Genomic DNA, 144,179 nt, shown 5'->3' on the forward strand with positions numbered 1-144,179 from the left:
CTAATTTTTAAGTACCTAATCTAAAATTATGTGATTAAAAAATTAGTCTGAGTTAGGGATATTTCTGAGAAGTATCCCTGCTGCTTTATGGGAAATTCAGGTCATCACCAGAGCTCTCAAAGTCAGTCTGATGCTACTAGCTGGCACAACTACTATGAAAATCTGCCCAGCTTTTTAATAAGTGAATAAGTTAAATAGTAGTAATATAAATTTTTAGACCTTGTATTTGTGGAGAAAGTCATCAAAACATGATTAATAGTCAAAACAGTAATACCTTTGCTACAAGCCCTTCCTTCTACGGCTTTGCTAATCAAAGTCTGGCTAGAATTAAAGGGTTTTCTGTTGTCATTATTGGGATTCATTGCTGGCATTACTTTGCACATCCTTTGGGAGTAATACAGGAAGGAATCAAAACTCACAGAGACTAAAATCTTGGTGGCGGTGGCAGGAAAGGGAAGGGCAATAAGCAGAGTGCATGACACAAGAGCATGCAAGAGCTGGCAGGTAGGTGGTGCAGGGATGCAGGGACTGCCAAGCTGCCTCCACTCCTTGGGGCCCTTTACTTGCCTGAGGGCTTGGGACTAGTGCACTTTGGAACAAGCCTGACTCTAGATGGCAAAAGTGGGTTCAGTTCCATATACTGCAAGACATCCTTTTATATTTGTGTGTCTTTTTTTTCTCTCTTTTTTTTTAATGACCCTCTATTTAATTTTATCTTCTTATTTTAAAAAGTGAATGATAATTCATTAAAGTTCTCTGCATTGACAGTACAATGTCAGGCAGATGGCTTTGAAATTTTACAGAAAGATGAATCTTAGAGGCCCCAGTTCTCATCTGACACCCCGATCCCTTTCACAAACGCACTGCGTGCCACATGCTAGCAAAGCAAAGTATTTGAGTGAAAGAGCCACAAACTGCACTGAGCCCCTTGGAGCTCAACATTACTAACAATCACTTCCTATAAAAGCAGTGAAACATTTTCCATAATAGTGCGAACTTGAACTGTGCCTCTTTTTTTCTTCATCCTCCATGATGCATGCAAATCTGGAGACCTCCTTTTCTATAGGGTCAGCCTTTTCCACCCGTTAGGTGCCTTGCATGTATAGATCGGGTTGTGCAGAGACGAGGGGACCTCTGACAGACCCTCAGCTCAGTGCCACTTCTGCATCTGCAGGGGAGATGAGGGTCTGTCCCTCCTGGTGAAGTGCTCAGGAGGCAGCACAAGAGGTGCTGCCAAGAGCCAGTACCATCCTGTTGTTCCGCAGAGGTCAGAGCTGCCTGACCTGAAGGCTGCTGGCTGAAGACGCATCTTGATGTGCATGGGAATACTCAGTTCTGTGGGAGAAAAATAACCAACCCCCTACAATTGCTTCGTATTTAATAATATTTTTTAACAAAAATCGAGATTCAAGGTTGTGTTTTTCTTTTTTTTTAATTTTGAGACTTGTTTATTTTCCTAATGGTGAGATTTTAACCAATGAAATTATGGAGATCACGTATCTTCAAGAATTATTGAATTTCTAAGTGCTTTGGAGTATTGCATTACTATTAGGATGTTGTGGGGAGATCTTTTTTTCCCCAGTAAATCCCTGTAATATCATTTTATGAAAAATGGATCTGAAATAAATAGGAGTCTACAGTATCTAACCAAATCCAATTTTGTGGTGCAGCAGGCACAGAAAATACCATGTATAGGGGCTTTATAAGGAGATAAATTGTCTCTGTGACCCAGTCTACGTCTGGATGTGGGATAGTGTTTCTTTTTTATTATTATTATCTTTTAATAAAGATAATCATAGAATCATACAATGGTTAGTGTTGGAAGGGACCTCAAAGATCATCTAATTCAAACCTCACAGCTTTCAAGCAGAGACATTGATCTGATGTCATTAATTCTTTGTAGATTGAAAGTAAGCACCCAGGCTGGGCAGAGAATGGCTTGACATCAGCCCTGAGAAGAACGATCTGGGGGTGTCAGTTGATGAAAGACTCAACATGAGCCAGCAATGCACTCTTGCAGTCCAGAAGGCCAACCATATTCTGAGTTGTATCAAGAGAACTGTGACCAGCTGGTGGAGGGAGGTGATTCTGCCCCAATACTCTGCTCTTGTGAGACCCTACTTAGAGTAGTGTGTCCAGTTCTGGAGCCCTCAGCACAGCAATGGCATGGAGTTGTTGGAGCAGGTCCAGAGGAGGGCCATGAAGTTGATCAGAAGGCTGGAGCACCTCCCCTATGAGTCGAGGGAATTGAGGCTCTTCAATCTGGAGAAGAGAAAGTTCCAAGAGGACCTTATAGTGGTGTTCCAGTACCTGAAGGGGTTCTGCAGGAAAGCTGGGGAGGGACTTTTTATAAGGACATATAGTGCCAGGAGAAGGGGAAATGGTTTTAAACTGGAAGAGGGTAGATTTAGTTGAGATATTAGGAAGAAACTCTTTACTGTGAGGGTGGTGAGACACTGGAACAGGTTGCCCAGCGAGGTTGTGAATGCCCCCTCCCTGGAAGCATTCAAAGCCAGGCTGGATGGAGCTGTGAGCAACCTGATCTAGAGGGAGGTGTCCCTGCTATAGCAGAGGGATTGTAACTTGATGATCTTAAATGTCCCTTCCAACAGAAACCATTCTGTAATTCTATGATTTGTAATGATTTAAAAAATATGTATGAGAAGGTCGGGCTTGTGCCCCTCTTGTTTGACAGCTAGTTTGCATACAGAGAGGACTGTCATAGCTTAGAGCTGCCATTGGTGCCTTTAAGGGTGCATAAGGGTGAGGGAAGGTGCCGTAGCTCAACTGCCCTCACTGCACCTGTGCTGGCTGAATAGAAGGCCTGCATGATCTCCTATTTAACACAGAGGCAGGAGAGAGAGGAGAGATTTCTATTTTAAAACAGCCAAGCATCGTAGGGCGCACTTCCTGAGCTTGCTATATTCCATGTATTTGCTGGAAGGAGTGCACATGGGGAGCTCTCTGCCAACATGTGGTTTTACACATCTCCCAGCAAACTGGGATTCATGTGCACAACCTAGCACCCGGGGACTTTCAGAGAGAGTGGTGAGATTTTCTGTGGGATTTGGATTGGGTGAGATTTCTCAAGTCAGATGGGGGGTCTTACTAGGACACGATATAAATATGGATGATAAATGTCTGATTGGGAAAATTGTACGAAACCTCCTGCCTGCCACCCTTCTCTTTTTGGAGGTGGCTTTATTGAAGGCATGTTTCAATGCAGTTAGTGGATTGTTTGGGTGCTGTAACAAAACAAAATATTTTGCAAATGTGGGGAAGGGGAGGGTAAGTCCCAGCCAGCTTCTAAGAATTTCTTCATGGATAGAGGCACTGCAGTGCTGGGAGCTTAAGGCTTCTGGAGGGCTTAGAAAGCAGGGGTTGTGGCCTGCCTCGCAGCATCTGATGTAAAAGAAGTGAGCAGCAATGGCTGTGGCCCTGTAACAACTTCTATAAGCTGGACTTCTCATGACTGCCATCCTGCAGGAACAAGGAAGATACAGGCTTCTCCTGAGGGCACTCCTTGCCTTCCTGAGATTTGAGTCCTCAAAGCAAGCTGCTCGTGCCAGAATGGTTTGTAAAATCCACTGAGCAATGACTGAGCTGTAAGTTTTGATGTTGTTGGACCAGCCAGACGTTTTCTTCACTTCCCTTAATTTATTTGCTACCACATTAGCTGCCTTTGCTTAACATCAGCTTTCATAGCATAGTTTGTAGTTTCAAGACTTCAAGTGTTACTACCATACCTCCCTCTTCCTTCCTCATAAAAAGTACTGCAGGGCAGTTTAAGAAATCATTTCAGAATTACCCCAGTTTTTTGTTGCTCTTGTTGTTGTTTGTTTGTTTGTTTGTTTTTTCTGAAAGTATGTATTATTTTTAGTACTATTTAAACTTATTATTCCTTATCCTATTTTTTAAGAGATATGTTAATCATATGCCCTTTCCCAACTGCGTGGAGTATTTTTAAAAGAATAGTTCAAGAGGACATTATAGACTTGTTAAATTTGAATTTTGGCAGAAAATTTTAAACTTTTGCTATAGCACTTCAAAGTTAGGAGGAACTCGAGTTTGAAAATTGATGCAGATATAAGATGGCATATTTAATGACAGATGTATCTATAGAAACCTGTTAAGATGCAGATTATCCCCCTGGGGAGGGGAGATCAAAACTGCCAATCTATAAAATATACTTGTTAGGGGAAGGCATGGAATCTATCTCTGTGAGCACTTTGATTGCAGGGGACAGTGTAGCAGCATGTGGCATCATAACCTAAGAGCAGACAAATCAGCTTGATGACTTTCAAAGCCAAGAATACTGCTGGAGGCAAGGGTACTCCAGTCTAGAAGAAATTAAAACATATAGAGACTGTTATTAATTCCAGATCTATTTTTGTGTAGTCAAATCTGTATGCAAATCCTTAGCATCTCATTTTGGCAGATTAATCTAAAAGTGAAGAGCGGTATGTGAAGGGAATGTAATGATAAAACACCACAGATGAGCAATATTGCAGGGAAAAAATATAAGCTATGTACTTGATACGAGGGGCTCTTCGTGAAGAGAGGAAAATAATTTTGTTCTTTTGCTTATTTCATTATTTTATAAGGAAGCAGCCCCATTCTTTTTCTTCCTCCACATTTTCCCCCCAGTATGGAGGTGTGCTTTCAGAAGAAGAGACCCAGCATTGTGTTTCTGTTGTACCTCCTGTGGGCAGGCATTCTGGAGGCAACCATCCAAGCAACTATGGATTTTATTTTTTCAACACGCTCAGTGACATCCCATTTTTAAACACTGGGAGTGAAAATAGCTTTGTAAAGGTATCAAATTTCAGGCGTTAGAAAATATTGTTTCGTGGTCGTGGCTGATGGCCACTAACAAAGGCTGCACAGCAGCGTGGAGACAAACAACGCTGTGACATCAGCAACTGTTGCTTTCCAAAGCACGTTCTTGTGTGTAACCTACAGATGGGGGGTGGGCGCTGTGTGATGCAGCATGGAAAGGCTGTGTGTTATCTTCCAAAAGTACTGCATGAGGTGAAGCTGGGCTCTGTCAAAATGAGGACTTCTAAGCATGGAGGCACACTAAGACCAGGTGAGGACGTGTCCCCAGTACCTATTCTGGATTTTCCTGAGGTGCTGAGGTATACCTTTTTTTTTCCTGTAGATTATTGAGAACTTGATATGCCAGATGGTTAGCATTGTTTCTGATCACTGTGGAGGAGCTTCCTAACGTAAGACTATGACAAAGCCAGAAGATGTTTGCTCTGCAGTGCAGAATATATGTGGTAAATGTAGAATTTCCTTTGAAGATATATGGAATACAGTTGCAGTTGACAAAGGTGCAGTGGCATGTGAATGTAACTGGGGCTATGCAATGTAATCCTGTCAGCAAATGGACCCTACAATTGGTTGTTTTACCGTACTGCATTTTGGTCCTGGTTTTGCCTATGTGAAAAAAAAAAATATGTAACCTGTATAAACTCTTTCATAGGAGGAGTAACAAATACTGCACAGTATCAAAACAGGCTCATGGTCTATGATCCCAAGCAGGTGGGTATCTGTGTCGTATGCATTTCTCTCCTATCTTTTGTTTAAAACAGGTCTCTTACCAAATGCATGCTGTGATTTCTTAAGTTTAAAATGCTGTCCATTTGAGTTGATGGTGGTTTAAATTCACTTTACACTGATGATATGTGTTTAACAGAGTAGTGGACAACCTGACTGATTTTGTATTTTTGATGCCCATACGTTTTAGAAACATTTTAGATTAAATGCTTAGAATCTTAGAATAAATGGGTTTTAAGCTCCTCTACTTACTAGTATTTATTTTGCTTGTTCATTTGTTTGTAATCCAGCAGCCCCAAGCAGCATGTACTTAAAGCCAGTGTCACAAGGCTGCTTCTTATCTTTCACATTTCAGCTTTCAATTACATACACACAAGCTTTTTGTTTTCTCCATTCTTTCAGAGCTGCACTACCTGTCAGCGCCTTATTCTGCTGACTGCAAGGGTGCCTATCATTTCATTACCCAACTACCTAAAATGTATTTTAGGGATTATTTCATACATTATGTATTTGTTTTGATTAGGTTAGCATGGCTCAGTGACCATTTCAGGGGGTTAGGGCATGGTTATGCCCTCTCACTAGCATTAGGAAATAGAAGTTCTAAGCTTGCAATCAGAGTTGCACAGCCTGGTTTATTCCTGCATGGGAAGGTGTTTACTTCTCTGATTACAGGATAGGGCCTTTGGTTGCTGTCTTGGGCCAAGGCACACATTACTGTGGCTCCCGCTGGCTTTTAAGGCATACTACAAATGGTTGCTGAGGCAGAAAGCAGACTCTGACAGAGCTACCTCATCCTTTGAGGTACATTCAGATCATTGACTGCACAAGTGCCAATTCTACCCCAAACCTCGGCATGTCGTAATTACAGGCAGCAATCTCATTTTGCTCGTGAATGGGACGCTCGTTTAGTTCCTGTCTCTCTGTCGCATGTCCACGTCCTTTGCCGTGGCTCCTGCTGATGTGGCTTTGGAAGTTGCACCACAAAATATCAGTGGCAACTCGAGTGCATGGTGATGGCTGTGAGAAGCCCAGCCTGACGTATAAAGAGTTAAGGAGAAAGCATGCGTTAGCCTCCTTCAAATGAGGCCTGCTTCATGTTTGTACACACATGCTCTTTTTAAAAATTCTGCTGGCATATTGTTTACGGTGGGTACTGGAAACCATCACATCTGCTTGCATCTCGCACGGAATCTCAATAACTCCATCATTCAGCGCTCGTGCTCGCTTCTGCGCGAGGCCTTTGTGGCAAGTCGATAATGCCTGCCATCTGCCACAGAGCACACAGCTACCTGCCAGCAAGCCGGCCGGGGTGACCTCTGCTTCCCCACCACTGATTAGCATGCACACACTGCCTTATTAGAAATGACCCCGCCAGGCCCCTCGCTTTCGTTGCCTTTGCAGCGTGCAGCGGCTCACCTGGCAGGCACCGCAGTGGAGGAACCTGAAGATATAATCAGGGGATGCAGGCAGGCTTTGCAAAGCAGATGGTGCCTATAGTCTCGTGTTAAGAGACTGGACTACTAATGCAAGCATTAATGCCTAATACTCAACTGTTACACATTGAAATGTATAGCTATATATTGCAGAGGTTAAAAGGCTGTGTTATTAGAGACTCTTGAGCTACCACAAGCACTAGCACGTGTAACACAAAGAATTTCCTCACAGATTTTAACTTCCTCCTCGTAGATAAATTAATCTTGTTGATTGCCAGGTTGTTTGCTTCTGTAAGCATAGTAGAAGCAATTGCTTTCCTGCATTTAAAATACTGTGCTGTAACTGCTCTTCTTTTGTGTCCTCCCTCCACCCCACGAATAGCAGAATTCCTGAATATTGTTAACAGAAGGAAAAATATGCAAAAGGATTTTACTTTGTGAGTGCCTGCAAATAAAGGGTTAGCATTAAACCAAGTGCCCAAATCATTTAAGAAGATCCTTGAGGAAATTATTTTTCCTTGTTGCTTCACTCCCCAAGGGTGAGACCAAATAAGCTTCTGAATAATGAAAGGTAGAAGAATCTTCTCTCTCAGAGCTGGTTGGTACAGACATGTTAGTGCTGTATACAAAGGAATCATCTAATAGTTTTGCGTAAGGAAGATTTGCTACTGAATTCTGCAGCAAAGGAAAAAAAAAAAACAAACAGGCTTTGAAGCCTCATGAGCTAAACAGGAAAATGGAACAAGAAATAGCCTCATATTAATAAATGTAAACGTGAGGACTGTAAACCACATGTTGAAAGTCTGTTATATCAAGTGAATGTTGTAACAAACATGCATGCTTAACATATGAATAACACAAGTATATAGACCTTGAATCTCTAGCCACGGGTGAGGAGTAAATGCAGATGTCATTGTATTGTTAACTGAGGTATGACTTCTAGCAGTGCTGAGACAAGTTCTGTCTTTTCCTTTGCAGAACAAGTGGTTAAGCCGTAGCCCAATGCTGCAGAGGAGAGTGTATCACTCCATGGCTGCTGTCCAAAGGAAACTCTATGTGCTAGGTGGGAACGACCTGGACTACAACAATGATCGGATCCTGGTTCGGCACATTGACTCCTACAGCATTGATGCTGACCAGTGGACGCGTTGCAGCTTCAACATGTTGACAGGCAAGTGTACAAAAAGGAGAAAAGTTGCTACTATTACATTAAAACATAAGTCCTTTGACCTTTTCATGCCTTTGGTATGTGGAACTCCACAGTTTCACCACAGTTGCCTCTAGCTTAGAGGTCATTGTTGAGACACAAGAATTTTGATTACTGTCCTGGCATTCATTGTTTAAGAAAACCTTTGTTTTAGGATATTGCAGGCTACATTTTTAAGACAACTCATGTAATTAATTAGGAAGCCAAAAGCACTTTGTTATATTATTACCAGTACTTATCTTTGGTTCTCTAGAAGCTTGCATGCACTGATGGATTTAGTTCCATGTTTGGTGTGCACAATAGGCAAATGCATCTCATCATCATTTTTATCTCTTTCTGCTGGCAGAAAGATCTAGTAAGATCAAGGCTTACACTGAAATCCATTAACTGTCATTTATTTCCAAACATCTTCACCACTATACATTTCCAGAAAGGAGATGTCTTTGTTGGAAGTCTATCAAATCAAGGATGCATTGGGTGGCTTAGATAGCTGTGTCATCTGCAGAGTTTCTCATTATGGTCATTAGGTGGAACTGTTCCAGTTTCAACTCGCAGTGCACTCTAACTCTCGGTCCCTGCCGTATCATCCACCGAATATCACCACTGCCTGATGTGACTCCCAAATGTACTACCACTTGTATCCCTGGTAGAGGCAGGCAAGTGACACATTCTCAGAGTATTCTCAGCACCAACAGTAGCTTGCCAGAAGAGAAGGGAGGCTGTAGTGGGAGAAGGGAGCTGGGGGTGGCCTCTTCTCTCGGCTTCAAATTGCGCCAGAGGAGATTCAGGCTGGACGTTAGGAAATCCAACCACTCTTTCAGAAAAGTAGTGTGCTGGTATGGACTGCCTAGGGAGGTGGTGGAATCACCAACCCTGAAAGTGTTCAAGGAACGTTTAGATGTTGTGCTGAGAGACGTGGTTTAGTGAGAATTACTGTTGGACTGGATGATCTTGTAGGTCTTTTCCAACCTTGGTGATTCTATCATTCTATGATGCATTTCCAGGACATTAATGTTGAGGTGTTCTCTTCTGCAGCAGACTTGGAGCTCCCTTAGTAACAGTTTTGTCTGTCAAAACGTTTCAGCACAGACTGCTACTGGAATCCTAGAAATGAGCCTTCCTCACTTTTCATAATCTTTCATTCACTTCTGATTTTTACCACTCAAAAGGATACAAAAGATTTAGGAAATTGACTAGAAGCTCAGGACAACGGGGAACAACATGTCAGAGAAATAAATGCTTGACAAATAAGATAGTCACATGGTGTCGTTTTCCTTTTGGTAGATTTAAAAGCTGTTATAGTGGATTTTTGTTCTTTAATATATTGTGTTGGCTTTGTTAATCTCTGCAATCTTCAGGATTGCTTAGTTTCTGAGTTACGTCATCAGAGTCCTTCATGGACACTAAGGAAAGATGCTTGGATCAAAAAGGAAGAATTGCACACTATCAAACAGAACTAGTTTATCATATTCATATTGCTCTCTGTTTAATGGATTTCTTCTATTTTGTGTTCATTTTCCTTCAAAATGACTGCCTTTGAATAAGACTCCTGACTTGTAACTGCAAAAGTCCTGGCACTGGAGGCACCCTTGCTCTGGAGCTGACCCTGTGCCATCAAATGCTGTCTCTCCCCAGATGTGAGCAGTTGGCTTGTTCCCATGGTCCACAGCTTTTCTCTGTGATTTCATGACTGGCAGAAGGAGTTGCACCAAGTAGCAGATTGTAAAGCTTTATTTATACTTCAGAACCTTCAGATTAGTTAAGGAGATTGCTGCTGTTGGAGTGAGCTTTCATAGCAACTCCTGCAGTTTTCCCTATTGTACCTGTGGCTGCAGTGGGCGGAGGGGTGAGTTCAGATCCTTCAGCATGTCTGCGTTAAATGGATGAGTGCGATGTTAGCTGGTAGCAGGCAGGGAGCTCACCCATCACTTATGAAATACAAGTGCACAGAAACTACTGAGAAGGCAGCAGATGGTCCCCTGCCCAGCCCCACTGTGCATCTGTGACACGACTCATCTGTTGTATTGCTCCGGATGGCACCGTCCTGAGCTCCTGTGGACAACAGAGCACAGCCCTCATGTTTCACATCGATTGTTGCAAGTTGTCAACTCTGAAACTCAAGTTACTGCCAAGTGCATTTGCATCTTACTGCAGAACTCCAGCACTCAGTGTTAAAAGGGTTAATTAAACATTGGAAGTGTTTTCTATTCCTTTTTTTCCTTTAGGTCAAAACGAGTCTGGAGTTGCGGTCCACAATGGTAGAATATATTTAGTTGGCGGCTATTCAATTTGGACAAATGAGCCTCTGGCATGTATCCAGGTGAGTGATTTAGGTTTCTTTTAAAGTCTTTTCCAATAATTTTGCAAGGAGATGTTTTGCACAGAGGTTATTTAAAAGGAAAATGCAGGTGAAGTGGAGAGATTAAGGATGTTTCTTAAGCAGCCCCGGAGCCTCTACAAACCTGAGAGGAAATGCAGATATTAAGAAATATTTCCGGGTTAGCAATTAAATATAATTATTCTAAGTAAGATATTCTAGGAAAACAGGGTTGAGGAATCTCTCCTTTAACAAGATTTGAGTAAAACAGTGGGTATATTCTCAGGTTACACAGCGGAATTCAAAAGTAAAAGAGATGAAGAAATGGACAGTGAGATGTGGGCTAACATGTTTTCAGCCATTCGTGTGATGTTATTCCTCTCCAAGCTGTCTTTCAGAAGAGCAGCCAGAGTTAATGTGTTGTTCTTTGGCAAAGTTCAGTAAGCCTGCAACCTGCCCTAGTGCTTACTGCTTCAAAGCTTGAATGGAAGTTTTGATCCCTGCTGTAGGCAGTAGATTGTTCAGTAAACTCTTCCGCTCTCTCATCTTGTGTAACAGCAGCTTACCTGCAGATCTGTGTCCTTCAGATGTTCCCATACAGAAATTAGGAGTTCTTATCTTCCTGCAGTCTTCTGAGTGAAGCCAATCTGCATCATGGCCATAGCTTTCTGTAACTGCCCAGCTGGTCACACAGGAACTCTTGGTTCCATCTCTGTTTCTGCACTTTTACTGATAAGCAATATTTTCATTAGCTTCCAACTGAACATTTTAGAATTTAACCTTTAAGCTGTCCCATAAGGATGGAAGTTAGACCCAGCAGAAGGGAATGTATCAGATGTTGAGCTGCTGATCTTATAATGAATGCACACTAGCAGGAGTTTGTAAAGAGCAGAGCAAGATAAACAGTTAAAATCTTACTCTCCTGATATTATCATTGAGTGTTGTTAGGACATCGGATACCATATCTAAAAATTTTCCTTGGAAAATAACGCACGGGTAGGTTTGGGGAACACTAGTTGAAGTACAGTTCTCTGAATGGAGTAATGAGCAGCACAGTGTCAAGGCAGTGGCCTTGCTTGTTTATAGTCAGTGGGTAGTTTGCAGTTTTGCACCTGGGTTTAAATACTGCTTAGGGACAGGTGATGATGAGCCTGAGATCTCACTTTCAGAATGCAAATCTTCCCATTTCCTTAAAATCATGGTAATGAGCTGGAAACTTGCCTGACACAGTCCCAGCATTAGTGGGAAAAGGAGAGTAAGGATGCTTTGGCAGAGGTGTTGGCACTGTGCCTGGCTTTCACCAGTGAAATCAGATCTTCAAATCTGAGTTTACTCTTGCCTTTGGAATAAAACCCATTTTTCTCCATACATCTTCATTGTCTTTAAGTCATTCATGTATTCAGTCTTTCCAGTTTCCCTTGCTCCAAGTTTACAAATGAATCATGCTTTGTGACAACTGTCAGCATTTTGGTGCTCTGCTTGTGTGGCTGCACCACCACTGTCTGCTATCAATTGGCTAAACTAGGATAAGAGTTGGGTGATAAAGGCAGCAGTAAATCAGCAGATCCCCAAGTGCAATCTAGAAGTGATCTGAGACTACATTTCTGCTGGAATTAGTACTACACTCATGTGTTCTGTGCCAGCAAATTTATTTCAGACTACTTTTGTGATCCCAGAAATGTTTTCTACTTTGCCCTGCAGGTGCTGGATGTCAGCAAGGAAGGGAAGGAAGAAGTTTTCTATGGGCCCACGCTGCCGTTTGCTTCCAATGGGATAGCAGCATGCTTTCTTCCAGCTCCCTGTTTCACGTGCCCCAACCTTCAGACCCTGCAAGTGCCTCACCATAGGATGGGCACGATGTGAGATGAGGAATGTGTGCATCATCAACAGTGGCATGTGGAGGGCGAAAATCAAACCCCCTGTACAGACGGGGTCTTTGGATCTGCAAAAAGAATCCACCCCCATGGACTGCTGCTTTACTGTCACACATTTGTCTTAATGTCGGACCACAATAGGCAGGAAGGAGGCTACAAAACCCTTGGTATCTCTCCTCTGCCTCAGCTGCAGAGGTGTATACATAAGAGCATTTTGTATTTCTGGTGACTACTTGCTGCCTGTCTCTATATAATTCCATTATGCAACTCATAAGGCATTGTGATGCTCCTGGCTCCTCCCTGGGCTGCTCTTCTTTGGAGTCTGCACTTTCTGTTGTTCACTAAGGGCACTTTCAAAGACGATAGGAAGTACTGTTTGTGTTGACAAAGATGGTATAATACTGTGGTAATTATGCAACTTACTTGATACCTTCGGCAAAAAGAATAACAAACGTGTTGACTTCCAATTCCAAACTCCATTGTTTACAGTTTCTCATTTAATTATATTTCATTTGAAATTTAAATACTGTGAAGCAGATTAAAACAAAAATAAAAACCAAACAAGCCCTATAGTATCTGAAGAACACGTGAAAATTTTCAGAAGACAAAGAAGCTGAAGCTTCACAATTAAGTGCAAGTCTGAACCAAATACGTTTGTCTGAGAGTCTAAAAATCATGTGGGATGTCTTTTACCAAGGTCTACTATCAAATAAATGTTACCTTCAGTCACGTGATCAATTCCTACTGACAGCTGCTGTCTTTTAGTGGTGGAGAACAGCCTCTTTACTGTGTAATTAAAATATGCCATTTACTTAATATTTTTAATATTCAGTTTGTAAGGGGTCACCACATTTACAATTATCAGCAAATGGTCTCATTTTGTCCAACATATGGTCCCACAAATCACTGGTCTCCAGAAGCTAAACAGCTGTATAACAATGTCAATATTTATTTATTCCTTGGGTTTTTATGGTGCGTCTCCCTTCCGTACTCAGGCATATGCCACTCCACAATAAATACTCTAACCTGTTATATCTTGGCTTTGCTTGGCTCCTGCAGACCCTGTCTCTTACTTTCATCTTTTTTATTTTTTTTTTTTTGCGTATCTGACAGCAACTTTGATGTTTGTGAATATTAACCAAGCATATGATTAAAACTTTATTTATGCTTCACGGGCACTATGCACTTTTCTGGTTTACCTGCTGATCTGTTCCCTGCTCCTGTGCTATCTGAGCAGACCTGTGCAATTCCTGCCGACGTTCACAAAAACACCAGCTCTGGAAGATGTCCCAGCAAGAGGCTGTGTGTGCTGAACAGGAATGGGTTGGCATTGCCTGGTGAGCAGCTCTTCCAGGCCAAACACATCTTCGAAGGGCCTGCTTAGCGGTACAGTGAGGTGAGCTCTATCTCAGTCTCCAGATGGGCAGAGTAGTCACAGCATGTCACCTTGCTTTTTCCGGTAGTTTTCAGGTTATAAAGTTCTGTTTGTTTTGTTGGGTTTTCTTAGCAGCCTTTGGTTGCGGAGAGCTAAGCTCCAGCTGCATGGTTTGTACAGACGAAGCCTTGAAAGGCTTTCCAGTCACATGTGTGGCCCAGGCCTGCCCCTGACGGACTGCCAGGTGTGCGAGCAGCTTTCACACTGTGCAGAGCCATCAGCATGCTTGCAGACAAGGGTGCGGTGGTCATTCAGCCTGTCTAAACTCCACTGTGATGCTTTTATTCCTAGGTCTTGTCGCCTCCCACAGCTGCAGCTCTGCATCCCGTCTGAGCTGTTCTTCCTGGAGCAGAGCTGGGGTCGCTGCCTCATGCAGTGCAGCGCGCTCAAGGGCTGTGAGGCGGGAGTGTGCGGCGGGAGGGTTGTTTGTTATGTTTGCTCTGCCCTTTGGACACTTTTACTGTTCTGGCTGTTACCACTTAATTGTCTGCACTGGTGAATAGTGATTTTAAACAGCTGTGCAAGTGCACTGAATTAGTTAAGAGGAGCACATCCACAGAGCCTCAGGACAGCACACATGCTCCTATTAGTGTCAGGGTGCTGCTCTGGTTCTTAATCACCAGGCTCCAGTGGTTACACAGAGGCCTTTCATTGCCATTCTGTGGCCAGGTTTTTGTGCCTTGCTTTCCTCTCTGGATCTTTCTGCTTTTGTTGCAGGACTACCGGCAGGTGCTGTGCTGCTCCTGATGTCAGCAAGTGCCACACAGCCCTGGCAAAGTGAGCAAGTAGGCTTTGTGTCACCAGGTGAGAAGCAAGAAGGGTGGCAGCGCAGGAGGCGGGTGGAGGCCAGGACAGCCCCGTGTAACTGAAGCTCTGCTTGTCCCTGTGCTGCCTCTTCTGCACAGTGCCACTGGCTTCTCAAACTGCACCAGCTACAAGTTCCTGTGCACAAGTGCCAGGACTACCTCTTCTACAGCCACTTTTGTTTTTGGTAACCATAACCCTTTCAACCCAAGAACCCTCTCTGACCAGGGAGCAGTTTTGGTGCGTACCTCTGAGAAACCATTCAACTCAGTGTTTCTGCAGAGCCTTGAGGATGCTTAGAATATCTCCACGCTGGATCATTCTGTTCCTGGAGTGAGATCGGCACGGTGTGAAAGCAGCTGCCAGCACCATTCACTCGGGCTCCCATCTGGGTTGTTGTGCAAGGGAACCGAGTAGCTTCCAGCCAGCGGGAACTGGAGGTATCTTTGCAACTGTGTAATGCAGCAGCATCGTGAACTGTTGAGTCTGGATGCCAGTGCAGTTCTGTGCATTTTCTTACATTTACTGATTAAATCTGCTCCCAGCTGTAGGCAGGCTTTTGGGCCATGGGGTCTGGAGAGCTGTAAGGAAGCGCCTTTGCACTCTTATTCCTGATACCTTTGGGGGCAGGGGTTGTTAGCTGACAGCTGGCTGAGCATGAGCCAGCAGTGTGCCCAGGTTGCCAAGAAGGCCAATGGCATCCAGGCTTGTATCAGAAATAATGTTGCCAGCAGGAGCAGGGAAGTGACCATCCCTCTGTACTCAGCACTGGTGAGGCTGCACCTTGAATTCTGCGTTGTTTAGGGCCCCTCACTACAAGAAAGACATGGAGGTCCTGGAGTGTGTTCACAGAAGGGCAATGAAGTGGTGAGCAGTCTGGAGCACAAGACTTCCGGGGAACAGCTGAGGAAACTGGGATTGTTTAGTCTGGAGAAGGCTCAAGGGTCTCTACAACTGCTTGAGAGAAGATTGTGGTGAGGTGGGGATTGGCCTCTTCTGTGTAACTAGCGATAACACTAAAGAGAATGGCCTCAAGTTGCACCAGAGGAGGTTCGGGTTGGTTATTAGGAAAAACTTCTACAGAGAGTGGTGAGGCACTGGTGTGGGCTGCCCAGGGAAGTGGTGGAGTCACCGTCCCTGGAGGTGTGCAAGAACTGTGTGGATGTGGCACCAAGGGATGTTGTTAGTGGGCATGGTGGGGGTGGGCTGACAGTTTGACTCGGTGATCTTAGTGGTCTTTTCCAACTTTAATGATTCTGTGATTCTGTGACACGATACAGCAGCAGCAAGAGGGTACCAACAGCTTCCTCTGCCCCTTTGGTCTCTGCTGAGCCTTTCGTATTCAAGTGCTGTGCATATTCAAGTGTGTGTTGTGAGGCAGTGTGCAGCCAGTCCTTGCATTCCTGTGTTCAGAATCTTGGCATTAAGAATTGTTGCTTGTGATTTTAACTTAGCGGCTTTCAGGGAGTGCGCCTGCCAGGATCATTCAAACTTTTGTAACTCTTTTTTTCCTTGAGTTTTGCCATCTCTACTTCCCTTCCCCCAAACCTGTGCAGACATTTAGTACATCAGTTGCAGAATCATGGAGAAGTGGATAATTGAATATTCACACATGCAGAAACAACACAGGCAGAATGTGGAACAATGTGGAAACAAGCACGGAAAGAGGCGGCATCTGTTTATTGAAAATTAGAATGTAGAATAAATTAAGAGGGCAAGGTTAAAACACTTCATTTGCAGTCAGGGTTCGCAGTGGGGGAAGACTGAAGAAAGTTTAGCACAGAGATGTATAAAGGGCTTCTACAGTTTAATTATGATATTTCTGTGAAAGTATATTTAATTTATATTGAAAAAATCGTTTTTACGTGGATTTTTTCCCCTTTAAAATGTGTCCCTGAAAAAAACAAACAAACAAACAAAAACCGCTTAGGTTCTGCAAAATTAAAGTACTTAAAATGTTAACTCTTACCTGGGTAGCTTAGATTACATTGCAACATTTGGAAGTGTTGAAAAACAGAACAATTTTTTCTTTTAGGAGTAATTGAAGAAAGCTGAGCTCATTTTTCCACCAGTATATATAGCAATATAGATGAAGTTGGCCCTTTATGAAATCAATGCATTTAGCAGACTCGGACTTCTAATACCTGTTCAGGCGATGTTGTTCAGGAAAGGCTGTGCACCTGAGGTCAGCCCAATGGACTGAACAATGCAGTGGATTGGGTTGTGACATAGAGTTACTGCTGGCATTTCCAAAGGTCTGCAAAGAGCCACACCTGTGGTGCAGGACCTGGGTTGGCAGTGGTTTTGTTACACGTATCTTTAGGTTTCACATATTCAGTCTATAGAAGGGTTACCCCTTCCAAGCTGCTCATGCAGACAAAAGCCATATCCATAAGTCATTCATCATAAAACAAGCCTAATTATGCTATGACATACTGACACTGCATCAGATTTCTGATCTTCAACATAATTTTATAACCATTGCTAACAGATGGGCCGATTACACTGAATTTGAGTTTTAAGTAATAGTTTAATCATATTTTATAATTTTTAACTGAAAATATCCATGCATACATAATTTCCTGAAGCTACTGAAAGGAGCAAAAACAGAGCGCAGTAAAACCTCTTTTTTGTTTCCTGAGGGAAATGCACTGCATTTAGGTGGACAGGAGTTCCTTAAATGACTCCTTAAGTAGTGTCTGCTGTTGGTAGTTTCTCTTCTGTGCAATTATAGCAGATTTGCGGAACCTTTTTCTTTGCACAGATCTCCTGCTCTATTCCAGCATAAAAGGCATAAATTTTTCTATTTCAGAGGCTCTTTTATTGAAACAAGTGCCTTCCCCCTACTATTTTTTTTGTTATTGAAAATGAAAGCAAGGAGTAATTTAAATTATCACGTTTGTGCTCTTTAATAACAAGAAAAATGGGAAATTCTTATAAAATAGATGGACAGCTTTGTGGGACTGCTGGAAATTAGATGTGAATTTTGAACAGAAGGCTTCTTTATCCCTCTTCTCCTTATTTTTCAGTTGATTTAGGGTCAGTAAAGGAAAGAGAAACCCGGCTTCCATCTCCTTGCCATTGTTTGTGATGGGCTGGACATCAGCTTCACATCACAAGGGGGCAGAGGTGATCTGAATTCTGAATTCTGTAATACTGAATGTAAAGAAATACTTTCTATTCAGCTATCCATTCCCAGACACTGCAAAACAGAAAGGGCATAGTTGTCCTCTGGCCCATGAGATCAGTGGAGAAAATGCCCACAAGGCTCATGGCTGCTGTACTTCAGAGAGGTCTCCTGTCAATGCCATCTGCACTTCTAAAACAAAGGAGACATTGGGTGTGGACCATGCAAGAGGTTTTGGGGAAGAAATGGCTCATTGAGATTTGATATTTTGTTAAAGCACCATTAAAGTATGGTGAACCTTAAATGATTGTAATTAACGTTCAAAATAGCTTAATACCATCAACTTTTCATATAAAAAAGCAGAGCAGGACTGAATTGTTGTTAGAGTTTTTATTGGCGTCTCTAACTGAAGCTTTGATAATGCTCTTGCTCCATGCCTATCAGGTCACAAAAGCTTGAGAGATTTGTGTAAAAGCAGCAGAACTGCAGTGGCATCTGTCTAAACATGAGAGGTGCAATGAATTACTCTTGAACTGGTTGGAAGTGGATGACTTTTAAGACCCCTTCTCACTCAAGTCATTCTATGATTCTATGACCTATATTGCTCAGGGGAGAGCTGATCATCCTGCAAATGACATCTGCCCAATTAGTGGAAGCATCTGATAACCCACTGCTCTTGAGAAACAAAGAATCCAAAAACCAATGCTGTGCTAGGCAGTGTGGTGCATCTATACCCTATAGTCTGCACAGGATTTCTGTTCTGATGCTTCTGGGTTTTTCCCTGCACAGCCTTGAAGACAGACATCTGAAAGTGCCTGTCCACTGAACGCAAAGAAATGAAGATCTCATCAGTGAGTCTGAGGTTGGTATATGACTTGCTAGTAATGCCAACAGTGCCTGCTTGGGCCCTGCACAAATCCAATACACTTGCAAACCACTCTTACACACTGGTAGGAAGACTAATGTTGAATATTTGGGAGTCACTGAGGGAGAAAAATGTTTCTCAGCTTCTCACCAAGTTGCACCACACTGAAGTATGTGCTGGCTACACCTTGAGGTGACACTGTCAGCTGCTGCGGAACCAAGCTCCACACCACCAGGATATTGCTCCCTGGCAGACCTAACAGGTGAGTTGCTTCTGCTTTCACACTCTTCCTATTCTGCATACAAGGTCCAACACTGATGTATCAGAACAGGGCCACCCATCTCCAGCTTGCACAAACCACCATGGGGACTAGTCTTTGGTGGAGGGAGATGAAAGCAAGCTTGGCAGGAGATAAGTTCCTTTCCCCTGCCAGAGAGTAAGGATACTGCTCACCAGGAGCTGGAAACCTGTTCAGATGCCCATTTCAGTTGATTTGCAGCAAGGCTTTGTCTTACTGCTTCACACCAAGAATTGAACCTTGCACCTATACACAGATAAACTGCTCCTGTCAGTGGTAGAGCTCACATAGAAGCTTTCCAAGATCTCCTTCTGTAGTCTGAGCAGTCCTCCATGATTGTACAAGGAAGGTAAATTTTTCTGTTTTCAAACCAAACTGTTCATACTCAAAATCATTAGATGCTTCTGTATAAAGGTAATTTAGGAGACAATATTAAACTTTTCTGTATAAGACCTATGTATTATGGAAACATTATAATACATATTGTCTTCTATACTATATGATTTATTTTAGCTCATAGTGGTTTTCAGTCTTTGTACTCGCATTTAGCACTTTCCTCTTTTTTTTTTTTTGTTCTAACTGATTTTGGCCTGCTGTTCTGTTGTATACGTGGTAGGTCGGTCCAGACTAATACCCTGCGAGCCTTTATCTGATTAATATTATCAAACCTGTCACTCACATCTGCAACTGTCCATACCACATAATTAGGCCCAACCAAATTGCCCATTTGGCAGTGGGTGATGAATACGATGCAAAATGCTTTATTTCTGTTCACATTAACTTTTTGACAGAGGAGGATGATAATTTCCAAACTGCTTAAATTAGTTTCTCGTGCAGTAAGAGCTGTCATACATTTGCATAAAGCTCTGTTGCTTTTTCAGAAACTTCCAACCACTGCAGACATTAAATATACTCTATAACAAATCATTTAATGAGGTGTTTAGTAAATTGTTAATCCGCTCTATCCTTCATAAGTCAAAGGTTTTACTTTTCAGGAAATATTACTACAAGTCAGACATCTGCTCTGTGATCTGGGGGGCAGGGCTCAGATTTCAAAGACATCTCTTAATCTCACTCAGAGGTGGCTTTTTTTTGTTTGTTTTGTTTTTATTTATTTCTTTTAAAAGCTGTTAAGAAGCACAATTCTCATGAGCTGAATCAAACTCCTCCCAGGTACAGAAACTTACAGGAAGCTACAGTGTGAGTTCAGTAAGTCACTTTCATAATGAAAAGAACCTCCATGCTCTGTGCTATTAAACAGCTGTAAAGAGGCTTTTAGTTAACTGTGCTATTTGAAGTAAGGATAGCTGATTTAGGGAAGAAGACTATCTGATCTGAACGGATAACATTACTATAACAAAAGTGAAGCTGCTCTGAACAACATCTTAGGGATTTCTGTGGTGTCTAAGACACTAAAAGAATTTTTCCTTCGCATTAATATTATGAAATTGGAATCTGAATAACTTTAAAAGTGAACAGCCTTTTTACCAGCATTGACATGAATGGCAAATGACATGAACTTACTGTTCCAAGAGTTCTGCCAGTAGCTGAGTAAACACAGGTTATTGTGGGAAGGCATTGGAATTCCATAGGCATTAGTGAAAGATTCCCAACAACTTACTTTGGAAAAAAACTGTAAAAAAGTTACAGAGCTGCACCTATCTGGAAAGACCCAAGAGATAATCCAAAATATTTGGCAAATCTGGCTTTCCAGGCAGACAGAAGTTTGCCTATGGTCAGATGAAATACATTTCCCAAATTAACACTTCCTTTGGAATCCCATCTGCCCTCACTTCTTCAACTATTTACACGTAGTATAATTTTAGATGTGGCTAATCAACACTGTCATAACTAAGAAATAAAATAATGGGATTGCTGTAAATTCTGGGTTAATTTTGAGAAGCGTAATGAAAAGGAAGAGGACAAGAAATCTGAACTTTTGTTCTTTTATTACCCACAAACATAACACAAGAGATTACACACTGGAAACTGAAAGACTTTTAAATAATGTGGAAGGTTAAGACAGCTATGTACATTTTGTGCAACATACCAGAAGCCCTTATTTACATATGGTATCTCTGCCATACTGGCCAACATGCAGGTGCTGCCTGCATATTGCAAATTCAGCACTACAGAAAAGCTTCTCTTGTTCTAAAATAATAAATTAGAAATTACAAAGTTAGAACTTTCTTATGAACATTCTGAATGAGGTTTTCCAAAGTACAATGTTAAGAGGGTCAGGACTCAATGTGAATTGAGCTTTCTGAAATGATTATGTATATGTGCTTATTTTTAAATCCTGCTTTGTACGGTGCAATCCAGGCTATGCTTATATAGACAATTTAATTCATTTCCCATATCTTTCAATCACTGTACAACAGTATATTAAGAGTTACACTTCAGATGCATGACAATATTCAAATACCACAGAAAACACTGAAATAAATACATAATTAAAAAAAATGATATAAAGAATCTGGCTAGTGTGTTGTACTCAGCAGATTTAGGTAACAGTGTTGGAACACTGAAGGGGAAAGAACGATCACCAGCAACTGCTAACCTGCCTCATTTTCCAGTTTTTGTATCTCATTTTGTCCAGCCTCTGAGAGGTGAGTTAAGAGCCTTTTGTAGGCTTCCCTGTTGAAAAACAGAAGAATGTAACATTACTTAAACAATTTCACACATTTGAGCAGTAAAGTAGGTAATTCCCAAGCACACTGGATGACTAACCCTAATAACTTCTTTCCTTATCTATTCACAGCTTTGTTTGCTGTGATTTTTTAGCACAGCCAAGTTGAAAGAAAGAGAATAGCACAGTTTGCACAACAGTGTTGCAACAATGCTTAGATGTCTCTCTAACTTAGTAAACTACAAAAAACTATACATCAAAGACCAAAAGTGGGTAGCATGAAAATGCTGCATATGATGGTCCTTCAGTCTGAGTCAATAAAAAAGTGAATAATACAATTGTAGATGACTTCCATGTTTTATATTCAATGGAAGGTGAATACTTCTTGAGGAATTCTTCATGGCTCATGAGTTACATTCGTGCACAACCCTGTTCTGTTTTTATGTTGGTGCTGTTTTTGTTGATGGTTTTGTTGTTTTTTTTTTCTCCCATAACCCAGGCCTTGCCAAAGTTTACTTCAAAAATTCTCCAACCTGAGGTGTGACCAGCATCTACTCTTTGAGGGGTCTCAGAATGTTCATTAATGCAAACACTGAAACCACTTCCAGGCCTTGACTCTCAAGCCCTGCACTCCTGTTAGGTCTCCTAACAGGAGTACTTTTGACCTACATGCCACAGCGTGGAGCTTTTTGGGTTTTTTGTAACAACATTCATATGGTCGCTGAAAGTTCAGGGCTTCATCTGCACCAAGAGTTGCTGCCATCTGTGCTGAGTTGCTTTCCTCAGCTTCCATTGCTTCCTAAGGCTAAATGGATTCACAAGTGAAATATTTCTGTCCTAGGTTCTCTGGGGGCGAATGGAGGAAGTGTGATTCTGTTGTGCCTATCAGAGAGGAGGCCAGACTGTTCTGAATACCCACAATTCTCATAAATTTATATTATGAGAGAACTCTTGAAATTGAACCATGGGTTCAACTTCCCAAACACCTCAGATCATACCTGATTTTACTGTAATGTTGTATATAAAACATAACATTCTCTAGAAAAGGGACTTACAGGAATATTTTTTGGGCAGGAGTTTTGTTTTTTTTTTCCCTTCAATTTTACAACACACAGTGTAGTGAACTGAGGCAGGCTGGCTTAAATTGTATGTGGGTTTGTAGCTCTAATGTCATAATTTCTCTGAAGTTACTCAGCAGATGTAGATGGCCTAAAACCATGAAAGGTCTGAGCAAAGTAGATTTTGGCTGATCAGTTAAAAATCAATCATTTTTGACTATCTGTCCTGCTGCCTAACACTGCTTGTTTTCAAGAGATCATACCTCTACTCTTCACTGTCAAAAAGTGGTATTAAATAGAAAAAAAACCCCAAACCTTTGTGCTGCATTTCTTCCAAGACCTTGTTTGTACTCTGAATCCTTCAGAGACTGCGTCAGCGTGGGAATCAGGCTGGTAACTAATGTCTGATCCAAGACTGCCACTGTTTCTAGAATGCTGAACACCCGGTGATCATACAGTGCAGTGTAGTCCTGGATAAAGTGCCTGAGGGGGACACAGAGGCATTTAATGCAAGGTCAGAACTAGATGCAGAGAACATGCCAAGAACAACTGAGGAAGCTGTTCAGAACAAGCAAAACTGGTTGCATGGAAGTGATCGTAGTGTTACAGTGAAATACTCTATATGCAAATTCCTTCCACAAAGCCATGCTTTTGAAGGCTAATGCTAAGAAAGAAATCACATTTATTTTCAAGTGAATCAGCAGATTCTGCTGCTGTTTTACCAGAGCTGACTTGTTCCAGAGTACTTTAGTTTGTAATGCATCTGTCTGAATGGAAAGCATGGAAAACTGAAACATAGAGTTATTATTTAACCAAATACTCCAGCAAAAAAAGATACCTAGATTGAAGTCTGCAGAAACAACACCAGCATTTCTTATAAAGCTCCACTAGATCTAAGGCAAGGCAGACCATCAGATGGAAGAGCATACATTTGTCTATTTGAGGGTATTTAATGACCACAGATTGCATCTAACTGGGGAGTTACACCCTAGGAGTGAAACATCTCATGAAAGTGATACAGCCCACATGGAGGCATCAGCAAATTGCTCAGGGGCTTTCATTTTACCATTATCCAATACAGCAGCAGTGTTTAGGTTTGCAAAATGTCTTTGGGTCTTAGCTCCTACATCTCTTGTACTGCATCCACATGAAAAAGAGGATTCATTTTGCTGAGGTACGGAATAAGTAAAATTGACATTATATTAATCTATTCATTTGTCAGAGAAACAAATAAATGAAGCTTGTTGGACAAGGATTTGATCTTTGTTATATACACTTCAAGTTAGGCATGCCCACAGCACGTTACACAACAGCACTACGCATAAGGAGATTTTCCCACTGCAGCAACAATGTAGTTTTCTATAATAGTCCTTTCAAAACAGTACCTAATCCATGAAAAAGCAGATATGTTTCTCTATTTTTTTGCTCTGGCTTTTTGGCAAAGTTATGTTTAAAACCAGTGCCAAAAGTAACGTAATTTAAGTACCATAAACAAGTGACAATGCAGTATGTTGAGGATAATTAGTTGTTTTTAAGAAAACATGTTTGCTGTCAATTGGATTGCAGTAGCTTCACTGCCAATTGGCATATTTTCTGGTTACCTAAATACAGAAGTCAGCTGGGTGGCACGTTCTCCTCCTGACCTTGCTTGGCAGCCCTGTACCATGTACTGCACAATGAGTGTAGATATTTTTTTAACTGTAAAAGAAAAATCACAAGATTCACACAGAGCTCTTGAACTGACCATCTGGAGAATGTCTTTCATGAAGACTACAATTTTTAAATGAGAAAATAATGGGTTTTATCTTACTTTGATGCAAGTAAAATGACAGAGTAGTTAGCTAGAATGGCTATAAGAACAGCATGAATTTCAGATTTATGCAAAGTCCAGTTTTCAACACCATCATCTTTTAAACGTACGGATTTTTAAATACAACACTGTCTCCTTAAGTCAGAACAGAGACACAAGCCCTTAACGGAAATAAATTTAAATAAACAAATCAGTTTTGTTTTTATTCTTTAATTGTTCCTATATTTGAACTGGGAAAAAGCAGTCTTGGCATTATAATCTGCTCAAATATACACAGATCTACTCCTTGCAATAAGTGTTCTCTCTGTTCTTTCAATAAGTGTTCTGAATTCCACCCTTTTGTGTATTTCCAAACAACAACAAAGGAGCCCACTGTTTTCTTCCATTTATGTCTTCCAACTGGATATTTAAGTTGCTAGATAAAGCTCTTCCTTTATAACAGTGGAACTGAGCTGCAACTTCTCTACAAGGATATGGTGGAGTCCTGTGAGTTGGTGGCTGCAGAATCACAGGACATTTAGCTCATTCTGCTCCAGCTTTAGACAGCTGTAGCTACAATGGCAGAAGGGGGAACAAAGGGGTGTGCTGATTCAGCTAATCTCCTGAATTTATCTCGTCCCTGAAGCTTTTACAGAAAAGCATCAAAAATTGCTTTATTAGTCAAAATTCCCAGGAGAAGTCAGAGGTTAATCTCCACTGTTCCTAATATCTTTTCTGGTAGCAAGGACTGGACATTTTTTGGCACATTTACAGTCTTTATACAACTATGAGGTGAACTGAGTATTTTTTAAGAAGCTAAAAATACAGAAGGAATAACTACCAAGTAGAATGGGCTAAAAGAAGAAAAAAAAGGGGGTCAAAGATCCCCTCAAAAATGGATTAAGTATAGCATGTTGATTTCTGATGTCTCTAAGGGGAGAACATACACATACAGTTGGTCTAAAATCTTCAGGTGCAAGAAAGCTTCCACTGTTAAAAGTCTGGAAGAAATGAGGTAGGAGTGATGGAAAACACTTCCAATTAAGGATCAACTTGTCAGGAATCCATCAGAGTACTTGAGTCAGAGAGAAATTCCTGTCTCAGAGAACAAATTATTTAATGAACAAAGCTTGTCCACTTTATCTGGCTAATGCATCAATCGAACAAACAAAAAAACAGGAACAGATTGTACACTGGGATGAAAGATGCTGAGCAGTATGAAAACCTTACAGGTGTAAAGAGATGTATTTAAAGCAAACAAGTAGCTCACCTTGTAGCTCATTAACCAATACCATGCACTTCAACACAGCTGGCAGAACCAGTTCAATGTCACACAGTTCACTGGTCTGGGTTCTCTGAAGTACTTCAAGAATGAAAGCAAGAACTGAGGCCAAGCGAGGAGGTGGAGTGCTACCTTTGAACTGCATGTAGTTTTCACTGGGAAGACAAAACAAATCAAAATAAAGCCTGAGATACGCTGTTTTTTTCTTCCGTCCAATGCAAGCACCGTATAATTGGAAATAATATTGTGATATTTCAGCAGAAGGCCCATTACATAGATTTCTATCTTTATTTAGACTCAGGTAATGGCTTCTATTTATCTTAGTCTTAGAAATGGCTCCCAATTTATCAGGACAGTGATGTCTTCTGACTCCTCTGTTGAGGGAAGTGAGAAATAGCAGTCATAATTATAGTTAAAAAGCCAAATGTGACTATAAAAGATAAAATATAAAGAAAGCAGCATAAAATAACGACACAAGGAGTTTAGATTCTGATAACTCTGAAATAACATTCAAAATACAACTGTTGTTCAATTACCGTATTTAGTTTTATGTCTTATTGTTTGCTCACAATTCAAACTTGTGGTAAGAGCTCTGTTATACTGGCACTATTAGTTTGTAAAACAGTGTGATGAAATGGGACAGAATCTCTGAATTTGCTCCATCAGAATTAACACAATCATCTCTGGTACAAAGTTTGTTGCAGAGAGTAAGGTAACCTGCAAATCTGCATCAAGAGCAAATATTGACACTACAGAACAGAGCTGTCTCAATTGTAATTATTTCATTTGTTATTTATTTACTTATTTATTTTTTACCCCAAAAGGATGAAAGATTGAGTCACTGTTGATCTGACATTACAGATGATTTTACTGAAATCTAAAGTCTATTACTGAAATTGGAACATCCAGTAGAGAAAAGTGGAGATAAAACACACAGAACATCAGTTCAAAAAAAAAGTACTCCCAGAATCTGCGAAATGACTTTTAAATATGCAATAGTAGTTAGCATTAGCTGCTCATACAAGGCATGCTCATTTGCTGTGCAATGCGTTAATTAAAAGCTGCTATACCTCTTAACTACTTAATAAAGCATACTTATACAACTTTGTATACACTTTAAAATAAAAGCATTTCCATATTCCCTGCACCATGTGGTTTTAACTCACTTTTATATTAGCATCTCTAAAATCTTCTGTTCCATTTATTTACTATGAAAACTGCACTCTATTTTTTGGGGGTTGTTTCTTCACTAAAATGATTATCTGACCTGCATAATATATTTTTCTGGTTCAATTTCTTCTGCGCTACAGCAAGATATTCATTAGCTTCTGTATGTCAAGAAGGCTAGTAAACTCTGTATGCACTTGTGTATAGATCTAGTGGCTGCCTCCTGACCTCCACACAGTTTATAAATCAGACTAAGATATTCTTCCCAGATCACTAAGAAATGTTTCAAGTTTTACAAGTCACAAAATGCCGTTACACATTCAGAATTTTCTTTCCACAATAAGGCTTAAAATTCACACATTCATGCACACATTCACAAATGATTCTATTAAGATAAGAAAGTTTGAGTATTCATAAGCTAAAAAAAAGAATCAAGACTGAAATTTTAACTCACTCCCTTTACATGTGATAATATGGCTTTACCTAAAGCACTATCTACTGTATTTACCTGAGATCATCATTAATATTCTTTCAATGAATGTGCATACTCACTCTTTAATAAAGAAAAGTACAATTACCTTAGATGTAAGCAACCACCTTTTATTTGAAGGAGATTAATTTTTTTTTCCCAATATGGACAAAGAACTGCAGATCGTAGCTCTCCATCTCCCTCTTTCCATACCCCAAATTTTGTACTTCTCCTTGGTAGCTGGCACATCTATGTATATCCTGATATGTACAATAGCATCTAGTCCTCCCTTTCACTGGCAGCTGTTACAGATATGGTTCTGTGATCCTAAACACAGCCTGAGATACAGCCATAGGATGATATGTATTGGAGTGCTTGCTTTTTATGTGGCCATATGGTGTATTATTCTTATTATAGTCCAGGACCTCCATCCTCAATGACTTTCTCATCAGTCTCCAGATGATCTCATTTTTACTCTCATGCTCTATATTCTTTTTCCTTTTCTTATTTTCCTGCCCAACAACTTACAGGCTCTTCCTACAGCCTGACTATCAGTTACTGAGATGAGAACAGTGACGTTCTCTTCTTCATTAGCTGTTTGTGAAATCTGAATAAGCAGTGCTTTGTTCATCATTGGATCTTACTTTATGACATGCAGAGTGGTCTTCCGTAGACGGAGAGCCTGAGGGACTGTAATGGAGCTACACAGAGCAGTCAACATAGGATGCTGCCCAGCTCCAAGTGCAGTTGGTGAAGAAGGGAGAAATCGTCCAAAATACTGTTGAACAATGCTCCCAAGCAGTTGATTTAAATAGGCCCCCTGAGCTTGGGACTGACAGCATATAAAGGACAGGCCCTGTAAAAGATAAAAAAGGGAGAAGGAAATTGAATAACTCCTTATTGTTGAACAAATTTAAGAACAATAAGCTAAATACTAATTACACACTTTATAAATTACTGCATGATAAAGAAGTATCAACAATTTGCTGCATCTGTCAACAAACCATCAAGTCTGTGGCTAAAGACTGAACTGGCACAAGGCTTACAAAGGAGAGAAAAATCTTATACTGGACTAACTAAAAGACTTGAAAGATAATCTTAAGACCACATGATCTTCCTTTCAAATCAGAAGCAAAACATTAGCTTTTCATGCCAGGGCTCAGTTCCCAAAAGCTACAAACTTCTTTTTCACTTATGTATGTGGTCTAACGAAGCTAGAATAGTGGTCTAACAAAAATTTTGCTCATAGTGTGAACAAGTTAGAGTAAATAAATCACTGTTTTTGAGGGAATTAATTTTTTTTTTTATAATTCATTTAAATAAAGCCAAAAATACTGTGACTTATCCAATACAATCTACATTGATGCAGAAAAATCTAGGAAAGTAGAAACTTGCGTAGAAAGTGACTATGTAAACATTATCTAGAGTTACACTGCATATACATGTAGTTACACCTGTGGGAAAATAAGTATTTGTTTTAGTGGTAAAAGTGTCTATGAGAAAAATTTAAGAATTTACTCCCCATTCCTCAGGTACTGAAAGGAGGAAGAAGAATGAATCACTAAGGGAAGAAAAAGAAACAAAGAAGCCCAGCTATCTACTATGACTAGGGCCTCAGTAAGCAGTACTAATAGAAGTCTCTTCAGAACTCAGTTTTCACAATAGTTTTTCCCAGCAAGAATAACAACACAAAAGAAGTCCAAGCACTAAAGATCATTATAAAGCAACTTCAACAGTACTTCAAGCCACCATTAGTACCACATACAAGGAATGTGGGACGTCAGTGAATGACGTGCTTCAGGACCTGCCTGAAGTTTTGCTGCAGGCAGCCCTCCTGAACACACACATCCAGCAAGGGTTGAACTTCACATGCCTCTGGAGTTACTTGGAAACTTTGGTACACCCCATTGATAAATGCCACGTTCCTCAAACGAGGGAATAAGTAGTTCAGATACTCTCAGCTGTTTGCTTTACTACAGTAAATTTATTTTTTTTTTAGTAAAAGGCAGTTGCTGCTAAATCAGAATGTATCAGAATTCTTAAGATGACTCTGCTTGGCAAGCAGAAGGCTCAGAAAGACTGCTAATGATCATTTAGTTTGTAAGTGTGAGTGTTTGGTATTCCCAGTGAGATGTTGCAGCAGGCATAATAAAGAATTGCATACACTTTCTCTAGTCCAGCTCTCTCAAAAAAGAAAATCATTCCATAAACTGAACTGGCTCTCTTAAGCCACTAGAGTATTTCAACACTACAAAACAACATGTGGGAATCTATCTGACAAAAAGGACACAAAAAACATCATGACCTTACAGAGGATACCTGAAATAATGCATAAGAGAATGTAACACCTGTGAAGAACTAATAATTCTAATCACTGAAATAAGACAATTCTTCAAACCGAGGAAGAACAAATCCTACATAGTATCACAAAAAAAGGAAAAAAAACAATTGTTATTAAATAAGATACTCCTCTTATATGAATGATCCTAATGATATATTTCACCTATGAAATATAAGCAAGAAATACTAGAATTGAGATCTCTGAAGGCACGGATTAATTTTTGCATCTCTTGTAATAGTCTCATTTGAAGATAGATCAATAAGTCTAGACTGATCATTCATAAAAGCATTTTCATTTTTGAGCTGAAGTAAACTGATTTTTTTTTTTTTTTTTTTAGTTGTAGGATGGGAACAGAAGTAATCTGAAAAAGAAGGGAAGGATTGAACTGAATAACAACACCCTGCCACAAGTATTATCAAAGATACTCATTTGCCAGAGAGAAAATAAAAGGATGGAAGTTGCCTGAGACTTTTTTTTCTTAATCATGCGATGAGGATAAAGAGTGCCCTTGATACTCAATAAGGAGAACTCCTCTTCATCCTGACCTTTTTTGGTGGGTCAGGCAGAGATGCTGCCTCTTAAAAAAACATTATTTTTAAAACCATGTAGTAATACCAACATCTCTCCTCAGTAAGGAGGAGTCTCATTTACTTTTTTTTTTTCCATGCAGCACAGCAGAAGTTCCAAGTTCAGCATTAAACTGTTCCAAGATAGAAATTCTTTCTTCCAAACTAAAACAACAAGAAAAATCACCTATTTTGTGGGTAGCCAGAGCTCCCCTTGTCCAAAATACAAACCCCCTATATGCTAAAAAAAAATAAATTTAAAAAAAAAAATAAAAAAATCATGAATCAGCCTCTACATATTAGAGAGTATTTAAAGCACCAAAGCTCTTCAGGCAAGAATCGTCAGATGGTTAGGCACCCACACTTCTATTGTTCACTGGAAATTTCCTTAGATGAACTTGGATTTCTCTTTTGGACATGAAAGCTCACTGACTTTAGCTCAATATTGTGCTGCTTATTTTGGGACCCTCCTTTTTCTTACAAAGCCTAGAGAGCAGCAGACCTGTACAAGGCTTAACACCACCATATCCCAAGTGGCACCAGGGATAAACTACCAATGTTGCATGGCGGCTGTGAGTACAATAGCAAACTACCCTAGGCAGCATTGGCCAAGGGTGTAATTACAAGGAGGTCACAGAGTACTCTCTTTTAAATCCCACCAGTAATTAACAGAGATGAAGGAAGTTACTGTTCATATGACAGAGGAAAGAAACACATGTTACTGGACTGCGATTCTGGACCACAGATCTGAAAATAATCACTTCAGACCCTTAGGACAATCCCTAGAAAGCAGATGGACATTAAAGAGTTGAGAGCACTTCTCTCCCTCTTTTTTTTTTTTTTAATTAACTATTTTTTAGTTATCTTCTCAGATTAAAGAAAGAAAAACAACAAAAACAAAACCCCACCAAAAACCAAAGACATTTGAAGAGGAGTAGAGGAGCATGACAACATCTGCTCCTCATTTCAACAGAAAGGCAACTGATTCCTGTGTATGCTCACTGCAGGAACCTTTTGTAGCCAGAGCTGCCTCTCTTCTGATTTATCCATATATCTGTAAATCACCTGTGGAGAGCGAAGAACCGATTAGTATGGATTACTGGAACTATTCACTGCAGAAATGCCAAGCTACCTAATGATGACTTACAATATCAGTCCTGCTGTTGGAATAAATCTGCTGTTCACCAATTAATGTTGTACAATTCCTATTAAACACATACTGTAATTCACAAGATGTATTAATAAGCTTGCTCAAATATCAGACCACAGATGTGGCTTGCAGGAGGGCTTTTAAAGTCTGAACTCTGACAAATGCTGAGCCTGCACAGGCCCATTAAAATCATGGAAAATGTATGTGCCAAGCACTACTTAAAATGAAGATCTTTTACCACTCTTCTGTATACAGATAGAAGTAAACCATCTTCTGTATTTGGACAGGATTAACACTAATAAATCTAGCTCATTATTATGTATATTATGCTTATTACATGCACCTACACCATAATCTGCAAGATGTATTTAAACTATTATTTCTTCCCTAGAATAAGTTTTACGCTCCAGTTATTTCCCACATTACTGGTAAACATGTGTTAAAACTCCTCCAAAGCATACTCCAAGAAATCCATCAAAGATATTTTGAGTAATATGTTTCAACAGCCTACTATCACACAAATCAACTGTGTTTGTTTGTTCTGTATAAACAAACACAAAATACCACATGATGGATTTTATATGCCTCATTATCACACAATTACAAATAGTCTCATAAAATTATGAAGTGATTGCTCATTCTTGTTCTTCCACGTTTTTCTTTTTGAAATTTTTCACTTAAACAACTCCAAAGACAATTTTGATCTCCCTACCTCGTCTATTGGGAAGCATCTCTGCCTGTGGAGGGGTGGGAGGAGAACTAGATAAACTTGGTCTTTAGAGGTCCTTTCCAACTCAAATAATTCTGTGATTCTATGAAAATCTTTCCTAAGTCATAAAATATTATCAAAACAGATGGAGCACAGTGAAATAATAAATATCAATATAGTAGCTCTATAGGCAAAAACCACTAAAAAAAATCCCCCTAAAAAATAGTTCAAAAGAGAATTGGGACTCTTGCAATAGAATACTGCTTTCCACCCCCATGAATAGGCACTGGACACAGGGTAGCCTCTCAAGGACAATCTGATTAAGTATTTCACCAGCAACTTAAGTTAATTAAGAGAGAATTTCTCCCAGAGGATGTGCTTTCTCTGTGCTTCCTCCTAGCATGGTTACATGCTCACACATATACTATTTTATTGCTTTTCTGACATGGATGATTCATCTATTTATTTATGCAGAGATTTTTAGTATTTGCATCAACTCACACATTTCAGTAATCCCCTATTCACAAAATCATTAAGCAAATGTAATGGGGATGCACATGAGGTGAAATGGAAGGAACTTATCCTTAAATCAACTTGGCTGAAGCCAATTGTGAAATGTTTACTTGAGAAGTCAGAGCTCCTAGAACTTGTGTGAACCCAAAAGACCTCAGAAGCAACCCCAAGAGAATAAGTTTTGTAACTGAAATTGAAATATTTTCCATTTTGCATTAACCCTAAGTTTCTCAAATAAAGGGTGAGGAAACATTTCGGACTGGATGTAGAAGTCTGCAGTATTTTAAAATGTTGGTACCATGTAAATAGAAACAATTAATAGAATTTAAAAGTTCAATAAAAATAGTTCACACTAGTTCAATAGCTCACATATAGTTCACATAATAGTTCACACTAAAAGTTCAATAAAAACAGTCACACTCTGTGGTAACATCAGTGTCCAGATGGTCCTACATGTAAATAGCTTCTGAAAATACCTACAGAGCAGAAAAGCAAGTCGTATCTGCATGCCACCATATTCATTTCTGTATGACGTGATCAATCAGAATGCAACTTTTGAAAGAGGGAATAAATCCAAGGGATCTTTACAAAGTCACCACTGCATTGTTTCACAATACAATCCTGTAAGTAATCACCTAGAACTACAGTCTAAACGAATATTAGAAGGGAAAGGAAAAAAGGAAGCAGGAAGGAAAACAAAACAAAACAAAAAAGGCTTTGCAAGGTTAAATATGTTGACTTATTTTCAAACTACATCCTCTTCCTCACTCACAGGAATTAATTCCTTTCTACAACACAACAAGCCTTTCAGGAGCGTAAGGTAAGCTTGACTCATGTTAGCATCAGCAGTAGAAAAAGTTGATTCAGCAAAACAAACCCTCAAACTATTAAGATAAAACAATGCCATGATATGCAGAGGCTTGTCTTTTGTTACTAAGACCAAAGAAAAATAGAGTAGCTCATCTTTAATTATCTACAGTTAACAAAATCAAGGATGATTTAAAGCATTGCTTTGCTCTGTCATCTCAATAATTGTCTTGCTATATATCATGATTCAGTGTTTCACAAATCTCTTACATGAGACACAGTGTAAACAGCAGGCTGGCTAGGAGCCTCTCTATTTGCAGCAAACAGAACAGCATCTTCTGGAGTGTACCTCAGCATAGCTGCATGCAATGACAGGAAAGCCAATGGATGGCGGGCAATTTTCCTTCAAATTCTTCAAGAAGAAAAATCTTCTCTTGGCTGCTTCTTAAAATTCAATCAGCACTTGTTTGATTACAGGAAAAAAAAAAAAAAAGAAAATCTTCTCTGCTGCATGAATCTTTTCCTAAAGCTACATTTGTCTGCTGATAATAGACTTCACATATTTACCTGAAGATAAAGGTGTAGGCTTTCCTGAATGGCGGACAGTAAAGCCCCAGGCAGCTCTTTGTCCTGCTGCAGCACTGAGTGAGGCAGCAGCAAGCAATCTATGATGCGGAACAGGAGTTGCTGTGCTTTGGAAGTGGCCAGTATTGGTGCCCAGAATTTTACAAGACATCCTGTAGAAAGAGAATCAAGAAAATTCAAAGCAATTTACAGTCAGGGAAATTAAAAAAGCTAAGAGAGCCTAAAAAGGAAAAAAGGAAGTATGTTGAATAGGTCATCCAAGAATAACAATAGCAACTGTCTTGTTCTCTCATACTATTTGCATGGTATTCCCTTAGAAAAAGCTCAGTGAAGAAAAAGTCCATTTCCTGTTCATCAACATCAAGCCGTTTCAATAAATTACAAGGTGTTGTGCAAGTGAAGCTGTTTTAGGAAAAGTACAGTAAAGCTAAAGAAAGGACAGCTGCTCACAGCCCTCCAGAAAAATTAGGTAACCTTGGTACATAATACTCTGCAATCAGCAGATGTACACTCAGATCACACAGACCTTACCATGTGATCTGATCACACTAGAGACCACTGATCACACTAGAGGCACTGCCTTTGCCTTCCATTCATATTTCTAACAACAGCGTGGCCGCTTTAGCAGCTACTCACTCATTCAACGCTAGGAAAATATTAAATGTCTTCCAAATAGTATTTAATGTATTTCATTGGTAGATTAACAGAATGAAGGCCACCTGACTTCACTGAATGAGTACTCTCTCCAGAATAGTGTGGGCCAAGTCCAAAAAATGGGAGTCTCAGACGCACATTTTCTACACATAAATGTATCACCTGCACAGCTTTGAGATGGTTTTAAGATTTTTTTTTTTCATTTGTAAAAGAAAACAAAACAAAACTCCAAACAGTTAAAAGGTGTTGGCGTGTAAATGCCCTCACTTTGCAAAATTTATTACAGATGATAAGAATTTTTGAGAAAATAACAATATGCTCGAGAATGTTAAAATACAGATAAAATAAGGTGTCTCACTAACCAGATTTCTATGTAGTAATTTTCACAAACATTCTTAAGACAATGTTTGATTAGAAGTGACAAAGAATTGCTGGAAGGAAACTCCACAAAAATACGTTTAAGACTTTGAAATTAGTGAGAAATCAGAAGTAGGCTGTTAGAATCTACAAACTCATTTGTTACCATCTCTAAAAACAACGAAAAACAACATTAATCTTGTGGAGTTAGAGAAAACACCATGATCAATCATAGAGAATGAGAATGACCATTTAACAGCACATCTAATAACATCGTGTGAGCTTCCTGTTTTGAAAGATACATGCTTATTTTGGCTAAAAGTATTCCTTCTGTTATCCTTGCTGTGATGTATGGAACAGTAGAAGACACGACATGTACAGTATGCACAAGTGGGAATAGTCTTGATTTGTTATGAATCTTCCTTTGATTTTATTATTTAATGAGTTCACAATGCTAAGAAGTGATTGAAATACTCTAAAATACATTTTAAAGCCTTTTTAGAATCTTTTTTCCTTAACTAAGAAGGAAGTACAAATTCTTGTGCACAACAGCCTGGCTGAACATTAATCATTTCAAAATACACGGATCTTGCAACAGGAAAGTAAAGTACTTCACAACTGAAATTCCACTACATTTTATGCAGCTTCTGCATGGCAGTAGTGCTTTACACTCTCATCCTTTTAGTCAGGATATATACTATGTATGCATGCAAATCATTACCTCTGTTTTTAAGCTGAATTAAGGTTTACTCTAATTTTAAACCTAATTGAATGAGAATCTGACATATTCACTCAAAACAAGCAGCTTTCTTATTTTCCCATCCTATCAGTATTTCTACCTTTTAATGAAAAAAGAGTAGAATCTGAGTTTTAAGAAAGCACAAGCTGTACATAAGGAATTGTAAAACGATGCGTATAAGATCCCTAATTTACTTAAGCAGACCCATCCACTATCACTGCTCCAACGAATATGATTTTGTATTGCCATACTGCTTAACTGACTTACTGTTTCTGATTTTGTTTGGGTAAAATAAGTGGTTTTTGGTGCCAAAAGACGTTAAAACATCTTAATTTTGAAAAGACTGATTTGCAGCGATAATTTTAAAAAAATCACATGGAGGTTCAACTTCACAGCATCAGAATTGAAAAACCAAAGAAAATTAGTGAAAGAAAATTGAAGTATTTAACTGTAACATCTTGGTGACTTTGCTTTTTTAAACTGTTAGATGGGCAGTACAAAAACCAGAAGTATTAAACATCACATTTTACCGTTTCCTTACAAAACGGCTTCCTAAAAGAGAAAAGGTCACAAAATAATTACCTATGATCCAATATGCAAGTTGCAGACCTTCTGGAGGCCCTTTTGCCTTCAGATAAGGTTTTACATACTTTAATACATCACCTAAATACTCCAGGGCTTTTAGTACCATGGCAGATTTCTCAGGGAGCGTCTGAAGGCCACTGTAAGTTCTACCGACAGCCTGAGAACACAAAAACATCAAAATGATTTCTTTTTGTACGCACAAAGCAAAGCTAATATGTAATTCCTTCTCACTTAAGTTGCACCATGAACTAACACAAAGATATACAGTACCTTAATGAATTGGACGAGAGCATTTTTAGGATCTTGCTTTAAAACTGGTTCTTCAACACGAGCCTTTGAGAGAATGCTTTCTACTTCTTTGAGTTTAAAAATCAGTCTTGTCATTTCAGTCAGTTGTTCCAAATAGGCTTTCCCTGATTGTTACAAGAGAGCACAGCAGTAAATACATCACACAGTTATGCTCTTCTATTTTAGTCACAAAATCATAAAGTGAAACATGATTTTAAAGCATCTAAAATACGGATTCTGCAACTGACAGCGTTTTTCTTGACAAAGAATGCGTGTCTGAAGTAGTTACGTTTGCAGTACACATGCACAGGAATGAAAAATATTAAACATGGATGACCAAGTCTTTCATGTTCCTAATGGTTTTCTTAGAAATCTACAAAACGTGCATAAAAGTAGTTGCTGTAAGATGTATTCTACAGATAATTAGAACTGCAGTGTTTTGTAGAAAAAATGAAGTATTGCTCCAAGACAGCAAAATATTCAGTATAAAACAAGAAAAAAATTACTTGCAATTGGATTTTTTTTTCTTTCAGGGGGTTCACAGCATGATTTCCAACTATTTACTTCAGATTTTCACTTTTTCAGAGCAGTTCCTCCATGGGGGAAAAATAGCTCGTCTCCTTGGGAGCAAGTTTTTGTTCTTTGCTTCCAAGGAAACAAGCTCTTTTATCCTTGTTTGTGATAAATTTGTCATACGCAGAGCAGGCAAGCCATCAATAAATAGCACAAACAGCGCAAAGAAACACAGTTTGCAATTAGGTAAAAGTCAAGGAATACAAACAAAAATACATTTTGTAATTAGCTAAAAATGTCTGCCAGTTTTGCAATACAGAATTGTTACTGCAAACATTAGGGAAATGTGAACACTTACCAACTGTTCGCTCAGCATCTGTCTTGGCCAGCGAAGCACTGGGTTGATCTATGAACATTTGCAAAACGCATCGAAACCAAGAACGCACCGTCAAAGCTTCATAGGATGTGTATCCCATGGTAGAAAAAGCTTCACACAGCTCACTGCATTGGTAGCAGAGGAAAAAAAGGTAAAGAGATTACTGAAAGTATTGGAAAAGGTGGCAGAGTGTCTCATTTGGCTCTCCATGTATGGAAATACACAATTAGAAATAAAGTAAAGTAACAGAAAAGGAAAATCGACATTTCTTCTATGTGCTTTGGGGATTTTGCTTGTGATATCCTGATGCCGAAATAGAGATAAAACAATAAACTCTGTAATGCCAGACCTAGGAACGTAAAAGCACACAGACAAATGCGTTCACATTTCCTCTACATTAAACAAAACAAAAGGAGAAAAAAATTCACAGTGTAGAATGTCTTATTCCAACAACAGATAACTTCACAGTTCTATCTGAACTGCCAGCATGCAACACAGAACAGTTTTATCTGAATCAGGGTAGAACTTCAAACTGTTGCCGTTTAAGCCATCCCACCCTTCCACAGAAAGCTAGCTCAGGTACCCCAAACTACTCTGAAGTCTGCTCAGTCCCTACTACATGTAAGGCAGAAAAGATCTCCTTTAGCAAACAAAGACAGGTTCTGTTAGATAAGAGAACATAAAAAGGCAGCAAGGAGATGAGAAAGGAAACTGCTATACTTGATGTACACTTGAAAATGTATATATGTATACATTTATGTATGTATTCACACACACAGCAAACTTGCTGTGCATACTTTCAATCATTCACTTCTGCTCTTCCAGACAAGAGACAGGCTGGAATCAAAGGCACAATCAACACTAGATGTACAACCACACTACTCAGCTGCTCAGCATTGCCAAAGTTCTATCTGCCTTACCGCCACAAGGAGCTGCTGTAGTGACTTTTTCCTAAGTACATCAGTCCCATATAATTAACTCTGCAGAACCTTCTTGCTAACAGACAGCAGATCTGTTCTATGCCCTGTTTGCAATTCCTATGAGATGAGCTCCTCGTGTGCTTTAGGTCACTGAAATTTCTTGAAAATAGCTAAACATTTTTCTTCGAGAGATTCTTCCCCAGTCAGTCCTAGGTGCTTTGACTTTAATGAAAAATGCTTGTATTCTTTTCTTGATATATGTACATATAAATCTACTTATTTTCTACTGAATTTTTACTCAGGCTTGCAACAGAGAGTCCAGATGGACCTGTGGAAGCCAAACTGGATTCTGCTCCTCACTGAATATCTTTAATAAAGGTTTTTGGTTTCTTCGTTAGTTTGTTAAAAGCAACGACAACTGTACATTTTGTCTGAATATCCCTGTTTAAATGCAATTGACAATAAGGAGACCAAGTGCAAACCACAACCAAAAACTACAAGTTTGAAAATTAAATTCCATTGCCTAAACAAAAACCACCAGGATGCCTATGGACATTGTGCTCTTTGCAGTAATGTGTAAACAACAAAAAAATCCAAGATAAACCTTACATAATTTGGATGCATGAAGCTAGTCTCTGTGGACACACAGGATTACAAAAACACTCTCTGCTGCAGACTCATCCTTGTTTCTGTTTCTTCCTTGCAGGTAGGCCACTGAGGCATCTTCCTGAAGCTGGAGAGAAATATGTTCCCACTCCTTCAGAAAGGAAAGAACAGGAACTGCCTGCTATAGGCATGATGAGTGGTTCTTTTAAATCAATGAATTTATGCACACGCTTGAAGATAATTTAAATCTGTTCTAATACTACCATGTACTACACAACACTGACTGGGAAAGGAACTTTAAGCACGACTGCAGTAGAAATACCAAAGCTTGTGCACATGTTCCCAAGGGCACAGCTTGCCCATCAGAGCTTTTATTATCAACACTGAAGTAGCTGATAGGCAAAACAGAGCTTCCATCTGAAAGAGACTAGGCTGAGCTTGCAGGGTGTATAACAGCATCTGCAACAAAATAATCTTTTTACTTTTTAACTGAGAATGTTTGATGTGAAAATTATCACAGCACAGTAACCATGAAGTCTTAAGATTCCAGCACTTGAGACACTTCGATAACTTTTGCTCTACAACTGCCTAAGGTAAAGAAGTACTTGAAGCATACTACAAAAAAGAAAAAAAAAAAAGAAAAAGAAAAAAAAGCCTTATTAGAATATAAGAAAATGACAGTATTTAGAGTACAATACATTGTTAAATTCTATCAAATAAAGTTGTTCTTTCACGAGGAAGTATGAGCTCCTAGTAGCTTTGCTGATGAAGCAGGAACGCACATATTCTAGGCTCACATACTCCAATTTCTACATTGCTGGGCAATTTTGACAATTCTCCTTGATATTTGGCAATTGGAACCTTTGGTTAAGAGCAAAAATATATGCCTTGGTGCAAGGGCTTTATGCCCCATGCTCCCAATGGGAGATTTCAAGAAAGGAGCAAGACAGACTCAGAAAGAAAAAATGAGAGTGAGAACAAATGAGAGAGAACATACACACATGTAAGCAGAAGACATATCCATCACCACTGAACTATAAGACCATTAGTATTTTCGTTGGGTTTTCTTGAAATGAATCCATGAACATAACATTTCCACTTATTCCACAGAAGGAGAGGCAAGAGCCTCTCATTCCTAAACTGGCATTTGGAAGTCAAAGTTTGAACTCCTTTGGAGTCCAAGACTCACCTTCGGTCTTCCCGATTCTTGCACAAGTATTCTAACTGCTCAAGTAGTAAACACACATTAACTACCATCAGTGCTAACTGCATTTTCAGATCAAATTATGGCAGCAGGGCCACAGGGGGAAATCAGTCATATATGCAGGCTCTCTGCTTGCTAACGTAAACATGAATGCTTAGGCCATAATTCCACCAAACTACTCTTATCCCAGCCAGGGTGGCAATATATTTGTGGATATATATATAAAATGATATGTAGAGTTTAATATTGCTAATATATACTTAAGTCTACATAAGGATAGTAACGTATACTTAACATATACATAAGAATACAAGGAAAAAGTTGTTCCACGAAGAAGGTAATGAAGCACTGGAACAGCTTGCCGAGAGAGCTGGTGGATGCTCCTACCTTGGAGACATTCCAGGACAGGCTGGACAGGACTCTGAGTAAGCTGATGTAGACGAAGAGATCCCTGTTCATTACAAGGGGAGTTGGACTAGGCGACCTCTAAGGGTCCCTTCCAACTCAAATGATTCCATTCTATAAAGTAACTGATTTCACTGAAGTGTTTACTGGGATTTAGCCCTAAGCACCTAAACAGTACAAAAATTCCAGTTTAGGCATAGAACTGTTTTCTTCGATCTTACCTCCTAAGAAAAAGATTTAAATTATAAATAGGTGGTTGCATGTGTTCATCTCCTACTTTATTCAGCATGTGTATTTGAAACCTTGCACTGACCCTACATTGCTTATCCAAGAGAAACACAGCAAATCTAGAGGTTGAATGCTGTGTTTCTAAGTACAGTATTTACCCCAAAAAACAAGTAACATTTTTTTTCTACTTTAAAGTAGAGTGAAACGAAGAGACAAAGACACATTTAGTCCCTCATCTCTCACCTCTGCTTCCAAAGCCTGATTCAGTAACAGGAGAACACACCATGAAAACAAATACTACTCCAAACCATCCATCTTACGCTTACGTGGGCCTTTTCAGGGAAGTAAAATTTCTCAGCTATATAAAATTCTAACTGTATATAGTCCTGGGCAATGTGTTCTAGCTGACCCTGCTTGAGCAGATAATGGGACTAGTTAGACTATTTGAGCTTTATAGGTTCCTTCCAACACCTAAGCAATTCTGTGAAAATTCATCATTGGTATGTAAAACATACGAATGTGATAAATTTTCTTACCCCATTATTTAATTTAAAGCATTCATTTAGCAGGTCTCAGAAACCAGAGCTCCATGAACGTTAATACATGTTCAGAAAGTGTTTCAAGCTTGTGAAAAAGAAAGTTTTAATGCATGCATTTTCTGACAATCATTTTCATTATATTTTCAATACTATTCAACCCCTCCTCCTCAGCTTCCTGCAGAACTTCTTCATTTAAAAGAAGTCAAGACATTTTAATATTAACTACATAGTGTCTTCAGACTTATCTGATAATGTCTATTTCAACTTATTATAATAAGATTTAAGATTTTCTGTGAAATGTAAATGGTACAAGAAGAATAAGACCACTACTTTTAAGAAGAAATTTTAGAACTTACCAAGTTTCAAATTAAAGTGCACCTGGGTCAGGAGGCTGACACTTTGCCAAACTCATTCTTACCTATCACCCTGATGTATTTTGAGTATCCTAAACTGCTTATATGTAAAAACAAGAAATCCAACCAATGCATCTAACACCTACTGTATGCCATTAAAGTCCAAGAAGATATGATACTTCCAAGAAATCTAGAACTTCAAAAGACTCTCAGAACCTGAGTGAACTTAATGAAACATTTTGAAAAAACATTTTCTCAAGTCCGAATAAGGAATAGGTAGGTACTGGAAGAACTTGAAAGAACAAATAGTTGCAATTTTTCACCTGTTTTGAATTAGGTGACTCAGATATCTAGACACCAGGTGAGGCCACACCATATCATCCCATCCAAACAGCTGCATCATCGATAGAACAGGTTGTGGCTGAAGATCTGATAGAGCTTTGCTGGGTATATCCAATGCCAACAGTGCAAAACCTGATTTAAAGAGAGAAAAGCATAGTACATGTTAATAATTTATCAGTAATTTTCTGTTTAACAAAAAATGAAGCACAACAAAAAACATTTAAAGTTAATTACAAATAATAATGTGCATCTTCAGAAGTATTAGAAATCTCAATTAGCACTAGGCAACTACAGGTATGGATAGTATTGTAGTGGAAATGCAAAGTCACGACCTGAAACAGCGAAAGAGCACCTGGTGGGAAGGCAGGGCCAACCAAGGGGAGCTCAGATGCATGCAATGCACCAGCATTATCGAAAGGTGTGGAGCCAGGATCCACCCCTTCCCAGACCTCATTTAAGGGTTGGCAGTGGAGGCAAGGGCGTCTTTTGCTGGAGATCCTTGCCTACCTGAGGCCTTCCAAAGGTAAGCAGCTCTTTTCCCTCATTTCTGTAGCTGCTGCATGTGGGCTCAATCTTATTTGCTATAACCAAAGACTTTTCACCTCACTATTACCATAGTACTTTCCATTATAGCATTACAACATTTATGTGCATGGAAAAATGTAGCCATCTCTATAGAGAAAGTATAGCTTCACTACTGTCTCCCTTGTATGCATAAGTACACTTCCAGGAGATAACCCTATTTAGAAAGGATGAACTAGTAAAAGCTACAGATCTTGAAAGTGGAGTAGTACCTTCTGCTATTCCTGCTAGATTTACTGGGGAATCTATAATCACCACTACCAGCATAAAAGTTATTATGGTACCATCTTTATGCTGAAAATAACAAGTATGTTTAATGTAATCTGACATGATGAGGAGTTATGTGATAAGAGGTGAGTGACATCAAATAAGTTGGGAAAACTATTTTTGGAGGGCACCAAAATAAGAAGCTCACTTTCTCAAATTTTCCAATACCACTTAAGTATTAATATCTTAATAACTTATTAAGGTAATTATTTACAGAACTGCTTGCATTGAGAAGCCCACTTTGATTTTGACAAAAAAGGCTAGTTTTTAGGAACATCAACAATGAGGGTGCTGTAATTAATGGTGAAGGGATGGACCATCCTAAGGTATGAAGGGCTTCACATTTCCTTATGTGCTTCAGAATAAAAAAGGAGGTCAGAGTGAGTCTCCATTCTGCTTTAAGTGAGGAAGCAATTTGTGTTAGCCTTCTCACATTATCATGTTGTTTCTGCAACATCCACTGTAACACTGGTGATAGAGAAAAGGGAGACTGTAAGGATAATGTGAGACACAGGCTATTTGCCTGGCAGGGGGAGCAAGAGAGCTATGACTGATCTCTTCTCTGAGCTGCAACATCTAAGGCAAGAAGCTCACACAGCGTGGAAAGGGTTTGCCTTATCCAGAGTAAAGATGTGCCTGATACATCTATATAGAGCAGGTCACAACTGCACTCTACTACTTCTAAGCAGAGTTTATAACAGGCTGCTCTTCTTGCTATTTTACTGTGTTAATATAAAATAAAAAGAAGTAGCACCGTAGGAAATGAATGAAAGTTATGACACTAACAACCTCTTCCTTTGATTTGTATTGCTGTTTTCTACAAATGTTTCAGCAGCATGAGACCACTACCACTGCATGCTGCCTCCTTCATTACAGTCACCTACTAACTACTGCCAAGCTGCATCAAATGAAGGGTCTTTTCATGTTTCTATTACCAAATCAGTGCTTCTGAGCTTATCTGAACCTAACTCATATCATGATGGGGAGAAAAAGACAACATAGTTTTCTAAAATCTCTGTATTTTAGCTAAATGGATAGAAGATAATTGTAACTGCAAAATACAATGCTAACTACTGACAGTAAAGATCAAAATGAGATTTCCTTTTAGTCAATGACATGCTGATTCTCCTGCTGCACATCGAGTACACATACATATGGAATATTGTCTTAACGACTAACTCCTCAGTGCAAGCAAAATGAAAAATTAAATTGAATTATGAAACAGTTTTATGACCATGACATGACTGTAAAGGTTCAGTGAAAAACAGCAGTCATTTAATCAACCTTTTAAACTGTCTTCATCTGTAAAATATACATAACAAAAACTGACTGAATCACATGCATAGTGGAAGGAATAGTCAACACAAAACTAAGATAAGCTGCAAAAAGATATAAGTTCTAGATACAGTGAAATAAGTTATTCTCATTGTTACTGTATAGCATTTGCAATGATGTTCGTGATCTGTGACTAGAAGAAAAAAAAAAAAAACATCAGGCTGGTATGGCTTCAAAGTCCTTTGGAGTTCTCAGTCTTGTTATATTCTATCATCTAGTTCAATACTACATTATTTGGTCTCATTAAAATATTTAGCATAGAGTCTAGCTTTTTGCAATTATGCATGTTACTACATAGAAACAGAAACATCCCAATGTAAAATCCTTTACAGTTTGTGATCCAGAACACAGTGAAAAAATCTGCTGCTTGCAGTGCTAACCTGCAGCTGTATCAGCAAGCTGAGGGGAAGGTGGCATCTGTGACATTCTCTGGCTCTTCAAATAGGGAAAGAAATTTCTCCAGAGAGCACTAGCGACAGCAAGGTGGTGCTCTTTAGCCACTAATGGGAGCTGAGCATTTGAGTCTGCATTCCCTGTTCGAAGTCCCTGGTTTACACGTTTGTGCACACTCCTAGGGAGAAACAAAACCAATGTTTACATTCAATAAATGAAAAATTCAGATCTTTTAAAATGCATTTACAACTACTTTAAACGGTAGAGACTGAGAACTGAAAAATCATTTGTGTAATTAAAACCTTTATGCGAAGGCATTATGCATACCAGTTATTTGATGGATGAACGATGGCATATTAAGCACCATAAAGTTAATGTTAATTACTAATGTCAACCATTAATTATATGCTTTTTAATATGTCAGATCAAAATGAGGAATAGGCAGTTTTAAAATGAATATCTGCATTTTGCAACTGCTAGCATGACAGGAAAGTCTGCTTACTATCCATCGCCAGCTGCTCCTTAAAATTGTTGCCAGTAAGGTTTTCGGGTAGTGTTGTGCACAGCAAATAATGGCAAATGATTTTGATCAATTGTAAGGCTTCCTTTGGAAACTTATTTCTCATTTGTAAAACCTCACTAGATACAAGTTTTGATATGGGAAAAGATTCATTTTACCCTGATGTGCTGCAGACAATTAGGTTTGACAGCAATGCCCACAGCTTTGTTAGTACAGTAAGGACAAAAGTTACCACTACACATAACTCCCATCTCTTCCTGAGACAATGTGGCATGAATTCAATAACGCACTCAATTTTCTTTGATTCTTCTAGTACCATTCCTGCTACTTAATCTAATTTGGAAGTTGTGACTTTCTAGAGGTTTAATAGAGATATGTCTGCAGGGAATCAATGTTCCCAGAGAAATGGGGGCTGGGGGGGGAAGCATTAATAAATTTGTCTGGTAGAGCAGGACAGGAGGCAGTATGGCACTGGGCTGATCAACTAAATAACAAGCTTATTAAAAACAATCTGTAGGAATGCACTATCATTCCTGTTCCTATTTATCTTCTGGTCAACTCAATTGAGATTGTGCATTAAAGCACAGGCAGCATTATTACATTTGCTTTATTAAATTCCATAAACAGCACTCTAAAGTCAGAGTCAAGATATTTATAAGATAATGGCAAACAGCAGAGGCATTGAGACTTATCTTAACACTAATATTTGTAGACTGCAATGCATTTTTTAATTGCTGTTGTTGAAATTGCAGGAGTTTCACAGAAACAGTTCCCCTAGATATTCTTTCTGGGCTCACCCTGATTTGAAATAAACAAAACCAAAAAACTCCAGTCCCCAGCACCCCCCTGGGAATGTGGGAAAACTACGAAAGAATTATACAACTTGCAGCACTCATTAGGACATCTGAAATGGAATAATTTTAAATAAAGAGTAGGCTGGCTGCAAGGCCTTCACTTACTAGGGTTGATATTAGAAAAGCATCTCATCATGCCAAATTAATATCCAAAAATTGTGCCTAACACATAATTTAAAACATAAAACACACTGGATGTCAAAGGTAACAATACTTCATGCCTGCCTTTGGGCATCCATTAGTTTCAATAGGACAGACAGTGAGAAAATTGAGAATCAACTACCTTTTGAATAGCTAAGTTTAACAGACACGGAAGGGTATGTAACACTAGGAGGAATCAAGGGTATTCTTGAGAGACAGCATTAGTCCAAACACAGAACAGAAGCTGGGGCTTCTAAGCCTATCATTTATTCCCTGTGTGACTTCATGTAATTCATACAGCCTTTTTTAGCCTCAGTTTCCCAGCCATGATATTTGGATAGTAAGACAGCTTACCCTTTAAGAATGCTGTGAAAACAATCTATGCTTAGAAAGTGAGGATTATATTCAGCATGTCCGTTGGTATTCCTATTTACAAGGTATATTGTCCAAGTCAACATGAATTGAAACAGAAGCCAGATTAGCATTAAAAAGTCAAGCAATACTTCTTTGGGAGTATCTCTTATTAAAAGAGGACAAAGTAAAGGTGCAGAAACTGTGAGGTCTGGAGGACAGTTAATGAATAAGCAAGAGAAGGACTGGAAAAGCAAGTTAAAAATATATTTTTTTTTGTCCATTAAACAAAGAAAGGTAAACAGTAAAAGCAGAAAGCAATTCTGTTGTTGGTTAGGAAAGTATGATTCTTCATAGTGCAGAGAATTAAATCTCCAAGACTAAATTGTGTCCAACTTACTCAGACTAAACTATAAAACTGCACAAAGACCTTTTTGTCTCCTCTAAACTGTCTCTCCAAAGAAGGGTGGCCTGCATCTCCTTTAGACATCTATGCAAAGTAGAAGGGTGTACAGACTCCCAAAGTAAGGTAATATATCTCTGTGTCAGTGGAAGGGCAACACATACAAATCAGTATTTATGTTTATTCATAGTAACCTACACAAATGCTTGCAATAACATAAATGCTTCAGATCGATGGAGCATCAATACATGCTGTGGTTTGTGTGGCCAGCTGCTTCCACAATTAAGTAAACTTATTTAATTCCATAAAAATGCAGACAAATACAATTTTTGTTTTTATTGAGACTTCCACATTTCCAACTGGAAAATACAGCCCTCTTGTTCTCTGCAGATCAATGGACTGGAGTAGCACTTTAACTTGGAGACCTCCCTTACAAAATCTGCCTCTTTTTGCCTCAAGATTACCTGTGCAGTTTCGTGTTCTAGTATACCAGCAGCAAACACATCATGCCATATTTGTTGCCATTAAGGAATTAAAGTGAAAGATTTGGTTGGGGGAAGATGAAGTTTCCTCCGCAATGCAAAAGCTTTGAAGATTTCAGTATAAAGAATGGAAAGCATATGGAGGTTAGTTAATGCTGGAATAAAAGAAATACAGGTTTTGATATCAGTGAAGACAACAGAAGAGCCTTACATCCTCTCAACAAATCCCAAACACAGACGGTATATCAGCTTCTCGGAAAAGTGCAGAGCAACAAAAGTATCCACTTAAGGTCACCCCAAAATCATAAACCATGTTAACAAAGAAAATTATTTTTGTTTCTGCTGAAAATGCTAGTGACAAGCTGTACAATAAGGATGCTATTAAAATCCAAAATAAAAGAGGCAATGTTGACACTATTCCATTTCATAAGAGTGTTTTTCCTGTTCGTCCTCCCTCACTTGTCAACATAAAGAAATTAAATGGCACTATTACAAAGGGGGGAGAAAAAAGGGCTTTCCTGTAGAAATCTATCCAGCCACATTTTCTGTAGGTGTATTAATTTTACTGCAGTGATACACTCAATATTTGCACTGTTACTGCAGGTGCACAACTGTGAGATCTCTGCTAGACAGCAGTTCACTCAGCTTGAATGAACAAGCAATATTTACTATGCAGCATTTCAGAATTTAGTCCTTAATTATTCACCTACTTTCACTTTCTTCAAATGCTGCAATGCATCAATGTTTCTTTAGTAACTCTATCATTTCTTCTCCATTTCACCAGAGCTTGTGCTTCTCAGAGTGAATAAAACCATAAGCAATTTTTCTGCAGAAGCCATACGTGTTCCCATTAACCAGTCCTATCCTGAATTAAGACGAGAAAGATCCCTGCACACCCTCCATACATCTTTCAAAATAATTTGGCATAGGTATTCATATAGTTGATTATCATGCCATTTAGTTATGCAATTGTTATAGAAAATCACAACTACAGCAACTTATTTAATTGATCCATGCAGACACCACATTCCATGTTGACAAACTCACTGTTCAACTTCTACTTAGTAATTTGCTCAGAAGCATTTACTTATATCTGTACTTTGTATTTAGTGAAAACTGCATATTTACGTACATTTCTGAAACCGTGCTATAAGATGTAACAAAAAGTATGAAATAACACATTTATTGAGAGCACTAATTACTTTTGTATACAACTTTCTAATACACATTTGATAAAGAAAAGTTAATTTAAACATGGACTAACATCCAAAAAGGTAAGGACAAAATGGACACAGCTTGAGTGAGGTTCTGATGTGACATCACAAAGAGCCTTTCCACCATGAGAACCGTGTTACCTCAAGAGGCAGTCAAGTCTCCACCACTGGAGACTTTTGGAGACTTATCTGGACAAAACCATGGCTGATGTGATCTAGCATAGGCAACAGTCTGTGAGCAGAAATTTGGTCTAGGACACCTGCGTAGGTTCCAACCAATACTTCTATAATACTTGTAATGCAGTACAATAATGTCCAGTTTAGATGCAGACCAGCTTCTAATGCACCAGACTGGAAATCACTAGCTACGCTTCTCCAGTATATGGGAAAAAGTGAAACCAAGCAAAGAAATTAGTTCACACAAAGTGGTTAAAAAAAGACATGAAGACATCTTTCTTATTGGTCAGCATCTATCTCCAACTTTGAAGTACCAAACCACATAATTCTACTTGTAGATGCAGATTCATAAAATGATTCTGGATTCAAAGAAGTGGTACAATAGTTGCACAATGGCACACTTGTCAGAAAGTGCTCCAACATAACTATGCTTAGATACTGGTGGAAAGCCACAAATGTGAGATTCCTGAAGCTCTTACTAAAGGTTCTCAGCTTTCTCCAGATCACCAGTGACCGATGTCACTGCTTAAATACTGCATAAAAAGGTGAACCTTCTACCTCTTGCACACAGCATCAAATGCAAGTGGGTAGGGTTGCAGAGCTCTGCAGTGAACTTTGTTATCAGTGTTTATTAGGTGCACTGATATCATACTTAAAAGAATTTTAAGTGCCAAAACATTAGGTTTATGATCCCAAAGTCTCTAAGCTGACTGCTAAACAGCAGTCAGTCACAGCTGATTGCAAAAACAGCCTCAGTGTCTCTGGGCACACACACATTAGATGTTTAAGTACCTAGGGAACTTCAGCGGTTAAAATAGAGTCCCCTGCAGATTTTCAGATACTTCCACATTAGGCAGTTTCTGTGTAACATGAATTAAGTCAGGTGACTAAATTCTACATGAGTCTCATTCAAACATCCAAATCCTCTTTAAAATCTGTTTCTAAGCTCTTTGGGACACAAAGTTCTTTTTATACCTTTTTATACAGCACACAGTATACTGAGACTGGTATGACTGCATTAGCATAGTGACAAAAGTAATCCCACCTCAAACTAGAATCTCTCAACTTGTTTCCATAGCTGCAAAATACACATACAAAATTTCTATGAAGTTTCCTAATACTTGAGCAGCAGCACTTTCACTTTGACAACTGAAAATAATTAAGTAAATAAAGAGTACAGAATCTTAACCCATTTTTAGAGAAATAAAAACTAGGTTTCAAAAGGATAAGAGAGATAAGCAACATGACAAAATTAAGGCCAAACCCAAAATTTCCCATCAGTTAAAAGAAACATTTGAAGAAAAAAAATTGTTCATAATGAAAGCGTGTAAACCATAGTGACAGCATCCTCGCCACCACAGAACTGTTATGCTGACCACACAAACAGAACTGCAAAAACCATGATAAAATATAATCAAACAATAACCATGTCTCCTCCAGCACAGTATTTAAGAAATTGTTTCAGTGTTCTTCCTTCAGTTTAACCTGCTCCAATAATCCAAAATAAACTGCATGTTTAAATGCTTACTGCAAAACAGATGTCAGAATAATATTCCTAGTTGTGTGTATGTGAGATGATCAGTGACTGGTGTGATGAGATAGGGAAAATTGGAAGAAGGATGCTTTTCAAAACAGAACCATCCAGGATTCAAAGCCCTAATTCATCCATTTGTGCACAGCAATGTGAAGCACAGAAAAAGTGAGCTCATATGTTGGATGAGACAAGAGGAGGGACAGATAGGTGTAAGGTTAAAAATCAGGGCACAAACAGATCTCGATTGCCTGAATCTTAATTCACAAACTGATCACTTACTAGTCAGAGCACTGTATTTTGATCTGGAAGTTCCCAACGTGCCTAGAATTCATCTGCACACCCTTAAATGTCCACAAATGCCTTGAGCTGAGCATCTAACTCACAGTCTCCATCTACTGGAGCTCAGAAATCTGATTACTAACTCATGCCAACTAAAGCAAAGCATAGCAGTAGATGCCTTAATTTTAAAACCTGAACACATTTTTTTATATAACAACCAATGAGTTACAGCCTCAGGGAGCAGAGTATCACCTGTATCATTTTGATAAACTGTTTTTGAGACCCAGCACTGCTTCCATGACTGCGAATTTTGCATTACATCGCTGAGAAAAACAAACAAACAAACAAAAAACACTAAACTCTAGAATGAGAAACAGAGCTCATCGTGCTCCAGCATTACATCCTAACAATTAGGTAATCCTTTGGAATATCTGTTGCTCTTTATTAAAAAATTAGAAAAAAGTTCAAGCGTGCAGTTTCACAATTGAGACTCCACAGTGGTTACAAGTACAGAATGTTGCTCTTCTCGACACTTCTGAACCCCTGCAGACTGGATTCAATCTTTCAGTGGTCATTTTCTGTAGGTATTAAGCAAACCCCCAAGTAGGAGGCAAAATTCAGGGGGGTGATTTTTGGAAATACTTCTTCTGATATGCTTACAAAAGGAATGAAAGTGCTTAACTCTGGTTCCCGATTTCCACTCTGTAAGACACATGCCTAACACTTAGACAGCAAACCAACACATTTTACAGGCAACTAATTTCTTCACCAGGGCTTTATTTTATATCTTTAGATGCTACCAAAACATTCAAAGTGGTCTGATTCAAAATATATGCTGCACATGCCAAACAAGTTGCTGTTCAGCTTGATCTGCTACTTTAGGCCATCAGAGCCCTATTCATTGCTGGAGAGCTTCAGACAACCTGACAGCAGCAGTCTTCCAAGTTCCAGCCTAGCCTCTTCCTCACCAGAATGGAGCTTCCAGGCATGAAGATGGCCTAGTGCTTTACAGTAAAAGATGAACAAATGCCTGCATCACCATACCACTATCAGACTGACAGTCTTCAGAGAACAACTTCAATAACTCATCTATACATGCTTATAAAATAAAACTCTCAGGGCATATAGCATTGGCTGTCAGAATTATACACAGACACTGGGGCATCATTTCAATTAGGACATCTTCTCTGGCTTTGCAAATTATTGGTATAAGTTCATCCACTGAATAATTCTGGTCAAAGAGTTCTGGTTTTTAACACAAATATTAAGAAAATATTGCCTCTAAACACCCTGACATGTATTTTGCATCATGTTCCTTTAATTGAAAAGTATCTATTGATAAAAGGCCACAGAACCTTTCAGTTTACCACAGTCAGTGCCTGAGCAGAAGCAGATTGCATACTTTCTTCCAGAGCACTCAGTAGACTTAAACAGAGGCACTTTAATTCTTCATTGACGATATAAATCTTCAAATCTCAGTGGAAGAATCTATTATATTCCTATTGTTAGTAGCTCACGGACAGAACAGGTTCAATAGTTAAGCAGCTTCAAATGTGACAATTTATATAAGCAATGCAATTAACATATATAAGAAATCCAGATGATCATCCCCAGTCAAATAAAAAAAAGCAGTCCACAGGCACTCAAATCACACGCATCAATTTAGCTTCATGCCACCTTTCTAAGTAAAATAATGCCATCTGAAAATGTCCCAAACTAAATGACTCTGCTTAATTACGAAACATAGGAAATTTCATAAAATATAAATATTTTCAAACAAGTTTAAGTACAGTTAACTGTTATAGACAACTACTTTTTCCCTTAAAGTAAAGACTAAAGCCAAGTTTCATTTCTTAGACATTACTGGGGATATTCACCAAACTTACAAAAGAGTGGGGAAAATATGACAGATCCTCTTCAATTTGTAATGCAAGTACAACAGCAACAATGTTTTCTCATCCTCCTTGACCATGCACAAGTAAATACGATACAAGCTGTCAGTACTGAATGTCCTGGTTTCAGTTGGGACAGAGGTGGGTTGGTTTTGTTTTGTTTTGTTTTTTTTTTTTCCCTTCACAGTGTTTAAATACTATGCTTTCATTTTGGGGTTAGCCTTCTAGAATTTATAAGGGGCACATAAGGGTGACAAGGGAAACCTCACTATCCAGGTGTAGCTCACACATTTTTTTTTTCATTTTTATTTTTTATAAATTGGAAGACCAAAAGCTGTCCAAAGGCCAAATCAGTAAGGGCCTGAACATTCCTACCCCTTACTAGAGAGCAACAAATATTCCTAGTATGCCACCCCTAGACTTGGCAAAGACAAGAAGTTTAAAAGAAAAAAAAGGTCAATTTCAAGGCAAAGAACCGTACAAAGAAGTGTGGAAATCCTTCATATAGGATAGTGGGCAGACAGCAAATACTGACAAGTTTAACTCTAAAATAATAAATAAATAAATGACCAGAAATGAAATGACCTCCAAGCATAATCATCTCTCTTCTATTATAGTACTTCTTTGATCACATTCTTCCTTCCTCAACTTTTCCTCCATGTAGTATATGGTGGAAGAAAGACATGGAGAAAGCGACAGCCTGTTCTGTCTTTCTGACTCTCCAAAGCAACTGTGGATGCAGTGAGAGTTGCAATGATCCAGACCATACATATGCCATAATCGTGACATGAAAGTGAAAGCTGTCACGGAAAATTTTTACAAGCATTCGTATCTGTTGGTGCTTGATGCAGGTCTTAAGAAATGTATGGACAAATGGGCCAGCAGTCTACTCCAAACATCTCCTATTAAATCACAAGATACAGCAAGTATCTGGAAAAGAAATTGCATAGAAAATCATGGAAAGAGAAAAAGAAAATCAATCTTCCCTATGGACCGGATTCAGTAAATCCAGCAAGTGTCACCGAAGACGTGATTCTATAATATGCATTACTGAAGGTATGGCAACAGGTTCTGATAATTTTTCAAGCATAATTTTCCAGAGGAAAGCTGTTCATTAATAGGTATTAATCACAAACACATCTCAATTCAATCTCAATTCACCTTACTTTGTTTTTTATAATTTACTGGCACATATGTAATACTGTTTAAATTTAGATGCAGCATGCTAGAAAACTTTTTTGTATTACTCTCAAATGTTTGCTTCCTAAAAGAAATCCATAGTAGATTCCGAAAACATTCACTATTTTATCAGTGATCAAACAGTGTAACAGTCACTGTAGTTAACCACCGAATATTTTTAGGATACAGTTAGGCTTAGTGAGTATCCTGTGTCAAAATTCAGGTGAAGAAATGTCCATTGTAACATCTGAATGATCATACTAATATGTAGGTGACTCTTAAAACAATGCCTCCTACTTATTTCATGGAAAATACAACAGATCTAAAAAGCACAGTAACACTACTTGAACAAATTCTCAGCTACAGACTATTTTGCAGCAGTCACTACCATCAGCTATTCATTTTCACCAGCAATGAGCAAGAGCCTGCATGCCGCACTCATAAAACTCAACAGCAGCAGCAGCAGAGGTGACCCACTATTTCACAGCTGCTGTGACAATACTGTTGCAAGGAAGATGTTGCCCATGCCTTCCATTGGCCCAAACAGATGGAAATGGGGATATAAGAAATCTGGACTATACAGTGGGTGTGTCAGGAAAGTTCAGCCAAGACTGGCAGTGTGCTCCATGGTCTACAAAGTGACATGGGGTCTGGCATTATTGTGTTGCTGGAGAAAGGTTGTCACCTTCTCTAGCCTGAATCTGCAAGTTTGAGTCTTCAGCTTAGCCAGTGTTCTAATTTAGTGGCCAGAGTTGATGGTCTGTCTGGATTCCAGGAAGTCCAGAAGGATTACTGCTTTCCTATCCCAACAGACAGTACACATCACTTTACCTGCTGGAGGCTGTCTAGAACTTTTACTTCAGTGGAGAATTCATGTTACCACTCTGTAGAACGTCATTTTGTCTCTAGCTTGTAGTGGTGACACCATGTCTCATCATTGTTAAAGATACGATTTAGGAAGCTGTCACCTTCAGGCTTGTATTGGTTCAATAGGTCCTGAAAAATGTACTTAATATTCTTGTGTGAGCATTTGTGGGGCCCGTCTAGTGCAAGCTGTGACATTCCAACATTGCCACTATTGTTTCCAATGCATTAAAGCTGATACTCAGCTCCATACACAGGAGTCTGGTGTTAATCTTTCAGTTCATGAAGATGAGTTGACTAAGATTCTTCATTTTGTGGTGTGACAGCTGTTCATATCCATCCAGAATGTGGCTTGTCTTCCAACCACCTCAGTGTGTCACATCCACCATTAGGTCTTCACAAATCTTCAGCAGGTGTTGATGAATGTCAGTGGGTACCTTTTCTTTCCACATGGAGGAATTCATTTCCTCGCCTTTGCTTCATACACATTTCTATGTCAGATGCCACTTTGTCAGACTGCCCTTCTGTGGCAATCTGTCACATGTCAACAAAATGTAACAGAATACTGTCAGGAAAGTTCAGCCTCTACTGCCATATCACCAACATCTGCCTCTGATGTCATGAGAACATAAGAAAATAGGAAGCATTATTTTCAGAGAAGCCTTTGTAAAAATACTGATCTGAATGTCACCAGAATTCATCTGCTGATATCAAAGATTCTCACCTTCACTGGAATGGGAAGTGTTAATGCTCTGAATAAAAGGTTATCAACTGCAGTTGAATCATGTGCAGATTATCAATATAGCAGCAATGTACAAAAGGGCTTCAGCAAGGTTACTGAGTTTAATATAATCCTCTTTATAGCCAGTAGCAGAGTAATAGAGAACCCTGTGTTAATCATGGACAGCATGCTGAGTGAACTTAGTAATACTTTTAAAACACACAAGACCAAGAAATCCCCAACATCTTTATTATGCTCAAAGACAAAGTAAAGATATTAATAAGGACACACAACCCTAAAACACAAAGGCCAAGAAAAGCCAAACATCCAGAGCTCCAGAATATTAGTTAGCACTGTCTCCTCAACCCTTCTCAAAGGGTGCAACTACGTCACCAAAAAGACAAGTTGTTATGAACGTAATTTAAACGCAAGCAGTAAACCTGTAGACTACTTTTGCTAGGTTTACTGAGAGGGAACAAGACATCTGTTTCAGCCAGCCTAACAAAGTTATGCCAGAGAACTGTTCTCTTTTCCTAAACACATTTAACTAAGATAAGGTTGGAAGACCATCAAAGACAACGAAACCTGTGTGAATTCAATTTAACTGCTTCACATTTCAGCTTGTGGAACAGTCTTGGGAAAACCCTGAAGTTAATTTGAACTCAATTACATTGCACCTTTGTTACCTTCAATGGTATTCAGCCAAGTTAGTTTATGTCAGTACAGTACTGAGGGGGAGCTAAGATTGCAGGGTTTTTTTATATCATTAATGCAGAGGCAGTATAAACTGGAACATGTGCACATGTAGACACAAAGTTACCCTATGCTGTTCCAGAATATCTTCTCAAGTCCCAGGATACTTAGTCCCAGTACTATTATTAGTTCCAACCAACATAACACAAAAAAATCCCTAATAAATTCCCCTGCCAGATGCAAAACTTCAGAACAGTAAACATCTCTTGGGCTTTACTGCAGTTTTTCACAAGGGCTGTCTTCGAGGTGAACTGGGAGCAAGCTGTGAGCCACATATGCTGACTCAAACTTTAAGTTGGAGGATTCAAAGCAGGTACCTCACACAACCAAAACATCCTTTATATGAGGCAGGCATTCATCCGCATGGCAGAGTCTGCAGACACATCACATTGTGTGAGGGAAGCTTAAAAGAAAAATCCCAACTCAACCACCACTGGTAGCACTTACCACTAAACAAATAACAGAATATCAAATATTCTGACAGTAAATGCTATATGACGTATTTCCTGTCACAGCATGGAAGGAGCTCACAGCAATCATCGGGAATTCTGTGGTCATCCCTGGCTGCAAGGTGCCTCAAAACATTCCTTTAGATTTTTGTTCAGTGTTTGTTTTAAACATGGAGTCATCTGTTATATAAAAGATTTGCTAGAGAACTACTGAGAACTTGCAGTAACATTTCTGTAACTTTAAATTATAACCCACTAATTTCATTTTTTCTTCTGTTTTTTATTTATGTATTTATGATTCATTACTAAGTTCTCTTTCTGAAGTATTTTATGTTTCAAAGAACAGGAAGTCTGCATAACTTCAAATCACCTTTATTCAAGTTCATAGCCTATTAGGAACATAAATTGTAGTGTATATAGTAAAGGAAATGGACAGTATTAGCTGATATGTTTTTAGCTATAAACAGAAGTCACTGCAAGTACACAAGACCATTCTTAACAATCTTCCATGACAGCTTTTCCTTGCCATGACAGCAACAGGGACAGCAAACAGTCCCAAGTTAGGTGGTCTTTAAGCTTTCTTCAAAATATTCAAAATTCTTTTAAATTCACTCCACCCTGTCAGGGCCTTTCCCGTGAGTTCTTCAATTTCAAAATTCTAAAAAGATGCTGTACATTAAACAATATCTTGGTGTTATCTGCAACAGATAAAATCGCAATAACACCTAGAATAAATACTCTTGAGCATCAAACCCACATTCTCCATTCTTAGAGATCACTGAACAGCTGGAGTTGGAAGAAACCACTAGATGTCAACTGGTCCAACCCCAACTCAAAGCACAGCCAGTCTCCAGCGACTCTAAAGACAGAAATTTCACAGCCTCACTTAGTAACTTGTTGCAATGTTTGATTATCCCTACTGTGAAAATTTTATTCTTATATGCAATAGATATTTCTTTCATCACAATCTCAGCTGATTGCTTCCTACCTCTGTCTGAAGGGTCTGATTCCATCTCACCTGCTACCTCTCATTAGACTTTTGTATAAAATGCCTTCTTCCCACCACCTCCCCACCACCACCCAAGTCTCTTTTTTCTGAAGGCTGAACAAACTCAATTTTCTCTGCTTTGTCTCACAGGACACATACTCCACACACTCCTATTCAACTTAGTGGTTAACTATTTGACTCAATCCAGTATATCAAGTATTTCAGTGTCTTTCCTGTCCTGAGAACCCAGTATGCTGCTTATTTATAAAACAGCTTATCAGAAAGAAATTTCTCAAGAAAAACAGGAAGTCAAAATGTGTCTACAGCTACATAATAGCCCACTCCATGACAAACAAATTTTCTGAGTATTTACAAGCGAATCCTCTGTTATTACTGCTTCTTACTTCCTTTAGTTCAGACAAAACAATCCCATGAGTTATGAAAACTACATGCAGAAGAACTGGAACAGCAGTCAGCTGGTCCTGAAAAGCTAGTGCTGAAACTCCATTTGAGGCACTACCATTTCCAAGAAGTATCATCCTGCCTTCAACTCTTCCCTGGGACTCTGAAATGCAAAAAAATTCCAGCTGAATACTATAGCGGCAAAAGAGATTCATGTTTTCCTCCAATGTTTACACACTTTAAAAAGGTAATTTTCCACATAGCAAAAATAGAAAACAACAACAACAACAAAAATACAGCCTAACAGATTGACCTTAATCAGACTCCCTTAGCATTCAGAGCCCAGTAGTTTAATAGACTTCCCACACCGGGGGTCAGATAGCCACATTATGTATTAAAATGGAAATCTGCTTGAGCTCATGGTGTTTCATTCCAATGAATGAAGAACACACACATCAGTCTGGAAAAGCTTACAATCTGAAATATACCATGGTAAATTTATGGCCAAAGATAACTAAAATTCTTCTTAGGCAAATTATAAAATCAAAGTTTGGTAAATGACTGGAAACAAATTCACTGAGCAACTTCATCTCTCTCAAATGTTTTCCTTTACTACAACTGTAGATGCAGAGTTTTCTCTCACCCAGCACCAAAAAAAAGAGAGAAAACTGATAAAATATCCATCCATGTGGAGTTGGTGTCACCTTAGTTAAAAGTTCCTGATCTGATCAGATGTGAAAAGGACTCTGGGGTTAACCACACAAAGTCCTAAGTGGAAATGAAGGAACAGCATCAAGCATACCTCAAATACTGAAAACCAACAAATAAGTAATACTATTACTCATAGTTACTTATTTGGAACATAAATTTCCAACGATATACCTGCCTTAACATTGCAAATGCATCACTTGGTTATCATCACACCATTCTTATTTTCCAGATAGGAAGTCCAAGAAAAAACTTGGAGATTTGTTTCTATTAACTTAAAAGAACAGTGACAGAAGAACTTCAGTTCCAATGTGAAAGTCTATGTATTCAATTTTTAAATGAAACTCTCCCGTTCCTGAAGATGCCTTTGTAGAAAATCAAAAACTGTATGTGTAAGAATACTGTCCAACAGCTTGCTGGGAGTCATATACTGTATAGTTGAGGAAAAAAAAAATAATCTCTCTGTATGACAGAAAGCAGGAAGGCAGGCAAACTTGTGCTCGAAACAATGAAGTAACTTATTTCCAAATTCTGAAAAAAATATTGTACTTCAACCCTGAAAAATCAATTTTGTTTCTTTTTTCATGGAGTATCTCTAGTGTTAAAGGATGCTGTTCTCCAAATGCATGTTTTTAGTGAAGGAGATTACTTTGGGTACAAAATATCCCCTACGAACATTGTTCCTAACATTTGGTAGCAGACAGTAACTAATTTTCTGTCATTCAGGAAGAACTGTGGGCTTGCTAAACTTTTATCATCATCCCCTCTGAACACAGTAAAAATCACTGCTAGAACTGATGGTTTATTAGATCAAAGCTACCATCAACAATGTCAATTCTGCCTGGTCACGTTAACAGGAAAATGTTTTGAGTTCTACCACTGGGCATCCATTTAACTTCCAGCACCAGCTACGCTGTAAAACCGCACACATAATTTATTTGGTGACCTGCGTGTATGGGAAGCATTATCTATGCGACACTTCTCACAGTCTGACAAAATGCTTTGATTTGTACCATTCAGATGCTTGAACAAAGAGTTTAAGCAATCACCAACAACAGCTTTTATCTCCAAATGTGCTAAAAGTGTAATGCTATATATACATGGGAGCAACCCATTGCTTTAAAGAGCAGATTTGATAACATAGAAGTGATTGGATAAATATTACATTTTCAACTTGTAAGTATCTTCTCCATTAAGTTTAAATATTGAGTAAAGTTCACGTTTATCTTCACACCACTTCTAGCAATTCCCCCATAAAATATTCCCAATGCCTCCATGGTATCCATGGGAACTTCTTTGCTTACATATAGCTTAAAATACACATCCATTCCAATTAGGTGAAGTAAACAGAAAACAACATTCGTATTTCCTCAAGCTACTGTTGTCTTTTCTTTCAGCTGGGATCCAGCAATCTTTGAAACAGTTGCTGGTTCAAGTTTGCCAGACACAGTCAATGATAGATAGGTATGCCACTGAAGTCTGTTCTCTGTGTCACAGAAGAATCCATTTAATTACTCCTAATAATACATACACTATACAAATACAGGTAATTAATCAATTCCTGCCTAATTCCTGTAATAGAGACTCAACAACTTACTGTCTTTCTTTCGGTGCAAAGGTATTGTTTTTACTCTGCAAGACTTCCAGTGCTTAGGCTACACCTTCTCTATATAATAAAGAGCATTTTATGTATAATCATCTGACACATGCTGCATTATTTTCCAAAAGAGACTCACCTCAAAGAGGAAATATGCTCAATAATATATTATTAATAACTACTATTTCATTGTTTTTCATATGAGAACAGAAAGGGTGTTGTTTAAAAGCTTGCAGCACAGAATTTTTATTCTATTCTAATTTTTAAAAACATTCTGCTTCTATGGGCCTTTGGGCGTGCTTGGTATTATTTTAAAATTCCTTATTAATCTATCTGGTTTCCTTTTTGAGAAAGCAGCTCAACAAGGTATTTACTGATGCTTTTACATAACAAACACTGCAGGGAAAAGCCAGCATGATTCCAGGGACACCTACCTGCTCTCACCACTCTTTAATTCTGTTCAGTATGTCATGCCCTTACTGCATGGCATTAGGTGCCACAGAGACACAACATTTTGCTAATAATGGCTGTACTCAAAATTATTTGTTTAAAGCTTCCTATGCAGCTGTTAAGCAAATTCAGAGACCCTGCAAGACACATGGAGTTAAATGTTTAAGCTGTTTTCCTATCTCGTTCTTCAAAACCTTAAACTAGAAAATCCCTAGCGTGGAAAGTCAGGGAAAGGCTACCATCCCCTCTAGGGTTAAAAGATGGTTTTGTAAGATTTTGGATCAGATTAACCTTTTGCTCAGAATAGGGCTGGTTATTGGTTTTATTTTTTACTGTCTTTAACACAGGTAAAAAAAAAATCAATATGAAGCGAGACAAAGGGCTCTGGAGGCCCTGGCAACACCAGCTTTTGGTTTGGCTCATGCACAATCTTACAACATGCTGAGGCTGGGAAGGATTAGCCTGCTCGTGTTGAGTAAACCGATGATACTCAATAAACAGTTTCTGTTGTAAACCCCTTAGGACGTGCAAAGCCACACTAGTTGGCATTAGACCAGATAAGCTGCCGAACCAGCTGTAATCTCATTTAGACCTGAGCTGATCCTCCTGTCCTTTCATTCCACAGGATCAAAGCAAACCACTGAGGAGGCAGCTGTATTATAGCAGCAGTGCTTGCTGGATGCGGCAAACATTTCATAAATTCCTCTCCTTGAAGCAAGCCTGCACATAATCTACCCAGAGCCAGTTCAATCAATGGATTTCTGAATTCATTAGTCTTATTATTATAGGATAACTGTTTTCTCCATATAGTGTGGTAGGTGTTGCAAGCCAACTTTGCAAAACAGCTCTTATTGCTGACCATTTCTTTCTGGTAATGTGCCTTTACATTTTTCTTGTGCCACATGAAAATGATTTAAATCACCTCTATGCAGTATTTTTTTTTTTTAAAGACTGGAAAATAAAACCAATTCACATATATTCAAGTAGGAAGCACTGATATATACTAAATTCATCCAAGCATAATTACATGCTACCTGCTCGTATGCTTCCATGCATCAGTAATAATGACCAATGTTTTCTGAGCTTAATGACAGCAGATGATAATAGTGAAAGCAGAGATTATATCATTGTAGTAGCATAACAAATACAGACTGAAATTACAGATATGAAAGGAGTCATTGTAAGAAAAAGATTTCTATTTGCCTATTACTCTTTATGTTCTTTGAAATTAAGAAGAAATATTTTCACTGTTGAAGAAATGAGCAGCACAGTTTAAACAAAAACACAAAAGCAACAGGTCTTTTCAAACTAAGCAAAAAATGAAATCCAAGACACAGGATCAAATAAGTCTTGAAGGTGAAACATTCAATTTTTATCTGCACAATGCCTGGAGTTTTCACTGCACGATTCTAACTGAAAATAAATAAATAAATTTAGAGTAACTTTAAAAACAATAGAAGAATATATAGTATAATTCATAAAATGTATCAGCCATTCCATTTCCTAACAGTGAAGTGTGCAATGCAACACACACAAGATAAAATAAAATTAGATTTTTAGCTTACATCAGAACAGCCAAATACTATTAAAAACATTATTTTAGTCCTCCTTTGAGGACTTAGCAATTATGCTGCTTGTTAACATAAATATCAAAATTTTCTGCTGCTGTTGCATTGGCAAAAGAAGGATCTAAGAATATTGCTGTACCAAAGTGAGTCCTCTATTACACACGGCACATAAACAATTTGCAGATCACCACTTCTTGTAGAAAGAACGGTAGCCACAGAACTAACTAAAATAGAGAAGGCCAAGTAACCCTTTCAGCTATGGTAAAAACATTGGTGTTTGTGACTTACTGCTATTTGCAGCCAGTATAAGTATAAAATACAATCACAGACATGAACAAAGCAGACAGGATCCCTCCTCAGAGACAACTGCTGCAAGTTACAGAGCACAAGATCTGTATCAGTTCATACACACATCCTAACCTACACTGTGTAGATCTGTTGGATTTCTGTCCATTAATGTTTCTAATCAGGGTAATAAAAAGCTTCAATAAACATCTGATTTTACTGTACTGTAATACAAGCAAATGCTTTGCAGCAGATGACACAAAGTAGGTGCTTATTATGAAACTTAAAGCACTAAAGCACAGATGTTCTAGAACATGTTACAGGCAGCTGGCGAAGCTAAACAAAAGGCACTGCACCTATCACATGCAGATGTGTTAAAAAACAAAACAAACAATCTACTGCACATCTCCCCCACAATCACACAGAAACCATCTGATTTGTTAATTAATGATTCCCCTCTCTCCACTTCATTCTTTAACCATAAAGGGGTCCCATTTAACATAATCACTTAATAACAGCAAAGTGATAGGTATCAGAACCCTAATTCTTCTAATATTTGCAAAATCCAGCTCTTTGTAATAATAATAACACCATGATAGCAAACTGTAAAACTGTGTAATTACACTTTAATTGTATTGTGAGGCATGCATTAATCACAAAGTTTAAGTACCAAGGATGGAATTATAATAATTCTGTAAAACAAATTTAAGCTAGCTAAGTAGGTCAGAACCACTAGCATGCAACAGGAGACCTCTGGGAATTTATCAGTTAATGGCTATTTATGTGCAAATGAGTGCCCTCCAACCCTCCCAAATCCTGTGTAGCTGAAGGGTATTTCTGTTAACCAGGAGCATGCTTAACTGCTGAGGCATAAATTAAACCATTTATTTGAATGATTTTAATTCTTCTCTCCCCCCACCCACTCTTACTACTCCCTCCACCCTAAATAGCAGCACAATTTACAGTATTAATTTACATCAAGATCGGATTGCTGAAGAGTTTTCAGAAATTAGCTTGGTTCAAGGAAGGAAAAAAAAAAAAAAAAAAAAAAGAAAAACTTTCAGTAAGACAATAGCAGTGAAAGAGTTCATCTGCAAGTCTTCCAAAGGGTAGGCTGAGTTTATTAGAAATTCCAGAGTATCATGGCAATACAGTGGAAATCCTTTCATAATGAGCTCTAATGAAACTCTTTAACATCCTCATATTCCAAACCTGGAGAACACAATTAAGGTCAGGAGGATGTCATTAAATATATTTTCTGTCCTAATGCTCATTATTGTACAGGTGTCCAAAAGTTTTCTTTAGAGAAAGAAAGCAGCAAAAGTTTATTGAGGTAAGAAAAAAAACTTTCAATTTTTAAGTTTGAGTCCAAAAAAACACAACCACCTGTAGTCATTCTTGATGTCTCAGAAAAAAAACAGATGCCTTTACAAAATACTTAGACTCAAAACGTGATATTTTTACCATGATGTAAAATATGCAAGATTTACAGACGATATGATTTCTGAGCACCCATAATATTAACAGTAACTCAGAGCAGCAATGTAACGCAACCTCAAGATTCATTCTTATGCTTCAATTTTTGTGGCTGTTTTCTGTTTTGTTTTTTTTTTTTTTTTTTTTTTTTTTTTCCCTCCCTGACCACAAACAGACATTTTCTTGCAAAGTCCAGAGTTCCACAATAATAAAACAGTAAAAGTTTGATTATCCTAACACCAATTAACCATAGTCCCCATTACTCTAAATGAGATCATGTCTCCCCAGGGTCTAATAATTACATTGTAAAGTCCCCTGATTGCCTGCATTCACTCTGTGATATCTGGATAATCATGACTGTGCTATAGCTAATTATTATGTAAGAAATGAGATGATTACAGCATTTTACTTGCTGATGTCATCTGTGCACTTAGTACAAAATTTGACATAAATAGAACAATCCAAACGTGGACATACACAACACTTTCTCCCACCAGAAAATCACATTTTCAGCCCCCTGCATACAAGCTATAAGATGTGGCATGAACCTGAAAACTTCCCCTGGACAAACCTTTCACAGCTTTAAAATATTTTAGGCAAACACCTGGAATGCTTACTCAAGTATTTTCAAATGCATACCACCAACAGCTAATCAACATATTCCCATCCAAGAAAACAAAGAACATCAATGAAAATATTTGCGTTTCTTCTCCATGTTGACTTGATGTAAGCCAAACAGGAACACAAAAAGCAGCAGAAGAAAATCTCACTGCCCCGTCAAGTTCACATCAGTTTCCTGTTCCTCCCTTCTCCGGTCCCTCAGAAAAAGATGCTACACGTTCACAGCTGCAGTGCACACACCTGCTGAGCATTTAATGGCTGCCATGGCAGCCTGTGTAGGCCTCACATTGCCATGTAGAACCCAAGATGTTTTTACTCCTTAGTATGAATTTGCAAGACTACACATCAAAACAGAGCCTTCATACCATTCTTCTCATAAATGAGCAAAACTGTTTGGCAAAAAAGTTCACTTGTGTGTTTTCTTTCAGAAAGAATGAGCACAGCTGTATTCTGAGCCAGTGATAGCCCCTTGCTGCCTCTTCATTCCCTACAGTGAGGAGCTGCAGCCTTGATTATGTCTGTACCTTCCGGCCATTGGCAGGGGCTCAGTTTTGCCCTAAGGCTTTAATTAACCCCGATTAGAGATAAATAGGGCCTTCTGGTTGTGAAAGAGGAGAGAACTGACAGCACCTCCAGCTTATCCAAGAATGAAACAAGCCACTGACTGTTTTTACCTTGCTCTACTTGGTCTGCCCAATAACAGTGTCAGAAGGGGACTCCCAAATGAGAAGATGCACAATGTACTCATTACAGGGTGTGCTCCATCCTTTTCATTTTGTTTCTAGGGAAGACAGATGAGCTCGGGCTCATTTCACGTTATGCACATTTTCACTGTTTAGTATCACTGGAAGACAAACTGGAGCATTTAGGCTTCAGCAATTAATGGCACTTGGACTTGCTCCAAGCCAAATAAAACATGACAATGCATGCATTCATGGATCAATTAGCTTTCCCTAGAAAAAGTCTACAATGCATTTTCAAAGTATTTTTTCGAGGCAGATTCCCATACTTGACCACAAAACCACAGAAAACTCAGTACAACCTTCAGTGGAGCCTCTCCTGTGCAGGCACCAGGCAATGCTGGCCACCCTCAGTCCCCTCCTGCTGATCTTCCAAATACCAATATGGCAGAGAAAAGACATTCACCTTTTCTCCTCTTATAACAGACATTAAAGAAAACACAATCCTAAAACAATTACAGAATTCACAAATCAAAATGAATCACAGATTTCTGAAGGTTTTTTTTATGACATTATAATTTCTGCTATAATTTCTTCTTACTACTTTCTAATTTCACTGGGGCTTTGTTCTGCAAGCAGAAGAGTAGATTACTGTGTAGGAAAGCAGCCTTACTAATTGAGCACCAGCAGCAGGCATTCCTTTCTTTCAATTCACAGAAACAAGTGAAAGATTAGGGAGCATCTTAAATTACTTAAGAAGTCCATCTGAGCACTCTGACCAGCTTACAGAGACTACTCCAGCAATGTTTGTCTAAGGTGGTCCCTAAAAAGAAAGAAAAAATTACATGTGATTTCAACTACTTTTTCTGACAGTGCACCAACTCTTGCAACCTACTCTAACTAAGCCAGCCTACTTCTGCCACATAAGACAATTCCTTCTTTACTAGAAGGGAGAACAACAGATAATTTGTTTTCTTTCCCACAGCCTTTTTAATGCAAGCTGACTTCTAGCATGTCTCAATTCCATCTTTCTCAATTCCCTCAAACTTCTGTGAACTTCCAACTCTCATTATTTACTTCCGTGAATCTCCCCAATCTTCAATTTATTTATAAATGTTCTGCAAAATGATATGTCCAGAAGTGCATACAGAACTATAACTAAAGATTAAATAAGCAGCTCCTATCTCTCACCCGCAAAAGTTTTTATTAAAATTAAATATCATGGTGAAGTGTGTTATTTTTTCCTAAGCAGTCACATCAAACCCTGCAACCTAACATAACAGGCTGCGTGCATGAAGAGGTAGTTGTTACAAAAGCTAGCAGATTAGCAGAAATTAGCAGAAATAGGCAGATTTCAATCAAATTTCAAATAATTACTTTCTTACAACCAATACGTTCTTAAAATTTCACATAAGTACTCACGTAAACAGAGATCAATATATAAGAATTGTGCCCTGCTCACCCTCCTTTTCAGGATAGTAGGAAATCGAATTTAACCATTCTCAAACAATTCTGGGTTTCCTCCATACATCAGGCAAAAACTATATTAGTACAGGACCAAAATACCTTACTTCGCAACCATCTGTGCTGAGTAGGCAGCAAAACCTACAAGAAACAGAAGGATGGACAAAGGGGCAACAAATCTGTTGCCCATATCAGTTTAACCAACCCCTGACATGGGTTTCACCTTTGTTCTTGTCACTTCCTGACGCTTTTTGAGAGCCTGACTGACAGAAAACCAGTACAGCTTCACCAAGGGCAGGTCCTGCCTGACCAACCTCCTGGCCTTATGTGATTGTGTAACTGAATCAGAGGACAAGGTAAGAAAGAGCCCCTAATGTCACCTATCTGGATTTCAGTAAGGCTTTTAACACGGTCCCCACAACACCCTTCTCTGTAAATTGGAAAGATACGAATTTAACGAGTGAACTGTTCAATGGACAAAGAACTGTTTGCAATATGTACCCAGAGAGTGGTGATGAACAGCTCAATGTCTGGATGAACTGTGACAGGTAGTGTCCTTCAGGGCGTCAATACTGGCACTGATGCTCTTTAATATCTTCATTAATGACATCAATAATAGAATCAAGCACAGCCTCAGCGAGTTTTCAGATGACATCAAACTGTGGTGCACACAGGGGACGAGACACAGACTCAAACAGTGAACCCAGGAGCACCTCAGGAGGTTCAACAAAGCCAAATGCAAGGTCTCGCACTGGGGTTGCAGCAACCCCCATTATCAAAACAAGCTGAGAGATGAAAGAATTGAGCATAAATCTTCTGAAAAGGACTTCAAGGATACTGATAGATGGTAAGCGGGACATAAGCCAGAAATGTGACTTCAGAGCCATTCTGTATTTGTAACGAAAAAAGGATGAGAAAGGAAAACAGCAGCCTCACATGCACGAAGAGTTTTCACCATAAACCTTGCTGAAGAGGCCTTGGAGGCACTTGTGGATGACATGCAGGACATGAGCCAGCAATGTGCCCTCTTGGCCCAGAAAGTCAACCATATCCTAGGCTGCACCAAAAGAAGCATGGGCAGCATGTCGAGGGAGGTGATCCTGCCTGTCTGCTCTTTGCTGGTGAGACCTCAGCTGGAGTACCGTGTCCCAGTGTGGAGTCCTCAGTACAGAAGAGATGTGGACCTCTTAGAGCGTGTCCAGAGGAAGGTCACAAGGGTGATGCAAGGAATGAAGCACTCTAAGGACACGATGAGAGAGCTGCGGCTGCTCAGCCTGGAGGAGTCTTCAGGGAGATCTGAGAGCAGCATTTTAGTAACTGGAAAGGGTCTATCAGAAAGAAGGGGACAAACCTCTTTAGCAAAGTCTTCTGATAAGACAAAGGAAAATGGCTTCAAATTAAAAGAGGGAAGATTTAGACTAGGTGTAAGAAAGAAGTTTTTCAGAATAACATTGGTGAGGCACTGGAACAGGCTGCAACAAGACGTGGTGGATGCCCTATCTGTGGAGACATTCATAGTCAAGAACTGTTTGAGTTGGAAAGACTAAAGGTCACCTAGTTCAACTCCCCTGCAATGAACAGGGATGCCTCTTTTGATGCGGCCCAGGATACTGTTGGCCTTCTGGGCCGAGTGCATGCTGCTGGCTCACGTCTTGCTTACCTACCACTAGTAACCTCAAGATCTTCCCAGCCGTGCTTACAGTAAAACTGTTCCTGCATGCAAGGCTGCTGTCTTCCTTTCTCTTCTTTTTTTTTGTTACAAATACCCAGAAATAAGCAAACTGAAAACTGGTTGTATGCCCATCCAGAAATTTCAGCATGAGCGCATCATCCCATGGGAAGAAGAATCAAATGATACATACTCAGGCAGAGTAAAAAAATAAACAGAAAATAGCATACATTTAGATTCACGAGAAAGCCAAGTTGTTTTTGCCACTAAGATAGTCCCATAGTATGAAGAGAGTAGGATATTGCTAGATTAAAGATGTCAGTAAGAAAATCTGAAACAAACTTAAAGGAAGCTGCTATTACTCAGTTTCCCAAGCATCAGTGGCAGGTAGGAAAAACCAAAACTAAAAAGACCATATTCCACTGAACCACCAAATCTTTCTGAACTGCACAAACAACTGCAGTGCATGCTGTGTTCAACACTTGCTCTTCATCTGTCTCCTTAAGACAAGTATATTCATTTGTCCAGTTAGCATAAGGATTCTCTTTGAGTTCGTTCAGATTTTCCTCTCCTCTTTAAAGGTCAACTTTCTTTAAAACACACAGCCACAAATTATTTCTCCTCTCCAGGGATTACCTCCTTTCCTGGGGTCTAGCAATGGAGAGAAGATTGCAAAGAAATATTTTTTGTGGAACAGCAACAAGTATGTGTAGTTCAGCACAAGTAGATGCCTTGTCTAACTGTTCTTCAAGACGACAGTGACTTGTGCTTGTCCCAAAAAACTGCTTTATCAGTCTGGCTTGTCATCCTGCTCCTCTGCTAAGAGAACAGAAATATGTAGACATTGATGCACACAGGAGGAGTGCACTCGAATATGCCAAACAGCCTCTCATGTGAAAACCAACCGCTTTCTGCACTGTCCTGAGTAGGCTGTCAGTAGGAGGCAGCATTGGCTCTGAGAGCAGCAGTTCTGCACAGCAAAGTAGTTGGGAGCTAGCTTCATTCTTCTGTCATTATATAAGCAAGATGACACTGTTCTCTAATCCAGCCAAAGCTGATAAGTACCATCAACCTGTCACTTCCTACATTTCAAATTCTAACACTGCAGCATCAAAGAGTTTTTACATTTCGATTTCTTTTGCTGGCAGCGGTCGGTAGCCTCTCATTCTCCCACGGTGTTCTAATGCAGCATTTGCACACCGGGGTTACTCCCAGTCTGAATAGCAGGTCATCCCCTACTCACTGAGCTCATCTGCGGCCCATGTGCTAGGCAATTTAGATCCAATCAGCCCTTATTTAGCTCAAGAGTAATGAGCAGCATAGTGACACAGACTTAAGCCTGACCCTCAGGACACTGCTCATCAAGCAGTAAAACTGTGACAAAATCATTCATCTTCCACCCGCTGGCAAGAAATAATACTCGCACTCACTGTATTACTTTTTCAAGATATAGAAAAAAAAAGTCCTGAATTTTCATGATGTGAGACATTAATTTGCAGAAAGCTGAATTCCCTTAAACCCCCCTGTTGCTATGAGCTCACCAGGGGGAAATAGGCCTTAGGAGACTGAAATGGAATAAAGAAAATTGCTTCAGCTTTCTTTTCATTTTAAATAAGCCTTAAATCTGACAAGAGATATCCTAAAGAGAAAAGATATATATATATATATCTTGTAAGGTAACGAAGAAACAATCAAAATTAAGTGATTAGAAGGCTACTTTTATATAATGGTCTTATGAGTGAAAATATTTCTTTGTCTAACATCCACAATCAAGAATATTCCAAAAGAAGAGCCATTTTTACACCTCGTGTAAAGAATAAAAGAAGAAAAACTGGGGGAAAAACAGTTTTAGAAGTGAGACACTTCCATCAGAAAACAAACCTGCACTTGATGTCCTTCAGGGAGCACAGATTTCTCCCAACAACTGCAGGGTCCCAACCAGCAGGTTCTCAGTACACCTGGATATGATTTTTCTCTTTTTTTTTTTGTGAGTTTACACTTCCATAATAGTAAGTTTTGTACTGATGTCAGGTAGACCACAAAGCCTATGTGAATTATTTTTTGGTAGATAAAAAAATGGATGAAGTGGATAAAAGACAGAAAAGTGTTTCACTCTGTAGCAGAGGGGATGGAGTTCACATCTTTGTAATTAATGTGACAGTACTATACTTGAGTTCCCTTGGCTTCATATAACTAATGAAATTGCTGATGCCCAAATAACGCCAACCAGAAGTTTCTTTGACTGATTTTGTTATTCCAATTTGTTCTTAACAAGATTCTAAAACAGATGTTCTATTACATCTAAACACCAATATGAAATTGATTTTAAGTTAATCAGCTCGTGTGACCTTCAGATTCAAGAAAACCGACAGCGAGAAGGAGAAGTGAATGCTCTTGCAAACCACACCAATCCTCGGCATGCACAGAAGCTTTCCACAAGCAAAGTAGGAGGGATACAGCTGCAGGACACACTGCATCCCATTTCCTTCACTTGTACAGTAACGCTTTCAGAACAGAGGATACAAAAGTTATTTGTGTCTAAAGCTTAGAACACAAGGAACAAAGGTACAAAACATTTTGCACATACAAAAAAAAAAAAATCCTAGAAAAGAATCTCAAAGAATCTCAGTGCCCTCGTAATGTAGGATTAAGAGAAAAATTTAATATGCATCTTAGTGCAGTAATTGTAGCTAAAAACACATCCAATATTGCCAATGAAAACTGTAAGAGATGCCCTGAAGTATTTAGACAGAGAACCTTTCAAAATATCATTACATTCTAGAGCAGTGCAAGCTCCCCACACACTCACTAAATTTTCCTTACATTCATTCAAATGTCAGCTTTATTAATACTATTACTGCACTTAAAAACAAAAAAACCCACCCCAAACTATTTTAGGCTTTAGGTCAAATCAGCACAACCAGACACGCTTGCAAATTGAAGATCTGCATTGGGAAGTCAAAAAGGAAAGACCATTTTCCATGTAGGTGAAAAAATTCACAAACTCTATTCATTGTCTTTCTAATTCTCATTCACTAAGCCTTGCAGATCTAGGAGCCAAACTAAGACCCCTGACTAAGAGTTCAGTGGTTTAGTCACAGAGCTACACTCTGCTTATCTGGGCATCACAGTTGGTGACTCGAAATATACTTCTGGGATGGAATGGGTAAGAGAAAGCTAGTGCTCATCCAAACTCCTCTGGATATAGTTTTCAGAAGTTCAACATCAGAAAAACACCTTTTACAAAGACTAACACTAAAACCCCTGAGGGGGAAGAAAAGAGGAAGAAGGAGGAAGGACCTTTCTATTCTCCTCATGAGCTTATCTGCCGATTTACATGGTAACAGAGAGCAGGGGAAAGGCTGCTGTTGGTCTCAAAAAGCTCCTCACAGGGTGTTTTGATGGCAAGTGTAACACACACACACACACACACACACACACACACACACACAAAATTACAAATGACTACACATTTCCATAGCAAAGATATATTGGATAATCCATTCCTATCGTAATTTTTCTCACAACCTCAAGGCTAGACACACTCTTACAATTAGAAGCATCCAGTTCTGCTGTTTTCCATGGCCCAATTACTACTATAACTTTTTACTAGAAGCATGTCTACCTGAGTACTATTCATTTACTGCTCATAAAACGTACACAGTGAAATTCTCAATAACTTCTCATGTCCTTCAGTACAGTACACAAGGGGCATAAATACCCAATAAATGTTTTCAAAATAAAATTATTGTTTATTATGTTATTAGGTTTGTAGTACTTCTCATTTCTGCTATGAGAATCAGTACCACGTCTTCCTGAAACCAGAGAAAGATGTTTGGTGTACCAGCAGCCATTTGCCACCCAGGCATGTACCTGCATTTTTATGATTCCCTATCTTAGTGCCAGTACACTACAAAAACCAAATACCAGGATGGTGATAATTAGCAAAAGCTCATATCAGACCAATACCAGATCACAATAAAAGACATTTCAGCATGTTTCCAGCACTTCTTTTAAGAATAACATATTGCAGTGCTGAAACCCACTGATTCCAGGCACTCAGCAAATTTCTCAGAGCCTGTGCCCGTTCTTACAGTGAGTTCTGTCAAACCCATTAAATGCCTGTATTTTTATTAACCTAAGGTTTCTTTCTGTGTCATGAGGCACTTAGATGATGGGAAATGGTAGATTTGGAGCAAGTGAAAGCAGATGAGTAAGCATCCTGCATTAACCTTTTGTTAAAGAATAAAATCAGGATTTAAAAGCACTGTCTAAAAGCAGAAACAAAAAGTAAAGGAAAAACTAAGGTCTGAGCTTGATGATGGATATTTCAAGTAAACACAGAAAGGAAGCACTTTGTACTTTGTTTTTATGGGGTTCTTGATTGTTTATTGTTTATTTTACAGTTGCTTCTAAAAAGTAGACTGTATTAAAATATAATCTTACACTTCATACTGAATCTGGCTATAAAGATCAAATCCTTGGAAGTGCCAGCAAGTAGCATCTTGTTTCCAATTATTCACTCACCATATATAAAAAAAGAAAAAATGAGTTCTCTTGCCAAGTCACAGTTCTATTTAAATATAGGCAGAACAGAATATTTGTAATAATAAAATTAAATGAAAAACAATAATTACTTTAAAAATACTCATTTAAAACACTAAATACGGAAGTAAATACAACAGTCAAAAGCTACCAGCATCTTTCTATCAGACATCAAAATATAAAAATACCCAGAAAAGATTTTAAAACACAGAAGTGTAGAAATGGTGCAGGTGGGGTTCTCTTCACAGATGCCTTTTAAGAAAAAAAGAAAGGAAGAAAACAAGCCTTCTATCAAAACCTTGTATGCCAAGTTTTAGCCCAGAGCGAGTTTTCACAGCTATGTTACAAACCCTTGAAAATAAAGGTTTATAATGGAAATGCTGACAGACCCTTAACCATAGCAGCATGAATACCTATAATTAAAGAAGAGCTTTTGGCTACACCTCACTCTGCAAATCAAAGATTGCTATTTTTACAATAGCCTCAAATAAAATGAATTGGGAAACCTGGAACGTGATTCTAGTAACACAGTAAGATATGTTAAAGGGGAGTGCTAAAACTATTTGACATTTTTAGCTTTAAATACTGAGGCATTTAGTTAACACAAATAAGTCAGTATTTTCATAATGCTCTGTAATCAGCAATGAAGAATGCTCCTGTGAGCCATCATCTGGGGTTAGCACAAAGTGGCACATGAAGATATTATTTCCTAACAGCCTAGAGGAAGCTTCTTCTCTCTTTAATCAGTGATCTCCCTTCCTTCCTACCTGTTGTACAGTTATAGAATTATTAGAGTGCAGTGTACAGAAAAATTACATTTATGAAAGGCCAACTATCTTTTATCTGCCTGAATTTTAAAATCAGCCGAGAGAACTGCATTGAACCATTTCATCCTTTCACACATTTCCAAACAAATCAGCTCTTATCGGTCTGGTTAAGCCAACATCACTTTCACCTCTGGTTAGCACAGTCATCCAACTCTTCTGAACAAAGAAAATATTTTTATTTGTGTTTTACTTATATGGCAACAGAGGACAAACTGATCAGCGAGACTCTCAGAAGTAGGTGAGGCAGCTGGCAACACTTTACTGTTTCCTGTACCATCAAGATCACAATATGTTTATAAGCCTCATGGAATTAAACCTTGTAATTGGTGTGATAAATAGAAAGGTAACCAAATGTATACATTGAAATGAAGGCCAATTAAAAACAAGGCTCTAATGATAGCTCACATGCCACTGGTATTTGAGGGACTCGGTAGCTCAAATATTACAGCAACTTGCTTTTAGTAAGAAAAGGCATGAATACAGTCCCTAGTCCTCAGAAGCCTACAAAAGATGCCTATGCCCTTCTGTCTATGCTACAAGAGGACTACGTAGCCCTGAAATTTTGGAAGCTTTCAGACAAATGTCAACTTACGAAATAGGCAATGTTTTCACAAGTCTCCCTACTTCATCTTAAAGAAACAACAAAAGCTCTGTATTAGCAAATGGAGAAAACGTCAAAGCATTTTTGAAGTCTCCAATTTATTCCAGCAAATACATTCAGTTGAACTGAAATACTAAATAATAAATCAAGTAAACTTAGTTTCACGCTTCATCCTTTTTGAAAAGGCAGCCTGAAAAAACTGTCATCTTTGGATGTATAAGCTATTGACAGCTGCAGTCAAAGCTACTAGACAATAAAAAGGAAGCTAGTTAAAGAGAGACCTTGCATATGGGCTTCACTATTCCTGTTGCACACTCTTCTATGGTTCTTTCCACATATTTCAGTCTCACACATTCGAAGTAATGGCAAATCAATAGCTGCCTCTTACTATCTTAAAAATATCTTTGGGCTTCAAAATGGAAGACTACTTCTAAAAGGCCTCTGTAGACAAAAATACTGAAAGGTACGGTGGATGCTAAAAACTGAACTAACACATCAAAGCAAAACTGCAGTTTTCAAGGTCATATATGATTTCCTTCTTTTCTAGACAAGTATTTCCAGGTAAGCATTTAAGTCTCCAAAATTGTTTTGTTTGCAACCTTGACAAACGAGGCGAGAAAACAGAAGCTAGAATGATGTCTGTAGAACAGAATATTCACCAAGGAAATAAATACATTTTAAAAGAGAGCAATCACAGGAAAACGAAAGTAATGCAGTACAGATAGTAGTTTCAAAGTTTTCTGTGCCAAAAGAAAGACAGTATTCTCTGAAACTGTGCCATCTGATTAACTTTCAGATTAACAGTAACAAAGGTTTTCTGTCCCTGATATTTTGTAATGAGTTAATGACCTGAAATAGTAAGAAAACATTTCTAAGATTCTGAATGCAGTAATGTATCAGTGGATATAAAAATTTACTGTATCATTCGCAATCCTTCAAAACTGTCTATTTCCTTCTTCTCTATTTCAGTGGGAAATTAATATGAATTACAGTTTAACTCTGCACATAAAACAACATGCCAGTCTATATCCACAATCTAACAAAATTACTTACCGAAGTCTGGCTATAACAACCTGAAGAAAATTCAAGACCATGCTCAGTTCAGCTCCTCGACAAGCAGGCAGCAGCATAGTAAAGCCATCATTTAGCAACTTTTCCTCAGAAAGGCTCAAGTAGCAGCTGGTCTCAAACACTTCCTGGACACCATCAATGTATGTTGAAAGTAGAGTCCAGAGATTTTGTTTCTGTGTGTAGTCATTTTTGGTTACTAAGAACTCCTTTGCCTTGACACGAAAAGCATTTGAGAGTTTCTCAGCTAGGACACTAATGTCCATATTCTTCTCAACATAAATCAGAAGGAAAGCAAAATGGCCTCTCCAAATGAGAGCTCTCTGAGACGGGCTAACCAAGGATGGAGTCAGGAAATCCAAAAGATCCAGCACTCGACTCACTATATCTTCTGTTTCTGCAACAACTGCTAGCAGGAGGAACAGGTTAAAAAAGTTCTGCAGCCCCACTTCTGTCAGTTCCTGCATTCTTTTCCGATGGAACTTGGAATAAATTCTACATTAAAAAAGAAAAAAAACAAAAAACAAATGTAAAACATAAAAAAACAAACAAACAAAAAAAAACAGCAACACAAGAAAAACAAGTTTTCTTGAAATATTTAATTTTCTATCAACTTTCAGGTGATATCCAGAAGACTAAAAACCAAAACAAATCATACATACACACACACAGAACTTAACAGGTAGGGACCCTCCATCCTTAGGACAGAGCACCTATTTACTTGGATACACATTTCTCTTCTTACATTATACTACTGAATTTCACCTTTGTAACCATCACTGCAGTAAAATAAAATGGAACATTTTAATGGAAAGCTTCTTTCCCCCAGAGTACCTCACAAGAGTCTCTACTATCTTTTACTGTACACCTATAGTATGGACTGAGAACTACAAGCTTGGAAGAAAACAAGGAAACAAATATTTGGGAGAGAGACCTCAATCTAGCAAATGGGTGTCCAACACTTTGGCTTGTCTGAGCTGCACTGACTGAAGAGGAATTGCCTTGGGCTGCATATAAAATATATGTAATATAGTCAGTGTACCTACGTAACAAAACTTCTGTTTTTTATTTATAAAAAAAGGAGGCCAAAAACCCATAAAATTCTAGCAGGCAGATTTTAAGAAATTTTAAGCTGTACTGCTTATACAATAGTGCTCAAGTCGTGCATAGGTGATGGTGAGAAGCACTGCTACTTTGCAACTTGAAAGTTACAAAGCAGAAAAGTAAAAAGCAGAAAGCTTTCAAACAGAAAACAGAAAGTCTTTCATATGACTTTAGCCCAGGCCTAGACTTTTAAGTAAATGTCACCGGTCTTCAACACAGGAATAAGATGAAAATGGGTTGCTTAACTTCTTATTTGTGAAATTAAGAACTTTGGTATATGCTTCACCTTTAAAGTGAATTCCACATGCATAAAGTGAGTTAAATATACTTAAAGGCTGTTTTCCTATCCTGTCACCTGGAAAAATTGTTGGAAATGGTGCTGAGGTTATCAAATCCAGCTACCAAAAATTATAGCAAATCCAATTAATGTTGTTTGGTAGTAAATTACTACTGACAGGCGTTTATGTTCTTCATGCATCAATTAATGCTTGGTTAGCTGCTGAAAATAGAGTTCATCCCAAAAATCATAGCTGTAGGCTGTTAAATTTTGCTACTTGTGTAATTGATTTATACAAGTCAGATGTGATGAATACTGGTTGAGCAGACTGACAAAGCATGTTGTGTATTATTATTCCCCCTCTTAAATTAGATAAAGTAACAAGCTATAACAACATAAAAACGTAAGGATAATTTGTTTTCAGCAAAAATGAAGCAGGCTAATTTAAATTACTAACTAAAGCAAGACATTGATTCCACATCTAATAATATATCTCTTTCAATATGTAGTTGTAGCAATTTTTAAGCCCAAACTTTACTGACTGTAACAACCCATGAAGTTAATATATACAGCACACATTTTCCCCTTCTCACAGGAAAGACCACCTTTCTTTTTTGGAAGAAACACACCACGTAGCCTTGTAGGCCTGCAATATGTGCATTTTATCTTTTTTAAGTTCACATACAAAAGTATGAGATCATTACTAAATGAAATCTTAAAAATCAAAACCAGTAAAAACAAAACTAATTCTATGTCTGTTACATCTAATGAAAATAGTCTTAAGTATCAGCATCTTTAGTGATCAGTACAATATAATTACTAAAAGTGTTAAGGATTTAGTAAGTATACGCAAAATCAAAGTTCGAATTTAAAGCATATATATTTCATTTTTTTTTAATATAATGACTTAATATATATCCTCATTAGCATGTTTTAAAAATAAATTAAAAAGCAAAACTCTCAGCAAAAAACACTGTGAGCAATGTTGGCAACCATAAACAGTAAATACAAATGGAATTGCAGGGATAGCAAGAGCCAGGTTGCATGTTCTTGGACAACATGGCTTACATGAAGCTCAAAACAAAATTTGTGTGCTTTAATTATATTACCCTACTGGCAACAGAGTTGTACCTGTGCATCATTTGCCAGTATACCAATTCCTGGCTGGTGGGACAATGTAAATCATCACAGGCTGCAAATGTCAAGGTGACTCTTGGACCCAGCTATACAACACCTGTTACAGCCTTAGCTGACAACTGAAACTTAAGAAGTCAACTGCCTTCTTCAGCTTGTGAATCACTGCATTCTTCATCCTCTTTACTTTCTCACAAGCACAGTACCCCATTTCTGTCTTAGTATGTGGCTCAAAGGGCCATGCAGTCAGACTGACTAGATCTCTTATTGAGCAAGACAAGCTAAATAGCAGCCATACCGTCCTTTGATTTGTTTCCAAGGATGCACACCACTGTTCTCTGCCTCTTCTTTCATCATCCGTGCCAAAATGCTGAGAAAAATGAGGTAACTGTTGCTGGACTTGTACAAGGTGGGAATCTGCTGTTCACAACAGCAACTTTTCACCAACTCAAGCATTGACAAAGAAGTTTTACTAATGCTTGCCAGACCCTTCAGACCAAGCCAAGGAACAGTAAAGCAACTGTTCTAAAAAAAATAAATAAAACAATTAAGAAGATAAGTAATAATAAATGTTAATTTTTGTGAGACAGCAAGATACAATCTTTCACACAAACAATAAAGAGGTAATGGCTTTAAGTTGCATCAGGGAAGGTTCAGATTGGATATTATGAAAAATTTCTTCTCATAAAGAGCAGTGATGTATTGGAACAGGTTGATAAGGGAGGTAATGGAGTCATCGTTCCTTGAGGTGTTCAAGAAAATAGTAGATGTGGCATTGAGGGACACAGTTTAGTGGCATGATATTGATGGGTTGATGGTTGGATTAGATGATCTTTGTGGTCTTTCCAAATGTAATGAAACTATCATTCTAAAGGGTGAGCTTCTATGCAACTCCAAAAATAAAAACACACTGTAAAGGTGCAAAGCATCTTCACAGAAAATCCAAATAAGTAGTCCTGATTAAGAACACAAAACACATTCTAATTTATTCTGTTGTGGCATAACATAACAAATCATAATATACGCTTAAACACAATTTCTTAAATAAATACAGCAAATTTACAGTTACTGCCGTCTAGTCAATTTTACAAAAGCATAGTAGTTTGGCTAAGTGAGAATCTGAATTAATTGCTAAAAATTGAAGAATATCCACATGCAATTCTATATTTCAATATATTCATCTACTCACCAGGTTCTTGCTGTAATAATCCCAGAGTATGGTGACGACAGATAGGTTCCAGTCCCAGAAATGGCACAAAGTCAAACAGCACTGAAGATGCATTCGTAACTGTTCCTCTAACACACCAGTCTGGCAAAGAGAATAAAAATTTTATTTTAGGAGGGGAGTATCACCTTGCCTGTCTATAAATCCAACACTATCAGACTATTGAGAATGATTTTTTTAATAAAAACCATTATTTCTGGCCATATAACATTGAGCAAATAGTACATACTAAGACAAGCAATGAACTTGAGATTAGCTGACAAACACACATGGGCCTTGCCCAGCAAAGCACCCTGCAACCTACTCAGTAGTTCGTTATACATCCTTTTAGGTGTCCACAGAGTTGTAGACACATTAAGATAACAGCAATCTCACTACTGTGAGCCTAACTTGAAACACAATTGCATGGTAGAAGACCACATAGAACATAAATAGTGCATGAATGAGTAAGTCAGCTAACTTTTAAATTTGTTTGTCACGTATATCCAAAGGAAAGTTCATTCACCACTGATACAAAGAGAAGGCACAGCTGTCTTGAGACCTCAAGTTTCTTTTGAGGAGGATCATTTATTTCTGCATCATGTCCCTCATAAAATTTTTGCAACCATGCTATATTGACAATATCCCAGACAACCCTAAATGAACAGCAAATAAGCCTCTCAACTACTACCAACGAGTTCCTTTGCAAAAACATTTTGAATCTTTATCAGTTCAAAACAACTTGATCACAGTGAAGCACTCAGGTTCCAATTATGAGCTACTGACAGTGGAAGTTATCTCATGAAGCTTTTGATGAAGAGAACTAGAATGTAAGGAATTCTGTTCTCAAGCTGAAATCATGTGTTCAATCAAACCTATTTTAGCCATCTACTTTGGGATGATAACACCTTGGAAATGCTTATTGCTTCCACTTCTTATGTGAAGAGAGAAGCCCCAGCCCACTCCTAACTTCCAAAATCCTAAATGCACAAAATGAATAAAAAAGCAATAAAAGGGGGAAGAAAAATAAAAAGGATACAGGATGTTTAAATTTGATGATCTTAACAGTTGTTTCCAACTATATAAACAATAAACAATTCTATGATTCTGTATGAGCCTTACAACTTAAAATCATAGTGTCAAGAAGGGCACAGAACCTCTTTCATGTCTCAGGTAAATATCTGAAAGTTGTATCTTCCAGTTCCAATTACAGTGCTGGACCTGGGACTACAGAGTCCTGGATTACATGTATCCCAAGTTGATCTAATTCAGAAAAAGATTAACTAAAATAATAAAAATTAGAAAAATGTAACAAAACAAAAACCCCACTCGGTTATGCCAGGTAATGGAAAATACAACATTAGGTTGAGAAGTTGTTTGCAGTTTTTAATGGTTTTCCATTAAGTAACTGTTACTGGAAAAGAGGGACTTTGCTCTCATTCACAATACTCCTTTGTATGATTTACAATTTCTTTACATCCCCTTTCTCCCCAGTTCAACTTCTAATCATGTCTGTCTTCTCATGAGCAATTAAGTAGAATATTTCTAAAGTAAGTTGAAAATAGAAAAGTTGTCACAGGAAACTGCATATTCAAAACATTACATGTAACAATACATACAATAAAAATGTCTACAAAAGAAAAGTGATCTTTAAATATTGTTAAATATGACAAGTACCTATAAAATAAGTAGTCTCTCTCCTCAAAAAATAATTTCATCCTAAAACCTAATGACAGAACTGCAGCCATTTTCAACAACTGCTATTCTTTTACAATTAAAAGAGTCTAGACATAAAACAAACTGCAGATGAACACATCCATTTCTCTAAAGACATCTATTCAATTACAAAATGCAAGAAAAAACAAACAAACCTCACACATACACATCCTTTGGAAGGAAAATGCTTGAATCCTAAAGCTGTAATTTATGTTTAGGATTACATTTAGGAGCCAATTCAACAGTGACTGTTTCAATCAAACTAATTCAACAATAAACATGGTATTTTGAGCAGATCTATTCCAACCATTATTTATGTGTCCAACAATAGTTTTAGAAGAGTTACCAAAACCGAGAGAGAACTGAATGTTTTATTTCAAATTTAATATGAAAGAGATCTCCAGACTTCAAGCTCCCCTGGAAGTAATGGATTCTCTCATTGCACTTTTGCTTAAAATGATCTCCTGCACTGCTGGAAATGCTATTAGAACTCTTGAGGTAGTCAGCTTTTAATTTATTGCAGAAGAGAGGAACATCAGATACTATAAAAATGAAAGTATTATCTGAAAGCAACAGTTTTCCATGATGATCTCCTACTGAAGTAACAAAATTGGTTTCCTAGAACTACAAGAAGTAATTCTGTATTTCATCCAGAGTAGAATTAAACACTAAAATAGTGAAGGCATAATAAAATTGAAGCAGAAATCAAACAATCCTGAAACATTTGTTACTCCAAATGAGAGAAGGCTAATAAGACAATCTGCTATCATTTCTACCAAAAACCTTTTGATTCTCACTTGCAACAAAAGTTTCTAAACACAACTTCGTCTTACACTGACATCCCATAAATTTAGTTGTTTAGAATACAAATGTTTAATATTTGTTAATATCACTATCACAACAATTTTCATTTTGTAGACCAGCTTTACCTTTGCATTAACACCAAAACAGAAATTAAGGTACTAATTACTAATTCCTGTCCTGTCTTGCAAATGAGAGATTCACTATATTTCTTCCAACTTATTTGCTGCAACTCTATTCTAGATAAAGATTGAATGTTTAAAAGGATGGCTTAGGTAAGATTCAGCCTGAAAGTAAAGCCAAGCCTTAGTGGGCAATATCTTCAATACTATCCCATTGGTTCATTACAAATAGCATCCTGCACCTTTCTTCTTTCTTTCCCTGCTCATCCATGTTCTACTATATTAGTGACTTCTCAATATGCATTGTGCTTCTCATTCCTACTTTTTTCTGGACTCAGGAACACTTGTTTAGGAGATACTCAGAAGATATAGTAAGATAGCTGAAAAGGTAAGAGCAGCAACACGAAGCTGAGAGACCAGCAGAAGAGCTGGACATACCTACAGGTGAAAGAAAAACTTCCCTCCTAGACATTGTCAAGATAACTGATATGCAAGAACAGGAAGAACAGTGCATTTTTTAATGTACATAATATTCACTTGCACGTACATGCGTAGAGATGGGTATATGGCTCCTAAGACTGGTTACAAACATAGCTTTGGCAAATATCTTGTTTTAAAGTCCAACGGTAATTGCCTTTGAAACTTAAAATTGACCTTTGCCTTCTGGTACTGTGTCATTATTAACTCACTGAGATTTTCTGAACTCAGCTACCTAGCTGACTTACTAAACCGTCTACAAATAAATACCTATTTAACAAAAGCATTAATAACTGTACACTTTGGGTATATTCAAATTTAAGATAAACTTCATACTAGTAAGATTTCACTAGAAAATGAGAACTTTTAAAAATATATACATATAACTACAAGTGTCATCTTTTTGTTCTCACATTGCTCATATACATAAGATACGACACAAGAAAATGGCTAATAATCCACTCTTAGCTGTTATGTCTCATCTCATAATTTATTCAGTTTCTCGCAAAGAATGATAAGCATCCAATAAGTGAGGTAATCACTACAGTTTTAATGTATATGTGTATCACGTATATTCATACGCCATGAAATCATTCAAAAGCCAGTTTAAACTGAAAGAACTACACAAAGTTAACATGGAACATGACTTTTCAACTTTTTAATAGCAAGCCTTTTGTTTCAACCAGTCTAACAACTACAAAGTATCTTTTTGTAAAAACTGTATTTATAACAAGTATTTTTGCTAGCTCTAGTTTCTGCTACAGCTGCCTCTACTGCATGAACAGGGCAATAACAGTAATAAAAAAATACTGATTCCTCTTCTGCTTCCTGCAGCAGAACTTTGCAGGATTTTTTTATTTTTTTTTTCATTCATTTGAGACCAAATACAAAAATAAATATGGTGATTCTCATTTTAAGCACACACAATTTAAAGAAATATTTTTTATAGTTGCTGCTGTTACAACATTTGCAATTTGTACCATGCAACTTGATAACAAATTTAGAGAGCTGCAACGTTATACACTTAAAAACGTGATGAATAGCATATTTAAAAGCATTTTAAAAGGAGGTCAATTCTGACCTCTGGGCCATGAAGAACTGCATTAACAGTTCTGCAGAAAGAAAAATGATAAGGTATGAAATGAGTGCTCAGAAACTAGAACCTTATCAGTAAGAGTTTGATTCAAGCCTGTAAGACAAATTGCTCAGCAAGGCAAGTCACCTTCCTGCTGTGATGAGGATATAGCTGAATTTTCAATGCAGCTGACTATCTCCCTCATCATGTCTCTTCAACTTGATATCCTTACATTCAATATCTGGTTTACATTTTCTAAGCATCCAGTTCTTATTCTGAATACATCTTGTCTGAGTAGCCATATACCTACCCTTCCAGGATAATTATCTTCTTCCTTTATCTGACAATTTAGCATCAAGCACAACCACTTAAAAGCAAGTCTAACTGCTAACAAGGAGGGCACTGTATACTGTTATAGTTAAGCTACATTGAGGATTTTCATTTACCTGTGATAAATATATTGGAACTCAAAAAATACACTTGTTATTTGGTCTTTGTTTCATGCACTGTCTTTTCCAGAAAGCAACCCTGACACTTCCCTTATTCATTTTTTTTTTCTTCCTTTACACACTTACTTGAGCACCAATGGAATTTTTAAGGAGTTCTTCCACAAACTTCCAATTGGATTCCTTCTGTTTCTGAAAAATAATGATTATCAGCATGGACTAACATTGGTATATCTTACAGGAACCACTATGTAATAACAAAAATAAGAAGGCAAGAGATTTACAGAAATATTTTGTTTCATGACAGCATACTGTAGTCACCACTAAAAACCAAGTATTCCATTTTATATCTAATTGTTACCCGACCTAAAATTAGGCCCCAAAAACAACAAGAAGAAAACCGAAATAACCCCCAAGCAACAAAAGCCCAGAATTAATGCTATTTTAACAGATTTATGTGGCCCATCTGCAGTTCCAACCTTCACTTCTAGTAAAGAAGCAAAATGTCATTTTCAATTAATACAAGTAATAAACAAGTCTTGAAACGTGTGCATTTAGCAAGCCCTAAAAAGAAGCAGATAAAAGGTAGGAAAAAGGCACAATCTTAATTTTCTTGTTTCTTCAGGGAAAAGCTACTTCTAACTCATTTTTTCTATTCTAAAATCAAAGTCCAATTGAATATGGAGACAGCCAAATAGAAACGATCTAGATAGGAAAAAAAAATACAGGGTAGATCAAGTATGGCCCATAATCTATATTTTCCATCTTGGGAAGGGAGATGACTATTCATTTGAATCAACTAGACCATGCTACTAAAGTAGAAGATTTGCATGGAAAAGTAAGGGTTTTTTTTTTTTTTTTTTTTTTTTTAAAAAAAAAAAAAAAAAGATTTTAGGGAAAGTAGAAAAGGGTAGATGGTTTTCTAAGTAAGATTATTTACCAAGAAAAAAAAAAAAAGGCAACCAAGCCAACACATTTGCAATTCTCAGCTACAACTAGATCACCCCGGAGTACCAAAAATCACCTCTTATACACACTTATATTAACAGCCTGTGTTGATTATCTAGAGGCATGAATGTAGTACTTTCACCATTTGTCCTGCTTTTCTATCTCCACTATCGCAACTGTTACACCTTACAAATTATTTTGCAGATACCTGTCCTTTAAATGTCTGTACAGAGCTTAAGAGCATCATATGCTTTGTAATGGGAATAACTACTTTCCAGCAAAAATGCTACTGTCCCCTGCCCTCCTCTGTTACTGATTACTCTAGTCAGTGTCATGACTTGGTGACAGTTCCGCACAGAATTTCTAACTGTACTGAGAGAATTTAAGGCCAACTTTAAGAAAGAGAGGTATATAAACACTTGTGTAATATAATTTGACTACTTTGTGGATTTACACTTCTGCACTGTGCAAAAAGAAAAAGGAGTATTCTGAAAAGACGCTGACTATCGAGACTATTTACAGGACAATATGAATAAAGGGACAGACCCACATGAAGTTGCACTACAGCTGTGACTTAATAATTCAGAAACTACAGCAGTATCAATTAAGGAGCTCCCACTGCTTCCTTCTTATCCTGCCCTCACATTCACAACATTCCACTGGTCAGTTTTTCTTATTCTTCTTTCTGCTTGTGGGACCTGGTGTGAACTGATACTAAGAGAGGATAAAAACAGGAAGAGGGCCTGACTGAGATAATGGAACAGGGGCACAAGTAGTTGCACTAGAACAGCAAATGGTGTACCATATGTCAGGTGGTAAAGAGGACTTCTTAAGCTATTACTGATGCCAAAGTCTTTATGTCAGTTAAAACCCTGTCAGAAGGACAGATCACTGCATCTCTGCTTTGTATTTTGACTGCTATATTTTAAGAACTGATATTATGTGATTATCTACAGCGTCTGCTGCAAACTCCAAGTGAAGTTAATTGACTGCTCAAAGGCCAGATTTTTAGAGATAGATACTAAAGGAATCATGCCCAATGGCTACGAGGCCACTGGTTAACTGGAGCAACCTGCTCAGAGCACGCTTTTAGCACTTCCATAGCCCAAGGATGCATGATTTATAGAAAAGGTGTCCACAGGCAAAGCTCCATCTCAGTTGCACTATACAGGTCACCATACAGAATCCTGGAGTAATCTACGGCAAACTCTTATCACCAACTGGAACTGATTATAAAAATCGCACTCAGGTTCAACTCAGCCTCGGGAAAGAGCTGCACAACAACCTGCTGCACTCTTCTTTTAGCTTCAGTTGTCTCCATCTTTTAACAGATGTTTCATTCAAATCTCACTAAATTTACATCTAACAGTATTCTCTGCTACGCTGGCAATATGGCATCGCAACTGTTTGAAATCCACTTTTGTCAGAGAATGTAGAATCTGCATCTTTTACTCCAGATCTGCTGGCTTACTATATCCCTCTCCCTACTCTCAAATAACCCTAAAATCAGCAGGACCTGCAGACCTTGAAGTATGTAAAACTTCCCTGAAAACCAAAAACTTAAGTAGGGGCCCTCTGGCTTCTCAGAGAGAAACTTCTACAGAGACTAACACCTCACTATCTGGAAATCCAAACCAGGCTTCTCAGTCGGAAGCCCATGTTTGCATATCTTGCCACGTAGTCATTTCAAGTCATTTAAAGGCAAGAATTCTTAGCCTCAAGTAATTCTGCCTATATTTCCTCAGTCCACAGTATATTGAAACTGACCCCTGCAATGTTCTCAAGCAACAATTTTTCTCACCAGTTCCCACCTGGATTTTAAATCCTGCTTCTCAGAATAGTGAATCGGGACCTCAGTGTGGGGTTCATGAAAGAGGAATACACTGTACTTTCCTTAGAAAAGAGCATCTAGAAAGCCTGGTCAAAATTTTCTAGGTTTAAAAATGGTTTCAAGTGTATGAATTATATATTCAATATATATGAATCACTGCATATTTGAAATTACGTTATATGAGCTAAAGGGGAAAAATAAAAAGAAGCAAGTCTGAAACCTATTTAGAATTTTAAAAGCTTTCACAATAACCTCCAGGCCATGCAGCCCACATTAAAAAATTGAAAATCTTCTACAGATGACATAGGCTTAGAGGCAATTCTTGCTATGAAGCACATGAATAACCATCATTATGACACATCGCCCTCCCACCTCTGGTCATATTAATTAAAAGAAAGCGTGTGCCACGTCAGTATCAGGTCAGATGTTTAACCAACAAAACAGGACAACATTAAGTTCTGATGTAATTCCACTTGTTTAAAAAAAAAAATTGCATCAAGGACTCTTTTATCTCCAAAGAATGTTTGAAGATATATTTCAGAAACAAACAAACAAAAAACAATAGGAAATGATTGCAGTCTACTATTTACACAATTACCTATGACAGGTTACTTTTTTGTGGTGTGCTGTTCTTACTGATTTATTTTTTTTGTAATCATCAATAGCACTTAAGAAAACAGGGATCCCTGGACAAACTCACAACCACTTTCAGAGAAATGTAAAGTACAGCTAATAGTTTGAACATGAAGGGTGGTCAGGCACTGGAATGGACTGCCCAGGGAGGTGGTGGAATCACCGACCCTGGGGGTGTTCAAGGAAAGGCTGGATGTTGTGTTGAGGGACATGGTTTAGTGGGAGCTATTGGGAATAGGTGAACGGTTGGACTGGGTGATCTTTTAGGTCTTTTCCAACCTTGGTGATTCTATGATTCTGTGATTCTATGAAGAGCATGGGAACCATCAAGGAAAGTGTGTACAGTGTGGTCTTGTGATTTACAAATTTGGACTTGGAAATTCTCTTAGGTGGGCTCTAAGGAAAAAAAAAATACTCTTTCATTTTGGGCAAATCTCTTTCTGTTGCTGCATCTCAGATTCCTACTTTAAAATAAGAACAACAGGAATCCTTCTTCCCATTCTATGTCTGCTTGGCTTATTTAAATAACATAGTGCCTTGGGCAAAAAATCATCTCTCACAAGGCTAAATACATGGTACGTACCACTAAAAGAGACAGAGGAAAAAAACAAATATCAAAGTAAACAGCATCACTGCATTCTGACTGGGGCAAAAAAACCCACAAACATAAGAAACCCAGGACAAACGACACAGTGGTTTCTGCATTCAACCTGGAAATAACCTTTCCTCTCCATTTATGTAGGTACAGAGCATTGTAATTCTATCTTCTCAGCATTCCTCTGAAACACACTATGGACTACCATAATAACAAAAGCAAGGAAGTGTTGAGACAAACTTCAGTATAACAGCCAGACGTGATCCTACAATTCTACATTTAAATTTAACATTTTAACATTTTTCATTCCTACAATGTTTATACAGAAATGCTTTCATAAAATTAAAAGATCAGTCATTTGAAGTTATCAAAAAAGTTATGTCAGTTGATCTGCCTGTTATTTTGATATGTCTCTCCCCTTTTTGTAGTTCTGCAGTTCATAAACTTGTTTTCAAGGTTTTAATCTTTCATCCTATGTCAAAATGAGAATCATTTTTGGCACCTTGGAAAATACTTTAATAGACAAACCGTATATGTCACATACCTTTAACAGATGTAATTAAATAGCAAATAATAAAATACACTCTGTAAGAAATACAGAGTTATGCTTAGGAAACTGGTGAAATTCTGCTAGTATGTAAAAAACAAACAAACAAACCAACTGCATTGCTGGGTCCTCAGCTACCTCTCTAGCTTCTATTCAGCTCCCTTTATACTCAATGAAGGAAAACTGGCAGTTTTCATACCTCTCAAGATGGATGAATTGCCTCTCAGCAAGTGCCTATTTCCTTCCAAATGAATGATTACAAAGTTAAAACTAGGCAGGATGAATATCAAAGCATAATACTGAAAGAAAGCTCCAGAAAACTAGAGTGAAGACCATACAGGAATTTCATTCATCAGTACCAAGTACAGTCCCATGTATATCTTAACAAACATAAGAATGACACGTGCAGGTCTCATTTAGAAAGCACTGCCACCCTCAGAGTGTATGGTAACATCAAATCCCTCAATGAAATTCACAGAAAAGAACGTCAATAATTGTGTGCTTGATGGTAGGAATAGCTAAGACCATGTCCTAAAGGCAACTGTTTTGAAATTTTCTACCAGAAACTTGAATTCAGCAATTATTAAACAGTGCTAGTATCAGACATTCACACAGATTACACTACATGCTCATGTATTGGGCCTTAACACACCAACATGAAATAAATTAACTAGATTAGAATTTCTCCAGAGCAGAGCTACCTTTTTTTTCCCCCCCTTTTTTTTGAAAGTTGATAATATAAATTGCACAGTGTTTAATGTTCGTACTTCTTACAGTACAAATGAATGTGTTCAGCCCATAAAACAGCAAACTCGGTGAAACATTTATGACACTGGCAGAGAGTCTTAAAACAACTTACAGTGAGCTAGTGATTAGTACAGACTAAATTTCCTTAATCCAATAATCTACTGAGAATCTATCGTTTGACACAAGGATGTCAAGAGCTGCTGGAATGGCTAGTGACTTGTATAAAGTGCTCATTAATACTATCAATATTAATAAGTTCTTTTTTAAACAAATGACACATTTATTATAACACAAGATGGTTTCTATCAACAAAAAAAAAAGCAAGCAAACTTTCAGGCTTAAATAAAATACTACAACTTCCAGGTATTTAGGAAAGAGCAAACCCACCTTGTCTTCTAGATTTCCATTACGGTCAAACTGGTAGAGCGATGCCAGATGAGTAACAATCCACAAGCTAAAGCTCAATGGATCTTTACACTGAGTTGTTTCAAAAGCAGACCTACTGTCAGAACTACTTGGTCTCTCAAAGATGCTCTTTAGATTTTTGTTCACCAAGTTCCAGAAACACTGAAGAAAGTGTGAAAGTAAATTGGAAATGTGTTATTAAGGGCTATGCTAACATTCTCTACAGTATTGCTGAAACAATCATTTCATTTTTACAGAGAACAAGCAACATGACACTCATTTAAGGAAAATATTATCAGAGAAAGCCTGGAGCTATCTTACATGCTCTTTCTATATCTTAGGATGCTTTTACTAGTAGAAATCAATGTGAAACAAAAAGATTTGGTCACAAGGAAGAACGTGATATGATACCTCACAGGCAAAGTTACAAGCAGCTGGAATGACAACCTACAGACTGAATCCATCAACTTTGTTCTCAAAAGAGAAAAATTAAAGTTCTTCAATGAAGACTTTATACAACAGATTTTTGAAAAGCTCTTAGCCACAGAGCAATCTAACAAAGGAAAAGCTAGTAGTAGATGGGAAAGAATTAGTCTTGAAGACAGACTGAGATTTAGGTGACTTGTTATGAGTCAGCCTCTTTCAGCAGATAAATTATCTTCTTGCTCAGATCTCCATCTACAGCATATTATGCCTTCTCTCAGCCTGTGTTTATCTTCCCTAATTGTACAGAAGCTTTTTGGGACTTCTTTGCACTCACACTTTACCCACATCAGCTGGCTGAAACTACAGTTATAAGCATCAAAACCAGGTTGCTCTTTTACAGATAGTTGAAGTACAGGTACCAAAGACAGAAACACAGGCTAGATGGATCACTGATTTGACTGATCTACGTTTTCTAGCACCTGGTAATGAATTGTTATATAACACAAATTGCAAAATAACAATTTTAAAAAGTGGGTAGATGTTTTCTTTTCCACTATGTCCTACTATACAACGTCCAGTTTGTTTGTTTGTTTTCCTTAGCACGAAATGAACTCTTTACCAGTACCTTACGACGCAATGAAACAGCATACTGCAAAACCTAGAGACTTGATGCACATTAAAGAATGTGGCCTAAAGCATCACTCCGAGCATGTAGTGCTCAAGGAAAAATGAAACTTAGTTTTATCATCAGATATGTGAACTAGAGCATTTGCAGCAGCCTGGGAATATTTGGCAAATGCACAGCATTTGTAACATGCATGCATATGTAACAGCATTCTTCTATTACCTCTGTTTGAGATCCTTTATTTCTGAAGTCCATCAGCTGAATAAGTAGAACCCACAATTCCTTAATGCAGTTGCAGGGATAATGGTGATTAGTAAGAGCCTCAGAAGGTCTCACCTGTAAGAGAATACACAATATGTTTTTTCAGAGAGGTGTAATTTCTGAAGTTGCATATTTTCTCTGGTTTTGGCGTGGGGTTTGATTTGGGTTTGTTTATTTTTTCCACTTAAATAACATGGCTACAGTTACAGACTAGAAAGTATATCATTCCATCAACAGCCAAAATACATATTGTGGTATATATATTCAAACCGTAAATGACTGTTTCCTAATTTTATGTAATTCATAGATTGTATTATTTCTAAGTTTCTCCTAAGCCACTTTCAAATTTATTTACTCTAATGAAAATAGGGTTTCTGAGGCCTAATTGAAAACAAATTGCAATAAATACTGATTCATTATCTGACAGTATGAAAAAGAGAAAAATGATTATATTTCCTCAATATTATTGGAAAGATAAGAAAAAGATTTCAAATGACTTAATAGCTATTATTGCTGTTATTTTTAACTGAAAAATCCCTAATGACTAGGCATAATGCTAGTAGAATGTTTTTGTTGGCACGAAGATGTTAATGCTGCCAAAACATTTCACAAAATCTGCTTTTTGGTAGATTTACTGAAAGGCATTCTTTTAATATGCAGAAAACAGCATATTTCAAGTCATGTACATTATTTAATTACTATTCCATATTTAACAAAAATCACTCTGACTGATGCATTTCAAATGCAAAGCATTCTTCTTGTGATTCATCTATAAGTTTTACATTCCCTGAATTGTGAAACAAAATAAGCAAAACAGCTAAAGAAAATGCTAATGCTAAATGCATGAAAAATCACTCTACACTTTGATATTTTTAAAGACTTAACAGCACTGTATTTGAAATAATTATAGCACAGACATAACTTCTACTTATTCTGTCTTAGGACTTATGAGTCTACTGAGCTGTGTTCAGAGGTAGTAAAACAGTGAGAAAAACTTTGCTTGAATAGCATAATACCTTCAGCAGGGACAAAATGCCAGAAACACAGTAAGAAAAGAGTAGGACAAATCAGCTTATACTCAGTTTATTGCTTAACAATCAGTACTCGAAGTAGACTAACAAGCCCATATCCTTCTAAAAAGGGGAACGGCGCCTTGAGAGACTTACTCATCTAACTCATCTAACTCGCCACAGGAGGAAGAAACTGCTGCCATACTTTCCTGACAAAAAAAGGGAGCCTAGGATGACCAGCCAACTCATTCCTAGATACCTAAATCAGATATGCTGAAATTGAATTTTTATATCCTCTTGCTCTTTTTGATCCATTCATTTAGAACGGTTCTTGTGTGACACTGGCACTTAAACTAATTTCAGGTTTGGCAACCTAACAGTGAAAATCAAAAGTTAAATCAAAATACACAATGCAACAGTAGCAGCACTATGATAGAGATGTTAAAGAAGTGAGAATGAATGATTAAAACCCATACATTCAGACTAAGTATATCATCAATAGTCCCAACTTCTTTTTCAAACTTGTATAAATTCTGTAAGTATGCAGAATTTTTATTTTTCATTCACCTCCAAAGTACTTCAAAATAGTTTTAAATACACTGAAATCTAAATAAGAATTCAGATTTATTTATAAATGTGACAATTTGTTTTTCTCTCTCTAAAGAATCTTGTTTAACCTATAAAATTGTCAGAGTGGATTCTAGTGTCAAATTAAGAACCACATGAGGCCAAGACTAAAATATTATAAATGCTTAGATTGCTCACATTCCACAGTTGCTTCTTAGAGTTTCTCCAGTGCCTATGTCTCTCCATGCTTCTAGCTAAACATCCATTATGGGAATCCCTCAATAATCTGAATTAATCTTAGGCAAATATTATCTAGAGAATAAACATCAGCTAGACCACTAAAGTCTATTAAAAATTAATTATTTAACTGCTAAATTCCCAAAACTGAAGCAGCCTCAAAAGTGCTCTGGTTGACTCACCAGCAAAAAGATCCCTTCAAAAATAAATTATTGCGGATGCACTCTTAACACTTGGGAATTTTATGGAAATATTACATACCCAACTTATTGAGCATTTATTCTGCAGTTACTGCAGAAACTTTCACCTACTAATGCTTTTCTACAGGCTAGCAGGATCTCTTCTGTAAGATGTGCTATATCTGACCAGGATAGAGTATGACTAGTACTAACAAAGCAAGACATTGTACAGAAATTGGATAGACAAAGTATAAATGAGACATTGTTTGGCTCAGGGATCGTCTATACCTTCTCTCGGAAGTTCAGTACCTTGATAGAAATAGTTATAATCACAAACTGTTTTATTCTGGGACAATACAGGTGTGGCACCAAGGATGAGCTGCTGAGAATAGAATAGACTTCTGAGGATATTATTTCTCTGCTTAATGTACCTCAGGGCACCATGGGCTGAGTATGGGCTTGATGGCGTAGCAGTTCAAGATACAAATTTGAAAGTATGAGTATAAACGATTTCTTGCAGTGAGTATCCCTCAGCTGGGAATGTTCAGCCTGGAGAAGAGGAGGCTCAGGGGAGACCTCATTGCTCTCTATAACTTCCTGAAGGGAGGTTGTAGTGAGCTGGGGGTCGGCTTCTTCTCTCGTGTCATTAGTGATAGGACCAGGGGGAATGGTTTCAAGCTACGGCAGGGGAGATTCAGGCTGGACATGAGGAAGTATTACTTTTCAGAAAGGGTGGTCAGGCACTGGAATGGACTGCCCAGGGAGGTGGTGGAATCACCGACCCTGGGGGTGTTCAAGGAAAGGCTGGATGTTGTGTTGAGGGACATGGTTTAGTAGGAGCTATTGGGAATAGGTGAACGGTTGGACTGGGTGATCTTTTAGGTCTTTTCCAACCTTGGTGATTCTATGATTCTATGATCAGTGCTTATGTCCCTGCTTTCAAGAAAACTAACAAATGTTATGAGCTTCACTTGTTTCAAAGCTTATTAGTATGTCAGTGAGCTGACACTGTCATCTATAAGCTGTGTTTTCACAGAACACCCTGAGCTGGAAGGGACTCACAAGGATCAATTCTGGGTTCCACAGAGGACTACCCAAAATTCAAATGTTTGAAAGCAGCCCAGATTCTCCTTGAGCTCCAGCAGCTCGAAGCCATGACCCCTGCTGCAGGCAGCCTGTTTCATACTCACCATCCACCCCCTGGTGAAGAGCCTTTCCCTAACCTCCAACCTGCCCTTCCCTGATGCTGCTGCATGTCATTCCCTTGGATCCTGACACCTCACAAGAGTAGACCTCAGCACTTCTGCCGTGAGGAGCTGCAGGCTGCCATGAGGCCTCCCCTCAGCCTCCTCTGCTCTGGGCTGAACAAATCAAGAGACCTCAGTCACCCCTCTTACATCTTGCCCTCCAGAACCTTCACCATCTTTACAGCCCTCTTTCGTACGCTAACAGTTTTACGTCCTTCTTCCAATTGTGGCACCCAAACCTGCACACAGTGCTCAAGGTGAGGTTGCAAAGCACAGAGCAGAGCCGAACAATCCCTTCCCTCACCCAGGTGGCAGAGCTGGGCCTGACAGACCCGGGGTACAGGTGGCCCCTCCGGCTGCCAAGGCACACTGCTGACTCATATTTAACTTGCCAGCAACCAGAACCTCCAGATCCCTTTCCACTGGGCTGCTCTCCAGCCTCTTGTTCCCCAGTCTGCATATATATATATCCAAGTTTGCTCTGTCAGAATTTTGAAGAATATTATATTCATTGCTGGATTATAGAACCAAATGCATGCTAGAGGAGGCACCAGAAGAAGGGTTATCCAGCTCAAGTCCAAATTCCACTTGAGAAATTAATCTCGAATAGAACTACTTCAAGATATGCAGCCCAAGCCTAGGGAAAGCTGAAGAAAACACTGAGGTATAACAATCTCCTCTGTTTGTTATGTGGCTCTGTGGAATAGGATCAATCTATCATTTTAAATATCTGACATTTCACAAGCTACTATCAAGCACAATAGTCCATAGATACTACTCAAATCTTCCTTTACCATTTACAGTCATTTATTTATTCTTTTTGATGGAGAAAGAGGTTGTAGTTATCTGATAATGTAATAAATCAAAACTAATTTTCAAAGGTAAGAGAACTTTCCAGAGAGACAGTTCAAAAGAACAATTTATAAATGCTACTTATAAGCATTTTCCCTCCAACTCCATAAACAGCATTATGAAATAAGGAGGACTCCATTTTTCAGATTTTTGTACCATGAAAACATAAATTATACAATTCAGTCCTGCATTCATATCTCACAAGTGCTGATCTAAAGCAGGCTTCACAATGGCACAAGACTGCACAGCTCTCTTACTGGATAATGCTATTGAAACTTTGTAGCCTTCGTGTCCTCAAAACAAGAAAGAAAAAAACAAACACACTGCAATTGGAGAATGAAAGAGAAGAGAACAAGTTTTCCCTTGACAAACATGAAAGAGCTGTAAAAGAAAGATGAGAAACAGAAGCATTGTAACAAACTGTAGTATGACATTCTGTAAGTGTCCAGTTAGCTTACTGCCAGGATTACAGCTATTTTTCTTTGTTCCTGTTGAAAGAGTTTGAAAAGATTTTTTTTTTTTTTTTTTTTGCATTTATAGTGCTAAACCTTTTAGACTGTGCCACGTTTGGCATTGAACCTGAAACACTGAACTTATGAAATGTGGCACTCACTTCTGCTCCGTACACAGTGCATTTCAATACTTCTCTCTCATTCATCTGCCAGATGGTCATGAATAAATATAACACAATTTGAGCTCTTAACAAATAACACTCTTTAAAACATGGAGATATTAAGCCATACGCAGCATTTAAAACTTAGCAGTAAGAAGTCATCTATGCATTGGTACAATATCTAATTCAGATGCATCTGTTGGGAAACATGTAACTGCCCATGTTCTATATAAAGGAAATAAGTTACCTTGGTGTACTTCTGGATGGACAAGCTTATTAAATCACATACAAGATTTTCACAGTGCGTTTCAAATAAACTGATATTGGTTAAGTTTTCCCCCGTTAGATTTATGAAGTGGTTAGCATATACAACTTGCCCTAAAGAAAAAAAAAAAGCAAAAAAAAAGAAAAGAAAAGAAAAGAAAATTAGCTCTATTTAGCCTAGAAAGGATTTCTGTTTCCTAACCCGTACATCTTAGAATTGGTTTGCTAAGTTGTACGTACTTTTAAATTACCAACTCATCTAGAAATGCTTGTCCATTATAAATTCAAACTAATTTCTTCATTACACTCTAAGTCTAAAATTATTGCAGTTGATAGTCAAAAGGTTTGGCATTTGCAGCCCCTTATTGGCACAGCTTCTCAGGGAAATTAGGTTTTATTTACCTGCAGGTTCCCCTTTGCTACATGCCAGTGTGCATGTTCTGAAATCATAACATGTTTTTGCAGATACACAAGTTGCTGACAAACAGTTCTAGAGAGGTCTAACAATTTCTTTAGGATGTCTTGATGTAAGAAGCTAACATGATCATATTCCAACTTGAGCATTTGTAGACATTAACAGAGATAAAATGGTAAAGTTAAGAGGTCTTATCTTACAAGCCTTCCAAGAGTACAAATCCCTTGACATCAGTGGAACAGAAGATACGTAGAATGAATCTGTAGTTTATTCTCAGAAATGCAGGGTAAAACTCTGTATCCAATACCTTGCCTTTGGTGCAAAGTTTCCATTCAGCACACTTTACAGAACAAAATAAGAACCTAAAGAATTCAGCAAGGTACATAGAATACAAGACAGAATAATACATGCAGACGTGTCTTGACTAGTGAATTTTGTTGTAAAAAAGCATGAGCTTTCTGTTACAGAAATTAATTACTATATAATTACTCTGAACTTTACCTAGAATTAAATATAGAATTCTGGAAGAGACATGGCCTGCAGCAATCTGCTCATCGCTTCTCCAAAATCCCCCCAGAAAAAGGAAAAATAACATTATCCCAATCAGTCATGAAATAAATTCTCAAGTTTATAGAATAGCCAATCCATGCATTATCCAGAAATACAGGCATGGAGAAATGACAAAGATGCAGGAAAGCCATGTTGTGACTGTATTCAAAGCAGAAAAAAGTTCATCTAAGCATTCAGTTTTGATATCGTTACTTTGCCCAAACGCACACTGCACTGACTCTAGATCTTAGGTGTTACCCCACCTACTGCAATGCTTATATGGAACTTTTAGATAATTTATATCATGAGAAAGTTTTTGTTGACTGTCTATAGGAGAACAAGCATTTATGACATTTTGCTAGCATGGAAATGATCTTTAATGTATACAATTTTCACAAAGAAAATCGTAACATCCTGTATTTTAACAATTCTTCTTCAGCCACCTGAATGTTCTATGACTGCATTCTATGACATTTCTTTCTAAATTTAGTTTCTATGAATATCTTACCAATCTTTTTCCCCTTTTAAAATTAAAATTATTATTTTTATGTTGGTTGGTTTTGTTTTTAAATAAAGACCTCTAAAGGCCTCTTCCTTTGCATAGTATCATCTTAGTGTAATAATGATTAGCAACACGGATCCCCTGCTCTAGATTCTTTGTCCTCGCCCATCCGTTGAAACATTTCATACATTTGTTTACTGTTCCTTGTTATACATTGTGAATCTCTGCAAAGTGTATTTTTATTTGCAATGTCAAAAAATGTCTTGACATTAAGTATTTAATACACAGCAAGCAATAGTTGAAAACACACTGTATAAACTGTGATAAAAAATAACAACTCAAAATACTATTTTGTTCCATTTGAGCTATATGAAGGAAAGTTTAACCACATAGACTCGTTGCACAATGAAATAAAGATGCAGAGACCAAAGTCTCATAAGATTTGAAAACGAAACACTGCCTTCACCAAATTTCAATTTAGACGATTAAATATAGCTGTGCTCAAAAGCTACTGAAAGTAATAAATTATTCTGGATGAATTAAGACAAGAAATAAAAATAACAATATATACAAGTTTAAAAAAACAAACAAACAAAAAACCCCGCATACTTACTCATCATTTTTTCACTTAGTACATGAAGAATTTCTAGCACTAGCCAATGGATATCCAAATGGAGATGTAGTAAGTGCCATGATGGTGGAAGGATCTGTGATTACAAATACACATATTTATTTACTTGTAATAGTTTTTAGTGAATTCTGCATGTTGCATTTAAGATGGGATGGCACTGAGCTTATAACGTGAGAAATGAAGAAAATAAAAATCAATTTCAATTACGTTCTGAAAAAAAAATTACTTCCTATTGAGACACAATCATCAAACTGAATGCATACTCTTACAAAATAAATTTACAACTATAAAAGCCATCAACCTTTGCTTGATGTTGAATGGTAAATGCTGCCAGGACACTACTAGGGAGCTCACAAAGGTGACCAATGTGCTGCGTCAAAGAATGGAGCTCTTCCACCAACACTGATGGGAACTGTGCTTCTAGTTCCTCATACGGGTGGAGTACTCCATCACTTTCCATTTTAGGGGGCTCTAGATACCTGAGCAAACACACAGAAATACAATGAGAATATGGATAAGGAACATTTACACAAAGCTTAGTAAATAAGTAAATAGTGCACAAGTCTCACCTGAAGATGAAAACTTTCACATAGTGCAAGAAGTCTGTACATAGACGTCTGATGTTCTCTGCTTCTGAGTGCAAGCTGGCAGCTTGACCTAAAGTAAAAGAGATCAATAGCTTAAAGCAGATGTGCTCACACTGCAATACAAGTATCATACATTCTCTACGGTAATGAAACGAGACTACTGAAACACACTCTTTTCTGAAGTAAAATTCGTAATTGTCTGGTAGCAAACAGACACTTTCAAACACCATCTTGCCAAATGCAATCTTGCCAGAGTGATCCATTCTTTTTCTTATCATCACAGGCACATACCCCAAATGCAAAGAAAAAAAAAAAAAAAAAAAAATCACATACAATCCCTCAGGATAGGTGGCAGAGATAAGCAATTAATGCAAGAAGAAATCACTCAGCCTTACAGCCCTACTCCATATCTGCTTCCAAAAGACCTTCTAAAAATGTGTCAAGCAATTCAACAGCGTATTTTTCTCTTGGGGAAACTCATAAGCAGAAGAACTTTTTTAGAAACTAACTTTCTAACTTCTCTTCCTGGGAAGCAACCCATCAATGAACAGTGCCCCAAGATTCACAAAGCTAATGGTCTTTCATTCACTATCACGTATCCCTCATTTCACTTGCACCTCAGTATATTTTTATCTAGTTATTGTGGCTGCCTCACACTTTGTCTTCCTTCTCTCCCTTTTTCTCCACATCTCGTTTTGTAGATTTCTGCTTAGAGAAAAATAAAACTTAGTGCATGCTAAGTTAAATGCAGTCATTTAAATACCTAATAATACATATACACTAATGCCTAGTGTTCAGTCAGCTTGCAACACTGTGCCTGATTAAGGATGAGGTGATCATTGGTAGGAGCATAAGAAGTGGAAACAGTAAATGGGTTTGAGCAGACTCCAGTGAAAAGTGTAAAGTGCTAGAGAATAAGCATGGCAAAAACTCTGCCACATTTTGCACTGTCCAGTGAAATACAATCACCTTGATATTCTCAGCATCTGTACTGAGAAGATAGTGCAGACAGTGCATTTCTAAGTAATTACTGAACTTCTCAACTTCCTAAATAATTCAGCCTTCAAACTTATAAATAAGCCCAAGGCTGCAATAATCCTTCCAAAACATGCTGCAACTCATGCCTTAGTATTTAATTCAAACAAAGTGTTTTGTAGCGATCCCATTTCATCAATCCAAGTGCCAAGATAAATTTGTAAATAACTCTAAACATCTGTGAATTACTCTATACTAAGCTCTTAAAATGTACTAACTTTTTAAAATGTAAGCCAAAAGAACACTGGAAACAGTCTCAAACCACTACCTTTATAACTAAAGGAGTAACTAGTATTTTTTTGATGCAAGTTTCAATTTCTGATTAAATGAGTTAACAGTTTTGCTAAATCCTAACATAGGATTGGCATCTTAGTTCAAGTCAAATTAATACAAAATTCTCCACTGCAACAGTGAGGTCAAGATCAACCTTCCTGAACAGGCAGACCTGGTTCCAAATGACTCACACCATTTCCACATTGCTATGTCAAGTATCCATTTTCACACCACCATATATCACTTGGTTGACTACACTTGTACACTTACTGCAATTTATGCTGGTTATGTGTTGCTCTGTGGCACACTGTGAGCCCTCAGCAAAGAATTGAAACACAAATGTGGTAACACAGTTCTATAATGAGAAGGCAGTCAGATATTTACCCCTGCTTCAAACGAAACGTGTTCAACTTACCAAAGTCAGAAGAATTCATTTCTATTAGGTCCTCCAGATTGCATATTTGTTGCCTAATTAAAAAGGATATAAAGGTTTACAATATTTATATAGTTTGAAATCATTTGACTACATTTTAGCAAGGTTTTAAATAGAACAGCAAAGTATTCCTTGCTTTGTATTTCTGAAAAACTTACACAAATGTAACCTGGGAGTTGGTATTAGTGGAAGACTACACACACATTTATGGCAATGGACAGTTTTTTCTTTTTAAAACCATTACATACAGTAACAACAAATAAAAATTAGCCAAACAGCAGGGAAAAGGAAACAAAAACACACAAACAAAAATCCTAAAGCCATTCCCTGTAAATATCATTCAGCTTTATATTTGATCACGGGATAAACTGGAAAGTTGGCCCCAGTAACAAACATTCTATGTACAAAGTTAATTAACATGTGCACAAGCACTATGAAATTCTGCAAGCAGTTTTTCCTTCTTCCTTTCCAAAGTGGTCTACTGTTTAACTCAACCACAAAGGATTAACAGTCACACTTACAGCAGAGTAAGAGCATGTCTAGAAAAATTAAAAACTCAATTCAGTTTTGGAGGCTGGAAAGAATGCATTTTTAAAGAAGTCACTACTAAATACTGCAGCAAATGAAAATAAAGAAAAAAAGGTAGGTAAGTAGTAAGGTAAGTACTCCATCATATTCCACAGCAACTGTTATTTTCAAGTGGTCTTCAAGTACTGTCTCCAGAGAGATAACACGGTGCTAAACCCAATACACAAAAAGCACAAAAGCATAAGATAGACTGCAAAAGAAAATGTTGCATAAATCAAGAAAGGAGCTGTCTGACCCCATTTCTTACACATTCATAGCTGCAACTACTGAGAGATTCAAGAACAGTAGAACTGAACCCAACGCAGATCAAATATCCTTGAGAACTAAACTGTATGGAAATGTTAGGAACTGCCCACAAGGATCCAAATATTTGGGTTGTAACCTGCATACTAACAGCTATCACACATAAAAATTACCTCCCTTAGTTCTTCCTTGCTTGTATAAAACAACCTAAGACATAAAACAAAAAACACCTAAGTGGGTGAAAGAATCAAAGCTGAATTTCTGTGTGAATTTTTCAGTTACTTCAACCATGTAGAAAAGAAGTCTAAAGCTGGAGGACTTTAAGAAAGGGCTTTGGAGACTGAAGGTTAAAAAGAGTAAGAAGGAAGTAAATAGAAAAAAAAAAAAAACAACTTTACTAAGTTGAGCGAAGGAATACAGTCAGTTCACAAAGTCAAGTCACAAATGGAGCACGACAAGCACAACAAAGATGCCCCAACCTAAATAAGAAATTCTAATTCTACTTTGCATTTGTATCTCCAAGATTGGTGCTTATTAGCTGTTAATCTTGTGACTCGCATCTTCAGTCATGTGAAAAAAAAAAAAAAATCACAGGTAGGAATTCTTCTTACTGCACAACTATTGTTTTTAATTTGTAGTTATGCTCTGTTACATAATTATGTATTAATTCTATAAAAACGTTAAGTAGCAATCTTCAATATTGTGGACAGTTAAGAAAAAATTACTGAGTTGTCACAGGTGTGGATTTTAACATTGACATTATCTGCAATGTTGAACTATGCCTAGCCGCCTTGTTTTCAAGAATCAGCACAACTTGTATCTCCCATATATGATCACTACACTGGAAAACAGAGCTTTCCTACTTTCAGTTGTCAAATGGTCTATAAATGAAAGCATACCATTTCATAACTGGGAAAAAAAAAAAAAAAATATCAACTGAAAGATGTAAGATCTTTGCAGAGAGACTTGTCACATCAAAAGACAGCTTAGCAACCAAATTCTTATAGCAAAGAGTTAGCTGAAATCCATTACTGCTACCAGCTCAGTACCTTTTAAAACATGAACAGCTTAAATAAATTAAGGCATAATGTATTTTATTGGGTTTTTTAACATTAATCTCTATTACAATTCAAAGGTAACTACAAAGGGGTTTATATTACAAAGAAAAAATTATTTCATTCAAGAGATTAACATCGCTGTCTCACTGCAATGTTAAGTCAACAGTTAACTGCACAGATCAGATTGGATGCTAACCAGGATATGGTGTTACTTATAACTAAGTTATGCTAGCTGCTTCCTTATGACATTTTTTAAACCACAGTGAAGAAGAATCTTGTGCCAAATGAGCAAAGCTAATTAATACACCTCCTGTCATCTACGCCATCATGTTTCAGTAGCCAGATTTCATTAATGACATTTCACATGATGCTCTTGGCCATACTCTAAAGGGATGGAAGAATCTACTGCAATTAAGGGAATGGTGAAATATATCACATGTTTGCAGAATCGTGGAAAAGCCTCTTCCATCCATCCTCTCTGTGTGCTGTATATCCTGAGGATTATCAGTAGGCAAAGATGATTATTGGTAATCTGTGTATTTGCACTGACTAAACACCTACACTGAATTAATGGAACACTGAGTAATTGTATCTGAAGAGATTGCTGAAGCTACTCTAATCCTAACAACTGAAGAAAGCGCTGCATGGAGTATTTACAGTATTTAACTCGTAACACCCACTTTTTCTTTAGCACTGAAAAAGGACTTCAAATCTTCAAAAGATAACATTAATTATATGGGTAGTACAATCTTATTCAAGGAAAGTTTACACAGTTTACTCATATACAGTTGAACCATAGTACGGCTCGGGTTCAAGGAACCTTAAAGATCACCTAGTTCTAACTCCCTTGTCACAGAGGCTGGGTTGTCAACTGCTAAGCTAGACTCTTCTAAATAGACCATAACTCCATTGTAATACATATCTATCAGTCTTTACCTGGTGATGGCTAACATGTGCTCCACGATGCTTAGAAAATTATTAATAAAAGTCATATAATACTACAATTATCTGACACAAAATTTACATCTTCCATAACTCCATCTGTCTTATTCACCACGTACCACTATGATTCTATGAAAGTTCCATACAAGGAAGACTAAAAGCTGATTCTAGACGCATCACATGGCCCACAGTATATTATGATTTTACTATCAAAAACTTGAAGTTTGTTTCATTGTTAAAATAAATCGCTATAATTATAGAATTGGAATAATCATAAAATACACTAACAGCATACCTAAGTAATCCAAAGAGAAGTCCACAGGACTCAACTAATGCAGTTTCAGTAACCCACTGAAAGCCGAACATTTCTACTGCATCTTCTTCATAGTCATTTGGAGAAGGATCCAGTCTCAGCAAAACCCTGTAAGACAGATCCAGTATTCCTCAGTAATAACATAAATAAATCTAAAGCAGTGATTTTGATGAATGTAATAACAATATCTATATTATAGACAGGAAGGTGTAGCAGTGTTCTCAAGAGACCGTTACACCTTTTTAGCAGTATAGTATATAAAATATGACAAGTTTTAGTTTCAACACTGTACAAACCATGTACTGTGCTCTGTAGTTAGACCATTTTAGAGAAAAAAGAAAATTAACACATTACAGGGGGGCAACCTGAGGCATAACATACAAACTGTGCTTAACAAAAGACGCCAGGACATCAGATAACACAGCACTGTAAGCTTATGCTTCAAATCTGTCTCAGGACTAATAACCAGCTACAGGGTACACATTTTTCCTGAAATATGTTCTCAGTAGACCAATTGTGTAAATATAAAAATATTTCACTAGTGCACTTCAAGATTGCTTAAAAGCTACAGCAAATTGTTCAATAAAGCCAACAGAGATTTAAAAAACTACTTCAGAATTTTTCCTCGAACTTTAGTAAAATAATTCAACAGTATTCAATATGATTTAAGAAATATTTCTATTTTAAAAACAAAATAAGTATTCTGGGCAAACACTTGGTTCTCATTACATTATAACCAAATTTATTTCGTGCTTGAACTATGCCCTATTCCCAGTACAGTTCCCAATCACAGACAAAAAGAGCATCTGTTGAATAATTGAGTCAGTCTCCCACAACATCTGTAGCTCACTTGGTAACTGTCTAAACATTGTTCTGTTTTGAAGCCTGGAGTAATTAAATCAAGTTAGTCCTGATCTAGGTAATGAAGACAGAGGAGTCTCTCATATGTAAGCTTTTTCAGTAGTTTACAATCCAACTGATTGTAGAAGACGAGGTGAATAAAGGACAGAACAGAATTATCATAACCACAGTGACTTGGTGAAGCTGTACAAGCCCCTCAGTGTGTTTTCATAGGAAACTGTTTCTGTCATGGAATGCATTCTTTGTCACCGTGGAATCTACTACTGATACATTCACAAAGACACAGGTTCTCACATCCATGCACTTGACATAAACGTGAATGAACATACTCTGATACGCTAAAAATAAGAGTAATAAAGTAGGGATTGGCGGTTTAATCCTGTTTAAGAATTTACAGAAAAGCTTGCAGAAGGTTAAAAAAAATAATAAAAGTAAAAAACAAAAGCAAGTGGGTCCAAATGTATATACAAAGTAGGAAAGAAAAATTATGTTTGCATGAAAAGCAAACCAATCCCTGCAGGATCAGCATACAACTGAAAACTAAAGGTGGATCACAAAGAGAGAGAAAGTATTAACTAAAGCAATGTTTTAGAATGTCACATAAAAAAAAACATATTACGCACATGGCTTCTGAACCTTAAATCCAGAAGATTCCTAAATCCAGAAGAAGGTAGAGGTCTGAGAAAGATGAAATTAAAGCTGCAGAGGACCCTATCAGAGGCTCTGGAAAGCTGGGCAGAGCACATTTGTTTCTGTCACAAGGAGAACAAAAAGGACAGCATCCAGGAGAGCATAAAGTTGGAAAAAGCAATACTGCACATTTCCCCAGAATTTAAGGGGTCTCAGATGCTGTTACCCAAACCAATTTTGAAGCGTCTTGTTAAAACTCTTGAAGACAAGTCTGTGTAGGGTCCTTTACTATATCTTCAAATGAGTTCACAGAGCTAGAAGCTGGACCCAGAACTCTGATCAAAGGAGAATATCATCAGAATTGTCCTCCCTTGTCTGGTAAACCACAAAGATGATAAAAGCTCAAGAATAAACTCATTTGGAAACGTTGTCAGCATTTAGAGGTACAAAACAATAGCGGAAAGAACATCTTAAAAAGACATAATTTGAAACTCTAAAAAAAAAAAAAAAAAAAACCAAAAAAACCCAACATACCTCTTAAGAGACCCACTTGCTAAGTAAGACTCTGCAGAGAAGCTTCTCCCTCCATTTTGGTTGTCAAAAATGCAGGAAAAACAAGGAGGATTTGACTTCTCATTCTCTACCTCCATTGCCATCTGCAGGCTGTCACTGAGAAGTGGAGGTGTGAAGGAATCCATAAAGTCATTGTCTACTGTTTCCATCTAATCCAGAAAATAAACAGATAATTAACAATTAAAATGAAAAACTTCAGCATTCCTTCAAATAACTTCTTCATTGTTACAGCTCTTCGTAACCCACCAGCTCAAATGAGGACAATATCAACCTAACTGCAACCCCAAGGTGAGAGACGCCACCAAAAAGGAAATTGTGGTCCCATTCCCTGCCGCATAATTCTGCTGTTTTGTACAACTTCATTTTCCAGAATCAAAACAGGTTCAGCAAGTTACATAACCAAAAAGCTAATCCTACAAAAAAGTACATTCGTTTCGTTCAGTTTCAGTTTAAATTGTCACAGAGACGTATAGTAATTTGAGTTGGAAGGGACCCTTCTTGGTCATCTAGTCCAAATCCCCCGCAATGAACATCTGCAGGTAGATCAGGGTTCCCAGAGCCTTGTCCAACCTGACTTTGAACACCTCCAAGGATAGGGCTTCCACAACCTCTCTAGGCCTGTTCTAGTGCCTCACCACCATTATTGTAAAAACCATTTTTCTTATATCCAAACTAAACTGACTTGTCACAAAGTTCCATTAGCACTAGGGTAAAAGAAATGGCAGAAATGAAATGCAAGTTGTTCTGTGACCAGAGTAACTGCAGTATGAAACTCATGCCCATGGCAGAGAGGTGGGTGGAACTACACAACCTATAAGGTCTCCTCCAACACAAGCCACTCTATGAAAACACATCCTGTATTACAAGCTCCCAGTTGGTCATGTCTTAAAGCAATACTACAGCTCAAGTTCTTTCTGAGAAGCACTAAGTATACGTCAAGTGATAATTATGGAACCTCGATATGCTGAAATCCTAAAAGTTTATAAGATCACTGTAGGGCTGATTCTTATACAGCTTAATTTGAGTTTTCATAAAAGTTCTGACTTCTCCTTTTGCTTTTATTTCTTTTCAGGATTCCTGAGAACAAAGATCACATCCTAAAAAAGTTCACCACACACTTAACCCTCAAGAACTAACGTTTTATATGAGAAACAGCAGAACTGGGCAACAGGTGCCACTAAGTTCTACAATAACTATAAGCAAACAATATAATTAAGATAACTAATAATTGACAGGACGCCTTCAGCAACTCGGTTTAACGCAGATGCATAAATGTGACAGCACAACACGGCAGAAGCACACAGCTGAAGGGAACACTCTGCATCATCTTCATTAAATAAGGCACAGCAACACTCGCTGTTGCTTTAACTCAACGATTCAAGGCATCCGAACTGCCCCACGCCCTGCGCTCAGCCTCCTTCCCTCCCCGCAACTGCGAGTTCCCGACGCGCCTGCCAACAGGCCTTCCCGCCAAGGCCCACGACAAGACCGGGCAGGGTGAGGCGACAGCTGCGCCAGTCACGATAAAGCAGGGCAGGAAGGCAAAAGCAGAACAGCCACGCCGCCCGGTACCTGCGGACCACCGGAGACCACCGGAGTCCACCGGAGACCGCCGCCGCCACCCTTCCTCCTCCGCGCCGGAGCACTTTTCCGTGCGTCCCGCGCGCCGCCGCTAGCTCAGCACTGCGCAGGCGCCACGCTGCCGATTGGCCGCCGGCCGCTCCTCCTCTTTCTCCTCCCCCTCCTCCCGCCCCCCTGCCCGGCTCTCCTCTGTCCGGACAGGCGCCCGCCCGTCAGCTTGCGCCTGCCTTCTCCCGCCCGCCTCCTGTCCCGCCCCGGGGCGAAGCACCGCCCGTGAGGCGGCTCCCGGCGGCGGTGGGCCGGTCCTGTTCTCGCTGGCTGCGCGTAGAGTCCGCCGTTTGCGTGTGCCTACTGTCCTCGGCGTAGCACTCGAGCGTCGCCGTGCACTGCTCCCTTCTGGCTGCTCCCGGTTCTGCCCCTTGTTCCCCTGTGCCTTTTCTCCTCTTGCTCAATGCTGCACCATGCCTTCCCTGTGCTTCCCGTTGACGCCTGAGCCCATTATAGTGCTAATATGCTTCTTGCTCATCTGCTTCCTTGGAGTTTCGTAGCAGCCCCTTACCACAGCCCTGCTGCTGTTGGTTGCGCTCTCACAGTTCCCATCCCAAAAGTCTACTACTGTTAATGCTTTGCTAGGCATACCTAGCCTGGGCAGCCACCACCAGTTGATTCTGGACATGTCTCAACTTCTAGTAAGCCCCTAAAGCACACTGCTGCCCAGATCTCCCTGTTTTTTTTCCACTGTCTGCTATCTTTTACTGGTTTCCTCGAGTCTAGCTTATCCCGGGCTATCCTGTGCCAGAACCTCATTTTCCGTTTCTGCCACCTCAACCATCCCAGGCAAGAAGTCTTCCTCATGTTTCTGTCCTTCCTTCTCTAGTTGGTCAGGTGCTGCTCACAGCTGTGGGCACCCCGCTCTTCCCAGGCACAGGATTTAGTCTGTAGTGTATGGGGAATCCAAGCAGGGCATTGGCTGGTCTCATTGCCTCACAAGTCCTCATTGGCTGTGACAGTCACCGCAGTCACCGCAGCGCAGGGGCCGGGGGAAAGTTCTAAAGCTGTGCCTAGCATAAACTTAGTTTAAAATACTGTGTCGTGTGTCAGAGACTAAGTAATGTCGTGGACTTGGTGGCTTCTGGGTCTTTGGTGATTGAACTGCTTTGGATTGTCTTGATTCCATTTCATTTTAAACTGCCCTTCCAGTTGTGCTTTTGTGTATGTGTGTATATAAATTTTCAGCAGTGCATGAAACTTTTGTTTCTAACCAGAAAGTTGCTATAAAAAGTTTTGCTGTGAGTGCTGCAGCTTGCTGTGGAAACTCCTGCCCTTAAAAATGCTTCGTTTGCTCTTGTGTGTGTAAGAATCCCTCATTTCCTCCACTAAATTCCTGTCTAATTAAAAAAACAGTACATCATGGTTAAATAAAACTGTACCCAGGATAACCCTGATTTCCATATGCAGATTTATCTGCGCTGACAGCCCCCTCTCCCTCTCAGCATTTCCTCTCTCTCCTCTCTCTCTGCCTCCTTCTCTCTCTTTCTCTGCCTCTCTGTCTTTTTGTCTCTCTTTATGTCTATTGCATCGCATCTGAATAATTTTCAGGCCCTTTTTTCCTTCCTTCTCATATGCACATGCTAAAAGAACTAGACAAAGATGCAAGGTATTTGCTTGTTTGCTGCAGTCCATGTCTCTAGGAGAAAAAAAAAAAAAAAAAAATCTCATGATTAAAATGCCACTTTTTTTTTTTTTTTTTTTTTTTTTCCCACCTGAGCTCAGTGATTAAACTTCCCCAGGATGGGGAAGAAATAAGAGGTGGAATTGAAATAGGGGTGAGGAAAATATTATTGCAGCAGCTGCAGCTAGTGGTGTCTGCTGCCAGATGTGTGAAGGTTCCTGGGGTCCTGGTCACTAAAAGGATGCATAAAAATATTTGGAGACAAAAGCTGCATCCTCAGTGATCATTTTCTGTACTTAACATGGCAGCAGGCACCGTGTGGAGAAAAATCAACATGCTGGATGTTGAACTGGACTTTTCTCCTTTCTAGGATGAAAGGATGTGATCTATCCCGTGCCAAAAGGGAACTGAGGTAAGAGCTGATCCAGCTATTGTTTTTTCATTGTATGTTTTTAGCATCTTTTTTTGAAACAGTGTATGTATGGATGTTTATATATTTGTGTATTTGGTTTCTAGTCGGTAAGGGGTGCTTTTTTTGTTGTTTTTTTTTTGTTTGTTTGTTTTTGTTCCTCCCCCCCCCCCCATCTTCACATCAACCTGGAGAAAGTTAATTCACAATGTATAATCGGAGCTTATTCAGGAGCATCATTTTATGGGATTATTTTTAATACATTTTTGTTTCCAAAGAAGACATCAGCAATGACATCATGGTCGACTGGTGATATTTACAAAGTCTTTTTAAAAAGATAGTAACTTTGCAATATAAATTGTGCTTAGAGATTTGTGTGCTCTGTTTTTCAGTTGCATTCTAAATGTTGGAAGTCTTATTAAAGCAACAGTGAGATTTTTTTTTTTTTTTTTGTTATTATTTCTAGCACAGAAGCGATGAATGCTGCATAATTAAGTACAGTATTTAATTTGGCTGTTGTGAAGCAAAAGAATAAGGTAATAATTTTTATTGTACTAATCAGACTCAAGATGTTCTCTGTGTTAATTGGGTTAAAAAAATTGCAGTACTTATTAGAAATTCTAATTTCACAATGCAGCACTGACAATAAGCTCAGCCAGTGAATTATTCACATCTTTAATTTGCTCTCTTAATGACAGTGTTCTGTAATCAGAGTGCAGAGACTGCTTCCTATGCATTATGTATGATGTTCAGGACTTAAATGCAGGACATTATGAAGCCTCTCAGTGGCTCAGTAATTAGTTTTCCACAAGACAGGGCTTAGATATTCACAGATAAAAGTCTACAGTTGAGATAATGTTAAGGTGGTGACTCACGCTAACAAAAGCAGGGAAGTTCAAATTTAACTACTCTCCATTCTCCCTTACTGTGCAGGGGGAGGGGAAGAAAGTCTCCAAAACTAACCCGTCGCGGTGAGTAACGCTGCAGGCTGCCCAAGGGGCAAACGGCTGCTTTATTTAAGTCTTTTTGGTAACTTTTCTTACTGGGAGGTTGCAGGGAGAGTCATGCTTTGTGCATCTTTTTAAATGTTGTGAAAAGGGCAATCACATACCCACCAACAGAGAGCAACTGTCTATAGCAGAGATTCCGTGTATTTTGAAGATATTGGTTGTATCTGAAACACAGACATTTGTAACTTCTATCAGTTGATGATGTTTTGAATGGGAGCTACTTTGTTAGGTATAGAAACTTTGCAACACCTGATGCTTGCTATTTTGCTGCTGTATCATTTTTTGGTATATTTATATATAATATATATATATATGAAATAAGTATATATAAATATATATATATATAAAATGAAACGTATATTTCATTTTACAAAGCATGTTTATCTAACAGTTCAGTTCTCACCATCCAAAACCTAATGTATAATGCAAATTGTTGTTTCCCCCTCCGCCCCCCCTTCCTTATCATTTACCTGGAGTTCTGTCAAATGATTTAGATGTAAGGAATTCATTGAAATGAAGTTGGAGAATGTTACTTTTTCATGTTTAGTGGCTTGTCAGGCTGGTAGCTGTACATTTGTCCTGAGTTCTTGTGTTTGAAGCATAAATTGTCATTGGAAAAAAAAAAAACCAGATGAACTGGGGAAGCTTGTTCAGTTATTTTGTGATAACTCTACAAAAACTATTTTGAAGTAAACATTTGTTCATGAAGTATTTACAGGATTGTTACTCTAATGATTAACAATGATCTATCATTAAATGTCTTAGATTTAAAAACAAAACAAAAAACAACAACAACAACAAAAACAAAAACCACTGAGAGTGGTTAGGCCCTGGAACGGGCTGCCCAGGGAGGTTGTGGATGCCCCGTCCTTGGACGTGTTTAAGGCCAGGTTGGACGGGGTCCTGGGCAACCTGATCTGAATGTGTGTGTTTGGTGGCCCTGCTAGGCAGGGGGGTTGGAACTACATGATCCTTGAGGTCCCTTCCAACCCGGGTGATTCTGTGATTCTGTGTGTGATTCTGTGAAAAACAAACAAACCCACAACCAAACGAAGTCAAACAACATCAAAATCAGAAGTAACACAAAAGACAGTAAAGTGCAGGATTAAGAACCTTGGGTATGTTTAGAATTTTGAAGGTAAACAACATGAAGCTAATTCCTCTTGAACTTTTCCATTAAGGACTACATCTGGAATTCTGTGTTGTTATCAGCTGTTGCTAGTGTTGTCTGGTGTAAAGGCCTTGGATCCAATTGGTGAGTCACTGGTCTCTGCAAGTGAAGTCCTATATACTGTGACTGGATTAGACCTTATGTTTATGTATAGCCAATTTATATATAGACCAATTATTAAACTATTAAATAAGGAAGTTGCAGACTACATCAGTGTAGCTAGGTGATATATAACTAGATGTTTGCATCAGAAACCAAGTGATCATCTACATGAAGAAATTGACTTGAGTCTTCTGAGTTTGACTTTCATTCCAAGTCAATATTCCACATCAAACTGTACTGATGTATGGTATTGGTATCGTACAGCTGAAAAGGACTCCAAGGAGGTGTCATATCCACCCTCTCATTCTTTCTTCAAAGCCAAGATCAATGAAGTTTCTTTTAATGGCTGCTCGCTGACTGTTCTTAAAGATCTGTTGTGATTACTTACTGAAATAATCTATTCCAGTGTCTCGCTAGCCTTGCCATTAAAATGTTTTTCCTGATTTCTGATAGGAAGCCTGGAAGTTGCTGAATGTTACTTTAGCCTGTTACTTTTTTGCACTGGGGCTACAGGGAACTTATTTTGCTTCCTGTAGGAAACTTTCATATTGAAGTTCCTTAATCATGTTCTAGTTGTTTTCATCCCTCAAACAATCCCCGCTTGTTCTTTTCTTATTTAGAGAGAGAAAATCTTAGGGTTGTTTTGTTTTGGGTTTTTTTTCTGACACTTTGCATCATTAATTCTTGATGCTTTCATCTGAACTCTTCCTATTTCTTCTTTCTTTAAATGGCTGCTCCATACTCAGGCATAGTGTTCCAACTGTCATATTAATAAATTCTACATTGTCATTTAAATACAGGTAATTTTCTCACTTTTGTTTTTAAGGAAGTATTAACAGTAAGACTTTGATCGTACGAGTGTGATGATATCTGTTAATCCAAGCAACAGTCTAGAACAATATAAAAAGGTACAATATGTGTCTCAGTGAGTTTTTAGTTCAAAAGTTTATGCTCCAGCAGTATGCTGTATCTGTTAGCCTTAACTCTCATGATGAGTACTTTGTTATGACTTGATCATATCCAGATGTGAGCCATCATACTTAAAAGAATACCTGAAAGGTTAAATCCTCCATGTATTGTTTCAAGGTTTAGAAGCACTGTGAGAATGACAGAACATTAGTGCTCTAAACTGTTCATAAAGCATCTTGGTGGCCAAAAGAAGATAAGTTTTTAACTTTTCCGCATATTTGCCTTGGGTTTCCCATTTTGGCATTGGACAATCACAATCTGTGGCAATAAAAGGATAAGGTGAGAAAGGTACTTATGGGAGTGGCAAGATCATTGGTGGCAACTGGAAATTAAGGTCCATATTTAACTGTGCAGTAAAGATGAATGCTATGTTCTAGATTTAAAAAAAAATAATAATAAAAAAAATTAGAAAGCCCATTCTGACTAGCCTAGCCAGATGTAGTTCTACATCTGAACAATGTATCTAGAAGAGAGCAAACCACAGTATACACAATTATGGTAAAGTGAAGATCAATTTATTTTTTGTTTATATGTGCTTTGGAATTGGAGAACAACGCTTCCAAAGCAACAGTGGGAGAGTCATGTTGTAAGAATTAAGGATGACATGCTGTTTATAGGGGATCAGTTTTAATGTAATCTATCATGAAGACTTAATGGCTACCAAAGAAATGTGATTACACAAGTATCTAATTCATATGTGCTTTTACTTCCAACATTTAGGAATGTTGCAGGCCTTTTTAGAGAGATGTAATTTATATTTATTTGCCTATTCTAATATTAAAAAGATGAGAAAACATTTTTAACTCAGTGTAATTTTAATTAAAAAAAAAAATGTTAGGGAAATCAGCCCATAATACATGGATCACTCCAAAAGTAATGCCTCCTATTTATTTCCCTGGAAACTACAACAGATATAAAGAGCACAATAAAGCTATTTGATAGAGAAAGTTGCCAGCTACATAACAGCATTTTTCAACATAGTTACCATCAGTAGCTATGCAATTTCACCAGTGATGAACAAGAGTGCATATGCCATACTTATATAGATATAGAGTCAAGCATTTTTATTTTGCGGAAGAAAAATTTTCTTCTCTAGCCTGCATTTGGAAACTTGAGTCTTCAAGTTAGTCAGTATTGCAATCTAGCAGTCAGAGTGATTGGTTTGTCTGAATTTCAGGAAATCCAGAAGAATCACCATTTTCCTGTCCCAGAAGACAGTGCATGTCTCTTTCCTGCTGAGGGCTGGAACTTGCTCTCTGATGGGGAATGCACATGTCACTACTTAATGGACTACTGTTTTGACTCTGGCTTGTAGCAATGATACCACATCTTGTCACCAATGAGAGTGTGATCCAGGACACAGGTCATCCTTCAGCCTCATGTTGGTTCAACCTGTGTGTGCATTTTTAGGACCCACCTTGCACAAACTCTGCTATAGTCCAACACTGCCACCATCGTTTCCAATGCGTTGAAACTGATACGGAGCTTCATACACAGTTCTCTGGTCATAATCCAGATGATATACTCATTGTATCATAACAGATCTGCTTGTTTTTCATATCACAGTCACTGCTGCTGAAGTGCACTACTCACCTCCTCTCTGTGCTCACATCCACTGCTTGGTATCCCTAAATGCTGAGTAAGCATTACTGAACATCAATGGGAGCAATTATTTCTGCATAGAGGAACTCACTGATACATCTTTGATTCACATGTACTTCCATGTAGGATATCACTGTGTCAGACTGCTCCTCTGCTGCCATATGTCACATGACAACCAAACATATTGGAATATTAGTGGGAAGGTACAACCTCTACTGCCACACAACCAACATCTGACTCTTATGTTGTGGGGCATCATGATAAAATAGGAGGCACTGCTTTCACAGCAATCCTCATATATTCAAAGATGTACTGTTTTATGGTATTATTTATCTTGCTTCAAGCTCAAGTACCATAATAAACATTAGGTTCTGAAGTTGTAGGATGACTTAAGTACTTCCAAATGTCTTCTCTTAATCTAGCCTAATAACGCATTCCTTTCAAACTCATAATTTTCATGAAAATCAATGGGAATACTACACTGTAGAAGGAATAATGGGTACACATGCCAGGGTGTCTCACTTTTGAGTCACTGTTTTAACTTGAATGACAAATGAAGCTAACTGAAAGAAACAATCAGAGTAGATAGACTGAAAGTTACTGAGAGTATTTTTAATTCCAAACTTATTTGTTTCTCTACTATAAGAGGATGAACTGGCAGTAATCAAAATTTCTGATAGTAATCTCAAATGCATGTATGTTTACTAATATTTTCCAGGAAATGTTTCACAACAAGATCATATGTTTTCTATTCAGTAAAATTCCATATAATTGACTCAGTTTTAAGGATGCCAACCTAGATATAAGCCCATGTTTAGATTTTATAAAGTACAATAGTGATAAATATTCATACTGTAAACTCAGTTTGGGCTTTTTGTGTGTGTGAAGTTGAACTAGAAATAGTATAATGTACTGCGTGCATTCAAATTCTCAGTCTTCTACAAAATGTAAATCCATCAAATATTACAGTCCTTATCTACATTCACAGAAGGCCAGAAAAAAATAGTAGTAAGGACTCTTAATACTGCGCAAACCATTTTGCTATTTCAAACCAGCTTCTGTTCTGTTTTGTCATCTGTACGTTCCTTCTGGGCTCAGTGTTCTCTGCAACCTGCTCTCATGCTAGGAACTATTTCATATTCTTAATTAAAAAGATTGGTCCAGCTTCCATTACTCACTTATTAACTTTTCAGCTATTCCTTTTAAACTTTTCCCCGTGCTCTGTTTGAAGCTCAGGAGGCTTTTGCTATTCCCAAAGCATCCCTCCTTACAGTTCTCTTTTGTTATGTTGCTGCATGAGTTGACAATAGTTAGGCCGGCTTGAAATCTCTGCCTATCACACTATCTTTGTTGTTGTTGTTATTTTCTCATAGTATCCTATTTCTTGTATCTCTGTGTAAGGTCTCTAGTGAAAATGTTTTTATTCCTGTGCTTGTTGAAAGCCCAGAGGGATCTTAGGTTCTGTCTTAGTACAATAAATAAGTGTAACAGTAGTAATACAAATAATGCACACTGCGTAGTTATTTTAACTGCTACTCTTTTAACTCCTAGTAATGCAGAGATTTTTCAACTCATAAAAACTTTGCAATAGAATTTCATCTGGGTCTTGGAAACATGATAGGTTGAGGTGGTAGAAAGCTGGAAGAAAGTGTGAATAGAGCAAAACAGAACTTATCCTCAAAATATTTCTGTTCATTGGTCTCCATTTGTTATTTTTCCTTCTCCTTTATCATCAAAAATACACTAGGTGCAATAACATTTACGCTGAAAGCATTTTGTCTTTTAGGTACATATATTGGTTCTGGTGTGTGACAAACTCTTAGGTATGGCTAAAGGCTGAAAGCAGGGGGGAGGCACTGTAGTGCAAAGAAGGGTTGCAATGTTGAAAGGCAGTGCAGTCTGCTGGTGAGGTACTGAAATAGGGATCCATGAGGGGCTATGAGGCAAGGACAGCTACAGAAATGTGTCTGAAAAAAGTACGACTCAGACCCATGATTTCTTGAATATAAAGAACAGGCTTCTGAATCAAAATCAAGCTGGGAAATGACAATAGAGACGAAGCAACATCAAGGAGTGTGTTCAAAGAATGTGGTGGAGAAGGTGATGCACAGTCATGGAAGAAATCAATGCTTTTGAGATATGAAGATATTCATACATTTTAGAGGTTAGAGGATAGATTTCTGGTTAACTACTGTATATTTGATGGTATTATCAAATGTAAAGAGACAGAGGTACGTGGAAGGCACAGCTCTGCAGTCCACTTCGAAACAGCAGGAACCTCTGGCTAAACCATAACACAGACTACTATTTTTTAAAAACAGAATATGTTTTACCAGCACTGAGTGGATATGTAATTACGAGTATTTAAATGAAGGTAGTTAATCAGAAAAGAGTATTCTGTGATACGAGATCTCCAATTCATACTGTCTGTCTGTGTAATGTCGGCAAACAAGACTGGGCTCTCACTTTACTAGTTTGCAAAGCTCTTGTTCTCACGACCTGTCCATAAGCTGTAAATTTAGACAGCGTATCAATGGTTTGTATGGGTATTCATGTGTTTGTCACATAAAGACACTGAATGTAAATCACACTGTCAAACAGCTGTCTAGGAAAGCAAAATATCTTTGTGAGAATTACAATAATCATTCAAGAATGTGGGTCTCTGATAAACTGCATGTGTGATTTCCAAATGTATACTATTTTATCCATTCTTGTTTTAGCTTTGTAATAATCCATTTTCATTTTCTCAGTGTTTTGTGCTCATTGTCTCAATGCAACCTGTCAAAACGAAATTTTTGGATGACCGTTAGGTTCCTCACAAATCTTGAATAAACAAACCTGTTGATTATTTTTTTTTCTCTGAATTTACTACTAATATTTTTGTAGTGGAAAGAAAAAGTACTCTGCATGTCTCAATCCTTATTTAGCAACCTATAAAACAGAGATGTTATTTTTGAAAAGGATACAAAGGCAATTGCTCAAATTCAGATTCTTTTTCTGCATAGCTTATCTGTCTGATTTCAGGAGTTCAGTTTGTGTTTATATCTCAGTTCCTCAGCTGTGTGATAAAAATGGAAGTCTTCCTACATTTTGCAGAGAAGTTAAATTCTTTTTGGACAGTATGAATTTTAATGCAGGTTTTCTCTCTTAGTTTGTTATGAAGGCATACCAGTGATGTCTTACACTCATTTAATATGATTTAAAGACTCCAGAAGGCATTTAGATACTCTAGGGAGTTAGCACAGGACTACAGTAAATGTATCAAAACTGGTTAGTATCAACAAGTATGGAGATTAACATATGTTTCTAACTGTCAATGAAATTAAGTTCTGTTGAGCATCTATGTAGTGGTCTCCTGAGAGGAGGTAGAAAAGAAACTGGTTTTTAAAATGGAATGGGCACAGTCTGTGGAAGGGGTCATTTACTATGTGGCCTGAGAAACATTTTTCACATTAAACATTCTCAATAGCAGTATTGTATTTCTAGAATTGCAAGGGAAATTTACCAATTTACTCAGACTTAAAAGGGATTTTCTGTTGAAATTTCCAGATTTGAATTGAATTCCTTACTTTTGTTTTGTCACTTCTTTGAAGTTTTCACTGCCTTTTTCATTTTTTTCAGACCTTTACTATGATTTCCCATTGCTCTGTTTTCCAGAACTTACTAACAACACAGTCTTATAGTGACAAAACTTTGCTTCATCCATTTATATTTCATCAGCCATGATATTTATTTCAGCACGTTGGATGAGTGACACACAGTTCTAGGACTGTGTGTCCTAGAACTACTGTTTAGCAGACTGTACTAAGATTGTGTTTATCTCCTATTGTTTCTTTCTTTTTCTTTTTTTCCCAAATAAAATTGAATAATGAAGAAACTAAGTTATTTTTATTCAAAGGGATTTCAAAGTCTAATAGGAACTAATGAATAGTTTTAAAAATGTGTTAGGAAGTCAATATGGGTTGTCTGAAAATGAGACATTAGCCAGCGCATTATTAAAATAACTACATACAGATACCATTTTTCATCAGTTGAACTCAAAATGTTTGCCAAAGTAAATGAGTGTAACCTTCATTTTGCAGATGTCCTGACAACTTAATCTGTAAAACAGAGATGTAAAATGATGTAATCTTTATTTTGACAGCAATCAGTTAAAGAAATTTGGCTGAAACAGTCATCCTGGCTGTTAGTAATAGCAAATTTGAGCATGACTGTACAAAAGAACTGTTCTGAAGTGTATATCATGGATGAAAAAGGAGGAATTTTCTTTCTGATACCTGATAGCTTGCCTTCAAAGAGCTGGGTCTGTATGGTAACTGAAAAATTGTTATTTTTATGATACTCCCTCTAGATACTCATACAAGGATGAGTATGCATTTCACCATCCTTTCTGCAGAGAAATATTTTATGAGCTAGGAGGTCATGATGGTGTCTGATGACAAGATCTGAAACCTCCAGAGGCAAAATTCTTCTCAGGAATAGAGAACAGGAAGTTTGTCCACCTGCCAGTAGGGTAATTTTCCGCTTCAGAAAGTGCCTTATGTTTCATTCCGTCTACAGTATGCTTAGTAAACAAACACACACACAGAAGCTGCAAACTATTATAATATTTTTAGAGATTCCTCAGGTTTCATCATGAGAGTTGTATACTGTAATTTACTTGGTGCACTTATATGACTTAGAAGTACATTAAACCATCCTTATTGTCAACCTGACACAAGAAGTTTAAGTTTGGGACAATGGAATTAGAGTCTAGAGGGATTAAACTGACAGCTGCCTCACTTTGAGATTAATCTATAGAAATAAAAATACATTATCATGAAAACTGTACTGGAAAACATGTCTCACATTAACTAGTGGACATAAGTAATGAATTGTGTATAACTGCATGTTATATGTTCATACCAGAATACAGAAACTGTTATTGCTGAAAAATTAAAATGGTACAGTGGTATTATGTAACAGATCAAGTCAGTTGATTAAGGCTGTAAGGCATTTTAATTTATCTCCTGCTTACATTAATGTGGTTGTAGACTAAGTAGTAAAAAATAACTTCTCTCAGTTCAGAGTGCAAATATGAGCTGATTTTTCCATGAGGATATGTCTGCTCATCTTAGAGTAAGGACTGAGGAAATGGTCCTCTCTCATCTCTATTCTTTTCAGGAATAATTCAATTATACTGAATTAATGGCTTCTGTGTTTCTCCAAAGGAGCACCTCTAGGTAGCCCGTGCAACTCCAAGCACACAGAGTTCACCTCTAATAGGAGGTTTTGTTGTCCCTTGTCCTGGTACATGAACAAGTATGGTTTTCAGCAAAAAGCAAACAAATCTTAAGATTCAATCATTTTAATACTTCAATACAAAAGTTAGCAGTTTTATTCCATTGTGCAGGGCAGCTGTTCATTGGAATAGATGTTTGGTTAATCAGATATTAGAGAATAGATTCTTGGTACACTAATGGAAGAAAAGAGCTTTTTTTCTTTTGTACTAGGCATAATGGGAAACAGTGATAGTTTTGTTGGTTGAAATGATGAAAGTTGTTCAGACTTCATCTGGAGGAGACTTATTTATGTTTTTATTTTATTTTAATGGAAATATGATGGGATAGAATGGCTAGCAGTACTTATAATGAAAATCCAATGCATTATTTTCAAATAGGTTTACATTAAAGATTTTTTGAAAATATCAGCTCTTTTTTTTAATTTTCAAGTTCTTAATATCCAGTTTGAGGCTTTTCAAAGTAAAGTACCAAAGCAAAGTAGCTTTACAAACCTTTATTCTCTGGAAGTTCTTTCTTATATCTAAAATTTAAGAATTCACGTTTATGATTACTTTTGAATATATTGATCTTGATTTTTAGTATGTACTTAACTCACAATTTAGATAAGAATGGAAGGAACATTTTTAAAATAAATATTGCCTGTCGTCTTTGCTAGTTGAACCTCTTATAAATTAGCGCTGTGATAAACCTTTTTGAAATGAGTTCCATATCTTGATGCTTCTTAAACCAACCTGTTAATAGTGCTGAAATCAGCTAGATATACCAGATAATCATAGCCACAAAAGCCATCTATCCATTTTAAGTAAATAGCATGATAGCCCACAAGATTTTTTCCAACCCTAAAATTAGAGTTAATCAAGCTGATTATGTCATATTTGAAGTGCGGTGACACTGTCTTATGGTGTCAAACACAATATCACTGAATTAGCATATTGTTATGTCCGACCTAATATATCATACATGTTAACACACCAGTTAAATTGGACACAGCTGTGCACTGACCACGTAGAGCTTACTTCTTCTGGTTCAAGAATTACTTTCATCCAATCAAAGGGGCTTATCTGGGAGTAGCCTGCTGCAAATATAAACTGCACTCTCTTATCATATTATTTTAGAGTAGTAGATTTGGAAAATTAATTTTCATAATATTAATGGTTATCAAGCTAGTAAATAATTGAAAAGACAATGTAGTTTCCTAATTCATTAGTTTTAACACTGTTTAAGAACTTGGTTTTATTCCAGCTCAAATGATCATTAATCACAGAATCACAGAAACACCAAGATTGAAAAAGACCTACAAGATCATCCAGTCCAACCATCCAACCATCACCAATAGTTTTCATTAAACCATGTCCCTCAACACAACATCCAACCATTCCTTGAACACCTCCAGGGGCAGTGACTCCACCACCTCCCTGGGCAGCCCATTCCAGAGCCTGACCAATCTTTCGGAGAAGTAGTATTTCCTAATGTCAAGCCTAAGTTTCCCTGGCACAGCTTGAAGCCATTCCCTCTAGTTCTACCACCCGTTACACAAGAGAAGAGGCTGATTCCCAGCTCACTACAACCTCCCTTCAGGTTGTTATAGAGAGCAATAATGTCTCCCTTGAGCCTCCTCTTCTCCAGACTGAACAATCCCAGCTCCTTCAGCTGCTCCTCATAAGCCCTGTGTTCCAAACCCCTCACCAGCTTTGTTGCCCTCCTTTGAACCCGCTCCAGGGCCTCAATGTCTTTCTTGCAGTGAGGGGCCCAAAACTGGACACAGTACTCGAGGTGCGGCCTCACCAGAGCTGAGTACAGGGGTACAATCACTGCCCTGTTCCTGCTGGCAGCATTGCTTCTGATGCAAGCCAGGATGCCATTGGCCTTCTTGGCCACCTGGGCACACTGCTGGCTCATGTTCAGCCTAGCATCAATCAATACCCCCAGGTCCATTTCCTCTATGCAGTCTTCCAGCTACTCTGCCCTAAGTCTGTAGAGTTGCCTGGGGTTGTTGTGGCCAAAGTGCAGGACCTGGCATTTGGCCTTGTTGAACCTCATCCCATTGGCTTCAGCCCAGCCATCCAGCCTGTCCAGATCCTTCTGTAGTGCCTCACTACCTCCAGGCAGATTGACACTTCCAGCCAACTTGATGTCATCTGCAAACGTACTGAGGGTGCACTCAGTGAGGGTGAATCCAGGTCATCAATGAAGACGTTGAAGAGGACAGGCCCCAGCATTGACCCCTGGGGAACGGCACAGGTGACCAGTCACCAGCTGGATAATTAACTGTCATGCAAGACTTATTATCATGTAAAAATGAGGTAGGAGATTCTTCTATCTAAATTCTGCTTTGTTAAGTGACATTGATTACAGAAAAAGTATGAACAATCTTAATAGCTTTGTACTCCAACTGCTGTTATGCACAGGATTATGCAGTGCTTACAGAGAGCTCCAGTAAACATAGTGATATGTCTAAAATGTACCTTACTTAGTAAATACTTTCTGTACTGTGAAGTGTCTCAGTGTCTCCTTTTTTTTTTTTTTTTTTTTTTTTTTTTTTCCCCAAAAAGTAATTTAGCAGGAAATAAGCCAAAAACTTTCTGGCCTCTTTTCTAATTGCTGTTTTGGACTTGTGTGCGTTGTCTTAAGGTCCTTCTAGGGCTTTGATCTTGAGCATGTTTTGGTACATCTCCTGACCTGGTCTTCACTTTAGATAGCACAGAGGGATCACTCATGTAATGACAGGTGTAGGCTACTTCCTTTCTGGATCCTATATGAATCATCAGTTGTATAAACTTACGACAAATATTATGAAGACAGAAGAGAGCTTGTCTCTTATAAAAGATTAGAGAGGGTAAGAGTGAAGAACTGATTGCACTGTAGAGGGAGGATGAAATGGAAGGAGTGGTGCACTGATCTGTTTAAGAGATTTTCGGTTTCAGAAATAGTTCTGTAAGACTAAGTGCACCTTGGTATCCTGTGGGTTTGTACTTGTGAATTTATGTTTCAAGTGAGTAATTCTCAGACTGCATTATAAGCTTTCCCTTTATTAGACAAGAGAGAAACAAATTGAAAGAGAGGTTCTGCTAATTTGAGGTTGTGATCACTTCATTATTCAGCAGACACCGTACCCAGCTGTCTGTTTTTACAAAATCTATAAGAATGCCATTTCTTTGAGACCTTTTCCTGTGCATTGTACTCAGATGGAATTGGTTACTAGAAGTGATCAAGAGAAACTGAGCAACACAGAGACATATACAGTATTGTTACACTACCGATTTGTTTTAGGAAGCCATGTGAAAAGGACCAATAGTCTCTGGTCCAAGGAGCTTTATATGCTCTCAGAATCTACAAAAAACACTACTAAGTCTGATGTCTTAGTAAAGGTATGGTGTTTCTTTCACTGCAAATCATTTGAGCATGTTCATTATTTGTTATTCAGAGAAATCTGATCCATATCCTGAAGAATAAGATCACGTGCCAGGCTTCTAGAAGTAACAGCTTCCGATGGAAAGCTATTACTGCTTCTTTTCTCTCTTACCCTGGAAAACTCTTCTGCATATGCTGCATTCTTATTTCCTCACTCTTCTCTGTTCTTCATTTCTCTATTCTTTTACAGTGTATAGTATTCACTGTTTTATTCTTTTTTCAAACAATTGTTTTTTAATACATTTGTAACACTTCTCTAGTTTCAAATAATCCGTTCCTTTGCTTTGATAGTTTATAATCAACGACAAAAAAAAAAAAAAAAAAAAAAAGAAATTATCCAGTTAGACATTTTGTGTGCTTTCTAAAAGCATCACTTTTATTTCTTAATGCTATAGAAATCTTTAGAATTTTCAGTTAAAATAATGTCATTTCATATATTATCTGTGTCATTAATTTTTTTAACCTAGGAAAATAAAACAGATAGGAATATGTCTAGCAACATAAAATGATAAATAGTAAAAAGTAGGCAGTTGGTAATACTGTTTTATTAGAACCATCTATGATAACAACTCCTTTGATACCTGTTATATGTGCTCCTGAATAGCCACTGAACTAACACAGAACATCTGCTGCTTTGGCTGAATTTAAATACTCTCCTCTGATAACCTTGTAATTTGCCAGTTGCCTAAAATTGAAATACACAGTCCTAACCCGTTGAAGAGAATCAGACATCACACATCCAGAAACACATACCGTTAGATCCAAATGCAGAACCAGATTTTAAGTGTTGATTATTTTGTGTTGTTATATTTTGCTTATAAGTTTATGGTTCAGAGGTAGAGAGCACTTAAATCATACAGGTAAGTGTGCAGACACTCCCCGCCTGTACAGTAGGCAGGGATCAGTACTCCTGAGAAGGAGAAACTGCTTAAAATGCAGATTTAAAGTCCTCTGCTTGTTTTGCTTGGATGAATGACAACAACTTCATTCCACTAATAAAGTTGTCTTCTCTTCAGTCATTTATTTCAAAGCAGAAGCTTTTCTGTACTTCACGTTTTTGTATGTTTTTGTGTTTATATACTTGTGTGTTTATCCCTTATCTTAAGGAAATTTGTACTGTAATATGCTTAATTTTTTCTTTTCAATTATTTTTAATGTTTTTACAAAATACTCTGGTTATGTGAACCAAGACAAATGTTGTTCATACATTGTTTCTTTTTTTGAAGCTCTCAGCTTTTACTATAAAATTCTGAGGTAAGCTGTTTGTTTTCTGCGTTGTAGTGTGTTATCTGATCACGAATGTGAAATATGGTCTTCTGCGCAAATATTAAACAGTAAAAATGGAAGTATCTCTGTAAGGGGAAGATGGATAGCCCTGAAGACAAATACTATATGTATGCTGAGTCCTACACGTTTTTTAGGAATGACATTGGTGGATATTTTGGAACTTCTCTTTTTCAGATCAGAAGTTCTAAAGGCCTGAGAAATCTGTCCTATCTAATATGCTATTTTATGTTATTAAATGTTTCATCAAAATTCCTAGCAAGCTTAGGAGTTTGGCTGATTTTTCCTTATCCATTAGATGTCTCTCTTTAACATTTTATCAGCAGTTTTTGGTAGTTGTTTGTTTTAGCATTTGCAATACGTTGTATCTTTTTTTTTTTTTTTCCCCGCTAGGAATTTTTTTGTTGATGTCCCCTTCCACGTGTTTCATCTTCAGATCTGTTAAAATAGTGTCTTTCAGTTTCAGGGTTGATGCCAGTGGGTTTGCAACTTCTTTGTAGTCTGTGCCATAAATTTTCTGGAATCGAAAGAGGAAATTTTAAACTCACTTTGGCAAAGTGTTTAATTCAGGCAGAGATTTTATTATTTTTTAATGTGGTGGCTGGCAAAGTTTTTGTACTGATCTTTCCATTATTTTCTTCTTTCCTGTATTTTTTGTTATACCGGAAACTCCTTGCCTATCACTTGTTATAGACAGTCAAACCGACATGCTTCATTTAGTATAACTAGATTATGTATTTAGGGAGGAGTAGTATCTCTTTGTGTAATGGCAGATTTCATCCTGTATACTTGAGAATAATGAAACAGGTGTCTTATAGTGTGATCTGAAGGACAATTTTCAAATGCATTTATAAAAATTTATTTATAATTGTCCTCTAAATTGAATGGATATACTTAATAGACTGGTATCGTAATGAAAATATGGGTCTTGTTAACACTGAATAATTGAACTTGGTGGGAAGCCAGGAAAAGTTCCTAATAGCTGTGCTACTTCTAGAAATCATTCTTCTTTTTTTTTTCCCTCCCTTATTTATCTATCTATCTATCTATTTATTTATTTATTTATTCAGCCTGGCCTTGGGGAAGATTGTTGCTATGCAGCCTACAGGTGCATCTGCCTCCTGAGAAATGGAATGTGTGTGTGATGAAAAAGTTGAAAATGTGGAGGATGGTCCCCATGGCCAGAGAAGTCTGTTGTGTGGTAGAAATTTGTGTTATTTACCTTTGTGTTAAGCTAAAAAAAGACAGCTATCAGCAGGTGCAATTAAAATATAGTGAGATTCTGATGTTCTTTAAATTCTGTGTTAGACAGGAACTTCTATAAAAAAAAAAAAAAAAAGAAAAAATGACTTTAATAAAGTTGTCATGTATGTAAAAAGGAACAGAAAGTACAAAAGTGAGGTCAGTAGTGTTTTCATTTATCTCTTCTATTTTGACATTTTTGTTAGTGAACTAGGAAATCAATAAAGACTAATTTCATTGGCAATGATTAAAAAGTACATAGGAAGGAACACTCAGGATGTGTATCGTTGCTTCCAAGGGCACTTTGTATAAAACATAAAGTAAATTGAATGGTTCTTTTTGTCTAATTGGCTCATATATCATAGATTCTTTAGAATACTAAATGTACAGAAGAAAATTTGTGGCATTGGATATAGAAAAAAAAATATATTTTTTGTTTTTGTTTCACTGATTTTCACACCCTCCTAATAAATACTTGTCTGGTATTTTAAGGTCCTTTATAAAAATATGAAATCATAATAAATGTAAGTCATAACATCAGTATAATACTAAGAGTGTATAATGAGAGGAGAGGAGAGGAGAGGAGAGCAGAGGAGAGGAGAGGAGAGGAGAGGAAATTTCTCAAAGCTAAGGAGGAGCCAAATGTGCTTGCAAGCACAAACTTGCAAAGCATGTGGTCCAGCTGACTTTGATCTGTTCAAGACCAACAGGAGGAAACGATGAGTGAAATAGTAGATCACTGTGCTGCAGGGAATGGAGGCATCCAAATTCCATACTAATCTGTTGTTTTGGGAAGGTTTTTGCTTGTATAGAGCCTGGATCTGGAAGGTTCTGGATAGACTGCCAAAGCTTGACCGACTATATGATTTATGGGAAAAGATAAAAGAGCAGATCACTGTGGGTAGCACTGTAGTGGGTGTCTGCTATGGGCTGCCTAACTAGAAAGAACAAATGAATGAAGCCTTCTACAACTGAAAATGGCCTCACGTTGTCAGGGCCATAAGAGGGGGGGCTTTGTGAGAACTTCAAGCAACCAATATTTGCTGGAGGAATAACAGAGAGGAGCAGAATCAGTCCATGAATGTCAGTGACAACTGCCTGACTCAAGGGATGGAGGAGCCAACAAGGAGAGGTGCTCTGCTCACCCTGATACTGACAAAAAAGGAAGAGCTTCTTAGGGATGCAGAGGCCTAAATATATCCTTTGCCATGAGATAGTGGAGTTCAGGATCCTAAGAGGAGAAAGCAGGACAAAAAGCAAGCTCACAACCCTGGAATTAAGGATCACTTACTTTGGCCTCTCTATCCATATTGGAAGGATCCAATGGATAAAGCTTTGGATGGAAGAGACGCCCAGGAAAACTGGTTAATGTTCACGGACTACCACCTCTGAGCTCAAAATGGTCCATCCTAATGAGCAGGAAGTCAGGCAAAAATGCTAGGAAGCCTGAATAGTTAGACAAGGCCTGTGACAGAAGAAATGAAAAGAAGTATGTAGAAGGTGAAAACGGGGACAAATAACATGGGAAGAATACAGAGACAGAGGCTATGTGAGCATGGAGGTATGAGCTGAAACCCATCTAGAAATGAATCTGGCAAGGGAAGCCAAAGCAACAAGAAGAGTTTCTGTAAGTCTATAAATGGTAAAAGGAAGACCAGGGAAAATGTCTGACCTGCTGCTGAACTGAGCAGGTGCACTGTTGCCACATAACATGGAGAAAGTTGAGATAATGAATGCCTTCTTCGTGTTAGTCTTTGGCAGCAAGACTGGCCTTCAGAAATGCCAGGCCCTGGAAACAAGGTGGAGGGATGCCATCCAAAAAGAGCCGTACAGACTTAAAAAGTGGACCCACATGAATCTATTGAGGTTCAACAAGGCCAAATGCAAGGTGTTGCACTTGAATCAGGGCAATCCCAGACATGTACAGACTAGTAAGAGAATTCATTGAGAGCAGCCATTCTGAGAAGGACTTGTCTGTTTCTTAACCTAGCTATAGAAAAAGATTTTCAATTGCAAAGCATTTGGAGAAGAAAGATCTAAGCCTGTAGTTTTAGATGCACAGTGATTAATGTTGTTAGTTGTGATTGGGCAGTCAAGAAAGAATTCTTTTACATCCTTGCTATATTTAAGGGATTACAAAGGCGACTAGAGTGGGCTTTAAACATTTAAAGCTATTAGAATCATAGAATCATAGAATCACCAAGGTTGGAAAAGACCTAAAACATCACCCAGTCCAACCGTTCACCTATTCCCAATAGCTCCTACTAAACCATGTCCCTCAACACAACATCCAGCCTTTCCTTGAACACCCCCAGGCTCGGTGACTCCACCACCTCCCTGGGCAGTCCATTCCAGTGCCTGACCACCCTTTCTGAAAAGTAATACTTCCTCATGTCCAGCCTGAATCTCCCCTGCCATAGCTTGAAGCCATTCCCCCTGGTCCTAGTGCTTAACAATGCCAAGCGCATGCCTGCATCAGGTGACTCAGTCACACTTGTGAGACCTCAGCTTTTCTATTTCTTCCATTCAAAATATAGAATGGATTGTGTATGCCGCCATATGACATACCCCTAAAGAAAGGTGAAAAAGACAATACAGAGAAATCTATACTCCTTTTGCAGTTTGTGGATAGTTTTGACACCATGCTGAGCAAGCACGTCTTCCTACTCTAGGACAACGCTATTACATTAACTGTCTCTGAAGGAATTTTCTAATAGATGTTTCAACAGTAGTATAACAACTTTAAGTCTCTTGAATAATTTGTTTTTCTTCCACTATAGAGAGTGCTTAAAAACATAATAATTTGTCCTTCAGACAATATATTACATTTTTATATCTGATTAAAAGTGCAGTATAAATGTACTAATAATGTTGTTTAATGCATTAAACCACTGAATATACACATAAAAGTGTCTGAATATTACACACTAAATCACAGCATCAGTGTTGGAGATATTTGTTTGAGGATCTGAAATTACAGTCTTTGCAAGGAGGATACATATGAAAAAAAATACTTATGTTCCAAACAACTCACTTTGAATTCATTGTCTCTGCCTGCACTTTAGGATTAAACGTGTTTATAATGAACTGGGGACCCAAGAAGAAAAGTGACAAAAAGATTGTTGTAGTCCAAATATGTAGTTGTAGGCATATATTTCCCTGAGTACTCTCTAGCTAAACAAAACATTAAAAAGCAAGAAATAATAATAAAAAAATTTACTTGCTTTAATACAAGCAAGAAATTTTAGGAATAAGAATTTTTCAGTATTTGTTCTCCCTAAATCTTTTTTTCCCTCTGTTTGTCATCTTTTTAACCTTCCTATTTTGTGTTTATCTGTATTTCCTTACAGATAACACTAAGACCTTTGGTGATTAGATGATCAAGTAGTTCTGGACAGTGGCAATCTATTGAGTATGCTGTCATTTGACATTAAATTAAACTCTGTATAGGTACAAGGAATGTATTTTGTTACATATTTGTTGTGCTACATTACTAAGTTCAGTAAGCACATTACCTTGGCACCTGTGTTTTTCTCTTTCAGATTTTCTTTTTAAAATATACATAGAAGAGATTGGGAGCTGAGACTTAATCTGTTAATTGTAGACTGAATTATTATATTGACAAGATCCAGATGTGTTCTATGGAGTCCAGACAATATTGGTTAATACACATCACAATTCTAAACCTGGAATTGAGACTGAACAGAGCTGTAACACTTTTCACTTGAACAATCTCTGTAACACCTCATAGATAATTTATAACTGTGTTTAACTTGGTGTCAGCTTTCATTAGTTGATGTTCCCCTGTGGGAAAATGGATCTTTGTTTAAGCTATGAAAAAAACAGAAACTTTCTTAGATATTTTACAATAGTCGGTCTGCATGGCATTTATCAGTGGTGAAGCAGCATTGCTCAATTTTTACAAGTAAAATAGGTTGATGCTGGATAATTTTGGGGGAACATTTCATCAGCATAGTCCACTGCTCTCCTAAGACTGATAATGTTGGAGCATTTCTAATGCCCCCAAATCTGCTGCCACCAGAATTTCTTTTCCTCATGTCAAGGACTGCATTGTTGATCTGAGGAAAAGCGATTTTGTTGCCAAAGAAAATGAAACAATTGGTGCATAAGATCAATTGATGTTCTTGCCAATTGCTTCATGGCATTAGATCCTTCTGAATCTTTATTTAAAAATCTCCCATAAAAACATTAGAATACAATAATTCCGTCCTTTAGTGCTCAATAGAAAGGATGAGTAGCTCAGAATATATAAACTTTGAAATTATTTTTCTCTTGAAAAATGATCTAAACTTTTTAAATGGCATTTCTGTCTTTGACTATATCTTTATTCTACTTTTATACTTTTCTAATGTGAGTGGATAGTTATTCATGGATTTGTTTTAGTTATCCTCATAAAAGCAATTGAGAATGAATTATTTTCTGTTTAAGTAAGCTTACTTATGAAGAATAAATAAAATCCCACTGTCTATAATATAAGAGGCATCAAGCTATAGAATACTTTATTTCTTATAGTATTATCCAGCACCTGATGAAAGCAGCAAGCAAAAGTTCCTTCCTCCCTATGATACTTTTACTGTGTTTGGTGGTGGTGATTTCTGGCTATTTTTGTGGTTTTTTTTTAAAGTTCTCTTGAAGTTGGTTTCCTCCTTGTTCTGTGTCTCTCACATCTTTCTACTAAGGCAATATCTACCTGATTCTTCAACTCCTGTGTGGCTAGTAAGGATCTTACACTTAATCTGTAACATCACATTATTAAATCCATCTTTACCTTATTATTTTTTACCAGATTCAATAGTGAATATAATAAGGGAAACAAATCGGTGATATACTTCATGAAATATTATAGATATTAGCACATATACTCTTGAAATTGATTGAGAATTTTCTTCTTATAGACATCCTTTAGAACACTATTAAGTTTATAAGATACTCATCTCAGGGCACTGATTTGGCTGTCTGTACTAAAATGCTGTACAAATATACAAAATTGAGGGTGGACACATAAAAAGGAACATCACTAGTGATATTTTCATTTGCTTCAATTGCCAATTTGTAATGCCAGAATATTCTCAAAATGGCTTTGCTTTCCTTAGTCATGGGCATAGTACTGAGCCAGAATCAAGCTCTCCTCTGGAAGTTGGCAATGGGTTTTATTGGCTTGTCCATTTCTTTTGCTAAGAAGAGCTTTGTCCCTTAGCATAAGATGTAGTTGACCTTGAGTTGACTGGAATGTTGTTAATAGTCAAGAAATGACTGTCCAATAGTAATTGTGGAGAAACATGGCTATTGCTGTTCTTATTGTCTCTTCAGGTGCTGTTACACATTTGAGAGTAGATTGTGAAAAGCAACATTATGAATGAAACAATGAAAAGAAATAGCATTATTTTCAAATTCTTTATTTATGACTACAGATATTTTCATTATTATTTGCTCTCTATTAATTTGGCAATGAAAAATATTAACAAAAAGGTAGAACTGGGAGCTAGTATAGAAAGTTATTCACAGTTGTTAACATAAAAGCAGACATTGTTGAACCATTGTTGGCATCACAGGAAGTACAAACGATCTAGTTCTCAGATTTACTTGTATAAGGACAACCAGCTGAAAATGTACCAGATGCAGGATTTTCTCAAGGTTAAGTGTGATTAAAGCAAACACACAGACAAATAGCAGACAGAGATTAAATCACAAAATAATGAGGTCTTTTCAACAGGAAGCTGTGATTATGTTCTCTGCCTTTAAGATATGCTTGTGATTTAAGTATTTATATTTATTCAGAAATGGCATTTAAAGTGATACTATGTCACTGAAGTTGGAAGTCTGCTCATTTTATTGTATTACCTGCAGAAAAATTAGTTTCATGTAAAGGATCTACAGGTTTACATCTGTGTCAGCAGTTAGAAATTCCTTTTTTCTGACTGACTACTTACATGTCTGAAATGAGATAATAAAAATCACAGGAAGGTATCAATGAAATGGAAACTACTGTAAGAAAATGAAATAGATATGAATAAGTAACATTCCTTACTGAAAATACATTAGATTGAATTTACGGCTGTCATAACCAGTGACTTAAAAACTTCAAAAGCCTACCATGATGTGGATTTTTTAAAAATATTTTATTATCATTGTAATACTATATACTGATGGTTTAAAATAGATGGATAATAAAGGACCAGGTAGATGCCATAGCCATCTACCTTTAAAAGGCTATGTCTGCCCTAGCAATTTGTCTTGGTGCAATAAGAAATATTCTGTGCAAACTGCACTATATTGTCCATTTGTCTTATAGTGGTTCAGGTCTCCAAGAAGCTTGATGTTCTAGGAGAAAATTTCTGTTTAAGGAAATATAATTTCTTAAAAAGAAGTTGAAACATACTCCAGTGCTACCATTAGACTCCCTTTTCTGTACTAATTTAGATGAAAGTAAAGTAAACCAAAACCAGATAAAATTAAGTTGTGCTAACCCAATGTCAAATTCATAAAATCCTGATGGAACTGTCAGCATAAACTGATTCAGGGTGTTGCCACAAAGAGTTGGATTGGAAATTAATATGTCAAACAAAGCAGATTCTACCACATACTGTGCTTAGTCCCAGTTTTTGCTCAGAAAGGGCTGAATGCTGTCCCTGTTCAGAGCAGCACCATATTGTGCTATCCAGAAGTTTTTCACAAGCGTTCCCCGAAACAGTGCTATGCCTTCAAGGCATAACTACAGCTCACTGAAAAGCTGTTCCATTGAAAAATGCTCATTGAAAGATGCAGTTTCATTGAAATGGAAATGTACACAGTTTCATGGATTAAAAGCCAGAAGGGAGTACTGTGATCATCTAGCTTGGCACACTGTACAACAGAGACCTCATGGCTGTCTTCATTTTCTTCTCCTTTGAACTGGCTCATATTTTTCTAAGGATAAAACAAAAATCTACCTTGCTTTTGAAAAAGCATACTTCAAGGATTGGAGTATCAACCACAACTTTCAATAAGGTACTCCTCACAGTTAATTATGCTGTTCTAAGTTCCCCTGTCCTCAGTTTTTAGCCTCTGGGTTTTGTTATGCCTCTGTCTTTGAGATTGAAATGAGATTTATCTTCCTATGTATATATTTGTAGACTGTAATCTAGTTTTACGTTATACTAAGGAGGTGACATACCTTGATTCTCTCTCTTTAGGTCATGTTTTTTAATCCTTTGATGATTATACATACCAACTTTTTTCTTATGATTACAGAAATTAGATGTGATGTTTGGTTTTTTAAATACTGCAGTAGCTGATACTAAGTAGTGTCTGTTTTCCTACTTGAGATTCCAGTGTTTATACATCCACATTCACATTCTTTCTGAGATAAATAAAAGTTTGGAGCTATCCAGATGGTCTAAAACTGCAGGGAGTTCTTTGCCTGACAGGTTGTATTGCAAGCTTTTAGATGTTTGCAGCTTACAGCTCTATGATCACCTCTAGTGACACTGGATCAGATCTTGCTGAGGTCATTGTATTATTCCTTGGTCTGAGGGCCTTTTTAGGCCACTAATTATGGGACTAGTTTTCTTTTCAAAAAATGGAGAATCAAGACTATGTCTCTGATTTTCTTAAATACAGTCTTGGTTCTCTGCTGTCAGTTTACTACAATAAATCATAGTTCAGCATTGGCTTATCCAAACATCAGCCTTAGGAAAAAAATAGACAAAATGAAGAAGTGGAATGACTGGTCTGACAGCATAAATGATAGTTGTGTTGCCCTATGTATACTTTATGAGAGTTCAGTGGTTAGAGCATTCATCTCAAATGTGGGAGATCTTTACTGATTTTCAGTAGACAAATTTACACTTTTTACTGCACACGAGGATACTTTTACCACATGGACAGTGACAGTGTGGATATCTAAGTGTTTCAAATAAGTTGAGCATATCCTTGAATTCTTGTGTACTTGAGAATGTCTTGAAACTACAGGTTAGGAAACGTACCAGCAAATATCATGTTTTTATTCCTTATTTTGACAAGGGCAAAGAATTGCTTTGACTTAGGAGGTCACAGACGCTAAGAGGACTAGGAGGCTAAGATACTTAAAGGAGAGTACCTTAGCAGAGACAATTATGATGACAGGTGTTTTTTTTTTCCCTAGTTTTTCTGTTTATTATTAAAAAAAAAAAAAAAAAAAAAAAAAGTAGAATTCCCTATTTATTGATTTTTTCTTTTTAACTTTGTGTTTTTCTCTTGATGAACAGTAAATATTTAAGCATTTTTAGTAGAGGTATATTTTTTTAAACTATGATTTTGTGGCTTTTATATTTCTTTTGAAGTACAACTGACCCTCTCTGAGATTTTTCCTTGTAGCTTGTATCAATAGAACAGACAGGTAGTGAAGTGAAGTTTAGAGAATGGATGTTGTGGACATCCATGTATGTTGTGGAAAAATGTCATCTTTCTAGAGAACGGTATTAAATGCCAATAATAAATGGCTAGTTCTTTACAAAGAAAAATATTTCCCAAGGAAGGATGTAACAGGTATGGATATAGAGCCAGTAGTGTTAAGGACCTAATTCCATATGTTCACATCTTTCCTAAGTTGAAGAACTTGAAGCAATGCCAATACCAGCCTTGTCTGGTTGTTATTACAATTACAACAACAACAAAAAAACCAGTTATTTCAGGGAATGACGATAAAGAAAAAAGAAATGGAAACAGTTTTCTGTTTTAATACTTTATTACCCTTGTACTTTGATTTGGGACTAACTTCTACATCAGGAATGTAACTTCAGGTTTCTCATTCCTTTCTTTCAACATTTTTTGGCCTTTGAAAATCTGGTTTGTGTGCTCAGTATATACATAGTCAGTAATGACTTCCTATAACTTCACTGTTAATATTCTGTGATCACTAAGCATGCTCAGTCTTACATACATACAGTCTTTCATACAGAGCTTCTGAACATGTTCCTGACTTGGGATGAAATTCTTTCTTAGTATAAGTCTGAGCTAGAATAGCAGTAGCGTATTGGAATTGTGAGTTGTAATGTACCTTCTGTCATTCTGGTCATTGCTTACTCCAGTCCAACTGCTGGTTCTTGGGTAAGGCTGAATTGATAACAAAAAGTCTGCTGAGACCGATACTTAAAAGAGTGGGGGAAAAAAAAAAAAAAAAAAAAAAAAAAAAAAAAACTGTTAATTGGAGGATGAAATTAAAATTAATTATGTGGAAGACTTTTTTTGGAAGTTGAATTTCAGCAGAGAAACTAGAACTGAGTGATGAGGGGATAAGGGTTACATTTGCCTGTGCATCTACTGCACAGATGAATGTGAGAGAAGAAGAACATGATTTCAGCAGGGCTTCACAGATAGTTACAGAAGGGAGAGGACTAAAACCATTGAGAACATTGATTTTAATTTCAGGCTTTGAAGGAAAATACATGCATGTGACATACATGAACTTTTCTGTCCAGTTCCAACCTTAGTTTTCCTGGCATCTTTATCACATTCACCTTGTCCATGGTACTTTATTCCATTGTCATCCAGGCATTTTATGTCTCTCAGTCCTGTGACTTTCTATTACGGCCTATGACTCATAGAATTATAGAATCGTAGAATCATCAAGGTTGCAAAAGACCTCCAGGATCATCCAGTCCAACTGTCCACCTATTATTTTCCACTAAACCATGTCCCTCAGTACAACATCTAAGTGTTTCTTGGACACCTCCAGGGACTGTGATTTCATCACCGCCCTGGGCAGCCTCTTCCAGTGCCTCACCCTCCCTTGGGGAAGAAATATATCCTACCATCCAACCTGAATCTCCCCTGGCACAAGTTGAGGCCATTTCCTCTAATCCTATTGCTAGTTCCGGGAGAAGAGGCTGGTCTCACCTCACCACAACCTCCTCCTTCAGGTTGTTGTAGAAAACACAGTTCCAGACTTCCTATGTAGCCACTCCAATTTTTACTTTTCCTAATTCCCGGTTTTGTTAACCATCATGTCAGCTATTACATTTTTCTGCCCTCTCACCAAATTTCTTCCTGTTTGCTCTGTGTCAGAGGCTCTTTGACCTAGTGTGGGTACTATAATAGAACAAGTGTCTTTTGTAATCCTTCTCTTATTCCCATTACTAATGCTTGTCCAGTTACTCCAGGTTTCTCTGATTTCTCCACATACTTTGCCTATTTGTCAGAATACTCCTTCCAAACTCTTTTCCCCCTCCATCTATGTTTTTCCTTGTCCTAACTGTCTTTGTATCTTCACCCCTTGACAGTCAAGCAGCATCTTGATCATACAATCATAGAAAGGTTTAGGTTGGAAGGGACCTTTAAGATCATCCAGTTCCAACCCCCCTGCTATAGGCAGGGGTACCTCCCTCTAGACCAGGTTGCTTAGAGCCCCATCCAGCCTGGCCTTGAATGCTTCCGGGGAGGAATCATTCACAACCTCTCTGGGCAACCTGTTCCTAGCTGTCACCAACCTCACTGTAAAAAACTTCTTCCTAATATCTAGTGTCTAATATATATCCTTTTCCAGTTTAAAACCATTTCAGCTTATCGTGTCATTACCTTCCCTTATAAAATGTCCCTCCCCAGCTGTTCTGTTGTCTCCCTTCAGGTAATGGAAGGCTGCTGCAAAGACTCCTTGGAGCCTTGTCTTATCCAGCCTGAAAAGCCTCAGCTCCTTCAGCCTTCTGTTCATCTTTATGGCCCTCCTCTGGAGCTCCTGCAATAACTCCATGTCATCTTCATAATATTATTTTTTTTACAGTCCTCTAGACAGTTGAGGAAAGAGAAGGGAATGGTGTTTTTCTTGTCAAATAGAGACACACCGTCATTATATATCATCTAATTCAGGATATGCAAATTGAAAATAACTCAGAACCTAGTTTATTTAACATTACATGTATGTTTCTCATTAACTTCCATATGCTGAAAGTGGAGCTCCTATGGATTACATTTGTACTATATTATCATAATTTCTGCAAAAGATATTTTATGAAATAAGCTGAGACAGGATATGTAGTGGCACAATTAATGATGCCTCAGAAAAGCTTGCTTCAAGTGTCTTATCAGTATATTTAATGTTACAGGAAGGTACAATCCAGTTTTTCCAGGGAAACTATCACCTGTTTTGATCATTGTACCTTCTTTTCAATTGTGCAGTTATTTGTTATACAGTTTCCAGGTGCTGTGGCAAATGAAATAAAGATTATACTTGCAATCGTGATTTTCCATCACAGCAGATTTGTTCTGAGCATTAAATGAATCTGGAGTTTCCTGGGAAAGAATAGCAGATGCTCATAAAATACCACAATGTTGTTATTCAAATGTATATGGAATTTGAATTACTTTTGAATTGGGGGATATAAATCTCTTTTCAGTGTTTGATATGCAAACCCACTAGTGCTCTATTAATTTATCGAGGCAACTGTGATATCTGAAGTTGAAATGTTCAACTGAGGTAAACAGCTACTACTCCGTTCTAAACACAAGCTCTAGAAAAATATAAAATATTTAAAAAAATGAAATGGTACACAGCAGAGCTAGATAGTCCAGTATGAGGGAGGCTGTTCAATAGTTTGGATGTAAACATTATCAAAAAGTCAGTTGCTATAATTTTTTAACATTAAGGAAAAATTATCCGAGGTTGTTTGATAGAATGAGGCACCAATAAGCATGCATGTGTGTGTTCTGACATACAATGTAAGGATACATGCATTTGACATACAAAGGAAGGATTCCTTTTGGCTTCCAAGGTCTTAAAAGTGGAAATGGATATGACTGATGTTTGGACTTCTCTAGATCTGAACCACTTTTTTAGGATAAAAGGTATGATTTAATAACCAAAATGCTATACATCTAATGCTATTCAGAACGGTCTTCCACATCTAACATAATCTCTAACTGCTACTCCAGAACTTAGATTTTTCTCTAATGTCATGTTTGTCAGCCCCAGGTTGCAGAAAACTTGAGTGTCTAAAATATCCATCTGCAGCTATGTTTGAGCAACTGAATCATAGAAACATAGAACAGTTTGGGTTGGAAGGGTCCTTTAAGACTGTCTGGTTCCAATGCCCCTGTTTGTTGTTGGTTTCTTCTTTTAATTTGAATTTTACACTTCTATTTCAGATTTTCACGTTTTATGAACAAGTAGGGTTTAATGCAGAGGTTTTTATGAAACAACCCCTGTTGTTGTTTCAGGTGTATCACTCCAAATGGTGCCCTTTCAAAGGATGCACCCCTCATTGACTTTCCTTGGCTTTGTCAAAATTAATAATAATAATAATTAATATTCAGATTTCAGTTTGGGGAGCCTAGTTTTATCCTACACCTTTTCTTTAGCTCACTAATCCTATGATAGTATATTTTCACAGGGGAAGGGTAAGTTTTCTGTATACAGTGTATCTATATAAGCATGAAGATGAATAACAATAGATGCTGTTATTTAACTTCAGTAACATTTATCTTTGCATGTATTTTGAGCACATGATGTTCCCCAAAAGTGCCCAAACTGTAACTGTAGAAAATCATGCACAGATAATCTCACTACAGTTTTTTTTTATTAGAGAAAGCTCATGTAGTGTTCCGGAATGACCAAGTGCCAGTCCCGTTTCCTATACCTCTGCAAAACTGAGACAGATTGGGACTCCCTAATTATTTTCTACATCACCTATCTTCTGAGAAAGAGTATATAAATGAAGCCAGTGATGCAGATATTTTAATGAATACAGCAAGTTGTGTAAGAGCCATCAGATGTATAACACAAAAAAATGGCTTAAACCCACATCCATTCACCTATTTTCATTTTTCTCTCTCTACAGGACATTTATAGTTTTAAGTTACACAGTACATCCAGAATATTTTATGTAGTTCCAGCTGTTGAATGAGCTATGGCTAGGCTCATTCCCATCAAGCATATATTAATATTAAATGTTCGTTACAATTGTTTAACAGTAATAGATTGTTTTCTGGGTTAATATAGAAGTAACTTCCTTGAAAGTTCCAAATTACATATATTAATGCATAGCAAAAATCTGAACCAATGGAGGTGAACCATTGTCATCGCTACTGACACACAGCACCCACTGCCCTACTGCTCGCATCCACTGTTTGGTCTCCATCAGTGTTCAGCAAGTGTCAGCAAATGTCAATGGATGCATTTTTTTCTGCACACAGGAATTCAGTTCCACCCTTTCCAATATATGCAATGCTCTTCTGACTCAGATGCTGTTTCATCGGTTTGCCCCTCTGCAGCTGTCCGTCACACAGCAACAACATGTAATGGAATATTGGTTGCAAGATTCAACCTCTACTTCCACACCACCAACATCTGCCTCTGATGTTGTGGGTCAACAGAACAAGTAGGAGGCATTACTTTTGGAGCATCTCTTATATTTTGTCTGGACTTCGTGGATGCACAGGAATGATTTAGATTACAGTATTCCAAATTTGGCTGCCTATAATACAACATTTTCCTCTCGAGTGTTACGTTGCAGAGTGATCATAAAGTATCACATGAAAACTAAACTATATTCCTGAATTATCAAAAGTCACAGAAAATGACAATAATACATAATAATTAAAAAAGCATTAATAGAAATCCAACACTTTCTATGGATTAGACATATGAGTGTAAAGATATGGTGAAGGTAAATCACATACTATGATGATGATGGTGTCCATCATTTAATACTTGTAATTTGAGGGAAATAGGCATCAATCATATTATTTGAACAGAAATTCCACCATTGTACATTCTTTTATTTTCTTCCAAAATGCACTGCACTGGTTTTTCTAAGGCAGTCATCCCAGGTAAACAGCATTATGAATGTGTAGTGCACCCTCAATGTCATATCAAGGAGAATGTATAATGCTATCAAAATGGCAATATTCCAAAGAAAAGTTAAATTATATTATTGTATAAATTCATAATAACAAAGTAGTCTAACAGGAGAAATCTAAGCTAAAGGGACATCTGTTTTTATAAGATCCTGTGAAAATTGGCCTATGATAATACTTAGGTCTTCATTTTACAAATTATTCTAGGTGTAAATTTACAAATTTACAAATTATTCTGGGGTGTAAAGTTGACAAGTTCAATTATGCCATCGTCTGAACATTGTCCTATGAAACATACAGCTAGTTTTATATAACATACAGTCTGCTTATTTCTTTAATGTTTATTCTTTGTGTGTGTGTGTGTGTATCTGTTGCTTGAGCTATGCTACAGTAAACCTTAGAAAAATGCATTTTTCTACATTTTTTTAAAGATATAAGAGTATGTGAAAGTATTGCTGAGTGTAAATACTTTATTTATTTAGCAATAGCATTATTCCTAACTTTTGCACAGTGAGTTTGAAATATGTACATCTACATTTATATGTACCCGTCAGTGAATGAAGGATGGATAGAATAAGAATATACATATTTTTGACAGCGTAAGAAACTCCTCATTATATTATTATACTCTAAGTCACATTAGGTCTAAACTACTTGACAGGTTTCTATTTTATAAAGACATTTCTGAATATAATCAATGTAACTCCCAATAGTTACATTTCTAATAACCAATTTGCTGAATTGTGCTCTTGTCAAGATAATTTATACATACACCATATGTTCTGTGAAATTTTTCTTTGCCCATGTGAGCATTTAATCTTCTTTTTGCCCTGAAGGAATTATCCATGTCCCTGAGGTCAGAGGATCTTCCACTTATTTTTCCCTTTCGTCGTACCTTCCAGACTTAAGACCTCATGTCACAATGATCATCTTTTCAGCAGAGGACAGTAAATGGCATTCTCAGAGTCCATCAATTCCACTGTTTAATTGGCTGTAGAAATCAGTATTGTGCTAAAGATGATTTTGAAGCATCATCAGCTCTTATTCACTTTTAGGCAAGATTTACATTTTGTTCTTCTTTGAGATTGTATAGAATATTTCCCAGGGGGATGAAGTATAGTAATACATTATTAAAGAAAACTAATGAGGTTTTTTAAAAAAATTATTATTTCTACAGGAAAGCAATATTTCTCTGGTTGGAATTTTCTCACTAATGCTAGTAAAGTTTGTGGAACAGTTTGTTTTGATACAATGAATTAAATAGATGATAGAAAGGTACATATCAAATAGTTTTTGACAATTTCAGAAACTTGTCTTCATAATGTTAAATCTGTGAGGGAAGGAAGAGCCAACAAACCAGTTAATACTAGGTATCAGATAGGATAATACTCTGATACTAATTCTGTTGTATGATTGTTCCCAAAGAGAGAAGCAGTTTATTTTTTAAGACTTTTTCCTTTACATTTTTAATAGAAAGACTGAGTTTACATCTATGTTTTATTATCATCTACTATATCATCCATTGAGTGCTAGCATAATTTGGGCAGTTTTAAGAGTAAGGCATTCAGTGAATAGGTAAATAATACAGAGCATCTGAGATATGATTTGGAAACTATTCTCTAAAGAAAAACAGACAATTTATATAAGGACTTGAGGTTGACATTCTTGCTGAAGGTAAACAGTACTTATGGTACTTTAGCAAAGAAATGTTGGGGCCTCCAAACAATTGTTTCAACATTCCCAGTGTTATTGCATAGGCTGGAAAATGTTCTCCTAAATCAAGAGTTTTGAGTCTTTTTTCATGACCTTCAGGTTAATATGGATTCTCCTTTAGAGCAGGTAAGGAAGTTATGCCAGCTAAATGAAGTTACATTGGATAAAAAAATTTTCCGTAGTTTTTCCAGCTTTTCTCTCTCTTTTGTCAGAGTAGACAGCAACAAGTGCTCAATGCCAGATACAGATTTTCCATTTGCAGTAATGGTTCCATCACCATAGAGTTCGGTTGTTCTCAGATATCATTAAAATCGGAATTAAGGTTGTTTTGCATTATTCTAACTGTTGAAAAAGGCTTAACCAGGGGCTTTACAATAATTTTATTTCTGGGAGTGACCATTCTTGGCAATTAAACAGAACCTTGAAGTAGGATAGCTACACAAATGTGGTGGAATTGTGAATTCCAATTTGAATATCTACATCACATTTGCTTTAAACCAGAACAACCACTTCATTTCTGGCCACTCAGCCCTAATGCTCAAGGGAAACATACAAAATATCTTCAAAAGATAAGTCTGGAACTAAAATTCATAACTCTACTGGGCTCTAAAAGCCACAGACTGAACAGAGACATTGGTTTTATGGCACATTATATTTTTTTGCCATCCCAGGATAACCTTTCTATGCTGCACAGACAATAAATTACTTCTATCTCTCTCTCTTTTTCTGTCCTGTAGGAGTAAACAAATGCATTCTTTCCATTTCTAATATTTCTCCACTCCGTATTGATGAAGTATCTTTTCTTTTAGTCAATTTAATTGTCAAGTTGGATTAAATTAATATCAGAGCAATGGTTCTCAACTGTTATTTAGTTTAAAAGACTGATAATTCCACTTCAGATTGGAGGAAAGTCTTGAATGCCCTTAAGCTTGTCATTTTTCCCTCAAGTATTTCATTTAGTTTCCTAGAAGTAAGTTTTCCTATAAACTCTCTGCATGCAGAATACAGGACTAGTGTAATACCACTTACTTCACTGTAATACAATTCCTCCTTTTTGGTTCCAGAAGTTTTATAGCAGTTTAGTCTTTTAATGAGCTGTACTGCCAGTTCAAATTTCTTGGTAGCTATTCTTTTGTAATTTTAATATTTTCTTTATTTATTCCTAAATTATTTTATATATGATCTGTGAAGCATTTTGAGATCAGTGCAGCTGAGGAGCAATGTATAATTGTCCTGTTTCTTTTTTTACCAGCAAAAAACAGTAAGAAACACAAAATGCACATGATCGTAAATCTCCCTGTTTTCAAGATTAAAATCCTTATATGGAATATGCCAATTTCTGAAGTTTCTTGGTTCTCAGTGATGTAACTCTGGGCTGTAACTGATTTTTATTAGATTTCTAGTTCAGTTGTAAGTGATATGATGGAAACTGGGAAATTCTGAAACACATTTTAAAGGTAAAAAATATTGCTCAAAATATTGTGTAAAAATACAATAAGATATGTATTGTTATGTACTGTTCACTTCTGCAATTCTTCAGTTAAAAAAAAAAAGCAACAAACCAAACAACAAACAACAGAATCAAGAGAATAACTCTGTCTCCGCAGGTCTGAGACTTCACAGGAGATTCTTCTGAATACACCCTCATGGTTTGGTGCTTACTTTTATCTGAGAGTAACAGCACCATAAATTCAGATCTTGGCTCTCTCTCTAGTGATATAAAACTTCGGTAAAATAAATGAAGGAAAAAAAGAAGGTACAGTATCCAAACTTGCGGCATTGTGGCATAACACCAGAGTACCTTGCTGCATAGATCAACTTTAATTGTGATGTTGTGACGTTTTACAAACCGGTGCAAAACTGGTCAGCATATGACACAAAACCTTTAAGGGAACTGTTCATAATTCAGAAAACAGCACTTGTAGTTCAGATGTTTTGCCACGTTTCCTCAAAAACTAGAGGATGTCTCACTGTACGATTAATGGTGATCATTTTTTCCCCATGGAAACAAGAAGAAAGACAGTTCTTTTAATTTAAAAGAAAAACCCTCAGTCTTTCTTTTCTTTCCAGCTGTCTTATAAACAAGCAGACGCTTCATAAGAAAAGTGTAAATTTTTCCATTGGTTCACATTTAGTTATTTTTTTCAATATCTTTGCAAATCTTTCTGATGGTAATAATTGTTATTTACCATCTAATATGATCAAAGCATACTTAGCTTCAGTCACCTTAAGAAATTTGGATCCAGATCTGACCATTTTTTTGTGCGACGGTAAACATTAATATAATTTTTTTTTTTTTTTTTTTGCATGTATGTGCCTGCATAGCAAAATTATGATTCAGAAATAGAACTGTGCATTGTGCAGTAACTTCAGGAAGCTACTGCTTTGTTGTAGGATTTATTATTCCTATATAGAATTTAAATTGAAATTGCTGATATAAAAAACATAGAATACTCTCAAGACTAGTAATTGTAAAACACAATGATCATCTGCTACTGACCTTGAAAGGACTCAGTGTTACTCAAAATACTCTGATGTGAAAAACAATACTCTACGTGAAAAACAATAAGAAAACCTTCTACAGGTACATTGGCCAGAAGAGACAGGCCAAAACGGGCGTACCTACTTTGGTAAATTTAAAAGGAGAACTGGCTTCAACAGATGAAGAGAAAGCTGAGGTGCTGAATGAGTTCTTCACCTCGGTCTTCACTGGTGGCCAGGATTCTAGTCTTTTTCACGTCCCTGAACCCTGCATCCCCAAACCTCTATGTGGGGACCAAGGAGGTAAATCCCTCCCCACTGTAAGGGCAGAGCAAGTCCGAGAGTGCCTCCTTAGACTGAATGAATTCAAGTCTATGGGGCCGGATGGCGTGCATCCCAGGGTCCTGAAGGAGCTGGCTGAGGTGGTTGCCGAGCCGCTCTCCATCATATTTGAGAAGTCGTGGCTGTCAGGTGAGGTCCCGGATGACTGGAGGAAGGGTCACGTCACTGCCATATACAAGAAGGGGAGCAGGGAGGACCCGGGGAACTACAGGCCGGTGAGTCTCACCTCCGTGCCTGGGAAGATCATGGAACGGATCCTCCTGGACAACATGCTCGATCACATAAAGAATGAGCATGTGATCCGAGACAGCCAGCACGGCTTCACCAAAGGAAGGTCATGCCTAACTAATCTTGTGGCCTTCTATGATGGAGTGACGGCATTGGTGGACGAAGGGAAGGCGACTGATGTCATTTACCTGGACCTGAGCAAGGCCTTTGACATGGTCCCCCACCACATCCTCATCTCCAAATTGGAGGGAAGTGGATTTGATGGGTGGACGACCCGATGGGTAAGAAACTGGTTGAAAGGCCGCAGACAGAGGGTGGTGGTCAATGGCTCTATGTCCAGGTGGAGGCCGGTAACAAGTGGTGTCCCCCAAGGGTCTGTCTTGGGACCGGTGCTCTTTAACATCTTTATTAATGACATCGATGAGGGAATTGAGTGCACCCT

General features: G+C 37.7%; 2 protein-coding genes across 4 annotated transcripts in view; one reads left to right on the forward strand and one right to left on the reverse strand.

Moving 5' to 3' along the window:
• Positions 1–12,465, forward strand: part of KLHL32 (kelch like family member 32) — a 90,265-nt gene extending 77,800 nt beyond the window's left edge. For both annotated transcript variants that reach the window (XM_042819747.1, XM_042819754.1), the window contains 4 exons: positions 5,489–5,547; positions 7,974–8,166; positions 10,428–10,522; positions 12,221–12,465. In XM_042819747.1, coding sequence (XP_042675681.1) covers positions 5,489–5,547; positions 7,974–8,166; positions 10,428–10,522; positions 12,221–12,382 — 509 coding nt within the window. In that variant the 3' untranslated portion in view covers positions 12,383–12,465. The remainder of the gene's footprint in view (positions 1–5,488; positions 5,548–7,973; positions 8,167–10,427; positions 10,523–12,220) is intronic.
• An 8,389-nt stretch (positions 12,466–20,854) lies between these two features.
• On the reverse strand, positions 20,855–107,058 carry MMS22L (MMS22 like, DNA repair protein). Of its 2 annotated transcripts, XM_042826176.1 has the most exons (26): positions 106,984–107,005; positions 105,658–105,824; positions 105,373–105,560; positions 103,330–103,455; positions 100,186–100,238; positions 98,445–98,532; positions 98,177–98,354; positions 97,858–97,951; positions 95,762–95,892; positions 90,771–90,884; positions 89,480–89,659; positions 83,921–83,983; positions 79,140–79,259; positions 78,249–78,475; positions 75,421–75,930; positions 44,661–44,851; positions 42,078–42,228; positions 37,482–37,624; positions 36,593–36,735; positions 36,320–36,479; positions 33,970–34,139; positions 27,961–28,172; positions 25,669–25,835; positions 24,211–24,307; positions 22,925–23,092; positions 20,855–21,559 (listed from the first exon to the last, which is right to left on the reverse strand). In XM_042826176.1, the coding sequence occupies exons 2-26, from the start codon at positions 105,772–105,774 to the stop codon at positions 21,478–21,480; spliced, it is 3,873 nt and encodes a 1,290-aa protein (XP_042682110.1). In that variant the 5' UTR covers positions 105,775–105,824; positions 106,984–107,005; the 3' UTR covers positions 20,855–21,477. The 2 variants fall into 2 exon arrangements, with proteins under 2 accessions (XP_042682110.1, XP_042682120.1); XM_042826186.1 differs by lacking the exon at positions 105,658–105,824 and having other exon boundaries at positions 106,984–107,058.
• Positions 107,059–144,179: the final 37,121 nt, after the last annotated feature.

The sequence above is a fragment of the Centrocercus urophasianus genome, unplaced genomic scaffold, assembly GCF_019232065.1.
Source record: "Centrocercus urophasianus isolate 14NV4802_14NV808 unplaced genomic scaffold, USGS_Curo_1.0 seq_10, whole genome shotgun sequence".
NCBI lineage: Eukaryota > Metazoa > Chordata > Aves > Galliformes > Phasianidae > Centrocercus > Centrocercus urophasianus.

What these genes read in the sequence shown, in the direction of transcription:
- MMS22L (XM_042826176.1), bottom strand. Translation starts at nt 105,774, where the DNA reads ATGAAGTTGTACAAAACAGCAGAATTATGCGGCAGGGAATGGGACCAC. An exon ending in AATGAATTCTTCTGACTTTG is followed by an intron (nt 98,533 to 100,185) that starts GTAAGTTGAACA and finishes CTTTTACTTTAG; the next exon opens with GTCAAGCTGCCAGCTTGCAC. An exon ending in ATGGAAATCTAGAAGACAAG is followed by an intron (nt 83,984 to 89,479) that starts GTGGGTTTGCTC and finishes ATTATTTTTCAG; the next exon opens with AAACAGAAGGAATCCAATTG.